The 132,786-nt window shown below is 45.0% G+C and overlaps 1 protein-coding gene and 10 long non-coding RNA genes across 12 annotated transcripts in view; 4 read left to right on the forward strand and 7 right to left on the reverse strand.

The window, feature by feature from the left end:
• Nucleotides 1-378, reverse strand: part of LOC307205819 — a 2,633-nt gene extending 2,255 nt beyond the window's left edge. The window contains exon 1 of the long non-coding RNA XR_013834076.1: nucleotides 271-378. This is a non-coding gene — a long non-coding RNA (uncharacterized lncRNA). The remainder of the gene's footprint in view (nucleotides 1-270) is intronic.
• Nucleotides 379-10,456: 10,078 nt separating this feature from the next.
• On the reverse strand, nucleotides 10,457-13,802 carry LOC307205804. Its single transcript, XR_013834061.1, has 2 exons — nucleotides 13,652-13,802; nucleotides 10,457-10,933 (listed from the first exon to the last, which is right to left on the reverse strand). It is a non-coding gene; the product is annotated as an uncharacterized lncRNA (long non-coding RNA).
• Nucleotides 13,803-24,748: 10,946 nt separating this feature from the next.
• LOC307205811 lies at nucleotides 24,749-27,958 on the forward strand. The gene is made up of 2 exons (XR_013834068.1): nucleotides 24,749-24,862; nucleotides 27,334-27,958. It is a non-coding gene; the product is annotated as an uncharacterized lncRNA (long non-coding RNA).
• Nucleotides 27,959-32,076: 4,118 nt separating this feature from the next.
• On the forward strand, nucleotides 32,077-33,679 carry LOC307205394. The gene is made up of 2 exons (XR_013833997.1): nucleotides 32,077-32,479; nucleotides 33,136-33,679. It is a non-coding gene; the product is annotated as an uncharacterized lncRNA (long non-coding RNA).
• A 3,866-nt stretch (nucleotides 33,680-37,545) lies between these two features.
• Nucleotides 37,546-40,938, reverse strand: LOC307205810. The gene is made up of 2 exons (XR_013834067.1): nucleotides 40,627-40,938; nucleotides 37,546-38,137 (listed from the first exon to the last, which is right to left on the reverse strand). It is a non-coding gene; the product is annotated as an uncharacterized lncRNA (long non-coding RNA).
• A 3,193-nt stretch (nucleotides 40,939-44,131) lies between these two features.
• LOC307204617 lies at nucleotides 44,132-46,113 on the reverse strand. The gene is made up of 2 exons (XR_013833753.1): nucleotides 45,299-46,113; nucleotides 44,132-44,688 (listed from the first exon to the last, which is right to left on the reverse strand). It is a non-coding gene; the product is annotated as an uncharacterized lncRNA (long non-coding RNA).
• A 12,584-nt stretch (nucleotides 46,114-58,697) lies between these two features.
• On the reverse strand, nucleotides 58,698-74,001 carry LOC307205710 (uncharacterized protein). Of its 2 annotated transcripts, XM_079958457.1 has the most exons (3): nucleotides 73,846-74,001; nucleotides 71,160-72,184; nucleotides 58,698-59,035 (listed from the first exon to the last, which is right to left on the reverse strand). In XM_079958457.1, exons 2-3 carry the CDS (start codon nucleotides 71,857-71,859, stop codon nucleotides 58,980-58,982), a joined length of 756 nt encoding a protein of 251 aa, XP_079814583.1. In that variant the 5' UTR covers nucleotides 71,860-72,184; nucleotides 73,846-74,001; the 3' UTR covers nucleotides 58,698-58,979. The 2 variants fall into 2 exon arrangements, with proteins under 2 accessions (XP_079814583.1, XP_079814582.1); XM_079958456.1 differs by lacking the exon at nucleotides 58,698-59,035 and having other exon boundaries at nucleotides 70,824-72,184.
• Nucleotides 74,002-84,122: 10,121 nt separating this feature from the next.
• LOC307205912 lies at nucleotides 84,123-91,524 on the reverse strand. The gene is made up of 3 exons (XR_013834185.1): nucleotides 91,356-91,524; nucleotides 85,140-85,264; nucleotides 84,123-84,135 (listed from the first exon to the last, which is right to left on the reverse strand). It is a non-coding gene; the product is annotated as an uncharacterized lncRNA (long non-coding RNA).
• LOC307205300 lies at nucleotides 85,584-86,314 on the reverse strand. Its single transcript, XR_013833975.1, has 2 exons — nucleotides 85,690-86,314; nucleotides 85,584-85,648 (listed from the first exon to the last, which is right to left on the reverse strand). It is a non-coding gene; the product is annotated as an uncharacterized lncRNA (long non-coding RNA).
• Nucleotides 91,525-119,514: 27,990 nt separating the features above from the next.
• On the forward strand, nucleotides 119,515-121,241 carry LOC307204618. Its single transcript, XR_013833754.1, has 2 exons — nucleotides 119,515-119,556; nucleotides 120,579-121,241. It is a non-coding gene; the product is annotated as an uncharacterized lncRNA (long non-coding RNA).
• A 4,836-nt stretch (nucleotides 121,242-126,077) lies between these two features.
• LOC307205249 lies at nucleotides 126,078-128,720 on the forward strand. The gene is made up of 2 exons (XR_013833955.1): nucleotides 126,078-126,123; nucleotides 128,130-128,720. It is a non-coding gene; the product is annotated as an uncharacterized lncRNA (long non-coding RNA).
• Nucleotides 128,721-132,786: the final 4,066 nt, after the last annotated feature.

Below are 132,786 nucleotides of genomic sequence, written 5' to 3' on the forward strand. Positions count from 1 at the left end.
AACTGATGCTCAGAGATGCAATGCTCCAGACATAGCCATGATAGCCATTGACAAGCTCACTGTCAGTGAATTTGCCTGATCCTCTAAGAATGTCAGGATAGCCCTACAACATCATGCCAAAGGTGGCCTACAGCCTTCGCCAGTGGAACTAGAACATAGTCATTGTTACCAGCAGCCATTTACTTCTCCAGTTGCAAATATGGAAGGCTATTGGTCCTACTCAATTAGATTTGAAGAATGACAGATCCATTGACAGTCCAGAGAAAATACTTACCCTGTCGATCACTGAGAAGACGTTGTTGTCAAGTCAAGTGTTGTCGAACGAATGAGCATCCCATGGAACAAAAGAGCTTTTTATACCATCTCCAGGCATTCCATCTCAGAAACCACTGGCATTCTGATAGAGCTTTTGACGCACCCTTGACCTCAGATTTCCTTAACTTCCCACCATCTGGCATCTATGTGTTTTGACTCATCCCTACATGAGATTGCTATCTTCCGTTACACTCGAGTATGTTATGCACCTGTGTCTGTGGGTTCCTTGTGTCAGGATGCGACACCTGACCTCACCATCTAGCTCCATCCACATGGACTGGCAGCTGCTCTTGAGGGTCTCTGGCAGTGAGTCTCTCCTAGAGTTACCTGGAAGCGTTGTTTGAACCTAGGACCTTCTGCAGGAACTGAAGATGCTTTGCTACTGGGCCTTGGTCCCAATATAGAACATAAGGAATGGTCTTACATCAAGTGCAGTTTTGAAGACAGGGTGTCATTTTAAGCTCTAGTTAAAGAGGCTGCAGATTTTACCTGGAGCCTTGTGCAAGCAGGGTTGGTGCTCTGCCAGTGAGCTACCTTTATATTACTGCTCTGCCACAGTGCTGTGGTCCTTAGCCTAAAAATCAACTGAGATTTCATTCCTGGTGTTCTTGAATAAAAAGCTGGTTTGCACAGGAGGATGTTTCCTACAGAGTCAGACCATGGTACATCTATCTCAGTGTTCAACGTAGTAAATGGGCATTGAGCATTTGGGGCTGTTTCTTGTTTGTAATCATTTACTGTCAGTTGCTCAGATATTTTTATATTACAGTCTTATCCAGTGGCATGGGGGCAGATGGGGCTCATCAAGGTAGCTCATCTAGGAGAAGGAAAACTGTGATCCAAATCTCTCCTGCCTTGTGGTTATACTCATTGGTGAGAAAAGCTTTGGGAGTAAACCCTGAGGAAAAAGCCATTCCTGCTGCCTTGCGGGTTGTCATCAGGAGAAGAAAACCTACACAAATACAGAGTGGAGTCCTTAAGAAGGCTAGATAACAGTGTCTTCCTCACCTCATTCCCACAACTCCTGCACCAAACAGGGGCCACACGAAATGCTCTTCCCCCCCCTTTGGATCACATCAGCAAGGCAGGGGGATCACATCAGCAAGGCAGCAAGAGAGGGGGTTCTTATCATCTGGGCAGTCCAGGAGCTCTATGCATATGGCCCAGGCTTGAGCCACAGAGATGACTCTTTGGTGCTGCCACAGCAGCAAGAACCACATGGGAGGCAGAAGTTGTGAATCAGTGGTCTCTGCAGCCACAGCAGGTGCTGTGATTTCCCAGTGGTTCGACTTCACCCTCAGAGGTGCACTAAATTGTCTCTCAGGACAGATGGATCCCAACAAGAGGGGGGGACATACAAATGTCCTTAGTCAGTAATACCCCAGGGAGAACAGATTGGGTGGCCTTAAAGATCAATCAATCAATCAATCAATCAATCAATCAATCAATCCAGAAAATGGACCATCCGGCCTATTTTTAAAATGCACAGCTCCAGTCTAGGTGGGGCCCTTTTTTCAGTCTTTCAGTGAATGAGAAGAACATACTTTAAAGAAAGAAAAAGGCATGTAGACTAAATTTAAAATAGTGGAAGAGATCGTTTTAAAAATCTGGTTCCACATGGTTGCAAATTTAGCCCAGACCATCCCTAGTGGGAGTTTCACCGCATATCCTATAAAACTTAGCCTCTTGATGTTTGAGTTTCATGATTCCAACCCACCACCAGAGGAACAGCACCAGAATCGGAGCTGTGCTTGGTCCAAAGTGAAGTAGCAAGCCTGGTCCATCATTACCATCAGGCATAGTGAAAACAAAATGGAACCAAGCCATTCAAGCATGTTGAATCTTCCTCAACTTCAAATCCTTTCTATCTCATGTTGCATTCAACAGCTGGGTGCAATCTGATAAATGACATAGTTAAATTTCTCATTTCTTTACACCAAAAAAATTACATGTCCAATAATAGCTGAGTTCCATGTGTTATCGGAGGCGGTGTACGAATTGGTCAATTTCAATTGCTGTTCAATTTTGCAAATTCAAACGAAGCACAATTTTATCTCATTTAACACATGCCCTGCATTGTAAGGGGTTGAACTAGATGCAATTTCCCATATCTTTCACTATTTCCCTCGCATTTTGCTTGCCTTCTCTCCTCCGCTATTTGTAAGGCCTCGTTGGACAGCCACTTTGCTTTCTTGCATGTCCTTTTCATTGGGATGGTTTTCGTTGCTGCCTCCTGTGTATTGTTACGAACCTCCATCCATAGTTCTTCAGGCGCTCTGTCCACCAAATCTAAATCCTTAAACCTGTTCCTCACTTCCACTGTGTATTCATAAGGGATTTGCTTTAGATTGTATCTTACCGGCCCAGTGGTTTTTCCTACTTTCTTCAGTTTAAGCTTGAATTTTGCTATAAGAAGCTGATGATCTGAGCCACAATAAGCTCCAGGCCTTGTTTTTGCTGACTGAGATGACCCTTGATATTCCTTTTTTTTTTTTTAATAAATGTTTATTAAGATTTTTTAAATACAAATGCAAAAATAATCAACAATATAGCATATATCATAACATATTTTCAAAACCTCTTTGGACTCCCTCACATCTCCCGCTCCCACTTACATCGTCTTAAATTTTAACCAGCAAATTATCATCTTATTTAAATTCTTAGGTCCCATTCTTTTAAACATAATCTAATCGTTCTCCAAATGATTTATATTTTCCTCGATCTACTTATCATCCTAATTCCATCTAATTTAGTGGTGGTCAATTATTTATGATCTAGCATCCTTCTTAACATTCAACCAAATTACAATACTTTTTAAAATAAATCTTAAATTTCTTCCAGTCTTCTTCAACCTTCTCTTCTCCCAGGTCTCGGATTCTGCCAGTCATCTCGGCTAGTTCCATATAGTCTATCAGCTGCATCTGCCACTCTTCCAGTGTGGGTAGATCTTGGGTTTTCCAGTGCTTAGCGATAAGTATCCTTGCTGCTGTTGTTGCATACATAAAAAATGTTCGGTCCTTCTTTAACACCTTCTGGTCGACAATACCCAAAAGGAAGGCCTCTGGTTTCTTAGTGAAGGTATACTTAAATACCTTTTCCAGCTCATTATATATCATTTCCCAGAAAGCCTTCACTCTAGGGCAAGTCCACCAGAGGTGAAAGAATGTTCCTTCATTTTCTTCACATTTCCAACATTTGTTATCAGACAAATGGTATATTTTGGCAAGTTTAACTGGGGTCATGTACCATCTATATATCATTTTCATTACATTTTCCTTCAAAGCATTACATGCAGTGAAGTTCAACCCAATGGTCCACAACCTTTCCTAATCCTCAAACATAATGTTGTGCCCAATGTCCTGTGCCCACTTTATCATAGCCGATTTAACCATTTCATCTTGTGTATTCCATTTTAACAGCAGGTTGTACATTCTTGAAAGTATCTTAGTCTTAGGTTCTAACAGTTCTGTTTCCTATTTCGATTTCTCCATCCGGAACCCTAACTTTTTGTCATTTTTAAAAACTTCATTAATCTGAGCGTAATGTAACCAGTCTCGCACTTTGTCCTTAATTTTCTCCAAACTCTGCAATTTCCAATTGTCTCCATCTTTTTCTAATATTTCCCAATATTTTGGCCATTTGGCCTCCATATTGGGTCTTTTTCGGGCCTTAGCTTCCAGCGGTGAAAGCCACCTTGGAGTTTTATTTTCCAGTAAGTCTTTATGTTTTGTCCAGACATTAAACATTGCTTTTCTGACAATATGGTTCTTAAAGGCCTTATTGATATTCCTTCCAATTCTACAATTCTATGGTTCCATGTCCTGCTTGTGATCTCCCCATAGGCAACTGGTTGGCCAAAGTTTCTGACTACACACCGTACATTTAAAGCACATTTAAAATATATGGCTTCCGCCAAATAATCATTGGACGTCTACCTTCTCCTTCACAGAATTTCAACTCCCAGCACCCTGAACAAATTGTTCTTAGGATTATTTGTGGAGGGAAGAAGCCAGGGTTTAAATCTGTGCTCACTAGGGCTGGGCAAATCTCAGTTTCAATTTCTCTTCCTTTCATATATTTCTGCTGTTAAGCTTCCACACCAGTTTGTGATTTATTTATTTATTTTTAATCCTAACGCAAAGTCATCAGCAGTTTCATTTTTCCTTAAAATATGCACTTGTTGTAGCAGGCAGATGACTCACCCTTTGAATGACATTTGCTTATCCGTTGTTGACTTATTTGTATTTATATTTCACCACCTGCCCTGGGGCAGCTTATGCGATGGCCATAATAACAAAGTCAAGTAAAATCAGTGAAGGAGATCAGTTGCAGGACCAGAACAAAACAGAGGATTGCCCCAATTTCCAACCAGTTGTGATTATTGCTATGAGGTAGGCAAAACCACCAGGTCACAGCCAACATGTGCACATTTTAAGCAGATGCAGGGCACAAATGGCCTCCAGATGTTACTGGACTACAGTACCCATCATACCTGACCATTGAGCATCTGTGTTGGGACTCATTGCAGTTGGAGTTTAATAATATCTGGATGGCCATGGGCTCCTAATTCCTTCACACCCATGTGGGTGCATTTAATATGTGATCCCCAATTTTTTGGGACATGTGTCTAGGACACAGGCAGAAAACTTGGAACTTCAAAATATTGATGAACTACAAATCTCATCATTTCTGACTGTTTCCCATACTTGGTGGGGGCTGATGGGAAAGCTGGTTGAAGAACCTCTCGAGGCCCACCATAACATTTTGCACAAAACAGGATGGGATGGACAAATTATTGAATACCAGCAAGACTGAAATAGAAGGGATTTAGTTGCTTAACCCTTCCCCACCTGGTGGCCTTCCTTGAGGGAATTCTGGAATTCTCCTTTGCAGAGGGGGGTCAGAACATGATACTGGACTAGGCGGAGCATTGGTCTGATCCAGCTCGACTCTTCAATTGTTCTGATTTCATATGATGGGGAATTTGAGAATTGGTTTGGGGAATGCTCTGATTTCTCCTAGCCCAGCTTCCTAGATGATTTCTGCCACTTTCCTGTAGATTACCATGGAAAACGAGCTGAAACAAATCAAAGCACTGGATGGGTTTGATTCACTAAGGAAAGGAGGAAGACCTACTGAATGCAGCGTATGAATGAAGGTATCCCATGGTTGACCTGTATATTTCCACCCAGATTATTTTCCTATCTCACATCCACCACCTCCTGCCGATTACGAGCAGAGTAGTCACATCCTAAGCAATTATCATGCCCACACACTCATCTGCAGGATGCCAACTTCAAACATTGCTTATAAAAGTCCTGATGGTTTAGGTGTCAATTCATCAGCAGAACCCTTGGTGAGGCACCCAACTTGAGCGATCATTGGTTATGCAATGTAAGGTTAAGGTGAAGCTTCCAGCCATAAGACACATCCAGTAGTCACAAGAACATGATATGGTGACAAGCCTGTTGAATGTCAACCAAGGAGAAGGAATGTAGTTCAGTGCTAGAGCACCTGTATTACATTATGAAGGTTGCTGGTTCACTCTCTGGCACCATCTGGCACCTCCAAGTAGATCATTTTGGGAGTCATTTTGGACTCACAACTGTCCATGGAGGCACAGGTCAAATCTGTGTCCAGGGCAGCTGTTTACCAGCTCCATCTGGTACGTAGGCTGAGACCCTATCTGCCTGCGGACTGTCTCACCAGAGTGTTGCATGCTCTAGTTATCTCCTGTTTGGACTACTGCAATGCGCTCTACGTGGGGCTACCTTTGAAGGTGACCCGGAAACTACAACTAATCCAGAACGCGGCTGCTAGACTGGTGACTGGGAGCAGCCACCGAGACCATATAACACCAGTCTTGAAAGAGCTGCATTGGCTCCCAGTACGTTTCTGAGCACAATTCAAAGTGTTGGTGCTGACCTTTAAAGCCCTCAACGGCCTCGGTCCAGTATATCTGAAGGAGCGTCTCCACCCCCATCGTTCTACCCGGACACTGAGGTCAAGCACCGAGGGCCTTCTGGCGGTTCCCCTGAGGCTGATGGACCAAGGCTTTGACATAGTGTCAGGGACTGGCAGGACTCTGAGAAGTGTGCACCATGGAAGGGGAGATGGAATCTAACCCAGGAGAGGAGTCCTGAGTTTTGTGGGGAACTGTGCTGGTCAGGAGGCCAGAGTCAGAAGCAGGGGGAGCTTCAGAGCTGGAGGGTGGAGTGCAGGATGGGTTGGAACAAGAGGAGGAAGCAGTAGGTGGTTTTGTCTTGAAGCTGCCACAAGACTCAGCTTCTTTGCACATAGCTTGTGGGAGGTGTTTTGATCCAGTGGATTCATCCACTATTGCCAAGTCCACCTTTCACCTAAATTTCATGAAAACCTCATATAGATATTGGAGGATGTAACGTAATGGTAGAGAATCTGGTTGTCAGTCCTCCAGATGAACACGTTATTCCTGTGACACTTGATCACATCAGTTAACGGGAAGACTTTGCCTAACAGCAAATGGTCAGGTCACATTGACAAGATGCTAGACACCACTGCAGAACTTAAAACTGATCCTTCATTCCCCAACTATCAGTTAGAGAGCATCTTTATTTCCTTAGTGACAATGTTATAAAGGATGAGTCTATTGATCAAGCGTACAGGTATTGGATCACAAAGACCATACAGACAAGAAAACTTCTTGGACAGCTTTTCCAGGACTGTCACTGGAAAATAGGGACACTAGGAGGGTCTGGAATTCTGTGCATTCAGTGAAATTATAATCCAGACACTCTTGTCGCTCAGATGACAGTGAGGAAAGGAGAGCTGATGTCTGAAAGATCGTTGACTTAAGGGACAGAGATGATGACATTCTGGGAGATCTTTCTGTATGTCTGAGGAAGAGACTTCTCATCAACCTCAGTGCTTCGTTCCTGGTGTAGTAGATAGATCGGTCTGAAAGAGTATATGGACCTCCTTTAACATGCAAACTTACTACAGCAGAAAAACAGCAGTCTACTGACAACCCCATGCAAGTTCCACAATGGCTCTGTCACTCTTAGTCTACAGAGAGGTTTGTGAAACAAGTCACAGAAGCAGCAAGCAGGGTGAACACACATGCGAAAGATGAGGACTACATCACATCGATGTACAAAAATGAAGCAAAGCAAGGCTTGATTAATTTTCTTGTTTAAACTTCTTATTAACTGATGTCATTACTTTCTAATGTTTTATGATTACAATGTAAGGTTGTATGCTTAGTAGGATACATTTTATGCATAGAAACTAATTTTTTTATAGCATTGCCTGACATTTTCAAAAGGTAAAATTAAAATGATTGGGTTTTCCAATAGCAGTTTTTGTGGTTTTTAATCAAATGTAGATTTACCAAGCTAAAGGTTGTCTAATCATGAAAATAATAGGAGATTATTAGTAAATATATCTTAAGGAAGCTCACTGAAGAAATTTGCAAAAATTATGTTTCACCCATTAAAACAACACACTCTAGTGCTGTGGTCCCCAAAGTGGGGCACACACCCCACAGGGGGGCAAATTGATTTTTGAGCGGGGCAATTCGAGAATGAGTCATTCACAGTTAACAGCCTTTTAGACTTCCTCCATGTGAATAGGAGTTAACTTTTTGAATAATAATAATCATATGTCACTGGGGGGGCGGGCATCAGGATTTTAGAGATGCTTTGGTGGGGCAAGGCCGAAAAAAGGTTGGGAACCACTGCTCTTGTGTGTCCTGACAGAGGTGTATAACATTCAGCACAGTTTGAAAAATGAGTCTAGACATACCGTAATTTTCTACAACATTTGGGCACACCAAGGAGCTGAATGTCGGAGGATTCAAGACAGACAATAATGAGACTATATATATATATATATATATATATATAGAGAGAGAGAGAGAGAGAGAGAGAGAGAGAGAGGGAGAGTGTTAGAGAAGTCAATAAGATTTCTGGATAATTGACAAATGTACTTTGTTCTGATCAACAGTTCAAGTGTGTATGTAACAAAGGATGGTGGGTGAGGGTGCTGTTTGCTTGCTTCATATGTTTGGTGGTTAGAGTGCTGGACCAGAACATGAGAGCAGAGGGTTCAAATTCTCATTCAACCATGAATTTCATTGGGTGATCTTGGGCAAGCCACTGCCTCTCAGCCTAGACTGCTGCATCAACTGATTTTAAAAGGGTTAACATATTTTCAAAGCCTGTTGAAAGCTTCTTACAATTTGTGTAATTTTCTAGTATATTTGAGGACTCATGCACCCATTGTGTGCTGACTGCTGTATAGATATTTTACGCTTTGTGCAATGTCTAGAGCACTCATGACACAGTTGCGTGCGGTGTCTTTCCTCATATGGATCTTAGAAATGAAGGAAGCCACTGACATATGTTTCAAACAATTATCTCACAGTCCGATTAGCTTAAAAATATAGCTACAATTTAATGAAGTGTATTTGAGACGAAAACGTTATTTTATTTGCAAAGGTGTGGCAAGAGTCAACGAGAACAATGGCCAACTCATTCTAGTTTTCTCGTCATCCTCTTCTTGTCTGAGTTGTGCAAGGACAACACTGAGACTGAGGATGCTCACAGGGTGTGTGAACGCCCCCTGGACTTGTTATAAGTAGGACAATAGGCAGATGGAGGCTGGATGAGGACAAACTGAGGTTGTTGAGGCAGTGAGCCATTTGACCTAATGCAGCAGCTTCCACTGGGCTTAGAGGAGGACAGGGGGCTCTAATTCTCCCCCCCCCCGGACTTATGGAGGAGTTCAGGGGGCAAAGCAAGTTTTTTTCCCTTTAGTGAGCAACAGACTCCAAGCATAATTGGATTTGAACCAAGGGCCTTTGTAGCCTCTTCCTTCCAGTTCACCTCACCTAAACGTCTCCCACAGTTGGAGAACAAGAGTGTTAAAGAGACAAGACTTTGGCATGAATGGGTTAGTGAGCTCTGATCCACAAGTATTACATTTACCTGTATGGATATTCTATCTGAAACTATTTGCTGGAGAAGATTCATCTTCGAAACAGTTGATTCAATCTGGATATACTGTCTTGGACATCATCCATTGAAAGGTTTTGTGGTGTTCCCCGCCAGCAATTCATTTCATTGACTACTTCTTGGTTATGGACTGATATATATATTACAGTGGTACCTCGGGTTAAGAACTTAATTTGTTCTGGAGGTCTGTTCTTAACCTGAAACTGTTCTTAACCTGAAGCACCACTTTAGCTAATGGGGCCTCCTGCTGCTGCTGCGCCGCCGGCGTGCGATTTCTGTTCTCATTTTGAAGCAAAGTTCTTAACCCGAGGTAATATTTCTGGGTTAGTGGAGTCTGTAACCTGAAGCGTATGTAACCCAAGGTACCACTGTATTTTGAAGTTGATGAATTGTAAATTTTGGATGACATTCTACTACTAGTAATAATACATTTACTATATTCATAAGCCATGTGTTGCAGCTGTATTTGAGCAGATTATTCTGTATTGCAACACACTATTGGTTCCCTATAGGCCAAGGATAACCAATGTAGTGGTCTTCAGGTGTTGAGGACCACAACCCCCAACAGTGCCAACTGGCATGGCCAATAGTTAGGAACGATGAGAGATGTAGTCCAAGGCATATGGAGGCCACCACATTGGTGACCCCTGGTATTAGTCCTGGTGCTGTAGGATCTATTTGGTGGGCTCCCATCTGCCAATCTCAGGTTTATTGGGACCCTGATCCATCTCAGAGTCAGAAACTCAGTTCAGTTCCTTAGACAGAGCTAAGGTTAGACAGTTATATCCTTTAGCTTGGTGGTCTGGTCACTGATGGATTCTGGGATCATGGCAAATTCCATTAATCTACTCATCTCTGGAATAAACTTTATTCCAGAGATAAACTTTAACTGTTGTTACCCAGGGTAGAGTGTCATAAGAACATGAGAAGAACCTGCTGTCGCATGTAGACCAATATTCTGATCTTACAGTGCCTAACTAGATACCTATGGCAAGCCTGGAAGTGGCTCCATGCAACTGGTATTTTAAAAAAATACTGCTTCCTACTGTCAATGAAGCCCATGGTTAAAGGGTAGGAATCAATGTACCATGAGTACATCTTGGGCATAAACATATAGATAGAGGAGCAGAAAAACTCAACCACACAGATTTATTGGTTTGCAAGAAACTTTTAATGAGTTTTCAATAAAGAAGTCTGAAAATTTACATTATTCACATTGGGGAATTTCAGCCAATTATGGTTTGCAAGAAGAAAAGGGAATATGCAAGAAGTAATGATAATAATGGAGTATTTCAACTATCCTTGAAGGCATCTACTTCAGCTTCTGGGGGAAGACTTTCTGTTGACTTTGTTGTCCACCACAACATCCGCCGCCACTGCTGCCACCACAGCATCCACCACCTCTGCTGCCTCCGCAACATCCGCCACTGCTACTGCCACTACTGCCGCCACAACATCCACCGCTGCTCTGACTCTGCTGAGAGGAAACCACACTGCGGCTGCCACCACAACATCCCCCACCACTGCGGCTGCCACCGCAGCACCCACAGCCTCTACCACCACAACAGCAGCAGCTTCCTCTTTGTTGTTGTTGTTGGCTCATCTTTTCTGTGGATTGGATAACCCTTGGGGAAGAGAGAAAGAGATAGAGATTGACATCATTTGGGGGCTCAAAGACAGCAGGACCTTTGAAGTCGAAGGGATTTGGTGTCCCTCCAGAAGTTGCTGGATTATAATTAAACATGCTCTCTGACCATTTGCCGGGGTCACTTGGGCTGATGGGAACTGAATTCCAGGAATAACTGGAGGAAAAAGGTCTGCGAGGAATTCAAATTTATGTTATGCTATGGAATTTCCTACAAACAACACAACATTTATAGGTATTCTCTGCCACTACCAACCTAAACCTCCCAGAGAAACCTATATCAATACATATACTAAGAGATATCAGGACCTGAGCTGTAGCTCAGCACATCTGCTTGACATGCCAAAGGTCCCCATTTCAATCTCTGGCATCTCCTGGTAGAACAGTGTGAGATGCTTGCACAAAACCCTGGAGAGCTACTATCAATCAGTGTAGGCAATACTGAGCTATATTGTCCAATGGTCTGATTCCATGGAAGGAAGCATCTTGTATTCCTGGCTTCCTATGTTCTGATGTTTCTATGTTTTTATTCCTGCATTGGAGGAGACTGGACAAGATGACTCTTGGTGTACCTTCTAACTCTACAATTCTATGATGTGCATATCCTAAAAATTCAAATAAATTACTGTACACAAAGTTCCTCCATATACAGTGGTACCTCTACTTACGGATGCAATCCGTTCCGGGGTGCCGTTCGCACCCTGAAAAATCTGTAAGTGGAGCGCTGCTTCTGTGTGTGTGTGTGACATGATAGAGCACTCCTGCACATGAGCGAAGCACACAGATTGCTCCTGCGCATGCACAAAGTGGCAAACTCGGAAGCAAACACTTCTGGGTTTGCCATGTTCATAACTTGAAAAAATACAACGTGAAGCAAACGCAACTCGAGGTATGACTGTATATCTATGCAAATATATAATCTGATCAAAGCACTGAATAGCTCTATGTCCTTTATGAAGGACTATCTGTTGGCAGGACCTCACATGCTTTGCAAGTAGAAGGTTTCACATTTGAAGTCTCCAATTGAATGGACAGACCAGTCTTTTCCCCAGCTTGGGGGAAATGTTTGGACTACAGCTCCCATCAATCCCATTAGTCAGCCTGGCCAACGATCAGGAATGGTGAGTGTTGTAGTTCAAAGCATTGATAGCCCTCTGGTTTGTGGAAACTTGGGATAAACCATTGCCTGACACCTTGGAATGCCGCTGCTAGTAGTCAAGATGGACCAATGGTCTGATCAGCTACAGCTACCTGGGCTGCTAGAAGAATTGTTCCGTGATGGAGCAAATGCACCGCATGCAGTGGAGACCTGCTGGATCAGGCCAAGGACCCATCTGGTCCAGCATCCTGTTCCCATGGTGGCCAATCAGATTCAAGCAGGAAGACCACAGGGCATGGAGCTAAACACTCACTCACTCACTGATTTGAAGATAAGAAAAGTTCTACTATTCACATAGTGGCAATCCTGATGCCCATTGGAGGCTTGCAGTCAAATGTTGAGTACAAGAGTGCTCTCCCCACCTGTGATTTGCAGCAAGTGATATTCAGAAGTAAGGTAAAGGTAAAGGTACCCCTGCCCGTACGGGCCAGTCTTGACAGACTCTGGGGTTGTGCGCCCATCTCACTTAAGAGGCCGGGGGCCAGCGCTGTCCGGAGACACTTCCGGGTCACGTGGCCAGCGTGACATCGCTGCTCTGGTGAGCCAGAGCCGCACACGGAAACGCCGTTTACCTTCCCGCTGGTAAGCGGTCCCTATTTCTCTACTTGCACCCGGAGGTGCTTTCGAACTGCTAGGTTGGCAGGCGCTGGGACCGAGCAGCGGGAGCGCACCCCGCCGCAGGGATTCGAACCGCTGACCTTTCAATCGGCAAGCCCTAGGCGCTGAGGCTTTAACCCACAGCGCCACCTGCGTCCCACGATATTCAGAAGTATACTGCCTCAAAGAGTGGAAGGAGAACATCATTATTGTGGCTAGTAGGCACTGATAGCCTTTTCCTCCATGAGTTTATCTAATCCCCTTTTAAAGTCATCCAAGTTGGTGACCACCACGACTTCTTGTGCTTTTATCCTGTATTTTTATGTTGTGAGATCTTCGGATGAAAGGCAGTATATAAATAATAATAATAATAATAATAATAATAATAATAATAATGTAAAGGTAAAGGTAAAGGTAAAGGTAAAGGTAAAGGTACCCCTGACCGTTAGGTCCAGTCGTGACCGACTCTGGGGTTGCAGCGCTCATCTCGCTTTATTGGCCGAGGGAGCCAGCGTACAGCTTCCAGGTCATGTGGCCAGCATGACTAAGCCACTTCTGGCAAACCAGAGCAGCACATGGAAAAGCTGTTTACCTTCCCGCCGGAGCGGTACCTATTTATCTACTTGCACTTTGACGTGCTTTTGAACTGCTAGGCTGGCAGGAGTAGGGACCGAGCAACGGGAGCCTTGCGGGGATTCGAACTGCCGACCTTCTGATTGTCAAGTCCTAGGCTCTGTGGTTTAACCCACAGCGCCACCCGTGTCCCTAATAATAATAATAAAAAATAATATCTAATTCCATAGTTTAACTATGCACTGTGTGAAGAAGGACTTCCTTTAGCCACTGAAAAATCCACAGCATCCTCCAGGGTTTTGAACTTCTAAGAACGCTTCTCCCTGCATCTGATAGACCCATTAATAGCTAGGACGTCCTCCTACTCACCTATCGATCACCGAGTCAAGCGTTGGTCAAGTCAGGTGTCGTTGAGCGAATGAGAAGAGCTTGAGATAAAGGACCTTTTATAGCATCTCCCAATGCCCTCTTTCAGAAATGGTGATGAGTTCTGAGAAGGCCCATTGGCTCTCGCGGCATCCAATGCCTGGCCTTAGTGACACAACGATTTGCATTAATTGTGCTGACTGACGAGAGATGGTTATCTCCAGTTACTGAATAACGTGTGGGTTTCTCTTGGTGAATTCTTCATGCCACTCTATAACAATGTAATTGACAGCTTAATGAGCAGTTTGCACATGTCCCGAAGCCTTTCACATCTGTTCCTCTGAAATCATAAATTCCAGCACTTTGGGAAGGGATGACAAATTACCCTTGCAACGTAGTAAGGGGAAAATATAGTTGAGCTTTGGGGAGGATATATCTTCAGGGATCTAGGACAGAGCTTGGAAACAGAATTCCAATAAGAACATAAGGAGACTGGCTCAAGTCAATGGCCCACCTAGCCCAATTCTTGTTCTTATAGTGGCCTCCCAGGTGCCTCAGTGGGAAAACTGCAAGCAGGACCTGAACAGAAGCGCAGTTTCCTCTCCTGTGCTTTCCAGCAACTGGAATCCAAAAGCATTACAGTGGTACCTCAGTTTTTGAACGTCTCAGAAGTCAAACGTTTCAGTTTTTGAATGCCAAAAACCCAGAAGTAACTGCTTCGGTTTTCGAAAGCTTTTCAGAAGTCAAACGTACCACGCGGCTTCTGTGTTGAGTTTTCTGTAAGTAAATGCTTCCGGAAAGTAAATGCTTCAGTTTTTGAACATTTTGGAAGACGATCGGTCTTCCAGAAGGGATTACGTTCCAAAACTAAGGTACCACTGTACTGCTTTCAACAGTGGAGGCAGAGCATAGCCACCTTAGCTGGTAGCTTGTTGTTGTTGTTTCTGCTATGAAGAAAGCTTGCGATGTCTGGGACTTTTTAGTTTAGAGAACAGGTGGGTAAGAGGGAATATGATAGAATTTTATAAAATTATACACAGCATGGAGAGAGTGTATAGGGGAAAGTTTTTCTTCTTCTCTCATGATGCTAGATTTCATGGACATACAATGAAACTGAATGTTAGAAGAGCCAGGACAGATTAAAGGAAGTGCTTCATGCAGTTAAACTATGGAACTCCCTCCCACAGGAGGCAGTGATGGCCAACCAACTTGCCCAAAAAGGATTAGACTAATTCATGGAGGAGAGGGCTATCAATAGCTACTGCACATGGCTTTGTATGTTTTTATGCATTGTGATTTGCTGTTGTTTTTATTGATTATAGATTAGTAATTATTTATCGTAATTGATAAGTTGAATTATGATTTGCTAATATTTAATTTCACTGTTTACCACTGGATTCTAATGGACTTTTGAATATTGCTTTATTTGATATAAATTGTTTATTTAAAAGTTATTGTGATTTTTTATATTGGATCAGATTGTTACTATTAATGTTTGATGTTTGATTTTTATGTGTGTCGGAAGCCCCCCAGAGTGGCTGGGGCAACCCTGCCAGATGGGTGGGATATAAATAATAAATTATTATTATTATTATTAGCCATGATGGCTATGGCAATGCTTCTAACTACCAGTTCCTGGAAACCACAGGAGTGGAGAGTGAGCTTGTGCTCAGATCCTGTTATGGGCCTCCCATAACATCTAGGTGGGGCATCTAGGTGGCCACTGTGGAAAAAAGGATTCTGGACTACATGAGCCATTGGCCTGATCCAGCCAGCGGTGGAGGAAGCCTCTCAGGCACCTGGGGCGAATTGCCCATAGGGGCTGGAAGAACCTCCCATAGGGACGGGAAGTGTGGCACCCATAAGAAAGGGGTACACTGCGGGGCCTCAGCCTCCCTACAGCTGGGGGAGAAGGCAGTGGGTGGACAGCATGGAGTCTGTAGGCGCCACGACGTGTGGCTCAAGCGCGCTGCAGGCCCCGTGGTGAGTGCTGCCCGCCATTTTGTCAACCCTCTCAGTGGGGACACCCGGGGCGGCTGCCCCTACCGCACCCCCCCTTGCTACGCCCCTGGATCCAGCAGCCTCTTCTTATGCAATCATGTTCTTCACATCTATTGAGAAGAAAAGGGGCTTCCTTACGGGAACTGTATAGGGCTTTATACATCTCCCACATGCCAATCAATCGATGTCACAGTGAAACCAGGTGATCCAAAAGAAAGCAAACCGAAATCCTTCGTGGGTGCAACTTGAGCCAGGTCTTTAGAAGATCTTTTCCTTCTCTGACTTCAATGCAATACTTGCACTTGCAGCAAGCCCCAAAGCCAATCTCCACCTGTCCCACACCTGACATGGAGGTGTGGGGAGGTGAGTCTAGTGTGGCAACTGGGGATATGGCAATTGGAATCCATTTTTTAAATTGCATTTTTGAGACAGAGACAGAAAAGAAAAACACACATCCCCTTCCCTCCACCCCCCAGTTGCACAACTTTCATATGAATCTCAACATACAACTATACTTCCCTTCCACCCTTTTCTTGTTTTTTTTCTTTTTCTTTTAAATCACATATTCCAAATTTTTAATCTTCAAATTTCTCCCTCTGTTAAATTCTGTTAATATCTATTCTGCTGGATTTACTGAAGACCCGCTAGGTTATTTACTTGTTTATACTGGTTCTTAAAAATTTCAATAAACATTTTCCAATCCTCCTTATATTCTTTATCACCCTTTTCTCTTATCCTCTCCGTTATACCTGCCAATTCAGCATATTAAGCATTTTAAACGGCTACTGTTCCTTGGTGGGTACCATACTCGTTCTCCACCTTTGTGCCAATAAGACTCTAGCTGCAATTGTGGCATAAATAATAAATTATTTTGTTTCGGGGGGGACTTCTGTTGTTACCCTTCCCAAAAGAAGTGCCAATTGGAATCCATTTGTTTGGCCTCCTAGTTCCATGAAAATGTATATTTTGGGCAATTAACATATGTTTTAAAGGTCAGAGGAGAACGGAACAAGAAAGTAGAACCTGATATTGGTAGGTAAGAACAGGGGAGCTCTCTTGAAGTGCTTAGGTAACTCTTCGGATTAGGGCTGAGGCATAAAAGGTAAAGGTAAAGGGACCCCTGACCATTAGGTCCAGTCGTGATCGACTCTGGGGTTGCGACACTCATCTCGCTTTATTGCCGAGGGAGCCAGCATACAGCTTCCAGGTCATGTGGCCAGCATGACTAAGCCACTTCTGGTGAACCAGAGCAGCACACAGAAGCTGTTTACCTTCCCGCCAGAGCGGTACCTATTTATCTACTTTCACTTTAACGTGCTTTTGAACTGCTAGGTTGGCAGGAGCAGGGACTGAGCAACGGGAGCACACTCCGACGTGGGGACTTGAACCGCCATCCTTCTGATCAGCAAGTCCTAGGCTCTGTGGTTTAACCCACAGCGCCACCCATATTGGGCTTAAATTAGAGCATTTAAAGATAGTGTTTTGTCTGGAAGAGAGAAAGAGAGAAACATATTCACATGTTTGGTGATTGGGACAGGCAGGAGATCTAAGGATGAAGCAAAATAATGCCAAATTCTATCTCAGCCTGATTATGGAAAATGTCAAGCAATGAAAAATACATTTTGGGGTTTATGTAGAGCAGTGGGGAGGAGATGCACTGTTTCTTCCTCTGGCCCCCTCCTGGACCTATGTTTAATTAAATCAAACCAATGTTTAATTTAATACAAATAAGATAAACATTAGCCTCACCACTGAACAAATTCAGGTGGTGTGGGGCGATTCCTGAATTTCCTCATGGCAAGGCAAGCTGACTGGGGGCCCCTAGATTGGTGCCATGAGTCTGATGGAATTCTGTGGGAACAGTCCTAGTTTCTACACACCATGAAAGGGGAAAAGGGAAGGGTCAAAAGGCAGGAATTGGGGTATGAATGGTGAAGTGCCCATGGTGGAGGAAGGGGACATCTTTAGCTATGCTTCAAGCAGACCATCTATAGGAGTCATCAAGACGTAAGCGGGATTCAAGCAAAACAGCAAGTCTCTCCACCTGTAGTTTTCAGCAACTGGTATTCAGAAACTTTACATCCGAGGCAGAGCTAATAACCATGGATAGTCTAATCCTCCATGAATTTATCCAAACCTCTTTCTAAACCATCCAAGTCGGTGTTCAACACTGCTAGCTTTGGGAATGAGTTTATCTCTACACATTTTCTTTAATTTGCCCTGAATCTTCCAGCGTTCAGCTTTGTTGGATGTCTGTGAGTTCTAGTGTTTTGAGAGAGGGAGAAGAGCTTTTCCCTATCCACTTTCTTTATGCCGTGCATTTATTTTTTAAAATTTCTATTATTTCTTTTCTTTAAACAAAGAAGTCTCAAACGCTGCAACTTTTCTTCCTAGGAGACCCCAAGATCTCATTCCTTGTCAGTCCCTGCCACTCATTACGTGTTCAAGAGAGGAGTACCCAATACAACCACTAGGTCCAGAGTTAAAGATTGCCTAACTGCATGTCAGGGACTGGGTAGAGAAGGAATGGCGAAGACTGCCTCTCGAGGAGACCACCTCCCCAGCCTGACCCTTCCAGAGAAGAGGAAGACAATTTAGATTCACAACAGGGGTTTGACAGAGGTTCACAGCTCAGAGGCAGATGAGGAGAAAAGTTGGGAAGTACTGGGAGAGGAGGAGGAGGAGGAAGAGGAACCACCAGGAGGGCAACAACTGATGGACACAATGTCTTTATAAAGCATTCCAGACCCCCCTCTCCCAGAACCTGGTGTGTCTCGAAAGTAGGAGAGCAAAGAGCTCAAAGACAGAGGGCATGTAGCAGAACCTGTAGAAGTGACGACTGAGGAAGTGAGAGAGACGAGGGATGGAGATTCCCTCCATTATCCAAGAGGCTGGGTTCTATAGCCTCTGTAAATACTGAATAAAAATAGGATGGCAAGAAACATTCCCTTGTCTTTGTATGTTCCTGGGCAACCAGCTGGGAGTTGCTGGCACTGCACCCAAAGTCTGAATGCAGCTGGGTAAGAGCTCCCCCACCACTGTGGTCTACCTGTCCCCTTTCCTGCACATGTAGATTTACTTGGCATATCACGAGTTTTTCCACCCACTACTGTACAGTCATCAAATGAACAATGCTAGTTTGCCAATGAACCCTATATGTTTCTGCCTGGATTCTGGGCTGGGCTGGTGAAGGAGCCTCCAGGGCAAGGTAGTTCAGATTGCACCAGAGAGCAATCTGGGGAAAATAAAGAGACTTCTTTATGATGGAGGCTTTGGAGAGCATAGGCAGTGTCAGGGATCTGAATGCAAAACCTATCAGAGGAATCCTTCTGGATCAGACCAAAGGTCAGTCTAGAATCTTGCTCTTACTGTGGCCGGTCAGATTACTCCAGGAGCCCATGGGCAGGACATGAAGGAAAGAGTCCTCCCTTACCCTTTACTCAGAAGGACATTGGAAGAGCTATTATGGATTAGGCCAATAACCTGTCCTGTCCAGCATCAAGTTCTCTCATTGCCGAACCAGCTGCTGATAGGAAGTCCAGAACAAGTTGCAGGTTTAACAGCACTTTCCCTGACTTGCAATCTCTAGGAAGTGGAATGCAGACATATGCTGACCTCTTACCTTAGAGGGAATATAACCATCAGGACTAGAAGCCATTGGTAGCCTTAAACTATAGGAATCTAGTTTATTTATTGTAAAGAGCCAGGCTGCCATCTTGTTAACACAGCATGCAAGTCGTAATTAGCTTGAAGATTTATTGCAATACAAACACTCAGCCTCAGATGCCCATCCTCACGCCTGTGACTTATGAATCAGTTGACCCTTCTGGGAAGTGATTCCGGGTATGGCAGAATATCCAGAACCTATGCCCTTTCCGTTTCTGGCTTTGTTTTCTATCTAAGACCTTTCTTATACATCTGCTCCTTGGATGAATTAACTTCCCTTCCAGTGTCAAAATGCTTTCCCTCCTGCCTTCTGACATTGCCTGTGTCGGGGGCCACTAGGTGGCACATCGGAAGATGGCTGACAATAACATCTCTCCGACCCACACAAGGTAATTTGGAGGCTATGATGGGGGTAATTAGCCTCCTTAACCCCCCCAGGATTATGGGGGGGGGACGGCCCTTGCCTGCTGTGCCCTATACCACCCCCGAATTTGAAGGGGTGGGGGCACTAGGCACAAAGCCCTCCTGTGGGATTCCGGCACTCCTGGACGCCGTCTCTGATCCGCGCCTCTAGTTGCAAGAATCTTCAAAAGAAACAATTTGGACGAGCAGAATTGCACATACTTCAAGGAAGGAGGGGGAGTAAAGACTGCTGACAGAAGAGATCTCTGATAACAAGACAAGAATAAAATATGAGAAGATACGTCAAGATATGGTACGGCAAATGACTGAGGGGGGAGGGAAAAAAAAACTTTCCTCTTTTCTTATGTGATTAAACAAGAATCCCCTCCCCTAACGAGTCAGAAATGTCGTTTTAAGGACTTAAGCTGTGGATTTAAGGCTGTGTGGAGATAAACTTTCGAACCAAAGCAATGTTTCAAGACGAAGCTGGAAAGTTAAGAGTTTTGGAATGACACAGTTAAAAATGCCGTCGCCATTTTAGGAGGCATTGTTGGAGCTCTTGAGTCTGGGAGGAGAAAGAGAGAAATAGAGCTGTTTACATATCGTGGATTAACTCCTTAGTGGGACTTAAGAGTGACAAATGCCGGATGGAAATGATGGAAAGAGTGATGTCATCTACGAAGGAGATATATGGAAACCATCTGGACTTAGATTGGAAGAACGGGAAATTCACACAGGATTATTATATTTGCTTATCGGCTTAAGGAGACTAACAGAAGAGATCGTAAAAGAAAAAGAGAAATTATATGAACAAGATATGATGTGGAAACACCAAGATAAGACTGGATAGAATTATGAACTTTGTCTGGACTGATTGGGACTGATTTGGACATTAACGCAGTAATAAGAAGATGATTTGAATCCCCCTTTGGATCTTGAAGTATGGGTTCCCCCAACAAAATTTAAAAATTTGGCTTTGTAATTTGGAATTTATGTGATGTGATTTAATTTGATGTGATTGGCCAGTTAATAAAAATTATTTTTTTTAAAAAAAGACATTGCCGGTGTCATTTGAAAGAGTCGGTTGCTGTCTAGCACACTCTCTGCATTCCTGTCATTCTCACAGTGAGGGGGAGTTGATAAACTACCGTTTACAGCTGTCTGGGAAGAATGCGAGCCTTTCTCTTGTTTGCTGCTTTCTGACTCCTCCAGAGCGCTTATACCTTGGTCAGAAGTGTTCATGACACCTGTATCATAAAATTTATACACTGCTGGATTGTAAAAAAGAAAACACCCTGAAAGCAGTTTACAAAAAAAAAAGAAGAATAAAATTACCAGCGAGAAGAATTAATAACAATAATTTAAGACTTTTGAAGAGTTAAAATAACAACTAAAAGCCGATTAAAACTCTCACCAACCTTTCCAAACATCTGGATAGACTTGTTTAAACTTTTTTAAACATTTGCTGAAGACTACAGGGACAGCACCTAGTGGCATAACACGGGGACTGGAAGGAGCATCTCCCCAGGTGCATTTTCTGGAGGGGGCACAACCAGGCCCCCCACAACAGGCTCCCATCAGAGCCTGGTGCTGGGGCTGCTGAGGCAGCTTTCTTCCGTGCAGCTCCACTTCTGGGTCACATTTGGCCCAGGGGCAAAGCGGAGAGTTGGAGGCAGAGAGCTGCTGCCCCTCTCCATGCAGCTCCAGCTCCAGCCCCTCCAGCTCCCAGTTCAAGCCTGATGGGGGAGGAGAGGCTGAGTATGAGGGAGAATGTGAAGTGAGCCATAGACGGTTCCCTCTGCCTCCACCCCCCTTTGAGTCATGCCCCACCCCCTGCCCCCGGGTGGTGTTTCAACACATTCTGCCACTGAAGGCACCTGCCCGATTTCTCTCTCTCTCTCTCTCCCCGCCCCCCCCCTCTCTCTGTGTGTGTTTACATGAATATAGGTGAAAGGTGGACTTGGCAATAAAATCACACCCAGATCTTCTGCGAGTGGATGCATCCACTGGATCAAAACACCTCCCAGGAGCCCATGGGCAGGGCATGAAGGAGAAAGAGTTCTCACCTTCACTTATAAGAACGTAAGAAGAGCTATTACAGATCAGGCCATTGGCCCACCCAGTCCAACATCTTCAGCTAGTGAATGAATCCATTGGCTCAAAACACCTTCCAAAAGCTAGGAAAAAGAAGCTGAGTCTTGTGGCAGCTTCAAGACAAAAGCATCTACTGCTTCTCTTGTTCCAACCCATCCTGAACTCCACCTTCAAACTCTGAAGCTCCCTTCTTGCCTCCTGACCAGCACAGTTCCCCACAAAGCACAGGACTTCTCTCCAGGGTCAGATTCCATCTCCCCTTCCGTGGTGCACAGTTCTCAGAGTCCTGCCAGTCCCTGACACTAAGTATGTCAAACCCTTGGTCCATCAGCCTCAGCTTGGTCTATCTTGATTGGCAGTGGATCTCCAGTGGTTCAGAGAGCATCTCCCTGATCTACTTGGAGGTGCCACAAGGTGCCAGGGAGTGAACTAGCGAGCTTCATAATGTAATACAGGTGCTGTAGCACTGAACTACATTCCTTTTCCTTGCCTGACATTCAACAGGCTTGTCACCATATCATGTTCTTGTGACTACTGGATGTGTCTTATGGCTGGAAGCTTCACCTTAACCTTACATTGCATAACCAATGGTCGCTCAAGTTGGGTGCCTCACCAAGGGTTCTGCTGATGAATTGACACCTAAACCAACAGGACTTTTATAAGCAATGTTTGAAGTTGGCATCCTGCAGAGGAGTGTGTGGGCATGATAATTGCTTAGGATGTGACTACTCTTCTTGTAATCGGCAGGAGGTGGTGGATGTGAGATAGAAAAATAATCTGGGTGGAAATATACAGGTGAACCATGGGATAGCTTCATTCATATGCTGCATTCAGTAGGTCTTCCTCCCTTCCTTAGTGAATGAAACCCATCCAGTGCTTTGATTTGTTTCAGCTCATTTTCCATGGTAATCTACAGGAAAGTGGTGGAAATCATCTAGGAAGCTGGGCTAGGAGAAATCAGGGCATTCCCCTAACCAATTCTCAAATTCCCCATCATATGGAATCAGAACAATCAAAGAGCCGAGCTGAATCAGACCAGTGCCCTGCCTAGTTCAATATCACGTTCTGACCCCCCTCTGCAAAGGAGAGATGATTCCCCCTTTCCAGAATTCCCTCAAGGAAGGCCACCAGGTGAAGATGGATTAAGCAGCTAAATCCCTTCTATTTCAGTCTTGCTGGTATAATTTTGTCTATCCCATCCTGTTTTGTGAAGAATGTTATGGTGGGCCTCCAGAGGTTCTTCAACCAGCTTTCCCATCAGCCCCCACCCAGTATGGGAAACAGTCAGAAATGATGGGATTTGTAGTCCATCAATATTTTGAAGGTTCCCAGTTTTCTGCCTGTGTCCTAGAAACATATTGCAACCAATTGGGGATCACATATTAAATGAACACAGATGGGTGTGAAGGAATTGGGAGCCCATGACCATCCAGATGTTGCTAAACTCCAACTGCAATGAGTCCCAGCACAGATGCTCAGTGATCAAGTATGATGGGTACTGTAGTCCAGTAACATCTGGAGGCCATTTGTGCCCTACATCTGCTTAAAATGTGCACATGTTGGCTGTGACCTGGTGGTTTTGCCTACCTCATAGCAATAATCACAACTGGTTGGATATTGGGGCAATCCTCTGTTTTGTTCTGGTCTTGCAACTGATCTCCTTCACTGATTTTACTTGACACAGTTATTATGACCATCGCATAAGCTGCCCCAGGGCAGGTGGTGAGATATAAATACAAATAAGTCAACAACGGATAAGCAAATGTCATTCAAAGGGTGAGTCATCTGCCTGCTACAACAAGTGCATATTTTAAGGAAAAATTAAACTGCTGATGACTTTGCATTAGGTTTAAAAATAAAGTCTTGCAGTCTTTTTTCTGAGTAGACATCTTTGGGCAGATGAAGGTGACCTGAAAAGAAAGCCAAATCCTGAGAAAATGAGGATGCAGTGGGAAAAGGCTCATCAATGCGCGTGTTGTGGCTGAAGAGACCACTGATTCACAACTGCTGCCTCCTATGTTGTTTTTGCTACTTTAGCAACACCAAAGAGTCATCTCTGGGGCGCATGCCTGGGTCATATGCATGGAGCTCCTGGGCTGCCCAGATGATAAGAACCCCCTCTCTGCCTTGCTGATGTGATCCAAAGGGGAAAAAAAGGAGAAATACATGTGGCCCCTGTTTGGCTGCAGGAGTTGCTGGAAGGAGGCAAGGAAGACACTGCCTAACCTTCTTAAGGACTTCACTCTGTATTTGTGTAGGTTTTCTTCTCCTGATGATAACCCGTAAGGTAGCAGTAATGGCTTTTTCCTTAGGGTTCACTTCCGAAGCTTTTCTCACAAATGAGCATAACCGCAAGGTAGCAGAGTAATATAAAAATATCTGAGCAACTAATGGTAAATGATTACAATTGGACAACAGCCCCAAAGACTCAATGCCCATTCAGTGCGTTGAACACTGTGATAGATGTACCAATGGTCTGACTCCATAGCAAATATCCTCCTCTGTAAACCTGCTTTCTATTCAAGAACACCAGGACTGAAATCTCACTTGATTTTTAGGCAAAGCACCATAGCTTTCGGGCAGAGCAGTAATATAAAGGTGGCTCAGTGGCAGAGCATCAACTCTGCATGCACAGGTAAAATCTGCAGCATCAGTCTGAAAAAATGCAGACTGATTGGCGTAAGAGAATTCCGTATGTTCTATATTGGGACCAAGGCCCAGTGGCAAGCATCTTCCTTTCCTGCCAAAGGTTCTAGGTTCAAACAACAACTCATCCTGACAGAAGGAACCCACAGTCACAGGTGAATAACATGCTCGAGTGTAACGGAAGATAGGAATCTGATGTAGGGATGAGTCAAAACTCATTAATGCAAGATGGTGGGGAGTTAAGGAAATCTGAGGTCAAGGGTGCGCCAAAAGCTCTTCCAGAATGCCACTGGTTTCTGAAATGGAATGTCTAGAGATGGTATAAAAAGCTCTTTTGTTCCGAGGGTTCCTCATTCGCTCGACAACACTTGACTTGACAACAACGTCTTCTCAGTGATTGACCGGGTAAGTATGAGGACCTCGCTTTTCTCTGGACTGTCAATGGATCTGTCATTCTTCAAGGGAGCCTTCTGCCAAATCTAATTGTGTAGGACCAATCGCTTTGCAGATTTGCAACCAGAGAGGTCAATGACTGCTAGTCATGATGGCTATGTTCTACCTCCACTGGTGAGGGCTGTATGCCCCTGAATAGCAGTTACTGGGAAGCGCAAGTGAGGAGAAGTGCCGTTGCACTTGGGCCCTGATTTCAGGCTTCCCATTGAGGCCTCTGGTTGGCCACTAAGAGAACAGGATGCTGGACAAGATGGGCTTCCTTTGGCATGATGCAGCAGGCTCTCCTGACATTCTTATAGGATCAGGCAAATTCATGGAGAATGAGGGTATCAATGGCTGTGGTGGCTATGTTTGGAGCATTGCACCTCTGAGCATCAGTTACTGGAAATTATAAATGAACAGACTGCTGTGCTCAGGAGAAGCTTATGGGCTTCCCATAAGAACAGGATGTTGGCCCTGATGAGTATTTGTCAGAATCCCGTAGGCTCTTTTGTCTTGTCTTGTCTTGTTTTCATGAAAATATTTTACCAAATCAAATTCAAGATGCTTGTGATAACTTACAAACTCATTAACAACTTTAGGACTTATATACTTGGGCTCCCAACTTTCATAATCCACAGCCAGCCGGACCAAAGGTAAAGGGAGATGGGCATTGTATTCCACCCTGATGAAATGGCTGCTGTAAAAAATAGTGGTGGGACGAGCTTGATGAAACTTGTCCTTTAGCAAGGAAGGGGAAGAGGCCCTGCAGACCCATCTCTCCCCTTTCTAGAACCTGATGGAATTCCTAGTGATGTGCTGAAACTTTGAATGGCCTTTATCTTGATTAGATTGTTAAGTTCAACCCTTCCCAGAGGATCCAGGGATTGAACCTGGGATCTTCCGCATGCAAAGCCAATGCTCTACTTCTGAGCCACAGTCCTCCTCCATAGAAAGGAACATACAAAGTTGCCTTGTATGGAACCAGACCATAGGCTACAGATTATTCAATGTTGTCTACCTTGACTGATAGTGGCTCTGCAGACCCAGCCCTGTCTGATTGAACCTGTGGCCTTCTTCTGCATGCAAAGCAATTGTGCTACCCACAGAGCTATGGGGCCATTCCCCCTCTTAGTCAAACTGTTGATCCTTCTCACCTACAGTAGCTGTTCCTCATTTGACTAGTCGTGGCTGTCTAGGAGTTTGTATCAGTGGCAAATCTATGATGGAGATGCTAATTACTGAACTGAGTGGGGCTTTGATATACAAAGCATATAATTTACTCCTGAGTATTGGGATTTTTCTTTTGACATAGCATTTGTGAGAGCTTGAATACTGTCTATAAATGCTATAAAATCAGGATTTAGGTGGAAATTTCTTTTTGTGCCTCGTTGGATTGTCTGGACTTGAGCAGGGACAATGAACCAATCTTGAATTCTGAAAACACAATTTAAAACTGTCAAATGTCCTAAAAGCAATGTTGACTTGGGAACAAAGCATCTCAATTCAGAGGCATCTGTGTTGTAGGGAAAGATCTCTCTGGGGCACCCTCTAAACCCAAAGGTGCAAGGATAAATATCGTATGAGCATGGATTGCAAAGGTTGCTGATGTTGCATGTCCACCACTGGTGGGAAATAATTTCCTTGGGAAATATTCTAGTATATTTAAAGAACATGCCTCAACCAATCACGGATCATATATAAAACACACATATACAGGGGTGTAAAATAAAGAAGGGGGACCGAGTAGCCCTCCAGATGTTGTTGGTCCCTGATTCCCATCACTCCTAGCCTGCATGACTGATAGGCAAAGAATGATGGAGGCTGGAGTCCAAAAATAACTGGAGGGCCTCAGGTTTCCCATTGATGATCAATAGGGTTGCCAAACCTCCAGGTCTAACCTAAAATCTCCTTTCAAATGCCTGGTGGAGGCTTGAATCTCCAGGTGTTTAAGAATACCAATAATAATAAAAGTAATAATTCATTAAGAAGACTGTGCATGCAACTTGCAAGCTTCATCCCAACAGAGCTGGCTGCAAATGACAGCTTAGATACTTGGGGAGGGCCTGCCCTGCTTGCTTCTCTCTTTCAACTAACCTCAGTCTCCAGGACCCATAACATCACAAGGAACCACCCCAGGGTCTCAGGTTTGGGCTCTAAAATATCATAGTTTGGGATGTTCCTTGCGTGGCAACCCTACTGGTCTAGGAAATGATGTTTATCAAAGGTAGGGAACCTCTGGACCCCCAGATGTTATTGGACTCTTATGTCTATCATCACCAACCAGCATGGCTAATGGAAGAAGAAAAATGAGAGTTCTAGTCCAACAACATCTGGAGGGATCACATACCTGCTTTACAGAATACCCCAAAAGCTGCTCCCTTGGAGAAACCAGATCAAAAAATGACTTTGGTCTTTCTCTCTCTCTCTCTCTCTCCATCCAGAAGTCATCAAAGCCATAGAAAAGATGAGCCAACAACGACTACAACAGGGAGGAGGTGGCTGTTGCTGTGGTGGCAACCGTGGAGGCGGTTGCTGTTGTGGTGGCCGTGGAAGAGGCGGAGGAGGAGGAGGAGGAGGCTGTGGCTGCTGTGGTGGCCGTGGAGGCGGTTGCTGTTGTTGTGGGGGCAGAGGTGGTGGTGGATCATCTCAACAAAGCCAGAGGAGTGGAGGATGCTGCCGTAGTGGTGGTAGTGGTGGAGGTGGAGGTGGTGGAGGATGTTGTGGTGGCCGTGGAGGTGGATCTTCTCAAGGTGGAAGCAGCGGTGGCGGAGGATGCTGCGGTGGTGGAAGCAGCGGTGGAAGCAGCAGCGGAAGCAGCGGCGGATGTTGCGGTCGTGGCGGTGGTGGTGGAAGTTCTCAGCAGAAGATGAAGTAGATGCCTCCAAAAAGAGCTGAAATCCCACACCGCAATGACCACCACCTCTTGAAGATATCTTCTTGCAAAGCAAACGGTTGCTGTCTTTTCCAGATGATGAGCCAGACTTTCCTCTGGCATGGGAGACATCAGTCTTTCATATTCCTGCTATGACTACTTCTTTAAAGGCATTAAAAACTTCTTTCCTGCAAGCCTTTCAGTGTCATGGTGTTCTTTTCCTATCTTCACTTCTCCATACACACATAATGTTCCTACTCTTCAACCACATTGTCCTCTCTGCTCCCAAGCTCTGCAGGTAGTCCTTACACAAAACCTATGGGAAATGTTGGGGAATGAACCTGAGACCTTCTTCATAAAGAAGGTTCTCTGCCACTGATTTAGGAGTCCTCCCAAAATAGGAAGCCGCCTAGATAATCTTGCCCACTATGGCCTACTGTGACTGGCTGCATCTCTCTAGGGCCTCAAAATAAGGAAGAGGTTTCCCATCCTTTCCCATGTGTTCTTTTTTCAATTGGAGATGCTTTTGGCTAAACTTGGGATCCTTCTTCCATTATTCAGCTAGAATGATGGACCTACAGTCTCAGTATAAAGGAGCTTCCAATATTCTTCTTCCACGGTGGAATATGCAGGTGGCTTTTAAGAAAACCTGATCTAAATTTAATCTCTTCGGTGAAAGGTTCACTGTGTACCTATTATATTACATCTGTTCTTATTTCAGGCAAAGACAGAGGTGTTCTTTTGAATCTCCTCCCAGCTCCCACCTTTTCCAAAAACACCCAGATGAGTCATATTGTCTAATTCCTTGCCAATCAGACTCAACCTGATTACCACCGGAGAAGAAAAGTTAGTTTGAAAGGCTGATTAGGAAAATATATAGATGAATGTCTAATGCTCTCCTTTGGGTTGTAGATCATAGGAGTCCATGGTGCCCTAGTGGATTTTCCTTCCAATAAAATATATGAGGGGGTTGGGCTTCCAAAAAATGATGGACATTACCATTCAAATGGTGTGTGCGCACCATGTTTATTTCAGGATAATTACATTAAGACTTGGAAGGAGATAAAAAAAGAATTTGGAGATTTGGAACATATTAAACATCTCCTTTTGGGGAAGAATTTCCACAATAAAGATGAACGTGCTTCCGAGAATGATCTTTTTGTTCCAAGCAATTCCAGTGATCAGGTGTGCAAGCTGTTTCGGAGATTGGCAAAGGGATATCTCAAGATTTATTTGGCTGGGGGGAAAACCCAGGATCAAGCACCAACTATTAAGTGACGTTAAAGAGAGGGTGGTTCCCCCCCCCCCATTGCCAGACCTGAAATTGTATCATGAGGCCGCTTGTTTCTCCTGGATCTGGGAATGGTTGACACTACAAAACACTTGCTGGATCTGGAAGGATTCGATAATCAGTATGGCTGGTATGCTTACCTCAGTTATGAAAAGATTAAAGTCCACAAAGGCTTTTTGAATCACCTGGTTCAAAAATTGCTATACGTAGTGTGGGCTAAGTATAAGGACCTGTTAGAGCCAAAAATGCCATGGCGCTTATCCCTGATAGAAGCATTATTGGTAAAGGGGGGGGGGGGAAAGAGAGGTAATTGAGCAACTTACAAAGGTTTACTGGGAGACAAGGAAAATAGGCTAATTTTTTTTAAAAAAATTTGAAGAAATTTGAACCCACTTAATGGACTGGTTGCAATATTTCCAATTAAATGAGACATTCCAAAAAGACAAACAGAAGGGCTTTTCCACAGAAATATCAAGACTTGAGAAAGATCTAATTCAAACCATAAAAAAATCACTCTCTAAAATGTACAGACTCCTCCTATACTGGGAGGTCAAGGAGGAGGAAGTTAAATCAGTAATGGTCTAATGGGCCAAAGATTTTGGTCACAATATTCAAATGGAAGTATGGAAAAGTTATGGAGGGAGGAACTGAAAATCACTGCGTGCTATGACCCGAAAGAGAATTTCATGAAAATGCTTTACCGATGGTACTTAACACTTGTCAAAGTAGCCAAAATGTACAAAACCAGGCCAAGCATTTGTTGGAGATGCAGAGAGGTGGAAGGCACAATGAACCACATGTGGTGGAATTGTAAGAAAAATAAGGGAATTCTGGGATATGATTTATAACGAAATTAAGAAAATGTTTAAATTCTCCTTCACCAAAAAGCCTGAAGCTTTTCTGCTATGTATAATGAGTAACAAAATTTAAAAAAAGGAGAATTTTTATGTATGCAATAGCCACAGCAAGAAGTTTAACTGAAAAAGTCTGGAAAGGAGATTCCATCCCTAACAAACTGGAGTGGCAAATGAAAATGTTAGAATATGCAAAGTTAGCAAGAATGAGAGCAAGACTCTGAGAAGACACAGAACAAACATCCAAAGAGAGTGGGATATTTACAGAGTATATTTAAAAGAACATTGCAAAAATCTAAATTCTCTGGGAGGCCTGAATGGACTTCTGCATGAAATTAGAGAATTGTACAAAATCAATATAACTGAAACAACTTTGGGGAGACAATAGAAAGTGTGTAGCCAAAAATGTAATTTAGAAACCACATTGCGGTGATCGGAAGTCATGATGGAATTTGTTATGTATGAATCTAAATAATTTTTTTCTTTGTGATATGTATGGATTCGGATTTGTTTTGTTTTTGTTGATTCGGATTTGTTTTGTTTTTGTTTTTTTAAACCAATAAAGCTATATATATATAGCTTTATTGGTTTTAAAAAACAAAAACAAAACAAATCCGAATCAACAAAAACAAAACAAATATATATATATGGTGTGTGTGCACCATGTCATGTGATCGATTATAGCTCAGTTGGCAGAGCATAAGACTTTTAATCTCATAGACATGGGTTCAACCCCCATGTTGGACAAACAATTCCTGTATTACAGGGGATTGGATTAGATGACCCTCCTAGTGCCTTCCAGTACTAGAATTCTATGATTGATGATCTCCGGCGGGCTAGGGACAAAGGTGAGAGCTGTTTCCTAGTTCTGCTGGATCTCTCAGCGGCGTTTGATACCATCGACCATAACATCCTTCTGGACCGTCTTGAGGGGCTGGGAGCTGGGGGCACTGTCATACAGTGGTTCCGCTCCTTCCTCCTGGGCCGTGTTCAGAAAGTGGTGGTGGGGGATGAGTGTTCAGACCCCTGGGCTCTCACTTGTGGGGTGCCTCAGGGTTCTGTCCTCTCCCCCATGCTTTTCAACATTTACATGCAGCCGCTGGGAGAGATCATCAGGAGGTTTGGGCTGGGTGTTCATCAGTATGCGGATGATACCCAGCTCTACCTCTCTTTTAAATCAGAACCAGTGAGGGCAGTGAAGGTCCTGTGTGAGTGTCTGGAGGCGGTTGGAGGATGGATGGCGGCTAACAGATTGAGGTTGAATCCTGACAAGACAGAAGTACTGTTTCTGGGGGACAGGAGGCGGGCAGGTGTGGAGGATTCCCTGGTCCTGAATGGGGTAACTGTGCCCCTGAAGGACCAGGTGCGCAGCCTGGGAGTCATTTTGGACTCACAGCTGTCCATGGAAGCACAGGTCAAATCTGTGTCCAGGGCAGCTGTTTACCAGCTCCATCTGGTACGTAGGCTGAGACCCTACCTGCCCGCGGACTGTCTCGCCAGAGTGGTGCATGCTCTGGTTATCTCCCGCTTGGATTACTGCAATGCACTCTACGTGGGGCTACCTTTGAAGGTGACTCGGAAACTACAACTAATCCAGAATGCGGCAGCTAGACTGGTGACTGGGAGCGGCCGCCGAGACCATATAACACCAGTCTTGAAAGACCTACATTGGCTCCCAGTATGTTTCTGAGCACAATTCAAAGTGTTGGTGCTGACCTTTAAAGCCCTAAACGGTCTCGGTCCCGTATACCTGAAGGAGCGTCTCCACCCCCATCATTCTGCCCGGACGCTGAGGTCCAGTGCTGAGGGCCTTCTGGCGGTTCCCTCATTGCGAGAAGCAAAGCTACAGGGAACCAGGCAGAGGGCCTTCTCGGTAGTGGCGCCCGCCCTGTGGAACGCCCTTCCAGCAGATGTCAAAGCGATAAAAAACTACCTGACATTCAGAAGACATCTTAAGGCAGCCCTGTTCAGGGAAGTTTTTAACGTGTGATATTTTACTGTATTTTTGGTTTTTATGTAAGCCGCCCAGAGTGGCTGGGGAGGCCCAGCCAGATGGGCGGGGTACAAATAATAAATTATTATTATTATTATTATTATTATTATTATTATTATTATGAAAGTGGTGAGTAATCAAATACACATTTGATGGTTCATTGTAGCAATAACCAAATTTCCATGGAATATGGATGACCTCTGCACACACCAAGTGATCTCATAAGAGAGAGAAACACCCTTGGTTTCCCCACCTTGGAACTTATATGGGGTGTGTCCAGCAATCATTGCCAGGTGACACAAGGGCAACAAGACCGAGACCCAAATGGATGGAGACATCATCCCTTGCTTGGAAATTCTGTGTGCAATGCCATGAGTCAAAGCCAAGGTTGCACAGCTTCAACTAATTAAGAGAGAGATTGGTACAAAATTCAAAGGAAAAGAAAACAAATAGGCATGGCTGGGCCATGGCTTACTTGACAGGAGGGGTTGGCTAAGGAATAGTATAAAAAGGTGCTCTGGATGAGAGGCTGACATTCACAACAGCTGCACTTCCAGAGATCTCTTTGGTGAACTAGGTAAGTCAGTCTGTGTCTGTGTCTGTGTCTGTGTCTGTGTCTGTGTCTGTGTCTGTGTCTCTGTCTCTGTCTCTGTCTCTGTCTCTGTCTCTGTCCCTCCCTCCCTCCCTCCCTCGTCCTCCTTTCAGGCAGTGGTTACTGGTGCCCATTGGGACTGGCATGGTGGAAGGCCTTAGAAGCAATCTGGTTCCCTCCAATGCTGCTGGACTCCAGCTCCCATCATTCTCCTAACAACTCTCAACACTCTTAACAAACTTCATCTCCAATAATTATTTGGGGGAAGCCAGGACTATTTTTTTCTTGGGGCCTGAAATGTATGGTCTGAATGTGACCTTGGGAGCAATCTGTTCAATGTTCCCATGAGCTGCAAGCATGGCCAATGTTCAAGGATGCTGGGAGTTGCCATCCAACAACATCTAGAAGACACCACATTGGTTACCCCTGGATTAGTCTGAGAGAGATGTTGGATAATTTCTATGCTGACTGGTGGGGCAGGAGGCAAGGAGCCCAACAGCAGGGTTGTTGTGAGAATGAAATGGGGCAGGGGAGGGTCATGTGTGGATGCCTTGTGGGGCTCCCAGGAGGAAAGTTGGGATGCAAATGGAATTGTAAATAAACTGATTCAACAAAAGTAAGCCCAGATCTGTTTCCTACAGGTTCGCTTTGACAACCAAGAAAGATGTGTTCCCGTCAGGACAAAGACCAATGCTACAAGCAGGAGAAAGAGGAAGGGTCCTGCTGTGGTGGCCGGAGGTCTTCCACCAGTGAGGACCGAGGTTCCTGTTGCCTTGGACGGAGAAACAGCGGAGGGTGTCATGGCAATCGTGGTTCATCTGGCTGTCACGGGAAGCAACAAGAGCAGCAGCAGCAACAGCAGCAGCAGCAGGTCTTCCAAGTGCCATCCCAGAAGCTGAAGTAACACCAAGGATAATTCCTAGAAGGGCCTGATTCTGGAAGAATTAGGTGGAATCATTTCAACTACAGTTCCTGAGCATTTGAGGCACTTTCAGCTTTATCTCTGTGCCAAATTCGACCACCCCAATGATCCAAATTCTCAGCTACCTCTTCTCCTCTTCTAAGGGGAACATCTCCTGTGACATTTGGAGCATGAGAAGAGCAAAGAGAGTCATCCAGCTATTTCTATTTGCTGTTCATTTGCACACATGAGAGAATAAATAATAAACAATTAGTAATAATGAACTCCTGAGCTTTGATTTCTTTTAAACTTTTTTATTTTAAGAATCTCTGCATTTCATCCAAAGAATCATCCATTTCAATCCCATGAATGACCAATATGAATGTCATGTTGATGCAGGTTCATAGGAAGTTGCATTCTACTGAAACAGAGCCTTGGTCATCTAGCTCAGTATTGGATACATTGATTATTGTGTACATTATTGTTTACAGTGGCTCTCCAGGGATTCAGGTAAGGGAGGCAGTGATGCTTCTGAATTCCGGTTACTGGGAATCCCAGGAAGGAAGAGTGATCTTGCATAGCCTCCAACATTGATGAAAATAGGGAGGTCCTGTTCCATTATTATTATTATTATTATTATTATTATTATTATTATTATTATCATCATCCTCATCATCATCATCAATATTCCACCCATCTGACTCAGTTGTGAGTCACCCTGGGCAGCTTCCAACATATAAAAACATAATAAACTTCCCTATACAGAGTTTCCTTCAGATGTCTTATAAAGTTGTATAGTGACTTATCTCTTTGGCTCAGGGGGTTGGATAATTCCATACCCTCAAACATTTCTCCCATGAAAATAAGGATGTCCTAAGGAAAAGCGGGACATTCCAGGATCAAATCAGAAACCAGGAGAGCTTCTATAAATCCAGAACTGTCTCTGGAAAATAGGGACATTTGGAGGGTCCACTCTTGGGGTTTTGCACTGTGAAAATAGGATACTGAATGAGATGCCTCATTGGAGTGATCAATCATGATTCTTCTTTGGTTTTTGGGAATGCCAGGTATTGAATCTGGGACATTGGTTTGTTTTTGTCGAAAGCCCGTTTGGAAGGACTTATCCTCAAAGCTTGCTTTTAAACACATTCAATGAACAAACAGACACAAACAAACACATAAAATACCTTACTCTTATACAATGTCACCTTGTTAAAGTTTGTTGGGTCGTATATCTTTTGACCTACTGAGTCTCCTGCAACGGCCCTGCAATAAATTTGATTTATTGCCATTCTGACAAACTTCCAATGGCGCCCACATGCTTCCACTCCATGCGCTGCCACTCTCCTCAGTTGCCAGTGTTAACGAAAAAATCCGAGGCTCCCTTGGACAAAAAACAAACACACCAACCAGGATTACTTGGAGCAAAACAGCATCCTGTAGGCTTGGCCTTTATTGATCTGTTGCAACAGGGTGCTCCCCTCACTTGCAGGAGAGAGGAGACCTTGAAAAATGGTGTGCAAGGCCTTATAAAGACTTTTGAAATTGCCACCCTGTAGATCAAGACCACCCCCAGAAACATCTGTAGCAGGAAACCCCCCCATCATTCAGTTTGTACAAACTTCACACACACTCACACTCACACACTACATACGCTACACTTCTGTTATAAATTCATAGAAAATCAACCATGCATCGGATTTGCACTGTTCTACTTTTATTTTACTCCATGAACGAAGGACTACAAAATGGGGAAGGTTTGATACAGGGCACCATAATCCCTTCACCATCCCAGCACATCCACAGGAGCCCTGCCCAGTTGCTATGCCAACCCTGATGGTCCTAGACAGAAGACAATCAAGATCACAAAGAACTTGCATATGGGAGTGGATTCAGCATGGACTGAAACAAAGGACAATGATCAGATCTTCCCTCAGGGGGCAGGAAACTGCCAACTCCCCTTTGTCTCCTGGAAGTGACTCATGGGGAGGGGGAGAGAAGGGAACCAGCCAGGTGACAGGACACTCAGGTTACCACCACAACTCCTCCCTCAACCCCTCCTTTCTGTAATGTATGCATGATGTTTCTGGGGGTGGGCTTGACCTAGAGGAGGGGGATTTCAAAAGTTTTTATAAGGTCTTGCACACCATTTTTCTGTGTCTTTCCTCTCACCTGCAAGTGAGGGGAGCACCCTGTTGCAACAGTCAATAAAGGCCAAGCCTACAGGTTGCTGATTTGCTCCAGTTTACTCTGGTTGGTGTCTTTACTTTTTGTCCAAGGGAGCCCTCGGATTTTTCTGGTAACACATCATACATACATCACAGAAGGGGTGTAACCTAAGACCACCCCTCAGATACATCACACCTACATCACAGAAAAGGCGGTCTAAAACAGAAATTTTAATATTGTTTTTCTCCTGTCCTTGTTTATCTCCTGTCTGGCAGGTTATTTGATTGGATTTCCTGGGTAGCCTGGCCAGTCTTTTGTAATGACAAATACTTAGTTCCTGGGCCATGTCACAGGCTCACACCCTATTCAAACACAGACATACCCTTAAGAGAGGATTTGTGAAGGAAAAGACACTGGGGAGGCTTTTCCATTTTGACCTCGCAGAGAAAAGATTTGGTCAGTTTAGGAATCAAAATGGTTCCAGGTTGGCCTTCCTGTGCTGATCTATGTATGTGCTTGGTTGGTACACTTATGAACATTACCATATATTTAAGACCATAAAATTCCTATCACACCAGATAATAGCAGAGTTCACACGCAGCATAAAATGGCTTGTCTGTGTGGACGTGGTGTCCTCAATAACTCAGCTCGACACCAGTGCTTCTAATCTAAAACTCTTTATTTAGAAACATTCAAAACAGAAAAGAAAAACCTACAGAATTTAGCTGCATGTTCGCAGCTTTCTGCCTCTTGACGACCTTGCTGACATTCTCAGACAGACTGCTCTCCAGAGAGAGCTCAGCCCCCACAGAGCACAGATCAAAAGAAAAAAGCACAGATCATGTGGGCAGTGCACCCAGTTGATAAGAACCACACTCCTGGAGTGTTAACTCCTGACAGTCCAGAACCACAACACACCTGAAGCCCATCTGATGACAACCAGTTGAGTCCACAGGGACACCACAGATCCAACCCAAAGGAAGGACTGTAACTCACTGGTAAAACTGCTGTTTTGCATGAAGGAGGGGCTAGGTCCAATCACTAGAAAGCTGCAGCTGCCAATCAGTGTAACTGACCTTGAGCTAGATGGACCAATCATCTGCAACAGGGGTGCCAATTTGAATGAAGTATTGTGGGGGGCCAGTTAAGCCACACCCCACACCATTTGAATGGCAATGTCCATTAACTTCTTGGGGGCCCAGTCCCCTCAAATATTTTATTGGAGGGAGAAGCCACTACGGCTCTTAGGAATTGGCTTCTATGATCTACAACCCTAAGGAGAGCATTAGACATTCTTCTATATATTTTCCTAATCAGACTTTCTGGCTAACCTCATGTCATGTGATAGTCAGGTTCTGTTTGTTTGGCAAGGAATTAGACAAGATGACTCACTTGGGTGTTTTTGGAAAAGGTGGAAGCTGGGAGGAGATTCGAAAGAACACCTCTGTCTGAAATAAGAACGGATGTACAAAGGTACAAAGTGAACCGTTCACTGAAGAGGTCAAATTTAAATCAAGTTTTCTTAAAAGCCACCTGCATATTCCACCGTGGAAGAAGAATATAGGAAGCTCCTTTATACTGAGACCGTAGGTCCATCATTCTAGCTGAATAATGGAAGAAGGATCCCAAGTTTAGCCAAAAGCGTCTCCAATTGAAAAAAGAACACATGGGAAAGGATGGGAAACCTCTTCCTCATTCTGAGGCCCTAGAGAGATGCAGCCAGTCACAGTAGGCCATAGTGGGCAAGATTATCTAGGCGGCTTCCTATTTTGGGAGGACTCCTAAATCAGTGGCAGAGAACCTTCTTTATGAAGAAGGTCTCAGGTTCATTCCCCAGCATTCCCCAGCATTTCCCATAAGTTTTGTGTAAGGACTACCTGCAGAGCTTGGGAGCAGAGAGGACAATGTGGTTGAAGAGTAGGAACATTATGTGTGTATGGAGAAGTGAAGATAGGAAAAGAACACCATGACACTGAAAGGCTTGCAGGAAAGAAGTTTTTAATGCCTTGAAAGAAGTAGTCATATCAGGAAAATGAAAGACTGATGTTTCCCATGCCAGAGGAAGGTCTGGCTCATCATCTGGAAAAGACAGCAACCATTTGCTTTGCAAGAAGATATGTTGAAGAGGTGTTGGTCATTGTGGGTTGGGATTTCAGGTCTTTTTGGAGGCATCTACTTTGGAGGGCACTTCTGCTGAGTACTTCCACCGCCGCCACCACCGCAACATCCGCCGCTGCTTCCACCGCTACTTTGACCGCTGCTCCTGCCACCGCATCCTCCTCCTCCGCTGCTGCTTCTGCTTTGAGAAGATCCACCTCCACGGCCACCACAACAACCTCCACCACCTCCACCACCACCACTGCCACCACTACGGCAGCCTCCTCCACTCCTCTGGCTTTGTTGAGATGATCCACCTCCACCACCACGGCCACCACAACAGCCTCCTCCTCCTCCATGGCCACCACCACCATGACAGCCTCCTCCTCCTCCACCACCACTTCTGCCGCCACAACAGCCACCTCCTCCTTGTTGTTGTTGTTGTTGGCTCATCTTTGCTATGGCTTTGATAACTTCTGGAGGGAGAGAAAGAGAGAAAGACTAATGTCATTTTTGATCCAGTTTCTCCAAGGGAGCCGCTTTTGGGGTATTCTGTAAAGCAGGTATGTGATCCTCCAGATGTTGTTGGACTAGAACAGACATAGGCCAACTCTCGCCCTCCAAATGTTTGGGACTACAATTCCCATCATCCCTGACCACTGGTTCTGTTAGCTAGGGATGATGGGAATTGTAGTCCCAAACATCTGGAGGGCCAGAGTTGGCCTATGCCTGGACTAGAACTCTCATTTTCCTTCTTCCATTTGCCATGCTGGTTGCTGATGCTAGACATAAGAGTCCAATAACATCTGGGAGTCCAGAGGTTCCCTACCTTTGATAGACATCTTTTCCTAGACCAGCAGGGTTGCCACGTGAGGAACATTCCAGACCCTGATATTTTAGAGCCCAAACCTGTGACCCTGGGGTGGTTCCTTGTGATGTTATGGTGTGGGTCCTGGAGACTGAGGTCAATTGAGAGAGAAAAGCAAACAGGGCAGACCCTCCCCAAGTATCTGGGCTGTCATTTGCAGCCAGCTCCTTTTGAGATGAAGCTTGCAAATCTTCTGAATGAATTATTACTTCTACTTCCACTATTATTCTTATTGGCATTCTTCCACACCTGGAGATTCAGGCCTCCACCAGGCATTTGAAGGGAGTCAAAGAAAACCTGGAGACTTTAGGTTAGACCTGGAGGTTTGGCAACCCTGTTGATCATCAGTGAGAAACCTCAGGCCCTCCAGATGTTTTTGGACTCCAACCCCCATCATTCTTTGCCTATCAGTCATGCTGGCTAGGAGTGATGGGAATCAGGGACCAACAACATCTGGAGGGATACAAGTTCCCCCTTCCCTATTTTATACCTTTATATGTATGTTTCATATATAATCCCAGATTGGTTCAGACATGTTCTTTAAATATACTAGAATATTTCCCAAGGAAATTTATTTCCCACCAGTGGTGGACATGCAAAGTCAGCAACATTCACAATTCAGGCTCGTACAATATTTATCCTTGCACCTTCGGGTTTAGAGGGTGCCCCAGAGAGATCTTTCCCTACAACACAGATGCCTCTGAATTGAGAAGCTTTCTTCCCAAATCAACATTGCTTTTAGAACAATTGACAGTTTTCAAATGTGTTTTCAGAAATCAAGATTTGTTCCTTGTCCCCACTCCAGTCCAGCCAATCTAACCAGGCACAAAAAGAAATGCCATAAAAACCCCTCTGAATTTCCAGCTACATCCTGATTTTAGAGCCATTTATAGACAGCAGTCAAGCTCTCACAAAATGCTATGTCAATCGAGAAATCCCATTACTCAGCGCTAAAACACATGCTTTGTATATCAAATCCCTGCTCAGTTGTTTTTTTTTAAAAAAAGCATCTCCATCATAGATTTGCCACCGCCAAATACTCATGGACAACCATAGCTGGTCAGAGGAGGAACAGCTAGGTGAAATGGACCAACAGTTTGACTAAGAGAGGGAATGCACCCATAGCTCTGTGGGTAGCACAATTGCTTTGCATGCAGAAGAAGGCCACAGGTTCAATCAGACAGGGCTGGGTCTGCAGAGCCTGTACCAGTTAAGAGAGACAACATTGAGCAATCTGTAGCCAATGGTCTGGCTCCATACAAGGCAACTTCGTTTGTTCCTTTCTATGGAGGAGGACTGTGGCTCAGAAGTAGAGCATTGGCTTTGTATGCAGAAGGTCCCAGGTTCAATCCCTGGATCCTCCAGGAAGGGTTGGGAGAAGATCCAGTCTGAAACCCTGGAGAGCTGCTGCCCATTAGAATAGGCAGCACTGAGCTATAAAAACCCAACAATCTAATCAAGATAAAGGCCATTCAAAGGTTCAGCACATCACTAGGAATTCCATCAGGCTGTAGCAAGGGGAGAGATGGGTCTTCAGGGCCTCTTCCCCTTCCTTGCTAAAGGAAAAGTTTCATCAGGCTCATCCCACCACTATTGTTTACAGCAGCCATTGCATCAGGATGGAATACAAATCCCATCATCCTTTACCTTTGGTTTGGCTTCCAGTGGATGATGAAACTTGGGAGCCCAAGTATCTAAGTCCCAAGTTGTTAATGAGTTTATAACATATCACAAGCATCTTGAATTTGGTTTGGTAAAATATTTTCATGAAAACAAAGTAAGACAAAAGAGTCTACTGGATTCTGACATATCCCCATCTTATCCAGCATGCTGTTCTCATAGTGGCCATCCAGATGTCTCAATGGGAAGCCCATAAACTTTTCCTGAGCACAACAGCTTCCCAGTAACTGGAATTCAGAGCCAAACAGCCTCTGCCAGTGGAGGTAGAACATAGCCATCATGACTAGCAGCCATTGACCTCTCCGTTCACAAATCTGGAAAGCTATTGGTCCTACTCAATTAGATTTGGCAGAAGGATTCCTTGAAGAATGATAGATCCATTGACAGTCCAGAGAAAAGCGAGGTCCTCATACTTACCCGGTCAATCACTGAGAAGACGTTGTTGTCAAGTCAAGTGTTGTCGAGCGAATGAGGATCCCTTGGAACAAAAGAGCTTTTTATACCATCTCCAGACATTCCATTTCAGGCACCAGAGACATTCTATTAGAATTTTTGACGCACCCATGGCCTCACATTTCATTAACTCCCCACCATCTTGCATTAATGAGTTTTGACTCATTCCTACATGAGATTCCTATCTTCCGTTACACTTGAGTATGTTATCTTGAGTATGTTATGCACCTGTGTCTGTGGGTGCCTTGTGTCAGGATGCGACACCTGACTTCACTATCTAGCCCTATCCACATGGACTGGCAACTGCTCTTGAGGGTCTCAGGGAGGGAGTCTCTCCTAGAATTACCTGGAAGTGTTGTTGTTTGAACCTAGGACCTTCTGTATGAAAGGAAGATGCTTTGCTACTGGGCCTTGGTCCCAATATAGAACATAAGGAATTGTCTTACACCAAGTCAGTCTGCCTGTTGTCTTTGTCCATGGAGTTTTCTTGGCAGGGATATTGGAGTGGCTTGCTGGTTATCCTCCCCCAGGTGGATCATGTTTGGTCAAAACTCTCCACTATGACCTGTTCATCTTGGGTGCCCTGCTCGGCATAGTTCATAGCTTCTCTGAGTTATTCAAGCCCCTTCGCCACGGCAAGGCAGTGATCCATAAAGGGGCTGGAGGAGACTCTTGAGAGTCCCATGGACTGCAAGAAGATCAAACCTCTCCATTCTGAAGGAAATCAGCCCTGAGGGCTCACTGGAAGGACAGATCGTGAAGCTGAGGCTCCAATACTTTGGCCACCTCATGAGAAGAGAAGTCAGTCTGCAGTGTTGCCAATGTAACAGGGAGGATAAGAGGAGATATGATACAAAAAGTGAATAAGGAGTGGGCTATCTTTAAGGAATACATCAAAATTTATGTGGAAAAAGTAGAATTTCTGACAGATATTGAGTTAATCCAGAAAATGATTAGAGTGAAAGGAGAGTAAAGTCAAGATAGAAAAAGAGATTAAAGAAATAATGAAATGTGTTTAAGCTAGTTGGAAAAATAAAGTAGCGTAACAAGAACGGCTGGAAGTCACTTGGTGGGTGTCTGTGTGGGGTAGGTATGTAGGTATGTTGATATGTATAGTATAGGTAGGTATTATATAGAGTAATGTAGGTATGTTTTATGTTATGAAAATAAGGTAGTGTGTTGTGTATGTGTATTGTGTAAATGTATATGTATATGTATGCGTTTTATATGTTAATAAATTTTAAAAAGTCAGTCTGCAGTGTTTCAGACAGGGTGCCTTTCTAAGCTCTAGTTAGGGAGGCTGCTCTGCCACTAAGCTACCTTTATACATAGCTGTCAACTTACAGATTTGAAAATAAGGGACCAGCAGCCTTGAAAATAAGGGATCAGCAGCCCAAATAAGGGATTTTGCTTAGCTTATGCACGTCGGGGCTGCTGTCATCCTGGCACGAGGAGTTCCATCGGCCTTTCCCCGCCCGAGAGAGAGGGAGGGAGAGAGACTCTCGCCCGTGAGCCCGGCATGAGGCAGTTGCGGCAGTGCTGCGGCCGTTGAAGTGCCGCCCTTCTGCGTCCCTCCGCATCCCCTCCCAGTGGCATAGCGTGGGTTGTCAGCACCCGTGGCAAGGCAAGTAATTTGCGCCCCCTAACCCGTGGATTTTAGTAGGGGCAGAGAGCTGCGAGTGCGCGTGCCCCGATGTTGCGCCTGGTGCAGCAGGCCCCCCCTGCACCCCCCACGCTACGCCACTGTCCCCTCCTCTTCCTCCTCCCTCAGGCTGCCTCCTCAGCCTCTGCTGTTGCTGCCTCCAGCTTCCCCTGGTAGTGCGGCGGAAGTCTCGCAAGAGAGGGGCTACCTGCCTGCCCGCCGCCACCCGTCTCCTCACGACGTGCCCCTGAGGGGGAAAAGGGAGAGACGGAGAAGCGGCAGCTCGTGTGCGCTCTCTCTCTTGTGGCGGAGGACCCTGAGCCGCTGCTTCCCTCCTGAGCCGGGTGAGCATGAAACCCAGGAAATTTAAAGGACATCATCAATCCGGGACAGCAGCAGGAAATGGCGCTGAGATAAGGCAGTTTCCCACCAAATAAGGGACGGTTGACAGCTATGCCTTTATATTACTGCTCTGCCACAGTGCTATTGTCCTTAGCCTTAAAATCAAGTGAGATTTTAGCCCCTCTTCTTGAATAAAAGGCTGGTTTACACAGGAGGCTGTTTTCTGCAGAGTCAGACCACTGGTCCATCAATCCCTGTGTTAAACACACTGAAAGGGCATTGAGTCTTTGGACTGTACCTGGCACTTGCTGCATGCTCTGCCACTAAGCTATGAACGTTCCTGTTGCTTCCTTGTAATCATTTACCATTGGTTGCTCAGATATTTTTATATTCCTGTCTTATACAGTGGCATGGGGGCAGACGGGGCTCATCATATTCAGAAGGTAGTTCATCTAGGAGAAGGAAAACTGTGATCCAAATCTCTCCTGCCTTGCAGTTATACTCATTCGTGAGAAAGGCTTCGGAAGTGACCCCTGGGGAAAAAGCCATTCCTGCTGCCTTGCGGGTTACCATCAGGAGAAGAAACCCTACACAAATACGGAGTGGAGTCCTTAAGAAGGTTAGATAGTGTCTTCTACGTCTCCTTTGAGAACTTCTTGCAGGCAAACAATTTCCCAGGTTCAATACCGGGCAATCCCACAAGAACAAAAGAAGAATCAGGATAGATCAGGCCAATGAGGCATCTCATCCTGTATCCTATTTTCATAGTGCAAAACCCTAAGAGTGGACCCTCCACGTGTCCCTATTTTCCAGAGACAGTTCTGGATTTATAGATGCTCTCCTGGTTTCTGATTTGATCCTGGAATGTCCCGCTTTTCCTTAGGACATCCTTATTTTCATTGGAGAAATGTTTGAGGGTATGGAATTATCCAACCCCTGGGCCAAAGAGATAAGTCACTATACAACCTTCATAAGACATCTGAAGGAAACAACGTATACTGAAGTTTATTATGTTTTTATATGTTGGAAGCTGCCCAGGGTGACTCACAACTGAGTCAGATGGGTGGAATATTGATGATGAGGATAATAGTAATAATAATAGTAATAATAATAATAATAATAATAATAATAATAATAATAATAATAATAATATAGGACCTCCCTATTTTCATCAGAGAAATGTTGGAGGCTATGCAAGAGCACTCTTCCTTCCTGGGATTCCCAGCAACTGGAATTCAGAAACATCACTGCCTCCCTTACCTGAATCCCTGGAGAGCCACTGTAAACAATAATGTACACAATAATCAATGTATGCAATACTGAGCTAGATGGCCAAGGTTCTGTTTCAGTAGAATGCAACTTTCTATGAACCTACTCAACATGACATTGACATTGTTCATTCACGGGATTGAAATGGATGATGCTTTGGGTGAAATTCAGAGATTCTTAAAATAAAAAAGTTTAAAAGAAATCAAAGCTCAGGAGTTCATTATTACTAATTGTTTATTATTTATTCTCTCATGTATGCGAATGAACAGCAAATAGAAATAGCTGGATGACTCTCTTTGCTCTTCTCATGCTCCAAATGTCACAGGAGATGTTCCCCTTAGAAGAGGAGAAGAGGCAGCTGAGAATTTGGAGCATTGGGGTGGTCGAATTTGTTGCAGGGATAAAGCTGACAGAATGTATTGAGAGTGTCTCAAGTGCTCAGCAACTGGTGTTGAAATGACTCCACCTAATCCCTGCAGATTTAGGCCCTTTTAGGAATTCTCCTTGGTGTTATTTCAGCTTCTGGGATGGGACTTGGAAGACCTGCTGCTGCTGCTGTTGCTGTTGCTGCTCTTGTTGCTTCCCATGACAGCCAGATGAACCACGATTGCCATGACACCCTCCGCTGTTTCTCCGTCCCAGACAGCAAGAACCTCGGTCCTCACTGGTGGAAGACCTCCGGCCACCACAGCAGGACCCTTCCTCTTTCTCCTGCTTGTAGCATTGGTCTTTGTCCTGACGGGAGCACATCTTTCTTGGTTGTCAAAGCGAACCTGTAGGAAACAGATCTGGGCTTACTTTTGTTGAATCAGTTTATTTACAATTCCATTTGCATCCCAACTTTCCTCCTGGGAGCCCCACAAGGCATCCACACATGACCCTCCCCTGCCCCATTTCATTCTCACAACAACCCTGCTGTTGGGCTCCTTGCCTCCTGCCCCACCAGTCAGCATGGAAATTATCCAACATCTCTCTCACACTAATCCATGAGTAACCAATGTGGTGTCTTCTAGATGTTGTTGGATGGCAACGCCCAGCACCCCTGAACATTGGCCATGCTTGGGGCTGATGGGGACATTGGCGAGCAACAGATTGCTCCCAAGGTCACATTCAGACCATACATTTAAGGCCCCAAGAAACAACTTTAAACAGTCATGGCCTCCCCCAAATAATTTTAGGAGCTGTAGTTTGTTAAGAGTTCTGAGAGTTGTTAGGAGAATGATGGGAGCTGGAGTCCAGCAGCATTGGAGGGAACCAGATTCTAAGGCCTTCCACCATGCCAGTCCCAATGCGCACCAGTCACCACTGCCTGAAAGGTGGACAAGGAAGGGAGGGAGGGAGGGAGGGAGAGAGAGAGAGAGAGAGAGAGAGAGAGAGACTTACCTGGTTCACCAAAGAGATCTCTGGATGTGCAGCTGTTGTGAATGTCAGCCTCCCATCCAGTGCACCTTTTTATACTATTCCTTACCCAACCCCTCCTGTCGATTGAGCCATGGCCCAGCCATTCTTATTTGTTTTCTTTTCCTTTGCATTTTGTACCAATCTCTTTCTTAATTAGTTGGAGCTGTGCAACCTTGGCTTTGACTCATGGGATTGCACACAGAATTTCCAACAAGGGATTATGTCTCCATCCATTTGGGTCTCGGTCTTGTTGCCCTTGTGTCACCTGAGCAATGATTGCTGGACACACCCCATATGAGTCCCAAGGTGGGGAAACCAGGGGTGTTTCTCTCTCTTATGAGATCACTTGGTGTGGGCAGAGCTCATGCACATTCCATGGAAACTCAGTTATGGGTACAATGAACCAAAAGTACACATTCAATTACTCACCTTCTCTGTCAGAAAATTGTAGGACTGGAAGGCACTAGGAGGGTCAAGTAGTCCAATAACCTGTAATATGGAAATTGTTTGCCTAATATGGGGCTTGAACCCATGAGCCTTAGATGAGGAGCCTCATGCTCTATCGACTGAGCTATCCTGCAGCCCACGCGCACTGGTGTGACAGGAGTCTGCAGGATTTCCTGAAGTGGTGTCTTTCATCTCTACAGTGATGGCCACCAACTTGTATGGCTTTAAAAGGGGATTCAACAAGTTAGTGCAGATCAGACTAACAGTGGCTCCAAGCCATGAGAGCTATGTTCTCCCACTGTTATATGCTGTATGCCTGAGCATAATACCAGTCACTGGGAATCATCAGTAGGAAGAATTGCTGCTTGTGGGCTTCCCATTGTGGGTCATTTGATTGGCCAGGATGCTGAACTAGATTGGTCATTGACTTGACCCAGAGATATATCAAACATCAGTCATAAAAACAAGATTCCATGGAATCTCCTGGCCTCCCACCCTCCCTTTTGTGACTCCTGTTATTTATCATTTCTTTCTGCATCTTTTATGATAGTCCAAATCATTTACATCTCCTTTGTATCCAGAATTCACCCTTAAACTACAAGTGATATTCAAATCCCTACTAACGATTTTAACTGTTTACAATGGTCTTTAAGATGTTATAAATTTTCCCCATTCCTTATTGAAATTTTGGCCTTCCTGATTTCTGATTCTTCCGGTCCTTTTGGACATTTCAGCATCGTCCATCAACTTCATCTGCCATTCTTCTCTAGTAAGGACTTGGTCTTCTTTCCATCTCTGGTTGGTTTTATTCTCTTATGACATAACAATGAGAGAGGGGGCTCTCCCATTCATGCTCTGCCTGTCGCTTTCCTTGCAGTATTTAATAGTTGACTGAGAGACCTGGCTGTTAGGTTAGATGGGCCTAGATGATCCAGCAGGTACATTCTTATGATCCAGTGGGCTTTCTTTTTTATGTCTGGTAGGCACTGACAAACCCCTCATCCTATAAGACCATCCAATTGGCTGTAGTACAGTGGTACCTCGGGTTAAGTACTTCGTTCCGGAGGTCTGTTCTTAACCTGAAACTGTTCTTAACCTGAAGCACCACTTTAGCTAATGGGGCCTCCTGCTGCAGCCGCGCTGCCGGAACACGATTTTGGTTCTCATCCTGAAGCAAATTTCTTAACCCGAGGTACTATTTCTGGGTTAGCGGAGTCTGTAACCTGAAGCGTATGTAACCTGAAGCGTATGTAACCGGAGGTACCACTGTATGTGTATGGTAAGATGTGTAAACCATTCGATTGAAAAGCTCTCCAAACCGTGTACAAATAAAACTAAAATCCACAACCCAATTAAAAACAAATTACACAAAAGCATTATCATGGAACACAACATATGTGCACTCCCATAATCCCTAGACAAAATTTTATTGCTCCTTCATTCAATCATAGATTTGTAGAGCTGGAAGAGGTCACAGGGGTCATCTATTTGAAACCCCAGCAATGCAGGAATCACAGCTAAAAAATCCCTGATAGAGGACTTTCCAACCTCTGTTTAGAAACCTCCAAGGAAAGCGAGTCTTACGTAGTCCATTCTATTGCTGAACGGCTTGTAATGATTCAGTCATTTATTATATGGTCACAGACCCATTAAAACGAAACACAGAAAGTGTGAAACATGATCATTTAAACATTCACTTGTTCTATTATAACTCTGTGGCTTTCATGCTACTGACACCAATGCTTCCCCCCCCTAAAAAAAATATTGAGGGGTACTCTCATTTTGACTCAAGAAAATCACCATTTTATAGTTCAAATCGGGGGGAAATAAATACAGGAAATGAACCAAAGTACAACGATTCACAAAATGATTAGGAGTATGCGTACCTCCAGGAAAAAAGCATTGAGTATTACTATACTAGTAACAGAGAAATCACTCCTGATGATTCACAGCAATGATGGCCCATGTGTAGCCTTAGATGATCTACTATTATGACACTGTCACAAGGAAGGAAATGACACTCGTAGACTGCTGGAACTGTCCCTTTAACAAGACTACAATGAGATCATTGGAGCTGCGAGGAAGGCATAATGGTGTGTGCAGCTGAAGTTTCCATTTAACGAAATGGAAACGGGAAATGAAGTCTTCTTATGCAACCTATAAAAGCCACAGTGAGGAAGATAGAAAGATCTGCCTTCCTCTGAGTCAGATCATTGGTTGGCTCTGCATTTTCTACAGCAGTGGTGGCCAAACTTAGCACTCCAGCTATTTTGGGACTACAACTCCCATCACCCCTAGCTAACAGGACCAGTGGTCAGGGATGATGGGAATTGTAGTCCCAAAACACCTGGAGAGCCGAGTTTGGCCACCACTGGTCTACAGTGACTGGCAGTAGCTCTCCAGACTTTCCCTGCCCTACCTGAAGATGCCAGGGATTTAACCTGCAACCTTCTGTATGCAAAACAGATGCTCTGTCTTCAAATTATGGTCCTTCCCCTAAAATGGATTCTAGTCCTCATGGTTGTGAATTAAGGGCCAGTTTAAATAGGAAACTGAGTTATACTGATTCAATCCATTGGTCTATCTAGCTCAGGATTGTTTACACTGAGTGGCAATGGCTGTCCAGGATTTCAGGCATGGGACATACCTTTTTAATATTTTTTAATTATTATTTGATTTTAAAAAGTATAAACATACAACAAACAACAATTCAGAATCCAAATATCAAGATGACTCTGAATCTCCTGACTTCCCCCCATCCCTTCCATGGGTCCATATGACAATATTTACAACTGCATATCAATACAATCCAAATTTTTCCCTTCTAATTTATCCACAATTTTCGTTTCTTTGCAAGTGTGATTAGAATCCTGCCAATGTTTTGACCTGCTTGCAATGGTCTCGTAAATAAATTGTATTTTTCCCCCATTCTTTTTTTTTTTTTAAAAGTTCTTGTCTTCTTGATTTCCGAGCTTCCCAGTTAATTTTGCCATTTCGGCATAGTCCACCATCTTGGTTTGCCATTCTTCTCTGGTCGGGGTTGACTCTTTTTTCCATCTCTGGGCTAGAAGCATCTATGCCGCTGTTGTCCCATACATTAACAATCTTTTCTGGTCATTTTGTAGGGCCATAGCAACCCCCCCCCCAAGGCCTTTCTGAGAAAGGAGAGGTCCGTCAGGGGAACAAGGCTGGCATTGATGGAACAGGCTCAAATGTTTATTATTCAAGGTTGTAAAGAGATAAGCAGACTCAGGAATGCACATTGCCATGGTGTGGTGAGGCTGGTGGGGCCATTGCAGGAAGGAAGGGGGTCAAGCCCATATAAGGACATAGGAAGTTGCTATAACTTTTGATTTCCCAGAAATCAGGTGGTTTTACAAGAAATCAGGTGGTATTGTATTTTGCAAATCTATAAAAAGGAGGCACACCCTGACTGGGGTGTGCAGATTGCAAACTCATTGCTCTGTACCTTTGTTCTGCATATGCATTTCAAATAAATCCTGTTAAATCCTGCAAGGTTGGTTGCCACTTTGTGTGAATCTGTCCTCCGAGGACCCAATAGCAGATATGGAAAATGTCCAACATTTCCGACATCCCGAAGTGCTGGAGATTGAAGCTGGCACCTTCTGCATGCAAAGCAGATACTCTACCAGTGAGCTACTGAACTTCCCCTGATATTTCTTCCTGCTTCCATGGTCACCAGTTGCTGACGACAGCAAAGCAAAGAAAAATGGTAGATGTTTGTAAAGTACAGCAGAACTGCAATTTTTTAATCACTTTAGTTAAAACAGATTTAAGAATAAAACAAAGACAATAGAAAACCATCTTCATTATTGAGAAAAATATATCTAAAAGCTTAAGGGCTTCCTATCTGGTCATCTGTTTGGCCACTGTGAGAACAGGATTCTGGGCTAGAGAGGTCTTTGGTCTGATCCAGCAGCTGCGCTCTTAGCCCATACTCATGCACAATGCTGAAGATTTTAATCTGGATTCAATCTTCTATGGGCTCAGGAGACTGTCTGTTAAGGGCTTGCTGTCAATCTTAATGAAACATTCTCCCCTCCCACAGACATATACAGATCATTACATGGCGACGGTGCTCTGCGCATGTAATTTACCACCCTCCCTTCCAGCAGTAGTGTGTCTGCTCATGTCAATCACACCAAGAGCAGATGGAGGAACAGATTAAGTGTGGATGCATTTAGGGTTTGCTTTGGAATTTGAGCTGAATATTTGGGACGTGATATCCATTGAAATCAAAGAAAAAAATTAAAATGACTTTTCTCAGGAGGCCAGAATCCTTCTGGACAGCAAAATCTCAAGAAAGGCTTAACGATATTTATGTACCATATATATGTGACTACGGTGGCAAGGATTCAGAAATGGAAGGAGGCGAGAACACACTCAAAGGAAGAATGGTTGATGATGATGATGATGATGATGATGATAATAAATTTATTCATACCCTGCCCATCTGGCTGGGTTTCCCCAGCCACTCTGGGCGGCTCCCAACAGAATATTAAAAACACAATAAAACATCAAAAATTAAAAACTTCCCTAAACAGGACTGCCTTCAGATGTCTTCTAAAAGTCAGATAGTTTTTTATTTCCTTGACATCTGACGGGAGGGAGTTCCACAGTGCAGCCGCCACCACTGAGAAGGCCCTCTGCCTAGTTCCCTGTAACTTCATCGCTAACCCTCGTGAGGGAACTGCCAGAAGGCCCTCAGCGTTGGACCTCAGTGTCTGGGCTGAACGATGAGGGTGGAGACACTCCTTCAGGTATACTAGGTCGAGGCTGTTTAGGGCTTTAAAGGTCAGCACCAACACTTCGAATTGTGCTCAGAAGCGTACTGGAATACGTAGCAATGGCAAAATGGACAGCACCAATAAAAGATACAAATTTAGAATCTTTTAAAGAAGACTGGAAACCATTTCTGGTCCATATAAAAAGTTATTTCTCATATGCGAACACCATAGCGTGGATTGAAGTGCAAGAAAACAGCAGAATATATTAAGAAACATGTTGGAGAGGATGAAATAAAATAAGACGGAACCTTAAAATGCAATTGTATGCAGTTTGGGTTATAAACATCAAAATTGGGTGAAGGGGGGAGTAACTAGTTTTGCTGAATTGGAATATAGTTGTTGAGTAACAAATGTAATTTTCTATATGGAAATAAAGTAAAATATTATTATTTGAAAAAATGGAATTTGGGCTGAATTTAGAATCTGGGTAAAATTAGCAAGAATGAGCATCTTAGGAGCAACTGTTGAGAGATTCCCCCTTAGATGTCCCTCTCTGGACCCAGGAAGAGGTTGGCATTTTTTGGAGGTGTTGAGTAAACATTCCAGGTTGATGAGCAGGATATTATAGTGAGATTAAGCATTTAGGTGTCCACCCAATGGCAAACAGGTATGAGACTTGAGTGACTGGTTTGCTCGAGGGAGGAAGAGTCATGCAATTGTGTGGGATGCTTATCGGTGAACTTGATTCAGGAGAATGTGGGCCAACTTCATCCCAGGTTGGGGAAAAAAAAGTTCAGAGGGATTTAGGATGCGGCCTCCTATCTAAAAATAAAGGAAGATTCCGGTCGTCATCATTGAAAATGCAGGGCTGATTGAAATAGGCAGCTTGTGCCCCCGAACAGGGAGAACAGCCTTAAATGGAGCCAGACCAGAGTCACTGAAGGCAGTGGCTGTCGCTCCGCCTTGTGCCAGAGAGTTTTGTAAAGCCATTTCTGACCCTTGGGGAGGAGAGGGGGTTGCGGTCTAGCCCCTCCCCCAAGCGCGGGGGCTGGCATTTGGCCCCCGCGAGATCTGTGGGAATCCCTGGGCGTGCTTTCCACCCGCCCACCAATCGGCGGGCTGGGGAGGTGTGGCCTAGCATTCTTAAGGCCAGGCACGCCCAGGGACCTCCCTCTTTACTCCTGGCCAGCTGAGGTAGACATAGGTAGGTATGACCTTGCTATGGACTTCGGTTGGTCGCCGCAAGGGGCCTGGTAGGAATTTTTCCAAGTTGGCGAATTTACGGCCTTCTGGTTTTTTCGCCTACCTCGTAGCAAACATCACAACTTTCCTCAGTATTGGCAGTTAGGCATTGGCTGGGGTTCTATTGTTATGCAAATGGATGGGGGGGAAGGTACGCCATCACCTTCCCCCAAGAAAAGGGGTAGTCCGGTAGAGGACTCCGGGGGGCATTGTCTTGTCCGAAACCTTGGAAGGTAAGGGCCTCTGGCACGCCCCCAAGCGGTGACACCCGTGGGATCCTAGTTGGCGTACTTCAACAGGACCCCCACGGTTTGTGTTAACCCTTCCCGGTCACCATGCCGGGTAGTGGATAGGAGCCAATGCCTAAGGCCAATACCTTCAATTCTCTAATCAATAAAGTTGTGGCCTTTTCATGCCCAATTAAAACTTAAACTATGTGTCCTGTGTCTTTATTTCTCATGGGGGAGGGGAATTGACACGCAAGTTGTAATTAACAGCACATGAGGTGAAGAAAGACTTCCTGTTTCCTGTCCTGAACCAGATCTCCCAGTTGACCTCAAACAGTGCTGAATTTTAGGGGAATCGCGGAACACTAATCTCCCAGATGACCTTGACTTTTCTACCATGCTTCTAAGGCAGGGTTCAGCAAACTTTTTCAGCAGGGGGCCGGTCCACTGTCCATCAGACCTTGTGGGGGGCCGGACTATATTTTGAAGAAGAAAAATGAACAAATTGCTATGCCCCACAAATAACCCAGAGATGCATTTTAAATAAAAGCACACATTCTACTCATGTAAAAACACCAGGCAGGCCCATTTTAAATAAAAGGACACATTCTACTCATGTAAAAACACACTGATTCCCGGACCATCCGCGGGCTGGATTTAGAAGGCGATTGGGCCTTAGTTTGCTGCGCAGTGAACCTTCTTGCTGTTCTGGCTTCTGGGATAGCTGCGCAGCCTGCATTCACTCCATAAGACGCACACACATTTCCCCTTACTTTTTTTTTGGGGGGGTGTGCGTCTTATAGAGCAAAAAATATGGTACGTCTAAGAATGTAAGTTTTTTTGATGTTGAAATATGGTCTGAAGCTCAACATCAAAAAAACGAAGATAATGGCCACTGGTCCCATCACCTCCTGGCAAATAGAAGGGGAAGAAATGGAGGCAGTGAGAGATTTTACTTTCTTGGGCTCCATGATCACTGCAGATGGTGACAGCAGCCACGAAATTAAAAGACACCTGCTTCTTGGGAGAAAAGCAATGACAAACCTAGACAGCATCTTAAAAAGTAGAGACATCACCTTGCCAACAAAGGTCTGTAGAGTAAAAGCTATGGTATTCCCAGTAGTGATGAATGGAAGTGAGAGCTGGACCATAAAGAAGGCTGATAGCCGAAGAATTGATGCTTTTGAATTCTGGTGCTGGAGGAGGCTCTTGAGAGTCCCATGGACTTCAAGAAGAACAAACCTATCCATTCTGAAGGAAATCAGCTCTGAGTGCTCACTGGAAGGACAGATCCTGAAGCTGAGGCTCCAATACTTTGGCCACCTCATGAGAAGAGAAGACTCCCTGGAAAAGACCCTGATGTTGGGAAAGATGGAGCGCACAAGGAGAAGGGGACGACAGAGGATGAGATGGTTGGATAGTGTTCTCGAAGCTATCAGCATGAGTTTGACCAAACTGTGGGAGGCAGTGGAAGACAGGAGTGCCTGGCGTGCTCTGGTCCAGGGTGTCACGAAGAGTTGGACACGACTAAACGACTAAACAACAACAACAAAAGAATATAAGAAGGGCCATGGAGCATTCATTCTCCACTACAGCCTTGGTTGGGCAGAGAGACAGTGAGTGGCCCAAGGTCACCCAGTGAGATTCCTCTCTCCCAGGTCCTAGTCCTACACCCTCACCACTGTACCACACTGCCTCTCAAAGGGGAAGCTTGCCAACAGGAGCTCATTGCAAAAACAATGCTCTCCTCGCCTGTGATTTTAGACACGCCCATCCATATACAGATATAACAAAACATCTAATGAATGCAGGAAATGCAGAAAGTTGGGAACAGGGTGCACCATTGTGAAACCCTGTTTGGTGTCTTGGATTATCTGAGGTGTGTTTCTGAAATGAGAAGGTAAGACTCATGTGGAGGAACTGTTAAGTGATGTGTGAGCCATAATTATGAGGCAAGGCAGTGATGGATAGCTCTGTCATTTCCCCAGACACGTGAATTACAATCAACAGGCTTATACTCAAGAGATGGATGAAGGAAACCTTGTTTTATTGTCAAGGAGGAGTAAGCAAAAATATTGGGTCATCTCAAATGACGTGCTTTGCAGAGTGGAAGAATTAAAAAGAACCCAAGTTAATCAAGCAGAATACAGTGGTACCTTGGTTCTCAAACGCCTTGGTACTCAAACAACTTGGAACCCTAACATTGCAAACCCGGAAGTAAGTGTTCTGGTTTGGGAACTTTTTTTGGAAGCTGAACATCCTCTGTTTTGAGTGCCACACTTCTGTTTTGAGTGTTACGCTGAGGTCCATCTGTTTTTGCTATTTATTTTGTGTTTTTGTGGCTCTTTTTTGTTCTGTTTTTGTGACTGTGTGGAACCCAGTTCAGCTACTGACTGATTGATTGTGTGACTGCAGTACATTGTTTATTGTTTTCATTTTATGGATTGATGCTCTCGTTAGGTAGTAAAATTCATGTTAAATTGCTGTTTTGGGGGTTGTTTTTAAAAGTCTGGAACTGATTAATCCATTTTGCATTACTTTCTATGGGAAAGCGCACCTTGGTTTTGGAACGCTTTGATTTTGGAACGGACTTCCGGAACGGATTAAGTTTGAGAACCAAGGTACCACTGTAGCTTTTACTGTGCTAATATGGCCCAGGGCATCATAATCTGGAGAATGCAAGTAGAACCTCACTTGATGGGTGCTCCCTTCTATGAGTGCACAAAATAGCAAATTACATAATATTTCAAAAATGAGCCATTTGTGTTCCAAGACCCTTTGCTTAAAGACATTTCTATCCTTTCCCCAATGGCTCAGTGCCTGTACAGAGAATCCTATTTTATTTTATTTTTTGGTAACCATATGTTTTCGTAGAGCAAGTGCACTCGGTTCCTCTGGACGGATCATAGAATTCCTATCTTCCTTCACTTGCCCATTCATTTTAATAGGCCTTCACTGAGTAGGGCTAGCATTGGATTCAATTCATTATTGCTGAGATGCAACAGAAAGAGATTATTTTGCTCCCCACACAGCTGTAGGAAAGGGAAAACATAGTTCTTGATTTACAGAAGTGAAATGTTATATTATAAGGTATTCTGATACATAATTTAGAGCAGGATTCCTCAACCTCGGCCCTCCAGATGTTTGAGACTACAATTCCAATCATCCCTGACCACTGGTCCTGCTAGCTAGGGATCATGGGAGTTGTAGGCCAAAAACGTCTGGAGGGCTGAGGTTGAGGAAACCTGATTCAGAGCCTGAAATAGGAATAAAATGTAGTCTAAAAAGAACGAGCTAATTCAGTAAAGGAGGAAATAGGAGGTTCCTTGGATTTAGACGGATTGGAGACCCATTGAAATTAATAGATATGACTCACTTGGACCCATTAATTTCAATGCATTGCATTCAATGCTAGATCTTACCTAGCTATGCATCTCTTCACTCTGCCATGTGGCCCTTGGACCAGGATGTCTTCTGCAATTCCTGGACTGTCCCTGGAAAATTGGGACACTTGGAGGATATGGAATCCTTTACTTCTTCTTTTCCTTTTTTATTCTTTTGATAATCAGGCCATATTTATACCTTACTTTTAAAGCCTTTTTATACCACTTTAAACAGTCATGGCTTCCCCCCAAAGAATCTTAAAGATAAAGGGACCCCTGACCAGTAGGTCCAGTTGTGGCTGACTCTGGGATTGCGGCGCTCATCTCGCTTTACTGGCCAAGGGAGCCGGTGTTCAGCTTCCGGGTCATGTGGCCAGCATGACTAAGCCGCTTCTGGCGAACCAGAGCAGCACACGGAAACGCCGTTTACCTTCTCACTGGAGTGGTACCTATTTATCTGCTTGCACTTTGATGTGCTTTCGAACTGCTAGGTTGGCAGGAGCAGGGACCGAGCAACGAGAGCTCACCCCGTCGCGGAGATTCGAACCGCCGACCTTCTGATCGGCAATTCCTAGGCTCTGTGGTTTAACCCACAGCACCACCCATATTGGGCTTAAATTAGAGCAATTCCTCAGTGGTTTAACCCACAGCGCCACCCGCATCCCCCAAAGAATCTTAGGAACTGCCATATGCCTTCTTTTCTCAGGACACAACCTCTTTTTCATGGGTACGTAAAATGAGAGTCGTCATACTGATCCATAGTGAAAAGCAGAAGTCGGCAAATGTGTCCTCTTTTTTGCTCTTCAAAATATGGCAGCTCTAACAGAGTTAGTAGTAGACCTCAATTCCCTTCACAGAACTTCAATTCTCAGAGTTCCCTGTGAAGAAGGATCAATGGTTAAACCACTTTGGAAATTGTAGCTCGCTGAGGGGAACAGGGGATCTCCTAGCAACTCTTAGTATCCGGAACAAAATACAGCTCCCATAATTTTTGAGGAGAAGCCATGACTATTTAAAGATGTGACCTGGCGTGCAGCACTTTTTGCAACTGCCCCCAGGAAAATTAGACAAAATTATATAGCCGAGATAGCTATCAACTGTAATGGGGCTGAATTTATTTGGCTCCATCTACACAAGCTGTATCTTTCTCACTAAGCTTTGTACATAATTGTCTATTGTATTATTTAACATTACTTTTAATATATTAGTGGCCCCGCGGTGATTTTAGCTTATAAATTTTATTGTCTAATGTTTTAATTTGTATATTAAGGATTTTCTATAGCTATGTGAGGATTAGGTCACATTTTGACAATATAAATGCTTTAAGTTTTTGTATCAAACTAGTATATATTTTATTGAATGGCATGGTATACATTGCAGCAGCCTTTGGCTATAAACAATAAACTTGACTGACTATTTAAAGAGGTATCACGGTGTGCTTTGAATGTATGGTGTGACTGTGGCCTCTGTGAAGCTCCAGTCCATGCTTACAGATAAAGTAAAGGTAAAGGACCTCTGACAGATTAGTCCAGTTGCAGACGACTCTGGGGTTGTGGCGCTCATCTCGCTTTACAGGCCAATGTTGTGCCCAAAATATTAATCTCACCAGTTAAGAATGCCAACGTCAAGACCTATTCCTGACAAAGGAAAGAAACTGCCAGAAGCATGGTGGCCAGAAGGTGGTGCTCATCTCCCACTAATATGCTGCAGTTATTTCTCCTGCTGGCATTCCATGATCGCATAGAGTTGGGGTAGGGAACTTGTGGCATTTCAGACATTGTTGGACCCAAACGCCCATCAGCACCACCTAGTGGTCAGGGCTGATGGGAGATGTAGTCTAGCGACAGTTGGAAGCCATCAAGTAGGGAAAGGATGGGCCAGATGCATCCCTCTGAAAAGTAAACAGCTCTGTTGTTTTTCTTCCAGCATCTGGTACCCAAAGGTATACTGCATCTGAAACTGGAAGTTCCATTTTGTCATATTAGCTAATAGCCATTCTGACTTGCCCCCCACCCCCAATGGGAATTGTAGAATTAGAACAGACCACAAGGTTCATCTAGTACAGTGGTTCTCAACCTGTGGGTCCCCAGATGTCCCATCATCTCTGAGCTCTGGCCTTGCTAGCTAGGGGTGATGGGAGTTGTAGTCCAACAACATCTGGGGACCCACAGGTGGGGAAAGGCTGATCTAGTACAACTCCCTGCAATGCAGATTATCTTTCGTTGACCAGTGTGGGGCTTGAGCCCATGAGCCCAAGAGCCTAGGATTTGCCGATCAGAAGGTCGGCGGTTCAAATCCCCGTGACGGGGTGAGCTCCCGTTGCTCTGCCCCAGCTCCTGTCAACCTAGCAGTTCGAAAGCACGTCAAAACTGCAAGTAGATAAATAGGTACAACTCTGGCGGGAAGGTAAACCGCGTTTCCGTGCGCTGCTCTGGTTCGCCAGAAGCGGCTTAGTCATTCTGGCCACGACCCGGAAGCTGTACGCCAGCTCCCTCAGCCAGTAAAGCGAGATGAGCGCCGCAACCCCAGAGTCGGTCACGACTGGACCTAATGGTCAGGGGGTCCCTTTACCTTTAAGGTGCTACTGGACAATTTTTTTTTATTATTTTTATGGAAGGATTCTTTTAAAGACTTGTTTAGATTTTTTTTTTTTTTAAGGACATGATTCTTTTAAAGGAATTTTTTTGGAAGAGTTTTTTCAAGATTTTTATTTATTTATTTCAACTACAGCAGACCAACACGGCTACCTACCTGAATCTGTTTTCCTTTATGCATTGCTCAAGGAATGCATTTTAGTGCAATAGCTAGTGATGTCACATGTCTCTCTAAAGTGTGTGGGGGGGGGGAATAAAGAGTTGTCTCTGATGTTAGTCCCACTGAGAGTAAACCCATCGAAGCAAATGACTCTAAAGTATTCTGTTCTATTAATTTAAATTAATCTGCCCTGAGCAGGGCTAACAGTGGATGCTATCCTATATAGCTCCCATGTGCGGTTCCTTGAGGGAAGGAAAAGGAGGGATGGGACCACCTTTTCACCCTTTAGATTAAAAAGTTGAAAGATTCCTCATCTGTCGTCTTATGGTTCCTTTCCACCTGTATCAGCAAAGGGGTTCAGGATATATGAAAGGACCTGTAGATGTACTGGATAGATATACATGACAAGGATAGGGAGTCTTACGCTACGGACAAAATGTGGACCTCCTTTCCCCTCTGTATGCCTTCTGAGACATGCCCCAGTATACATCAATGCCTAGCCACACCCCTCTTCCCAGATCACAAAGAAGGAACCAGCAGGGCAGCCACTGACTCCACCCAATCATCAGAAGAACACAACTTTAGCCAATCAACAGAATTTTATTGATGCCAAGGAAAGGAAAACAACAGGAAAAGCACAGAACTTCATTGCAGGCAGATAACGTTCAGGCACCAACAGTCCAGATATGGTCCACTAAGAAATGTTCACACTTCTCTGCAGTGGACACAGTCTTTAGGTTTTCAGGATCACTCAGGGGTTGATGGAGTGAGAAATGGTACATCATTTTCAGGATGTTTTCAAATTTAGAAGAAGACATTGACGGAAAAGGCTATTTATGTGGTTTGGTATGGGGGCCATCAGTCAGTCTAGGATGGCACCTGCAACTTTCTTCCCTCTCACCATCTGGAAGGAAGACCCTTCTATGTAGATGATGAGTTCATCAATAGACATGGGCCAGAAGAGGCAATTACCACTCTCATGCTTTCCTGATGTACTGTATTATTTTTGGGGTGGGTGGGGGGTTCGAATTTCTAGAGTAAGCTGCTTTGAGAGCCCAGCTTGGCTACTAATTGATGCATAAATAAATAAATAAATAAATAAATAAATAAATAAATAAATGAAATCAAGCTTCCTCTGCTGTGGTTGCTCTTGCCAACCACTCGGCCCAACAGCATCTCTCTCTGTAACAGTCTTGGCTTTGCGTATTGTGGTTGCAGGGACAGGATGATTCGGAGCCCTTCTGATGGCTTGGAACAGGCAGGCCTTCTTCAGCATCTTTCCAATGGCGTGGAAGACTTCCTCCTCCATCCACCTGAAGATGAACCCCTTGGCTTAGCACATACTCTCCTATGAGCGGCATCCCGGCTCAGAACATACTCCTCTTCCTCCTCCGCATCCCGGCTCAAAACATACTCCTCTTCCTCTTCCACATCTTCCCGAAGATCTAACACTGGACTCGGAACACACTGATCCCCCAGAGGTTTGTGGCCGTCTTGAAGACCTTCCACATCCTGGCTCAGAACACACTCCTCGTCCTCCTCCACATCCTCCTGAAGACCCAGCGCACCCTGCTCCCCCAGAGGTTTGCAGCCCTCTTGAAGATCTGCCACATCCAGGTTCTGCGCATACTGCTCTTCCTCTTCCACATCCAGGCTCAGAACACACTCCTCGTCCTCCTCCACATCCTCCTGATGAAGCAACTGGCTGGGCACATGCCCCTCCTTGCCCACCTCCGCATCCTCCACCAGATCCACCTCCGCATCCACCAGCAGATCCACCTCCGCATCCACCACCAGATCCACAGCAGAACGACTCTTCATTAGAATAGTGCCCCCCTGTATTTCCATCGCACGAATCACCTATTGGACGCCCCCAGTAATCACGGGGTCCTCCTGAAGGATTGTGGACACAGCAGGTCACTCTTGGGTTTCCCCCTTGTCTACAGGTGGAGCGCCGATAGCCGTAGCATCGGTAATTGTGGCCTCCTCTTCTCGGTACATCATCCCTGCGGTTGCAACCGGTGACACAAGCTGTGTTTACAACATAGCGAAATGGTTTGCGGCGGTTGTCCAACCAGGATCCTGCCGGGTCATACCATGTTGAGTTCAGATTGAACCAGGGTTCTCTCCCAGAAGAGTAGATAACTCTATCGTTACACCCTTCTTCACACATCTGAAAGACACGGGGGAGGAAACAACACCTCATTAGATCAGAAACACAGATTTCTTCTCTTTCCCTGAACCACCAAAATTATGTTTCTGTCGTTGTCTTCTATGTCCATCCATTCTTGAATTACAGATATATGATGGAAGTTCATGGGTGATGTTTCAAGTATAAAACAGCTAACTTTGCTCTTAAACATGTAGGTAAAGTAAAGGTACCCCTGCCCGTACGGGCCAGTCGTGACCGACTCTAGGGTTGTGCGCTCATCTCGCTCAAGAGGCCGGGAGCCGGCGCCGTCCGAAGACACTTCCGGGTCACATGGTCAGCGTGACGAGGCTGCTCTGGCGAGCCAGCACCAGTGGCGCACACGGAAACGCCGTTTACCTTCCCGCTATAAAGCGGGACCTATTTATCTATTTGCACTTAGGGGTGCTTTCGAACTGCTAGGTGGGCAGGAGCTGGGACCGAACGACGGGAGCTCACCCCACCGCAGGGATTCAAACCGCCGACCTTACGATCAGCAAGTCCTAGGCACTGAGGTTTTCCCCACAGCGCCACCCACGTCCCTTAAACATGTACAGAAGGTTAATCAGTCTTCCCAATGGGAAGGGGGAGCTCTTTAGATCAGGCTGGGAGGACTTGTTGTTCTTCAGATGTTGTGAGTACTCTGATACCCACCAACCCCAAACAACATGGTCAGTGATCAAAGATGGTGGAAGATCACAGGCTCAGTGATCAAAGATGATCAAAGACCACATGGTCAGTGATCAAAGATGGTGGAAGACCACAGGTTAGTGGCCTTTGTAGTTCTATATCTAGTTCTAACAGTGGCCAACCAATGAATATGGAAAGCCCACAAGCAGGAACTGAGAGCAACCCCACTTCCTGTAGTTTCTCCTCTAACAACATCTTGAGATCCACCAGGTTCTCCACACCTCATCTACCCACACAGTTGAGGGCTGATGTGGTCCTGTTCTGCTTGTGCCCTTCATGGAGGCACCTGACTTTTCACCTTTTGGAAACAGATTTGGGCAGCAGATCCTGTTATATCAGGCAATCTCTAAACTGGTTGCAGAAGGGGAATCAGGTGTATAATGAAGGCGCCAGGCAACTTCCCTGGGGAGGGCATTCCACCAACAGGGAGTCAATGCAGGAAAGGTCCATTCTCATTTTGCCACCCTCCGCACCTGTCATGGAGGATGCACACCAAGAAGGGCCTCAGAAGATCATCTCAGGGTCTAGGCAGGTTCATATGGAAAGAGGTGGTCCTTGAGATACTGTGGTCCTGAGCCCTTTAAGTTCCACCTTAACCTGTGGAAATGTACAGCTTCCTTTTCTGTCTCGAGGACTGAGCATTCCTGTCACCCACCCCCCTCCAATCTCGTCCAGAGTGCAGATAATAAACAAATCCACAACAGGAATCCCTCATTTATCTGGGATCCTGATTCCCAACCCATAGAAACATAGTGTAGGACCTAAAAGGTAACTAGCACTAATAAAGAAAACCCACTGCTTCAGGGCATCCATCCATTCATTGTTTCAAAACCTCACACACTGCCTTCTGAGTCCACTGTCAGACAGCTTGTACCATCTGAGGGTTCTTTCTAATAAGTAGTCAAAATCCTATTTCTTATAACTTGGACCTATTCTTTCAAGTTGCTTGAAAGAGCACCAGAAAGCATCCTCTGGAGTCCCAGCACTGACACAATAGCCCTTCACATATTTGGAGATGGTGATCATATTGCTCTCCTTGTTCCCATCTGTTCTTTCCTGATATCATGATGGTGTAGTCCCAATCTGAACAGCAGGAACCTAGTTAACACTGATAGCAGAAGTCTAGAAACTCATACAGGGCAAAGTGAAGACACAAGCATCAGCAGAATCTGACTTACCTTAACAAGTGGAGAGAAGACAGCTGGTGAAGAGGCAAAGGCCAGTGAGGGAATGAGGACTCCTGGATAGAGATGCCCTTTTATATGGTTCTAAGCAGCCCTCCTCCCTTTAGATGATACAGGAGCCGGGGAATGGTGGGTCAGTCCAAAACCATGGACCCAAGGAGACCATGTCTGCATAGTACAGCAGCCTCATTGACACCTGATCCTTGGCAAGTTATGTAACCATAATTCAATGGATCAAGATACATCTAATTAGTAGTCACACCAGTTCCATGATACAGATGATAAAGCATGTGGCTTCTATAAAGATCAAAGAGCTCTATGGGAAATGCACAGGATGCTGGTGATAGTGGTTGGATGGTAGCCGTAGTGACTCAGAGATGAAGCTGTGGGAGATCAATGTCTCCACATCAGCACCAGGGAGAACCATGCTGAGCTCCTTGCCACACAGATTTGTAGTACCCCATGCCAGCTGATAAATGGATTATTCATCACTGCTCATGTGGATTGAGATTTGAAGAATGGGAGTTCTCCAGGGTGGCTCATTTATGTGGATTTGCAGAGGGTCACTCTGATCTCCAGATTTGTCTTCCCCAATCTGCTACCCATCCTGATACTGTTGGACTCCCATCATCCAGAGAAATCATGGTAATAGGTGAAGGATTGTGGGTATTGAAGTCCAATAACATTTGGAAGACCACAGGGTCCTAATTCCTAAACCAGACAGCACACATATAGGTAGTGATATGTTTAGGTAATTTCAGACTTTGGGCTTAATGGTGTTATGGTGGGTGAGGGGAGATCTTTCGATCAGGCGTGGTGAATATTGTGCCATGTGGATGTTGTTAGACTCCAACTCCCTTCAGCCCCAAACAGTATGGTCAATGGCCAAGGGTGATGGAAGTTGTGGTGGGCATCACATTGGCTTCCACTGGGCTAAACCAGTGGAGGGATTTGGTATGTGTGGTCCTCTGTATATGACTCCAGCTCTTTTGAGCCCTGGCCATTGGCTGTCCCGCTCAGGGCTGTTAAGAGTTGGAATCCAACAGCTGTAGGAGGGACAAAATCCCTCTGTTCTTGGGATAAACAGTACAGATGTATGCAATGATGTATTGCGATAATTTTAGACTCCAAACTTCATGGTTTTATGGGGTTTTTTAGTTTAGAGTCTTAGTCATCATGGACATAGATTAGGGTGTCTGTGTCTCTTTGTGTGTGTATGCACACACTCTGCTTAGAAAGATATGGGCACTTTATGAGTGTTAAATGATAATAACTATCCAGAGCACATGATAGTTCAGCTGGTTAGAGCATGGGTAGGCAAACTAAGGCCCTGGGGCCGGATCCGGCCCAATCACCTTCTAAATCCGGCCCGCAGATACTCTGGGAATCAGCATGTTTTTACATGAGTAGAATGTGTGCTTTTATTTAAAATACATCTCTGGGTTATTTGTAGGGCATAGGAATTTGTTTATTTTTATTTTCAAAATACAGCGGTACCTCAGGTTAAGTACTTAATTCATTCTGGAGGTCTGTTCTTAACCTGAAACTGTTTTTAACCTGAAGCACCACTTTAGCTAATGGGGCCTCCCGCTGCTGCTGCGTGATTTCTGTTCTCATCCTGAAGCAAAGTTCTTAACCCGAGGTACTATTTCTGGGTTAGCGGAGTCTGTAACCTGAAGCGGATGTAACCTGAAGCATATGTAACAAGAGGTACTACTGTATAATCCAGCCCCCAAAAGATCTGAGGGACAGTGGACCGGCCCCCTGCTGAAAAAGTTTGCTGACCCCTGGGTTAGAGCATGGTTCAGCATAGTTGGCCAACTGGTGTTAAAGAAAGACAGAACGTTTTTTATGTATGCGACAACAGCGGCAAGAATACTCATCGCAGAGTACTGGAAGACACAAGATTTGCCCACCTTGGAAGAATGGCAGATGCAAGTAATAGACTACATGGAATTGGCAGAAATGACTGGCAGAATCCGAGACCTGGGAAAAGAAGCGATGGAAGAGGACTGGAAGAAGTTTAAGAACTATCTGCAGAAACACTGCAAAGTTTATGAATGCTAAAACGATGTTGGATATAAAAATAATATGGCATTAGTGATACAGTGTTAAAAAGTATGCAAAAATGTAACAGAAAAAGGGCGAAAGAACAAGGTTATATTATGTCAAAAGTAAACAATATGTTAAAGGTGTTTAATTATAAGGAGGAAAGATCGGAGACATAATAGAAGTGATTATAATAATTAGAAATAAGTTTTGAAAGAGGGTAAGGATTTGCTGTATCTGATTGGACAAAGAGGAACACAAAGTTTTCTAAATATGAATTTAAAAATTGGAGTTTTTATTTTCAGTTTTTTCTTCTTTTTTGGTGTATGCTGGTGACTGTTTTTGCTGTTTTGTATTTTTCTCTGTGTGTTTTTTGTTTACTGTTTACTGCTTTGTAACTTTGTAACTCTTTTCTTTTTGTTAAAACTTAATAAATATTATTTTAAAAAAAATAGAGCATGGTTCAGTCCCTCTGTCCCTGGTCAGACCTCACCTGGAGTACTGTGTTCAGTTCTGGGCACCACAGTTCAAGAAGGACACTGACAAACTGGAACGTGTCCAGAGGAGGGCAACCAAAATGGTCAAAGGCCTGGAAACGATGCCTTATGAGGAACGGCTAAGGGAGCTGGGCATGTTTAGCCTGGAGAAGAGGAGGTTAAGGGGTGATATGATAGCCATGTTCAAATATATAAAAGGATGTCACATAGAGGAGGGAGAAAGGTTGTTTTCTGCTGCTCCAGAGAAGCAGACACGGGGCAATGGTTCCAAACTACAAGAAAAAGATTAGGAAGAACTTCCTGACAGTAAGAGCTGTTCAACAGTGGAATTTGCTGCCAAGGAGTGTGGTGGAGTCTCCTTCTTTGGAGGTCTTTAAGCAGAGGCTTGGCAACCATATGTCAGGAGTGCTCTGATGGTGTTTCCTGCTTGGCAGGGGGTTGGACTCGATGGCCCTTGTGGTCTCTTCCAACTCTATGATTCTATGATTCTCTATGGGACAGCTGCATATTCCTGCATTGACATGGGTTGGACTAATTGATCCTCAAGGTCCCTTCCAAATCTACAGTTCTATTATTATAAATATCAATGGGTTAACGTGCTATTGATTATATGATATATTCATGGGTGTTTTTTCCATAGTCATAATTTTTCTTATAATTACTGCACCACATTTCAAATTGGTCGGTTAAAGGTAAAGGTAAAGGTAAAGGGACCCCTGACCATTAGGTCCAGTTGTGGCCGACTCTGGGGTTGCGGCGCTCATCTCACTTTATTGGCCGAGGGAGCCGGCGTACAGCTTCCGGGTCATGTGGCCAGCATGACAAAGCCGCTTCTGGCGAAACAGAGCAGCGCACGGAAACGCTGTTTACCTTCCCGCTGGAGTGGTACCTATTTATCTACTTGCACTTTGACGTGGTTTTGAACTGCTAGGTGGGCAGGAGCAGGGACTGAGCAACAGGAGCTCACCCCGTCGCGGGGATTCAAACCGCCGACCTTCTGATCGTCAAGCCCTAGGCTCTGTGGTTTAACCCACAGCGCCACCTGCATCCCTTTGGGGTGGGTAGAACCACCCAAAACAATTAAATGCATGATAATAGAAGAACAGAATACGAGTCTGCTGGATCAGGCCCATAGCTCATTTAGTTCAGCACCTTCAGCTCACAGCAGCCACTCCAGGTGCCTGTCAGAAACCCACAGCCGGACCTGAAAGGAAACCCCTTCTCCTGTCCTGTAGTTTCCATCAACTGCCATTCGGAATCATCTCTTCCTCTCCCCATGGAGGCACCTCATAGCCACTGTGGTTAGTAGCTGTGGTAGTCTTTGTTCCATTCATTTGTTCAGTCCCCTTTTAAAGCCATTCAAGTTGATGGCCATCACTGCCTCTTGTGGAAGGGAGTTCCATAGACTAACTATCTGCTGCACGAAGAAGAATATTCCACATTCAGCTTTGTTGAATGCTCATGAGTTCTAGTGTTATGAAACAGGAAGAAAAAAACCCTTTCTCTCTACTTTCTTCATGCTATGCATAATTATATAAGCTTCTATCATTTCAATGTTTAGTCTCCCCCCCCCCACTAAACTAGGAAGTCTCAGATGCTGCAACCTAAATTTCTAAATTTGCATTTCTATATATAAATTGGAAGATTTAAGTTTATGGAGGTCTATGGCATTTCAGATGTTGCCAGCTTTCAACTACCATCACTCCTTTTTTTTTTTTTTTTAAAAAAAAGAGTCTTTATACTTTTGAAGTTTTTACATTTGATTAGTTTTACAATCAATTTAACATTTCAAAGTTTGGCTTCCTCCCCCTTCTTTCTGTGGTTCCTTAAATTCATTTTTCAATATCTTCTGCATATACAAATTTATTTAATTTGCTCATTTAATTATCTATTTAACATGTATACACTTATGAAACTGCAGGTTAATACAGTAATCCTGCTAATGTTTTTATCTGTTTGCAGTTTATCTGTAAATATTCAACAAACCAGGCCTAGGCAAACTCGGCCTTCTAGATGTTTGGGGACTACAACTCCCATCATCCCTAGCTAACAGGACCAGTGGTCAGGAATGGTGGGAACTGTAGTCCCAAAACATCTGGAGGGCCGAGTTTGCCTATGCCTGCAATAAACCATTTCCACTCTTTTATAAAAAGTTTGTTATCTTGATTTCTTATTCTTCTGGTAAGTTTCACCATTTCTGCATATTCCATATGTTTTTGTATCTATTCTTCCATTACTGGGACTTCTGCTTCTTTCCATTTTTGGACAAGTAACATTATTGCTGCTGCGGTAGCATAGATAAATTAATTTCAATACAATTAAGGTGGTTCTGTCCTTATAATTCCCAAAATAAAAGCTTATGGGTTTTGTTTTTTTGAACAAAAGTTATTTTGAACTTCCATCACTCCTGACCATTGGGCCATGCTGAATGCTGAGCCTGATGGGAGCTGGAGTGCAGAAACATCTGGAGCACTGCAAGTTTTCCATCCACATGGATAGCAAATCTAGGAAGTTGATCAAAGTCCTGGCGGGCCAGCATAGATTGGCCAGGGAAATGTACTCAGGTGGAAAAATCTAAGGTCAGACAAATCTGCCGTCGTTTTTCCATGTGACTCATCTGTGGAAGCGCACATAGTAAGTATGAGTCACTCCTTAGAAACATGACAATTATCAGTTGCACAAGATGTCACCATTGTAACATATGAATTGGGCAATGAATTGTTGGGATGCATCAAGAGCAATTAGTGGTGGAGATAGAACTAATTGGAGGACCTCACGTGAGCGAAACATGTCCAGTACATCTTGAGATGATCATCCACGTTGCGGACGCTATTAGCCACACTCAGCTACATTATTCAGAAAGCAGCGTTTTCAATGCATTATAAACATGAAACACCAGATGGCGCTGTAGAGCAAAAAACAATTCTATGTGATTTTACATAGTGTTTTTTCCCCTAATAATAATAATAATAATAATAATTTGTATTTATACCCCAGCCTCCCCAGTCAAGGCCGGGCTCAGGGCGGCTAACAAGTAATAATTAAAACAAGTTGAATGAATACAACTTAAATACAACATTAAAATACTGAAACATTAAAATATTAAAATGCAGCCTCATCACAGGAGGAGAAAGGAAAAAGGAAAAAGAAAGAGGGGGAGGGAATCAAATTGACTCCAAGCCAAAGGCCAGGTGGAACAACTCTGTCTTACAGGCCCTGCGGAAAGAAATCAGATCCTCCAGGGCCCTGGTCTCATGAGGCAGAGCGTTCCACGAGGCCGGAGCCAGTGTTGAAAAGGCCCTGGCTCTGGTTGAAGCTAATCTAACTTCCTTAGGGCCCGGGACCACTAGGGTATTGCTATTTATGGACCTTGAGGCTCTCTGTGGGGCATACCGGGAGAGGCGGTCCCGTAGGTACGAGGGTCCTAGGCCGTGAAGGGCTTTAAAGGTCAAAACCAGCACCTTAAATCTGACCCTGTACTCCACCGGGAGCCAGTGCAGCTGGAAAAGCACTGGGTGAATATGCTCCCATGGCAGAGACCCCGTGAGGAGCCTCGCTGCTGCATTCTGCACCCGCTGGAGTTTCTGGGACAGCTTCAAGGGCAGCCCCACGTAGAGTGAATTACAGTAGTCAAGCCTGGAGATGACCGTCGCATGGATCACTGTGGCCAGGTCGGGGCGGGAAAGGTAAGGGACCAACTGCTTGATGCAGTGAAAGTGGAAAAATGTCGCCTTAGCTGTTGCTGTAACCTGTGCCTCCATGGAAAGTGAGGCATCAAGGATTACACCCAAACTCTTAATGGAAGGCAATGGCACTAATTGGGCCCCTGCAAGAGAAGGGAGTTGGTCCCTCGTCCCCATGTCATCCCGACCCAGCCATAGGACCTCTGTATTCAAGTGATTTAGTTTCAATCGGCTCCCATGAAACCATCCAGCCACAGCTTCCAAGCATCTGGTCAGTGTGTTTGGGGCCGAGTCGGTGTGGCCATCCATCAGCAAATAGAGCTGAGTGTCATCAGCATATTGGGGACAGCCCAGTCCAAAGTTCCGGACAATCTGGGCAAGGGGGCGCATAAAGATGTTAAAAAGCATTGGGGAGAGGATTGCGCCCTGCGGCACTCCACACACCACTCCCTCCCTAGTGCCACCCTCTGTCCCCGACCAGAGATAAAAGAGCACAGCCATTTACGGGCTATGCCCTGTATCCCTACGTCAACGAGGCGGTGGTCCATGTCAGCACCATGTCAAAGGCTGCTGACAAATCTAAAAGGATCAGCAGTCCTGACTCGCCTTGATCCAGTTGTCTATGGAGATAATCTGTTAGGGCAACCAGAGCCGTCTCGGTCCCAAAACCAGGACGGAACCTGGACTGAAATGGATCTAAAGCCAATGTTTCCTCCAGAAACCTACCAAGCTGTTCAGCAACCTCTTTCTCAATTACCGTAGCCAGATATGGAAGATTTGAAACTGGGCGGTAATTGGATAGGTCTAAAGGATCTTGTGAAGTTTTCTTTAAGAGCGGACACACCACTGCTTCCTTCAGTTCCCTTGGGAATGTCCCCGTGCCAAGGGACAAATTGATAATTTCAACCAGGTGGGTCTGTGTGACATCTGGACACGCCCTAATCAGCCAAGACGGGCACGGATCGAGGAGGCAGGTGGTGGGCCTACCAGCTTGGAGGAATCTATCCACATCAGCAGGGAGTATCCAATCGAAATGGTCCAACACTGGACCCGAAGTCAGTCAAGGGGCCTCCAGTTCAGTCACTGTATCTAAATTGGCAGGGAGGTCATGGAGGAGCAAGAGGACTTTCTCCGCAAAAAAGCTTGCGAATGCCTCACAGCTGTGGGTTGAATTTGAGCTTAAATTTGGTTGTCCTCCTAAAGGAGGTTATCGAACTAATTATTCTAAAAAGTTGTGCCAGGCGAGAGCTAGCGGATGCAATGAAAACTGCGAAGTAAGATTTCTTAGCAGCTTTCATAGCCATCTCATAGGCTTTTATAAGCATCCTATAAGATGTTCTTGAGGCTCCATCACGAGTCCGTCGCCATACTCTCTCTAGCCGTCTGAGATCCCGCTTCATTTTCTGGAGCTCCTCAGTAAACCAAGGAGCCCAGTTTCAACGGGGTCACAGAGGGCGCTTAGGCGCGATCTTATCGATGGCTGCTAAGAGCCAGTTATTCCAGTCCTCGACAAGGTCATCTAATGAGTCGCCAGGAGGAGCAGGGTCCCGCAAGGCCTGACGGAATCTATCAGGATCCATCAGCCTTCGCAGGCAAGCCCAAATAGGCTCGCCACCCGAGCAGGGGAGGAGCGGGAAGTCAATCTTGGCTTTCAGAGCGTAGTGATCGGACCATGGCACTTCCACACAGGGGAGCATGATCACATCTATGCCAGCACCAAAGATCAGATCCAGCGTGTGGCCTGCTTGATGAGTGGGGCCCAAAACAAACTGGGAGAGCCCTAGTGTTGCCATGGAAGTCACTAGGTCCAGAGCCTGTGAGGAGGGAGCGGCATCAGCATGGACGTTGAAGTCTTCCAAAACCAGTAGGCTTGGGAACTCCAAGGCCCAGCCCGCCACCACCTCCAGCAGGTCTGACAGGGTGGCTGCCAGTGTGCTGTGTGGTCAGTACACCAGCCAGACAGGCAAGCTCTCCTTGGTGCCCCACACAAGACCAACACATTCAATGCCAGAGATCGCCGGTGCTGGCAGAGTTCTAAAAGAGCAATCCTCGCGGATTATCAACGCTACTCCTCCCCCCCCCGACCCACAGTCCATGATTGATGGAGGACAGAGAAACCTGGGGGTGTTATCTCATGTAGGGAGACTACTTCGCCTTCCCGCACCCAGGTCTCCATCATGCAAGCCAGGTCAATCTCCTGCGAGACAAAAAAGTCACACATGGTGGCGATTTTGTTGCCTATGGACCTGGCATTGCACAGCACCAATGACGGAGGTGGGTAATCCCTGCTCCTTTTGATATAACAATTTTATTTCTGATTTACATCAATCCCTAGTCACACCCATCTTACCAGGCCACAAAGAAGGTACCAGAAGGGCAGCCACTGACTCCACCCAATCATCAGAAGAACACAACTTTAGCCAATCAACATAATTTTATTTATGCCAAGGAAAAGGAAAACATGAAAAGCACAGAACTTCGTTGCAGGCAGATAATGTTCAGGCATCAACTGTCCAGATATGGTCCACTAAGAAATGTTCACACTTCTCTGCAGTGGACACAGTCTTTAGGTTTTCAGGATCACTCAGGGGTTGATGGAGTGAGAAATGGTACATCATTTTCAGCATGTTTTCAAATTTAGAAGAAGACATTGATGGAAAAGGCTATTTATGTGGTTTGGTATCGGGACCATCAGTCAGTCTAGGATGGCACCTGCAACTTGTCTCCCTCTCAACATCTGGAAGGAAGAACTTTCTGTGTAGATGATGAACTCATCATTGGAACACTTCCTCCTCCATCCACCTGAAGATGAACCCCTTGGCTTAGCACATACTCTCCTATGAGCGGCATCCCGGCTCAGAACATACTCCTCTTCCTCCTCCGCATCCTGGCTCAAAACATACTCCTCTTCCTCTTCCACATCTTCCCGAAGATCTAACGCTGGACTCGGAACACACTGATCCCCCAGAGGTTTGTGGCCGTCTTGAAGACCTTCCACATCCCGGCTCAGAACACACTCCTCGTCCCCCTCCACATCCTCCTGAAGACCCAGCACACTCTGCTCCCCCAGAGGTTTGCAGCCCTCTTGAAGATCTGCCACATCCAGGTTCTGCGCATACTGCTCGTCCTCTTCCACATCCAGGCTCAGAACACACTCCTCGTCCTCCTCCACATCCTCCTGAAGACCCAGCGCACCCTGCTCCCCCAGAGGTTTGCAGCCCTCTTGAAGATCTGCCACATCCAGGTTCTGCGCATACTGCTCTTCCTCTTCCACATCCAGGCTCAGAACACACTCCTCGTCCTCCTCCACATCCTCCTGATGAAGCAACTGGCTGGGCACATGCCCCTCCTTGCCCACCTCCGCATCCACCAGCAGATCCACCTCCGCATCCACCACCAGATCCACAGCAGAACGACTCTTCATTAGAATAGTGCCCCCCTGTATTTCCATCGCACGAATCACCTATTGGACGCCCCCAGTAATCACGGGGTCCTCCTGAAGGATTGTGGACACAGCAGGTCACTCTTGGGTTTCCCCCTTGTCTACAGGTGGAGCGCCGATAGCCGTAGCATCGGTAATTGTGGCCTCCTCTTCTCGGTACATCATCCCTGCGGTTGCAACCAGTGACACAGGCTGTGTTTACAACATAGCGAAATGGTTTGCGGCGGTTGTCCAACCAGGATCCAGCCGGGTCATACCATGTTGAGTTCAGATTGAACCAGGGTTCTCTCCCAGAAGAGTAGATAACTCTATCGTTACACCCTTCTTCACACATCTGAAAGACACGGGGGAGGAAACAACACCTCATTAGATCAGAAACACAGATTTCTTCTCTTTCCCTGAACCACCAAAATTATGTATCTGTTGTTGTCTTCTATGTCCATCCATTCTTGAATTACAGGTATATGATGGAAGTGCATAGGTGATATTTCAAGTGTAAGAGAGCTAACCTTGCTCTTAAACACCACACAGGATGTGAATACGCCAGTCTTCCCCAATGGGAAGCGGGAGCTCTTTAGATCAGGTTGGGAGGACTTGGTGTTCTTCAGATGTTGTGGGGACCCCAACACCCACCAACCTAAACCAACATGTTCAATGATCAAAGATGGTGGGAGTTGGAGTCTTGAGACCACAGGCTAGTGACAGGCCAGGTTCTCCACACCTCATCTACCCACACAGTTGAGGGCTGATGTGGTCCTGTTCTGCTTGTGCCCTTCATGGAGGCACCTGGCTTTTCACCTTTTGGAAACAGATGTGGGCAGTGGAGCCTGTTATGTCAGGTAATCCCTAAACTGGTTGCAGAAGGCAAAGAGTTGTGAGTTCTCTGAGAGCAGACTGAGGTTTTTGTGACACTGCCCCCATTAGCTCCAATGACCCAACCTCCACCTCTTGGATAATTCTTCATATAAAATTGCACTTATTTTATTTTATTTATTATTACATTTGTATACTGCCCTATGCCCGCAGGCATATACATAAAAACAAAAACATATACATAATAAAAGCATACACATAACAATAAATCCCCCTCCCTATTTCAAAAGGGCACTGGATGTCAATCAGCCAAAGACCTGTTTAAAGAGGAATGTTTTTGCCTGACAGCTGGCACCTAAAGGTGTATAATGAAGGCGCCAGGCCAACTTCCCTGAAGAGAGCATTCCGCTAATGGGGATCCATTGCAGAGAAGGCCCGTTCTCATGTTGCCACTCTCCGGACCTGTGGTGGAGGATGCACACCAAGAAGGGCCTCAGAAGATAATCTCAGAGTCTAGGCAGGTTCATATGGAAAGAGGTGGTCCTTGAGATATTGTGGTTCTGAGCCATTTAAGTTCCACCTTAACCTGTGGAAATGTACAGTTCTTTTTCTGCCTTGAGGACTGAGCATTCCTGTCGCCCACCCCCCTCCAATCTTGTCCAGAGTGTAGAGAATAAACAAATCCACAACAGGAATCCCCGAATGGCTCCCTTCCTCATTTCTCCGGCATCCTGATTCCCAACCCATAGAAACATAGTGTAGGACCTAAAAAGTAATTAGCACTGATACAGAAAACCCACTGCCTCAGGGCATCCATTCATTCATTCTTTCAAAACCTCACACACTGCCTTCTGAGTCCACTGTCAGACAGCTTGTACCATCTGAGGGTTCTTTCTAATAAGTAGTCAAAATCCTATTTCTTATAACTTGGACCTATTCTTTCAAGTTGCTTGAAAGAGCACCAGAAAGCATCCTCTGGAGTCCCAGCACTGACACAATAGCCCTTCACATATTTGGAGATGGTGATCATATTGCTCTCCTTGTTCCCATCTGTTCTTTCCTGATATCATGATGGTGTAGTCCCAATCTGAACAGCAGGAACCTAGTTAACACTGATAGCAGAAGTCTAGAAACTCATACAGGGCAAAGTGAAGACACAAGCATCAGCAGAATCTGACTTACCTTAACAAGTGGAGAGAAGACAGCTGGTGAAGAGGCAAAGGCCAGTGAGGGAATGAGGACTCCTGGATAGAGAGGCCCTTTTATATGGTTCTAAGCAGCCCTCCTCCCTTTAGATGATACAGGAGCCGGGGAATGGTGGGTCAGTCCAAAACCATGGACCCAAGGAGACCATGTCTGCATAGTACAGCAGCCTCATTGACACCTGATCCTTGGCAAGTTATGTAACCATAATTCAATGGATCAAGATACATCTAATTAGTAGTCACACCAGTTCCATGATACAGATGATAAAGCATGTGGCTTCTATAAAGATCAAAGAGCTCTATGGGAAATGCACGGGATGCTGGTGATAGTGGTTGGATGGTAGCCGTAGTGACTCAGAGATGAAGCTGTGGGAGATCAATGTCTCCACATCAGCACCAGGGAGAACCATGCTGAGCTCCTTGCCACACAGATTTGTAGTACCCCATGCCAGCTGATAAATGGATTATTCATCACTGCTCATGTGGATTGAGATTTGAAGAATGGGAGTTCTCCAGGGTGGCTCATTTATGTGGATTTTCAGAGGGTCACTCTGATCTCCAGATTTGCCTTCCCCAATCTGCTGCCCACCCTGATACAGACATCATGGTAATAGGTGAAGGATTGTGGGTATTGAAGTCCAATAACATCTGGAAAACCACAGGGTCCTATTTCCGAAATCAGACAGGACACATATAGCTAGTGGTATTTTTAGGTAATTTCAGATTTTAGGTAATTTGGGCTTAATGGTGTTATGGTGTGTGAGGGGAGATCTTTAGATCAGGAGTGGTGAATCTTCTGCCATGTGGATGTTGTTAGACTCCAACTCCCTTCAGCCCCAAACAGTATGGTCAATGGCCAAGGGTGATGGAAGTTGTGGTTCAAACAATCTGGTGGGCATCACATTGGCTTCCACTGAGCTAAACCAGTGGAGGGATTTGGTATGTGTGGTCCTCTGTATATGACTCCAACTCCTTTGACCACTGGCCATTGGCTGTCCTACTTGGGGCTGATAATAGTTGGAATCTAACAGCTCTAGGAGGGCAAAAATTCCTCTGTTCCTGGGATAGACAGTACAGATGTAGGAAATGGTGAATTGAGATAATTTTAGACTCCAAACTTCATGGTTTCACAGAAAGGGGCAGCTCTTTAGTTTAGAGTCCCAGTCATCATGGACATAGGTTAGCGTGTCTATGTCTCTTTGTGTGTGTATGCACACACTCTAGTTAGAAGGATATGGGCATTTAAATGATAATAACCATCCAAAGCACATAATTTTTTCCCCCCAATGATACACAAAAACCAAGAAATAAAAAAGAAAAAGAAAAGAGCAAAAAAGAAAAGACAAAATTAAAAAAACGTTCAACATTTAAAATCCTAATTTTCAATAGCTTTCTTCCGTGACTTCCCCTCGCCTCCCCTTCTTGTATTCCATGTCCAAATATTTATTCAACAAGTTCTTATCCCTAATTTTTAACCCTAATTTATTATTATACTTAATTCAATTTATATATCAAGTTTTGACTTATATACATTAATCATTATGCTTAAAGACTTTTACTAAGGTCGACCCAATTTCCCTTACACAAATTCCCCTATAACAAAGCAAAAAAGAAAAAAACAGTAAAAAGAATCAAAATATGTTTATACACCCTTCGGATTCCCAAAACCCCTCCCTCCCTTTCCCGGTTTCAATCCCTAAACCATTGTCCATTAGTCCATCTGGTATCAGCCTGGATTCCTCACGTCAGAGGCTCTTAATTCCCTCTCAGCTCCTATCTGCCGGTTTTTTTGATAGTCCTTTGTGTTAACCACCAGATCTCGGAAGGGCTCTGTCCAAAAATGTCCATGTTCCTTCCAGCCGGGCCTCCATATTTAAAGGTGGAACTCAAAACTTGTTCCTTAATCCTTTTAGGTCCAAATGTCCCAAAATCTTCAGATCTCCACAGAGGGAGATCTTTCCATTCCTCCTTCTTCAATTCAAAACAAATTTTCATCATCCAATCCTTTTTTTCTTTTATATCAGTCTTGACAGGCCTCCGGCTCTCCTTTGCCTTCTGCACCTTTTCAGCCCCTCCTTCCTGCTGCTCCTGTTCCACAAATATCTCTTTTTCCACTTCCTCAAGTTTCCCAGGTTTTTTTTCTTGTTCAGCTGCCTGGACTGTAGACAAAACATGACTTTGCTCTACCAATTTTCTCACGAGAAAGGCAACCTCATCCAGATCAGCTAATAGCTTTCGGCCAATTTCCATTCTTGTAGTGTCCCTGAACCCCCTCTAGAGGGATTCTGGTTATTAAGTATTCCTTACACTTCCAGCCCAACAGTCCAGTTAAACTTGTTTCAATTCTTCTTTATTTTCAACAATTTATCACTATGTTGTAGCAAATGTAACCAGCAAGAATGTCAGAAACAAAGTTCTCTATTTTCTCCCACTTTGACAGCTAATTTGACAGCTGTCAAAGTCTTCTATGTCTCCTCAGCAGGCTCCTCTCGCGGATCACTCCCGGGTTTCGGAGGGGGGGAAGCTTTAGCTCTCAAAGTTGGCTCTTACCCTCCAGCACAATTACTTATACAGTCCATCCGTGTAATTAATAATTTAATCCAATAAAAATGAGATAATCTCTCGACCTTAATTATTTAGTCCTTGCTTCAGATTGTTTACAAGGCAGGGGAGACGGACTTCCTTTTTGCACCTCCCCCGCTCGTGCTGAATCCAAGAAAATTTTTAGTCCAATATCCAAATTTCCAAATTACTCACGGGTTGTTGAGATTTTAGTCCAAATTTTCAGAAGAAGAAGTCGGCGCTCTCCGTCGAATGGCATGCGGCTTCACTCGGCAGGGGAAGCAGAAGACTCACAGCACTGCGCCGCTCCCCGTCCCCCACTCCGCAGCCTTTAAAAAGGCTCCTTCGCGGGTCGGGGGGGGGGGGGCGCAAACGGCATCCAAAGCACATAATAGTTCAGCTTGTTAGAGCATGGGACAGCTGCATATTCCAGCATTGATGGGAGTTGGACTAAATGATTCCCAAGGTCCCTCCCAACTCTACAGTTCTATTCTTATAAATAACAATGGGTTAACATGTTATTAGGACGCAGGTGGCACTGTGGGTTAAAGCCTCAGCGCCTAGGGCTTGCCGATCGAAAGGTCGGCGGTTCGAATCCCTGCGGCGGGGTGCGCTCCCGCTGCTCGGTCCCAGCGCCTGCCAACCTAGCAGTTCGAAAGCACCTCCGGGTGCAAGTAGATAAATAGGGACCACTTACCAGCGGGAAGGTAAACGGCGTTTCCGTGTGTGGCTCTGGCTCTGGCCAGAGCAGCGATGTCACGCTAGCCACGTGACCCGGAAGTGTCTCCGGACAGCGCTGGCCCCTGGCCTCTTAAGTGAGATGGGCGCACAACCCCAGAGTCTGTCAAGACTGGCCCGTACGGGCAGGGGTACCTTTACCTTTACCTTTTAACATGTTATTGATTATATGATATATTCAGGGTTGTTTTTTCCATAGTCATAATTATTTTTATAATTACTTCACCACATTTCAAATTGGAAAAGGTCTTTCGGGTGGGTTAGAACCTGTGGAAAGGAGTTGCAGAGTTTAACTATCTGCTGCATGAATCTTCCAACATTCAGCTTTCATGAGTTCTAGTGTTATGAAACAGGAAGAAAAAACCTTTATCTTTCTACTTTCTTCATGCCATGCATAATTATATAAGTTACTATCATTCCATCATTTAGTCTTTCCCCCTACTAAACTAGGAAGTCCCAGATGCTGCAACCTAAATTTCCAAATTTGCATTTCTATATATAAATCGGCAGGTGCAATTTTATGGAGGTTATGGGCTTCCAGATGCTGCCAGCTTTCAACTTCCATCACTCCTTTTTAAAAAACTTCTTATTTATACCTTTCAAGTTTATACATTTCATTAGTTTTACAATCAATTTAACATTTCAAAGTTTGGCTTCCTTCCCCCTCTTTCTGCGGTTCCCTAAATTTATTTTTTAAATTTCTTCTGCAAATCCAAATTCATTTAATTTGCTCATTTAATTAGGTAAATGGACCCCTGACATTGAAGTCCAGTCGCGAACAACTATGGGGTTGCAGTGCTCATCTCACTCTACAGGCTGAGGGAGCCGGTGTTTTTCCACAGACAGTTTTTCTGGGTCATGTGGCCATCATGACTAAGCTGCTTCTGGCGAAGCCAGAGCAGCGCATGGAAACACCGTTTATCTTCCTTTCTACTTCAAATATATACTCTTATGAAACTGCAGGTTATCACAATAATCCTGCTAATGTTTTTATCTGTTTGCAATCTATCTGTAAATATTCAATAAACCAGGTAGAGCCAAACTTGGCCCTCTAGATGTTTGGGGACTACAACTCCCATGATCCCTAGCTAACAGGGATGCTGGTAGCTTCAAGAACACACACATAAATAAATTTCTATACAATTAAGGTAGTTCTGTCCCTATAACTCCCAAAAGAAAAGCTTCTGGGTTTTGTTTTGTTTTAACAAAAGTTATTTTCAACTTCCATCACTCCAGACCATTGGGCCAGGCTGATTGCTGGGGCTGATGAGAGCTGGAGCACTGCAAGTTTTCCATCCACATGGATAGCAAATCTAGGAAGTTGATCAAAGTCCTGGTGGGCCAGTATAGATTGGCCAGGGAAATGTACTCAGGTGGAAAGATCTAAGCTCAGACAAATCTGCCGTCGTTTTTCCATGTGACTCATCTGTGGAAGCGTACATAGTAAGTATGAGTTACTCCTTAGAAACATGACAATTATCAGTTGCACAAGATGTCGCCATTGTAACATATGAATTGGGCAATGAATTGTTGGGATGCATCAAGAGCAATTAGTGGTGGAGATAGAACTAATTGGAGGACCTCGCGTGAGCGAAACATGTCCAGTACATCTTGAGATGATCATCCACGCTGCGGACGCTATTAGCCACACTCAGAAAGCAGAAATTCTCCTGTGCTTCGGGATGAGGTCAGCTGAGCAATGTCGTCACCGTCAATTCACATGAAACATTGCTCACTCATTCTCTCTCTAGTTTTCTGGTGACTCCACCCCAATTTATAATAATAATAATAATAATAATAATAATAATAATAATAATAATAATAATAATAAGTTATTTATTGCCCACCCACCTGGCTGGGTTTCCCCAGCCAGTCTGGATGGCTCCCAGCAGAATATTAAAAATGTGATAAAACATCAAACATTAAAAGCTTCCTTAAATAGGGCTGCTTCTAAAAGTCGGATAGTTGTTTATTTCCTTGACATCCGATGGGAGGGCGTTCCACAGGGCAGGCACCACTACCGAGAAGGCCCTCTGCCTGGTTCTTTGTAACTTCACATCACGCAGTGAGGGAACCACCAGAAGGCCCTTGGAGCTGGGCCTCCATGTCTGGGCTGAGTGAAGGGGGTGGAGACGCTCCTTTAGGTATACTGGGCTGAGGCCTTTTAGGGCTTTAAAGGTCAGCACCAACACTTTGAATTGTGCTCAAAAATGTACTGGGAGCCAATGTAGGTCTTTCAGGACCGGTGTTATATGGTCTTGGCAGCCACTCCCAGTCACCAGTCCAGCTGCTGCATTCTGGATTAGTTGTAGTTTCCGGGTCACCTTCAAAGGTAGCCCCACGGAGAGTGCATTGCAGTAGTCCAAGCGGGAGATAACCAGAGCATGCACCATTCTGGAAAGACAGTCCGCGGGCAGGGAGGGGCTCAGCTTGCATACCAGGTGGAGCTGGTAGACAGCCGCCCTGGACACAGAATTAACCTGCTCCTCCATGGACAGCTGTGAGTCCAAAATGACTTTATCATCCTTCCAGTCTGATTCTTCCAGGGCTATTTTTCAATTCATTCATTGCCTTCCCCCATATGTTCAAATAAAATGAACAATAAGATGCACAATAAAAAACAAACAAGTGAGACACAGTGGAAAATAATACATATAACAAGAGGAGGGGTGTGTGTAGGGGTGAGAGCCAAGTTGTGTAGTCAGTGGCATAGCGTGGGGGGTGCAGGGGGGCCGGCCGCACCGGGCGCAACATCTGGGGGGGGGGTGCGCTCGCACTTGAGTGCCAAAATCCACGGGTTAGGGGGTGCAAATTACTTGCCTTGCCCCGGGTGCTGACAACCCATGCTACGCCACTGGGTGTAGTGGTTCAGAACGGTGGACTCATAATCTGGTGAACTGGGTTTGAGTCCCTGCTCCTCCACATGCAGCTACTGAGTGACCTTGGGCTAGTCACACTTCTTTGAAGTCTCTCAGCCTCACTCACCTCACAGAGTGTTTGTCGTGGGGGAGGAAGGGAAAGGAGATTGCTAGCTGCTTTGAGACTCCTTCGGGTAGTGATAAAGCGGGATATCAAATCCAAACTCCTCCTCCTCCTCCTCCTCCTCCTCCTCCTCTTCTTCTTCCTAACCTTGAAGTTACCAGAGCATAAACAACAACTCATTATAATGCAGATCTGACCTAATTCAACGAAATAGAATGGAGTGGCTGGAGCAGGAGAATACACACACGCACACGGTTTTTTGTGTGTGTTGGAACTCACCAGAATTCAGTTCTGGCACGTCTCAGGTGGGCGCCATTGGCATTATAATAAAGCAAGGGAGACATTCATGGTGAGTTCTGCCACCACTTTTTCTAGAAAAGTAGCACTGTATTTGTGTCACACACACACACACACACACACACACACACACACAGACACACATATATGAACCATTGTTTGCATGGGTCACTTCCTGTTCAGACTGTGGGTGGATCTACACACAGGGAAAAAAACGCTATAAATAAGTCAGAAATTTTATTGTTATAACAAATGAAAAAAATTGCTATGTAAAATCCTTTAGAATTTTCTTTTGCTCTCCAGCGCCATCTGGTGTTGCATGTTTATAACGCATTCAAAATACTGTTGTTGTTTTTTTACTATTGTAACTGAGTCCCAGGAAGCATTTTTTAAATATATTCAGGAATGGAAGGGAGAGCTACACATAAATAAATAAAAAATCAGTGGGAAAATCCAATATGTTAATGTAGCCAGAATTGGACGCAGTGTGTCCAGCCCCGGGGGGGGGGGGTATCCCCAAAGGCAGCTGCAAAGAGAAGAGTTTCCGCTTTTTCTAGCTCAGTTCTTAATGTAAAACAGTGGTGGGAAACCATATTTTTGAGGGCTGCGCTCTCTTCTTGGAAACTTTCTGTTGACCACATGGCAGTGGTGGGCAGGGCAAAAGTGAGCAGAGCTGTGAATGTAGGTTGTACCTTTGTACAGTAGACTAGTTCCTATCCACGCACCCATCCACCATCCAGGCACGCAAGAGACACTGGACTCAGCTACATTAGTCAAAAAGCAGTATTTTGAATGCATTAAAAACATGAAACACCAGATGGTGCTGTAGAGCAAAAATCTTTTCTATGAGATTTTACATAGTGGTTTTTCCCCCTTTTGATACAATGATTTAATTTCTGACTTATTTATAGTGTTGTTTCACACACACACACACACCATGTGTAGACCCACACATTGTCAGAATTCAAGGACACATTCCAGTGAGGCAAATACATTCAAGGCAGATATGAAGTTTTGCTGGTGGGGGATGTAGGGGTGGGTGGTTTTAGGAGAGTGAGTATGGCTGGGGAGAGGGTGTGGCCTTAAGAGAGTCCTGAAACCTGTTAGGTGTAAAAGGCAAAAGATTTATACGATCTGAGGAGAAGCCAGAGTAGGTTAAAGAATATTAGGAACTGATTTATAATGAGTTGAAAAGATTCCCAACAACATTCCCCAAAGACCAGAGGTCTTTCTGTTAGGAATAGTTCAGAATGAAGTTACCAGGGGTCAGAAAATATTTTTTTATATATTTATGTACACAACAACGGTGACTTGAATTTTGTTAGCCCAAAGATGGAAAGTAAGGGAAGACCCAAGTAAGGAAGACTGGCAGCTCAAGATGATAGAATTTACAGAACTAGCAGGTTTGACATATAGAATAAGAAAGCAAGGAGTGTATTTATTTAAAGAGGAGTGGAAAATCTTTGCTGAGTATTTGGAAAACAACTGTGTAGAGCTGAAGACAGTGGCAGCATTAAGATAAACTCAACAGCGTGATTAATATTTGAATGATGTAAATTGGAGAACTGACTAGAATGGGTACAATATAATATGAAGGAATGATAAGCAAGTTATATGAAACATGGAAGGAGAAGGGGGAAGTCATTGGATATATGGTATTATGTAAAATGTTTATTTTGAGATGTATAATTTAAAAACTTAATAAAAACTAATATATATATTTTTTTAAAAGGAGAGAATTGTTAGGAGTTTCCTCTTATTTTCCTTGCAGAGTTACACCTCACAGAGTGGTTTAACGTTCAATTCTAATAAAATAACTTTGTAAGAAATTTTATTAGAATGGGGGGGGGGGATACAGATACCTTTTTAATCAAAACTGGATACCTTTTTAATCAAAATTGGATACCTTTTTAATCAAAACTGAATCATTAATCTAAACAAAAACATAAAGAAAAATTGGAGAGAACTGAAGGAGCCAGGAGAGATGGAATTTTTTTTTTTTTTGGAAGTGCTTTTATTTTGTTGCATGCATAATTGTTCAAAGGATGAGGATAGTAACAGCAAATTAAGTCCACACAAAAGATCTCCAATAAATATCAGCACCAATAATATATCTCCAATAAATATCAGCTTTCAACAAAGCACAGCAAATGCTAACATTTCCCATGAGCGAGAACACTTTATTTCGCAAGGACTACAAAACCCATGCTTCAGTGTGTGGAGTAGCTTATGCACTGTGAGTCCCAGTGGCATGCGGTGAAATTTTTCATGGGAGAGCAAGGCCAGCTTGCGAGTGTGATGGTGTGTGTGACGTCACATGTGTGACCATTGCACCTCCCTCCCTAAGCCAGGCAGAAGCTTCCTGGGTTCTGGGAAGGAAGCAGCCGGCCTCTGACAGGATGCTGGAACCCTGTTGCCTTCTTCCCAAAGTCGGGTGGATTTTGGGAAGGTGGTGGGAGGGCTCTTGGACCCTTTAGAGGAGTAGCCTAGTCTCCCTAGTCCACTGACCGCATGCCGCAGATGAGTCCCATACTTCAGTGTGGCCTTCAGCAAATGCCACCATACTGGCTGAATCTCAGCGGGTAAAAGCCAAATCGAAAGGTCTTTCCACGTTTCTGATAGACCGCTGGGCTTGAAAGCAGCCGAATTCTCCAGGAAGGTGGAGCAAAATGATCAATTTCTTAAGACGCAGCTAGGTGCACATGAATTTGGCCTTACAAATTGGGAGCAAATCATTACTAAGGAAGCACACAGAATATTGTGTGCCTAATTTAAACAGCCGGGAATTAACCACAAAGGTCTTCCTGCCTTAGAGGGAACAGGGGTCACGGGGACCACAAGAAGGAAGGAAAGTAACAACATTTCTAGACAGATGAAAAATGTCCTCGTGAGCCCCTTTGCCTTTATCTATATTTGTAGCTACTTCTTCAGAAGATGTGGTGGCGCTTGGCAGACTTGTTGTATCTGGCAGATCTCGGGCTCTCCAACCGGTGTGTAGGTCTGCTGAGGTGGTGGGCAGCATGCCTGGGCTGGAGGGCAGTACTGTTGGACGGGAGGGCAGTACTGTTGTGCCGGAGGGCAATATTTCTGCTGAGGCGGGCAGTACTTTTGTACAGGAGGGCAGCATTTTTGGACTGGAGGGCAGTACTTTTGGGCCGGAGGGCAGTACTTTTGGGCCGGAGGGCAATATTTCTGCTGAGGCGGGCAGTACTTTTGTACAGGAGGGCAGTACTTTTGGGTGGGAGGGCAGTACTTTTGGGCCGGAGGGCAATATTTCTGCTGAGGCGGGCAATACTTTTGTACAGGAGGGCAGTACTTTTGGGCGGGAGGGCAGTACTTTTGGGCTGGAGGGCAGTACTTTTGGGCTGGAGGGCAATATTTCTGCTGAGGCGGGCAGTACTTCTGTACAGGAGGGCAGTACTTTTGGGCGGGAGGGCAGTACTTCTTCGCTGGAGGGCAGTACTTCTGAGCAGGAGGGCAATACTGTTGTGCAGGGGGACAGTATTGCTGCGATGATGTACCACAGCAGTCCACCGCAGAGCTGGAGCTCACAGAGTGACAGGGGTCATATGATGCTCCCGAAGGAGCACACGATGGCTCGGAACACACTGATGCGCCATAGTCATCACAGGAATCTTGATCATCTCTATACTGTGGAGGATACATCTCCTGGGAGTATGGACTAGACCTGGGAAAACACGCAAGAATTATTATTATTATCATTACGACTACTGCCACCGTTCTGTTGTTGTTGGTCTTGGAAATATACCTCCACTATAAGTTTCAGAGCTGATTACAAAAGCAAATGAAACATTTAATACACAAGCTTTAATGCACAGATTAAAACGGGAGTAGGCAACCTAAGGCCCGTGGGCCGGATGCGGCCCAATCGCCTTCTCAATCCGGCCCGCAGAGGGTCCAGGAATCAGCATGTTTTTACATGAGTAGAATGTGTCCTTTTATTTAAAATGCACCTCTGGGCTATTTGTGGGGCATAAGAATTCATTCATTTTTTCCCTTCAGAATATAGTCTGGCTCCCCACATGGTCTGAGGGAAGGCTGAGCCCAAGGTTGCTGCCGCCTGGATGAAAACATCAAAACACAGAACACAAGAACAGCATTCACACACCCTCCAATGCTCCTATTTTCCAGGGACAGTCCCAGATTTAGAGAAGCCACCTCGGTTTCTGATTTCAACCCAGAATGCCCTGCTTTCCCAGCTTAAAGGTAAAGGTAAAGGTACCCCTGCCCGTACGGGCCAGTCTTGACAGACTCTGGGGTTGTGCGCCCATCTCACTTAAGAGGCCAGGGGCCAGCGCTGTCCGGAGACACTTCCGGGTCACGTGGCCAGCGTGACATCGCTGCTCTGGCGAGCCAGAGCCGCACACGGAAACGCCGTTTACCTTCCCGCTGGTAAGCGGTCCCTATTTATCTACTTGCACCTGGAGGTGCTTTCGAACTGCTAGGTTGGCAGGCGCTGGGACCGAGCAGCGGGAGCGCACCCCGCCGCAGGGATTCGAACCGCCGACCTTTCGATCGGCAAGTCCTAGGCGCTGAGGCTTTAACCCACGCTTAGGACGTCCCTATTTTCATCAGAGAAATGTTGGAGGGTATGCATTCATGGTACAAAGGACTCCTGAAATAAAACTATTTTAAGCTACCATCTGAAGCTCAGCAAAGGATGGTTCCTGCCTGGTTCCTAACAGGAGGGTATGGACCCACAGCACTGAAGGCACAACTCCTCACTGACATGAGACATGCTTCTGATTTAAGTTATTTGTACTGGTATATGGCATAATTAAGTGGTGCACATCAAACTGAAAAAGCATGCAATGAATAAGATCAATCAAACTTATTAATAAAAGCAGAAAATGTCCTTCAAATGCTTGCTCAAATTGGAAAGTCTTTAAAGAAATTGTAGTGCTCTTGGAAAAAAAAACTTTCTGACACTTATTGGGGGAAAGGGTTCTGCACCCTTTTTCAGCTGCCCCTTCTGTTAATACATTGTTCCACCCAGTGCTTTTTTTCCTAAAAAAAAAAAAAAAGTTTAGGGGTACTCTCGTTTTGACTCAAGAAAATCACCATTTTATAGTTCAAATCAGGAAAAGTTAATAATAATAATAATAATAATAATAATAATAATAATAATAATATCTTTATTGTCATTGCCCCCTCTCGGGGACAACGAAATTACTTGGCTGCTCCATCCACCCAGGTAGGGCACTCCACTCAAAATCAGAACAACTATAAAAACACTAATTAAAACAATATCGTATAATACAGCAAGGAAGATTAGATGACTTTCAAAGTCCAGGTTTCCCATTCAGGGCCGAGATCGCTCTGGAGAAGAAGCTGTTCTTGAGACGGCTTGTTCTTGTCTTCATCGTCCTGTATCTCCGTCCCGACGGCAGGAGCTCGAAGAGACAGTGACCAGGATGCGATGGATCTTTTACTATGTCCAGTGCCTTCCTATGGCACCTTGTGGCATAAATCTGCTCTAAGGTGGAGAGTGGGCAGCCAACAATGCTCTCTGCTGCCTTCACAACTCTGCACAACCCCATCCTGTCCTGGGTAGTACAGCTTCCGTACCACACACATAAGCCATAAGTGAGCACGCTCTCAATGGCACAGTGACAGAAGGCAAGCAGCAGTTTCTGCGGAAGATGGTTTTTCCTTAGGATTCTCAAAAAGTACAGTCTCTGCAGCGCCTTCTTCACAAGCCCCCTTGTGTTGACACTCCAGGACAGATCCTCTTGTAATTCAATACCCAAAAATCTGAACGTTGTTACCCTCTCCACACAGACCCCATCAATCAAAAGTGGCTGGACATTGCTCTTCTGTCTCCTGAAGTCCACCACAAGCTCCTTTGTCTTAATGGGAATACAGTAAATGGACAAAAGTACAAAGAATCACAAAATCTTTACGGGTATGCGTACGCCTGCGTACCCCAAGAAAAAAAGCACTGGTTCCACCAACAGAGTGAAGGATTCAGGAGCAAAGTTCTTGCTTTACATCAAGAGTGGGGTACCTCAGGCCCGGAGTGGAGGGAATGCAGCCCTCCAAAATCAGAGGTTTCTACACAGAAACACACATCATACCCATGTCTCCATCCTTCATCTAGGCAAGCAAAAAGCATTTTTCAGCCTAACGGCAAGTTCAAGCTTAGGAACGCTACTCTATGAAGGCATACAGGAGAGCTGTTGAGTTGGGGGTGGGTGGGTGGCCCAGAGAGGGTTTTGAGGGCCACACAGAGAAACCTGGAAGGCCACTTCTTCCTCCTCTGGGCCTGACGTTCCCCATTCTTAATGCAAAGGAAGATCTTTTCCCCTGGATCCTTCACCTTTTCAGTGGAACAGTGTAAAATCAACCAACTGGAGCAGTTGCAGCGTAGCGTGGGTTGTCAGCACCCGGGGCAAGGCAAGCAATTTGCGCCCCCTAACCCGGGACAAGGCAAGTAATTTGCGCCCCCTAACCCGGGGCAAGGCAAGTAATTTGTGCCCCTAACCCCTAACCTGCCGCCGCTGCCAGCTTCTTCTTGCTGCTGCCTGGGCTGGGGTATTTACAGTAAGGTAGCCACGGTGGCAGCGGCGGGTCCATGTCAGGTGATCTGAGGTGAGTTGCCGCTGGCGCTGCCGCCCAAACGACGCCGCTTGCCCGGAGGAGGAGGAGGGCAGAGAGGCGAGGAAAATGCAACATGGCCCAGCAGCTGCAGCAGCAGCGGCGGTGGCGGGGCTGTGAGGAGGGGCTGCCTGGCGCGCCCTGTGCAGCCATGACGCGCGGGGACCGCGGCGAGCGCTGAGAGCCGCTGCCTGCCGGACGCCTTCAGCCCAGACGCGCGCACAGCTCGTCGGTTCTGCGAGACATGGGGCTCTGCTACAGCCTGTGCCCGAGGCTCTTCGGCGACTCCGGAGGCGGCGAGCGCGCCCCCCCCCCCCCAGATGTTGCGCCCGGTGCGGCCGGGCCCCCCTGCCCCCCCACGCTACGCCACTGAGCAGTTGGAACAGGTTGGGGTACAGAGTTTCCCATTAAGCATCTGAACCAATTGTAGTGCTCCCACAGTAATAAACAGGTACATTATTATATTGTTGCACAAGCTATTAGTAGGAAGGAATGGAAGATGCACCATGCTCAGCAAATTCCTTCAGAGAATATCGTATTGGCCCCAATATAAGCCGCACTTCAATTTTTCACGGTCGGAACTTGGGAAAAACGTGTGGCTTATATTCGGGCCGATACAGTATATTCGGCCAAAAATGTATCCATCTGGCTCAAGCAATTGAGTCAAAACTAGTGCTGAGTGAAGCCCTGAGTTTCTTCTGGGTTTCTCATGTTCCCCAATTCATGTTCAGTTCTGCAATTTTCACATCAGTTTGTAATTAAGATTATGATTGCTAGGCCTCATGAAAATTCATCAGAATTTTATTACAAATACAGGGTGCTGTTTCGCCAGGGCATTCCTTGCAAGGAACAAGCTGGCAAAGCAGTCTTGCAGCCCGCAGGATTGAATCTTGTGGTCACCAGCCAGATTCCTTTCATACTTTGGCCATATTGTTGTTATTGCTGTTGTTATTGCTATTATTATTATTATTATTATTATTATTATTATTATTATTATTTAAGGCATTTGTACCCTGTTCTTCAGCAAAAAATGTTCCCAGAGCAGCTTACATACAATCAAAATAAGACAGTCCCTTCCCCCAGGATTACCATCTAAACAAAAATTTAAAATATTAAAAATAGAAAACAGCACACAAGGGAAAGTGCACTGGGAGGGAAGAGGAAAACAAAACTCAGAAACCAGTTTCTAAACAGTTGCTCCTATAATGACCAAATTCCAGCACAGTTCAGGGGCAGGAGGTGCTTGATGGAGCTGGGCCTTCAGCAAAGCTGATGAAATGAGCCCTGCTTCCTATCTCACCCACTGAGGCAGCCTAATGGAATGTCTGTCCCCAGGTGATAGCTGAGATGAGAGGAGAAGGCCTGCTGGATTCGGCCTGTCACAGCAGAAATGATGGAGCGAGCTTTGCTTCCCAGCTCTCCCACAGCACAGCCCTACCGAATTCCATTTCATAAGATTCAGAACACCAACACTCTTCACTCCATGCCACCCAATGAATGGCACATATGAAAAAAGGAATTTCAACCCAGGTCCCTCCTTGGCTGGAACCCCCCAACCATCTTAGGGATCCTGATCCCTTAAACCATGTAGTCGTTACCTAGCAAGATGCCTTATACAGTGGTACCTTAGGTTAAGAACTTAATTCATTCTGGAGGTCCGTTCTTAACCTGAAACTGTTCTTAACCCGAGGTACCACTTTAGCTAATGGGGCCTCACACTGCCACGGCCAAATGATTTCTGTTCTCAACCTGAAGCAAAGTTCTTAACCTGAGGTACTATTTCTGGGTTAGCAGAGCCTGAAATCTGAAGTGCCTGTAACCTGAAGCATCTGTAACCTGAGGTACCACTGTACTCAGTGCTATTTTTCTAGAAAAAGAGGTGCCAGAGTTCTCAATGAATGAAGTTCACTTAAACAGTGGTACCTCAGGTACACTGACGCTTCAGGTTACAGACTCCGCTAACCCAGAAATAGTACTTTGCTAACTGTAATGGCAATGGCACCCACCTGAGAGTGGCAGGAACTGAGTTCTGGTGAGTTCCTTCTGAAAAAAGTTCTGCTTATACTGAGTCAAACCTTTGGTCTACCTATCTAGCTAAGGATTGCCCACACTGACTGGCAGAGGGTCTCTAGAATTTATAAATCATTCTTAGATGCTTTTAACTGAACATGTCAAGGGACCAGACCTCGGACCTTCCACATGAAAATCTTTAGAGCTGAGTCCTAAAATAAGATTCCAGTCCTCATGCATTCTAAGGGAAGGTCTGATTTAAATAGGAATACAGGAAGTTGCCTTACACCAGATAGCTAAAGTGAGTGGCTGTGGGTCATCAGGCTTTGGGACAGAAGATTTCCACAGACTTTCCTGAAAGCACTGGGGATTCAACCTAGGAGCTTCTGAGGGAAGAGCTGGTGCTCTGTCACTGAATTGTGGCTTTTTCTCATTGGGAGTCCTCAGTAACAAATTCAAATTAATTCCCCATTTGTCAAAGGGAGCAGAAGGTTAAGCTGTGCTCAACCACAAGTAGGTGACATCATGGCTTCACTCACCTGAAGCCACAAATCCCTTAAACCACAACTTAAACCAAATCCCTTAAACCACAAAGCCGTTACAGGTTGTCAGGGATTGGTTGGATGACAAAGAGTGGCGGGAGGCCCAGATGAGGAACTCCTTAGGGAAGCCGAAGAAGAAGAAGAAGAAGAAGAAGAAGAAGAAGAAGAAGAAGAAGAAGAAGAAGGGGGAGAAGGAGGAGAAGGAGGAGAAGGAGAAGGAGAAGGAGAAGAAGGAGAAGAAGAAGGAGGAGGAGAAGAAGAAGAAGAAGAAGATCCCAGGGGAGTTGTGGTGGGACCCAGAAGACAGATCAGAAGGAGGGAGGAACCTAACAGGTGGAAGACACAGAAGGCTTGAGTGAAGAGTGAAGAAGGCAGGGAGTTCTCCAAGGACAGGGCTGGGTGCAGAGGGACCCACTCGGAGAGCAGGGTCTGAAGGAGAGGACAGGGAGAGGTCAGATGCTGCCTGGTCCCTCTGTCTTGAACTCCCCTTCCCCTTTGACTCTGAGGTCATGCAGAGCATTACACGTAGCTAAACAGAAAGTTAGAAAAGTCCAAGGAAGGGGCCCCTCCTTCCCGAGAGTTTCTGTCTGCATGGAAGATGTCTGGAAGAGGAGGGGTCCAAGGAGGGGAGATGCCATGTGTTGGGTATTTGCAGTATGGTAGCGCTGCAGAGAGCTTGCTGGGGAGATCATGCATTAAAAAGAAAGGGACTCAAAAATAACTTAAGGTTTTAATTACGAAAAAACAAAAACTCCTTATACACTAAATACATTAACAACAAACCAGACCCAACCACCAACCCAACCCCCAGGGTAATGGGAGAGCTAGGTGCTGCTCCTTATATACTACATGCAAATGCTGACACACCTTAATCAACGCAACTCAGCAGCACCTGCTATGTTTCACAGCTGTAAAGCTGGGTCTCGTTATCTTGCTCTGGCCCTTGCTCTGGCCCCTTAAAGACATACACATTGGGTGGAACAATGATGAACCTTTACATTTAAAGTAACCATTCAACACCATGAGCCAGTCTTGGCAACATCTTCACGGAGGCAGCCATGCCAGAGCGATCTCCGTTTTATACTAATTTCCTAAATAAAACAGCTGACTTTACTTCGAGGCTCTGAGACTCCCTTCTGACCCGTTGATGAAGTTGCTCCCTTGTCAGCCCCCTGACAAGGGTTGGCACCAGCCAACGGCATCTCTGGGCATCTGCTAGAGCCCTATCTCCTCATCTGTCCTGCATGCTGAGGCTTCCAGGTTCAGTCCCTGGCATCTCTAGATGGAACTGGGTGAGAGCTGTGCCTCATGAAGAGCCACTGCCAGTCTGTGTAGGCAATACTGAGATAGATGGAGGCAATGATCCAACTTGCTACAAAGTAGCAAACTTCTTATGGTCCTGTGCTGGAGAATGGCTGGTGCTGCACACCACCTCTTGTGAAGACTTCGAGGCAGCATTGCTGCCTTCAGCTGGGGAAACAGAGCATGGTGATCATGGATGATAGCCATCAATAGCCCTTCCTCCACCAATTTGTCTAATCCTCTTCCAAAGTCATCTCGGTTTGGGGCCATCACTGCCTCCTGTGGAAGCGAGTTCCATAGTTCAACCATGCACTCCATCGTTCCTTGAATCTAACACGTCTGCTCTGAACAAAGCACTTGGTTGACTACATCCCAGGTGTCTTTTTAAAAAGCATTCCACCCATGGATGTCAATGACATAGCCTTGAATGACTTACCCAATAGCCTGGTAATCGTCTGTGGAGAAGACCTGCAGTTATGATAGAGAACAGTGCCAAGACGATGGCCTTTTATCTGGTTCTGGAATCACCCTCTTATGATTGGGCTCTTCATTTCCTGAATCACTTCTAAAGGAGAGAAGACGAGATGAATTCAGAATCGCCTGGTCACCCTTCTGGACGCATAGCTCTTGACTTCGTCACCTTCATTTTTTCTCTTATGCCTTGCCAGCTTGCATGTTGATCAGCTGGAGGCTATTAGGACATCTTCCCACCTACCAATAAGAGATGAGAAGGAGCAGGGATGATGTAAGAAGCATGCCTAAGGGTGTGGCAGAGATGTGATTAGGCGAAAAAGACTTCTGGTTCTCAGTCTTGTGACAGGGCAGCAGAACAATAGGAAATGATGGATAATGCTGATCGGAACGCATTGTGAATGCAGTTACGATGGACTTATTGCTGGGCATGGCCATGCTCACAAGGCTGGCACATGCCATTTGGAGATCACATGCCATGTGGATGTTCTACAAGAGCAGAAGACATCTCCTAGTATATCGAGAACCACTCCATGTTCCAGAAAATAGTCTATGGGCTCCACAATGGGGGAATTATGACACCCATCCTGAGACCCTCTAGTGCCGTGATTCCCAATGTGGGACACATGCCCCACAGGGGCGCAATTTAATTTTTAAGGGGGGGGCAATTTGAGAATGAGTTATTACCAGTTAATGGCCTTTTAGGCTTCCTCCACATGAATAGAAGTCCACTTTTTGAATAAAAAGAATTATATGTCATGGGGGGTGCATCAGGATTTTAGAGATACTTAGGTGGGGCATTGTGCTGGGCCCGGGGGTAACCCATGAAACACGGTCCAGGACCGGTCCAGAATTCGAAGGTTCCACTGGGAGTCAGTCCGACAGGGCCAAGGCAGGACACGAGGCAGGAAACCAGGCAAGGACAGGTACAGGATCTCAGACAGGATCTAGCATACAGCAATGTTGCTCCCACAACCTGGGGCAGGGTCCAACAGCCTTCTGTCTTTGTTGGGGTAATGGCCGGTCCTGATCCCCCAGCGACCGACCTCCCTGTTTTGCCCGAAGGCGAGCACTCCTCCTGCAAGTACTCAGGTCTCTCCTTCTCTCAGACCTCAGTCTCTGCAGCTCAGGAGACGTTGGTGGGTTACTAGACCCAGGGGCCACCTCAGCCTTCCCTGACCCAACCGGTAGTGGAGCAGCTGTAAGTGATGGCCCAGCTGAAGGCAATGGCATAATCCCCGCATCTGGAGCCAGGGCAGGCTCAGGCCCCTGACTCAGCCCAGCTGGTATTTGTTGCAGGGAAACCTGTGCAGACTGGGGCTCTTCAGGATCAGGCCCCAGACTTGGTTTAGATGATGCCTGAGGCAAAGGATCCGGTGCAGCCCCAGTCTCCTCTGGTTCTGAGTCTGAGCCCGAGTCCCAGGCCATCACAGGCATGGCCAAAAAAAGGCTGGGAACCACTGCTCTAGTGGGTGCCACTCACATTCCACAGGGATGGACAATTCAGGACAAATTGGTTAAATCATGGAGTTCTCTCCATTGAGATGTTGGATGGCCACCAACTTGGATGACTTTAAAAGGGGATTAGACAAAGTCATGGAGGATAAAGTGATTGATAGTCGATAGCCATGATGGCTATGTTCCTTCGAATACCAGTTTCTAGGAATGAGAAGTGGGGAGCGTGTTTTTGAGCTCAGGTCATTCTTGTGAGCTTCTCCTGGACATCTGGTTACCCACTGTGGGGAAGAGGATGCTGGGCCATTAGTCTGTTCCAGTAGGCAACCTCTTGCATCCTTTTCTTATACCCCTTAACTCACAAACATGAACCCACTTTGTCTAACAACTCCTCCTTCTTTCTGCTTTCCTCACCATCAACAACCCCATCTTCCGAAGGGCTTGTGCACTGAGCAGTTGTATGTCCATGACCCAACACCATGTAAGCCAATTGCTCTAGAAAGCTCATTTCAGCCAGTGGAGGGCAGAGCTCTCGCTGCCAACAGCTATGGTGGTTTCAAACACTTGTTTCCTCCAAGTGTGCCTTTCTTTTTTCATCTTTGTCAAGATTATTAGATTTGGGGGTGGAAAACTGACAAGCTTCTAGTTCTTCTTTTGCAGAATTTTCATGTCTGTTGTCTGAACCATTTATATAATGTTTGAAAAGATGCAGTTGTCATGTCATTCTTGTAATGAGGCTGTGGTGGTAAAGGCTCCTAGTATTTTTCTGAGTGCAATTCAGAGTGTTGGTGCTGACCTTTAAAGCCCTAACCGGCTTCAGCCCTGTATACCTGAAGAAGCATCTCCACCCATATTGTTTAGCCCAGACACCGAAGTCCACCTCTGAAGGTATTCTAGAGCATGGGCAGGCAAACTAAGTCCCAGGGGCTGGATCTGGCCCAATTGCCTTCTAAATCATAGAATCATAGTATCAATAGAGTTGGAAGAGACCACAAGGGCCATCGAGTCCAACCCCCTGCCAAGCAGGAAACACCATCAGAGCACTCCTGACATATGGTTGTCAAGCCTCTGCTTAAAGACCTCCAAAGAAGGAGACTCCACCACACTCCTTGGCAGCAAATTCCACTGTCAAACAGCTCTTACTGTCAGGAAGTTCTTCCTAATGTTTAGGTGGAATCTTCTTTCTTGTAGCTTGGAGCCATTGCTCCGTGTCCGCTTCTCTGGAGCAGCAGAAAACAACCTTTCTCCCTCTTCTATGTGACATCCTTTTATATATTTGAACATGGCTATCATATCACCCCTTAACCTCCTCTTCTCCAGGCTAAACATGCCCAGCTCCCTTAGCCGTTCTTCATAAGGCATCGTTTCCAGGCCTTTGACCATTTTGGTTGCCCTCCTCTGGACACGTTCCAGTTTGTCAGTGTCCTTCTTGAACTGTGGTGCCCAGAACTGGACACAGTACTCCAGGTAAGTACTTCCAAGTCTCTTGCGAACATATTATATCCTTGTGAACTGCCCTGAGACCTAGAATCATAGAATCATAGAGTTGGAAGAGAACACTAGGGCCATCGAGTCCAACCCCCTGCCAAGCAGGAAACACCATCAGAGCACTCCTGACATATGGTTGTCAAGCCTCTGCTTAAAGACCTCCAAAGAAGGAGACTCCACCACACTCCTTGGCAGCAAATTCCACTGTCCTGCGGATGGTCCGGGAATCAGCATGTTTTTACATGAGTACAATGTGTGCTTTTATTTAAAATGCATCTCTGGATTATTTGTGGGGCATAGGAATTCGTTCATTATTTTTTTTTCAAAATATAGTACGGCCCCCCACAAGGTCTGAGGGACAGTGGACCGGCCCCCTGCTGAAAAAGTTTGCTGACCCCTGTTCTAGAGGTTCCCTCACAGTGCGGTGAGGTTACAGGGAACCAGGCAGAGAGCCTTCTCAGCAGTGGTGCCCTCCCTGTGGAATGCCCTCCCATCAGATGTCAAGGAGATAAATAACTATACAACTGAAGACATCGGAAGGCAGCCATGTTTAGGGAAGTTTTTTAATGACTGATGTATTAATGTATTTTTAATCTCCTGTTGGAAGCTGCCCAGAGTGGCTGGGGCAACACAGTCAGATGGACAGGGTATAAATAATAAAATCATCCCCATCACCATACTGGACTATGAGTCCCATCATCCCTGCCCATTGGCTATACTTCTCACCACTTGTGCTAAGGGTTGAAAGACTGGAAGAGCGTAATGTTTATGTTTTGTTTGCCAAACAGAAGGCGTATATGACACTGAGAGGAGAACAGGGGGAAAAAATGAAGAAGAATTAGCTGAGACCGCAGAAGGGAAGGTGAGAGCTCAGAGGCGTGATTTCAAGGATTGTGGTTTAACTTCTGACATCGCAGCAAGCTGACTCATGTGAATTAGGGTTAATTATAGAGCACTTTGTTGTATAAGCTCTGGAATCCTCATTTGCATAAAGAGAAAGGTGATTCTCAGGATTTTGAACACGATGCTTGCTTAAATCGCTTAGCAAGAAGATGCTCTGTGTAGTCTGTCATTACTGGGTAGCACTGCAGGAATGCGGAATGTGATAAGACAAATAAGCATAAGAAGTGCCTTCCTGGGTTCAGCTCTCCCAGGATCCTGCTTCCAACAGGGGACTGACAGAAAGCTTCAGGAAGCACACACCCAAGGCATGGAGACTATCACCCTTCCTTGTTGTTTTGCCCCAGGCACCCTGCCCTGCGTGTTCATGCCTGGCAACTGCATTCCTCGAATAAACCACTGCTCATGATACTTCCTATGCTTAGTTTGCAGTACAAACCACATAATGGTTCTGTGGTTTCAAAGTCTGTTCTTCGCCGGTTCACCTATTTTCTTTTATTGTCCTTTGCTTGGATAGAATGTGAAGATGGAGTGATAGTTAGTCCACTCTGAGAATTGCAGCTCTTTGAGCAGAATAGGGGTCTCTGAGCAATTCATGCTGCCCTTAACATTTCTCAGGATTAATTTTTTTTTGAGGGGGGGACCATGACTATTTAAAGAAGTGACATAGGGTGTCGGCTAGACTGGGCGATGGGCTCAGCGGGGTGGTGAATGCTTCCCTCTGTGAGGGAACATTCCCAGATCCGCTGAAAGAGGCGGTCATTAAACCGCTTCTTAAAAAACCATCTTTAGACCCGGCCAGTATGGCCAACTATCGCCCAGTCTCAAATCTTCCATTCTTGGGCAAGGTGATTGAGCGTGTGGTTGCTGAACAACTCCAGGCACGCCTGGAGGATGCGGACCATTTGGATCCCTTCCAATCAGGATTCAGGCCTCATCATGGGACTGAAACTGCCTTGGTCGCACTGGTTGATGATCTCCGGCGAGCTAGGGACAAAGGTGAGAGTTGTTTCCTAGTTCTGCTGGATCTCTCAGCGGCCTTTGATACAATCGACCATAACATCCTTCTGGACCGTCTAGAGGGGCTGGGAGCTGGGGGCACTGTTATACAGTGGTTTCGCTCCTTCCTCCTGGGCCGTGTTCAGAAAGCGGTGGTGGGGGATGAGTGTTCAGACCCCTGGGCCCTCACTTGTGGGGTGCCTTAAGGTTCCGTCCTCTCCCCCATGCTTTTTAACATCTATATGAAGCCGCTGGGAGAGATCATCAGGGGGTTTGGACTGGGTGTCCATCAATATGCAGATGATACCCAGCTCTACCTCTCTTTCAAATCAGAACCAGTGAAGGCGGTGAAGGTCCTGTGTGAGTGCCTGGAGGCGGTTGGAGGATGGATGGCGGCTAATGGATTGAGGCTGAATCCTGACAAGACAGAAGTACTGTTTCTGGGGGACAGGGGGTGGGCTGGTGTGGAGGACTCCCTGGTCCTGAATGGGGTAACTGTGCCCCTGAAGGACCAGGTGTGCAGCCTGGGAGTCATTTTGGACTCACAGCTGTCCATGGAGGCACAGGTCAATTCTGTATCCAGGGCAGCTGTCTACCAACTCCACCTGGTACGCAGGCTGAGACCCTACCTGCCCCCGGACTGTCTCACCAGAGTGGTGCATGCTCTGGTTATCTCCCGCTTGGACTACTGCAATGCGCTCTACGTGGGGCTACCTTTGAAGGTGACCCGGAAACTACAACTAATCCAGAATGCGGCAGCTAGACTGGTGACTGGGGGTGGCTGCCGAGACCACATAACACCGGTCTTGAAAGATCTACATTGGCTCCCAGTACGTTTCCGAGCACAATTCAAAGTGATGGTGTTGACCTTTAAAGCCCTAAACGGGCTTGGCCCAGTATACCTGAAGGAGTGTCTCCACCCCCATCGTCCTGCCAGGACACTGAGATCCAGCGCTGAGGGCCTTCTGGCGGTTCCCTCATTACGAGAAGCAAAGCTACAGGGAACCAGGCAGAGGGCCTTCTTGGTAGTGGCGCCCGCCCTGTGGAACGCCCTCCCATCAGATGTCAAAGCGATAAACAACTACCTGACATTCAGAAGACATCTTAAGGCAGCCCTGTTCAGGGAAGTTTTTAATGTATGATTTTAGTGTATTTTTGGTTTCTATGGAAGCCACCCAGAGTGGCTGGGGAAACCCAGCCAGATGGGTGGGGTACAAATAATAAATTATTATTATTATTATTATTATTATTATTATTATTATTATTATGTACCGTTAAACGTACCATAATTAGGGTCGCCATATTCCTAAAGGTAAAAATCTGTACAAAGCTGTTGGATTTTTACAGCATTTTTCTTTTAAAAAATTGGCCTCATTGCCATAAGTCCGAGTTTTCCATAATATGGTTGCTTTCCAGTGGTTTGAGAGAGGGAAGAGTAGGGGGCCACTAGGGGGCACATCAGAAGATGGCTGACAATAACATCTCTCTGACCCACACAAGGTAATTTGGAGGCTATGATGGGAGTAATTAGCCTCCCTACCCCCCCCCGGATGGTGGGGGGACTGCCCTTGCCTGCTGTGCCCTATACCACCCCCGAATTTGTGGGGATGGCGGCACTAGGCACAAAGCCCTCCTGTGGGATTCCGGCACTCCTGGACGCCGTCCCTGATTCGCGCCTCTAGTTGCAAGAATCTTCAAAAGAAACAATTTGGATGAAGGAATGCACATATTTCAAGGAAGGAGGGGGAGTAAAGACTGCTAACAGAAGAGATCTCTGATAAAACAAGACAAGAATAAAACATGAGAAGATACGCCAAGATACGGTATGGCAAATGACTGATGGGGGAGGGGGAAAAACTTTCCTTTCTTTTCTTATGTGATTAAACAAGTATCCCCTCCCCTCACGAGTCAGAAATGTCGTTTTAAGGACTTAAGCTGTGGATTTAAGGCTGTGTGGAGATAAACTTTCAAACCAAAGCATGTTTTAAGAAGAGCGTGGAATGTATAAGAGCTTTGGAATGATGCAGTTAAAAATGCCGTCACCATATTGGGAAGTTCTGTCGGAGGTCTTGAGTCTGGGAGGAGAAAGAGAGAAAGAGAGCTGTTTATACATTGTGGGTGAAACTCCTCAGAGGGACTTAAGAACGACAGTTTTGCATGATGGAAAGAGCGATGTTATCTATGAAGGTGATGATATATGGAAACCATCCCGATTTGAGGATTGGAAGAACGGAAAAATTCACACAGGATTATTATTGGTGTTTATCGGCTTAAGGAGACTATCAGAAGAGATCATAAAGAAAAAAGAGAAAAGATATGAACAAGATGTGATGTGGAAACAGCAAGACAAGACTGGATAGAATTATGATCTCTGTTTGGACTGATTTGGATTGATTTGGACATTAACGCAGTAGCAAGAAGATGATCAGAATCCCCCTTCGGATCTTGAAATATGGGTCCCCCCAACAAAATTTAAAATTCGGCTTTGTAATTCGGAATTTATGTGATGTGATTTAATTTGATTTGATTGGCCGGTTAATAAAAATTATTTAAAAAAAAAAAGAGAGAGGGAAGAGTAGGAAACTGCCCAGAAAGGTCTGTGCAGACCTATTCAATTCATGGTTGAGATCAGGATGAAAATGCAAGCAAAGGATGGAGGAGGATGACCTTTTTATACAGCTCAGAAATTAAATTTCCCGGAAACAAGAAAGAATGTCTGTGCTTTTCTGGACTGACTACTTCATTGCCTTCCTGGGTGTTCCATCGTGACACTCCAGTGACAGATTTTTGGCCTGCAGGGAAACAGTTTTGCAACCCAATCCCCATTCCTCACAAACAACTCAAAGAGGTGGAAAATAAAAATTTTTAGTGGGTTCATTCTGAACAGGAGTAACACTGAATACAAACCAAATATTTCATCTGGAAGAACCTTTTTAAAAAATTACAGGCCAAAGGAAGTTTTGTTTTAGTATTCATTGGTAGGGATGGGAGAGAAATACATTCCACTTCACATTTAAAGGCAAATCTCTCACATTTGCAGTTTCCTAAACAACATGAGAACAAAAATATAGCCATTCTTCAAAATTTGCAATTATCTGAATTTTTGCAATGTGGTTCTGTAACCAGCCAATATTATAAAAAATGCATCATATTAAGAACAGCTGCTTGAAAAATGTGCACATTAGTCAAAACTGTGTTTATCAGGAGAAATTCACATCCAGATGTTGATAAATTTTCATGAGGCCTGAACTTAGGGCCTTCTGCATGCTAAACAGATGCTTTGCTACTGAGCTATGGCACTCTCCCTTCTATTAAACCAAGATTCCAGTTCTCATGGTTACAAAGAATGGAAAATAGGAAGCTGCCTTATACTGAGGCTGTCAGGGAACTGCCATCGGCTCAGGGGCGAGAGGGGAAAAGCCGGATGGATTACAGAGAGCCCCCAAAGATTGTGGGAAGCAGCACCTCCTCAGCGGAGGAAAGTAACCACGCCTCCAGTGGAGAGGAGCTTCAGGGCTCGGAGGAGGCGAGGCGGTGCCAGGACACCTTGCCTGGGCAAAGCGGGGAGGGGAGAGGTCCTCCATTACCCACGCCCTCCTTGCACAGGAGGCTTCTGTGCTGAGAGGGGAGGCACAGATTGGGCATCAAGAAACTACTCTGCTGGGGAAGGTTTAAGGACTGCCCACTCACAGATTCTGCCAGTGAATGAGCGAGCCATGGAATAGAGGTGCTCTGCATGGTGAAGGGTTTTTGGCACCAATAACGAGGCTTTACAGCTGACCAGGGAGGCATTTGCCTGATTGCTCTCGAGTAACACCCGATATCCTTACAGAGGCCATTGTCCATCTAGATCAGAACCGCCCACTCTGACCACCAGCAGGTCTCTGGGAATTCAGGCATGGTCAAACTTGAGACCTTTTATGTACAAGGCAGATGCTCAGCTACTGAGCCTTTCCTTTGTAAAGCTATAGTGTTATTTCTCATTTTTGTAATATTATGTGTCATAGGGCAGTTGGTAAAAGCATGAGACTCTGAATCTCAGGATTTGGGGTTCAAGCCCAACATGGGGCAAAAAGATTACTGCATTGTTTGGGGTTGAACTAGATGACCCTCAGGTCACTTCCAGTTTGACAATTCTATGTGCTTTTGGGGGGGGGGCAGGGAAGGTGGGAGAACTCACTACGAAGTTTGTTTGTTTGTTGCTGGCCCAATCGCAGTGCCACCCCCACCCCCTCCTGGCAGTGGATAAACATAAGATGTGATTAAAAAACACAAGCAATGATCTGGATTAGAAATGGTCACAACTTTATTGATTGTAGATACAGGTGGATTTATGTCTCAGGCACTGGGTATATATCCATTCCAGCCCCCCCCCCCAAAAAAAAAAATTACTGTACTTTTCTGTGTATAAGACTAGGTTTTTTTTACTTTAAAATTATGTGAAAAACCGTGGGTCGTCTTGTACACGGGGCAACCTCCCCCCCTATTTTCTTAAATCGGAGTCCCTAAAAATAGGAGGTGTCTTATACATGGGGGTGTCTTATACACGGAAAAATACAGTAATTAAAAAAAGGTAAGGGAACTCAGTTTTCTCGAGTTCCTGCTCAAAAAACAAACAAACCCTTGTCTATGATTCTATGAAAAAAGTGAGTTGGATATATAACGGGTTGCATGCAATGTCAGCCCTACTCAGAGTAGGCCCACTGAAATCAGTGGACAGGTGTAGATCTTTTTCTTTCAGTGGGTCTACTCTGAGTTGAACTTAGTTGGATGCAGCCCAAAGTTTTCATGTTTAGCAGCAGGGACATACGAAGACCTGGAGAGGATGCTGGTCATTCCTTCCTTTATCACATTTCTCCATCATCAAAACATAGTAAGCTCCATTATGCCAAGTCAGCTGATTGATCCACCGGGGACCAAACCTGGGGTCTTCTGCATGCAAAACAGATGCTCTTTCACTGAGCTACATTGCTTTGTGTCTTTAAGCAAACCCAGCCAGCAATAGCTCTTGCCATGATGACCTGCCTATATGAGCTTTATCTTCAAATAGTTTATTTTTTACAATTGCTGTTTATGACATTGCTTTTATGGGGAGAAATTAGTTTAGAGGCAGTGACGGGCCAACCATCCGATGGGACAATTAGGTGTCACGGAACCAAGATCCTAATAATTAGCCTTAAGCTGGGTGCTTAATGAGTAATAACGTCTTCTGAATGCCACCGTCCTTGTGCATGCATTCTGATATCCTCAGAAAATTGCCTCCTGGGTTCTGCCTCCCGGCCCTGATACAGGCTTTTCTGGATCGTTATTTACCAAATAGCTCTCATCAACTCAGGGCTGGGCTGCACATCCGTCCAAAAATGTGGACCTCGGGACCGAATCGAGGAGGACCGGCAGGAAGAACGCAAACAACTTGATTGGCAAATCAAGAATTCTCCATTCTCCATCTGTGTCTCATTTCCTGGGTTCAGTTTTTTGGAGCTGTATAAAAAGTCCAACACCGGCCCAGAGTCCTTCACACATTTGACTTTGCTGCTCTTCGCTTGCTCTTCGATTTGTGAACCAGGTAAGTCATTCTCTTCTGATCCTCATCATTTTGATGCTGAAGCAATGGATGCTGAAGCAAGGGGTTGTGGCTCAGGGGTAGAACATCTGCTCTGCATGCAGAAGGCCATAGGTTCAATCCCCTGCAACTCCGGGAAGGTCTGAGAAACCCTCCCTGTCTATTTATCCCTGGGGAGCTGCCAGTGTAGACAGTACTGAGCTAGAAGGGTTACGGGGCAGCTTCCAATCTTTTTAGGATTTTCTTTTATTTTCTGTAAATCTGTAGGCAATGATTCAGCAACGTAAATTATGGTATCTTATATAAGGCCTACACAGAAGATAAAGGGGATTAAGGAGGCTTGTCCTCTGTGACTTTGAACCAATGGGTGGATATTGCAGGAAAGCAAGTATTGACTTTGAAAAAAATGGAGAAATTCCTAGTTATATGAGATTCATAAGGAGGTGGGCTCTTTTCCCCCTGAAAGTATTTGAGCAGAGGCAATGTGGACATCTACAGCAGAGGCAGTCGATCAAAACATTCTGCACTATAGCTTCCTGCACGAAACAAGATGGATTAGATCAGCCTCTCCTAACCCAGTCCCCTCCAGATGTTTTTGGACTCCAACCCCCAACATCCCTGGCAAACATGGTCAATGGCAAAGGAGGGTGGCAGTTCAACAGCATCTGAAGATCCCCTTCCATGACACATTGAGGCCATTGTACTTAAATGAATTATGTGCCTCCGTTGATTTCAGTTAAATATGGTCTGGGTATGACTTAGTTAGATACCACAGATTGAATCCAACTACAGTAGACACATTGAAAATGATGGACGTTAAGTTAGCCATCTCTATTAATGTCTGTGGTTTTACTCTGAGTAGAGGACTAGCACTGGGGATGTGGCCCTATCTGATTGACTTGAGTCATGTCCCCTAGAATTCAGTGGGCCTGCCCTGATTAGGTCTAACATTGGATAGAATTTATTATTTATTTGTTTAAAAATTATACGTTACTTGATTGTAAGAAAACCAAAACCAAAACCAAAGCAAAACCCCTCAAAGTGGTTTACAAAATTAATTCCAATGGGTCTGCGAGGATGATAATTTGGATATCGCCCATTGAATTTCTCACTGTAAAATGCTTAACAACGTGCCTGTGTGTGATCTCATGTAGAGTTATTACCCGGTTTGTGTGTGTGTGATTTGCATTATACTAAAAAGATTTCAGAATACAAGTTTCTGGAAGGCTTTATAAGTACCCTGGCTTTTGACACTTGTGTATATTTTTAGGACCTGCCTTATTTTAAAGAAGTTGTTTTAAACTCTCTTTTTTTAATGTTGTAAACTCCCCCAGGACCTTAGGATGAAGGGCAGGTGATAAATAAATAAAGCCTATTAAAAAAAATATTTGTGCAATGTCATAATTCTGCCATTCAAAATAACCCTTTGATGTGACCCTTTGGGGAAGGACCATAGCTCAATGGTAGACAAGATGCTTTGCGTGAAGAAAGTTTCAGGTTCGATCCCTGGTATAGGCAGGTAGGGCTGGGTGTACCCTCCACCTGAAACCCTGGAGAGCTTCTGCCAGTCAGTGTGGACAATACTGAGCAAGATGGACCCATTTTCTGATTACCGTAAATCTAAGGCAGCTTCCTATGTTCCTATGGGTCTCCATTCCCCATTCGTAATTATCAAATGCATTTTCCCCTGTTAATTCAATGGAAAATATTTGTGCAGGGTCAGAGGGAGGAGGCAGGAGCAATTCCTGACACAAAGCATTGCTTTGACCCTTTTTGTTCTTTTCAGTTTTTAACCTAGATTTCAAGATGAGTTGTTGTGGCTGTTGTGGTGGAAGCAGTCATTCCAGCAAGCAGATCATGTGTATGCCTATGCAGGCCACCTCTCAATCCTCTGGGTCTTGCTGTGGATCTTGCTGTGGATCTTGCTGCGGATCGTGCTGCGGGTCATCTGGACAATCCTGCAAGATTGTGTATGTCCGCCCCATGCGATACTGTTGCGCTCCCATGATGCCATGCTGTGCACCGGCCCAATATAGCCAGGGTTGTTGCGCTCCAAAGAAGTGCTGCTAAAGACATCCATCTGGTCTTCCAACGGTTCACCCCAACAACCGGAGATCCCTCTGGGAGATCCTGATGGTTCGCTCCTGGCTCTTGCCCTGCTGAGATTACTGCTCAAAGCTACGCTTGCTCCTCTGCCTTCCTGCACACACCTTTGCAAGCCATTTTCCTAACCCGGAAAAGAATGCCACCACCCGCCAGCCCACACTGGTGTGTCATTTCCAATACTTGATGGCTGATCTTCTGCAGATGCAAGATCGGATCTCGTTCTTTAGCTGATTTCCCCCCACACCCCAAGCCTTTCCTCAGTCTTCCGCTGGAGCCAATAAATCTGTTCTGCATCTTAGTTGTTTAAAGCATGTGCTTGACTTATCTCTTTATTGCGTTTACATCTGACCTTTTCCTCTAAGGAGCCTCAAGTGGCACAGGTGGTTCTCCCTCTCATTTAACCTCCATGACAACCCTGTGAGGTAGATTGTGCTGAGAGGCAGTGAATGGCCCAAGGACACCCAGTGAACTTTGTTGGCCAAGTGGAGATTTTAAGCCTGGGCTCTCAGTTCCTAGTGTAACACTAACCAAGATACCATGCTGGCTCTCCTAACTTATACCATCTTACTTATTTAGGACTCTTACTGACGTATGTAAGGGTAGCTTATAAAAAATCAGCCCTAAGGTGGCCCCTGCCTTCAGGCTCACAATCTAACAACAACAAAAATGCTTCTGGTTCTTCATATATATACAAGTCAGATGTAGGATAGAAAGGAAGCAGGCCACCCAGCATTCCAAAGAAGGAAATAGGAATGTAGTTTTGAAATAACCCTGTTCCCTTAGCAAAGATCACTGGAGAGACCCTTTCTTTCTTAGAATCAGAAAATCATAGAGAGTTGGAAGGGATTCAGTCTACTCATCTAATCTACCCCCTGCAATGCAGGAATTACAGCTAATACAGTGGTACCTTGGGTTACAGACGCTTCAGGTTACATACGCTTCAGGTTACAGACTCTGCTAACCCAGAAATAGTACCTTGGGTTAAGAACTTTGCTTCGGGATGAGAACAGAAATTGCACCGCCGTGTCTTGGCAGCAGTGGGAGGCCCGATTAGCGAAAGTGGTGCTTCAGGTTAAGAACAGTTTCAGGTTAAGAACGGACCTCCGGAACAAATTACGTACGTAACCAGAGGTACCACTGTATTTCTTTATTGCATTACACAATACAAAAAGTTCTACACGCTCTGTTGTATTCTTCATCTGATACTCTGCAAGAAACCTCCATCCCTTCATTGAAAAGCCAGGATGAAGTCTGCAGCGGCACCATCAGGGCAGGATTTTGGCACTACTCAGCTGAATGAGTAGGCGGGATACAGGGCCCTCCCCCCAATGCAACAGCACTAGTGCCACATGTGGGAGACTCAATACACATAAGAACAAAGAGGGAAATCAGTTCATCACTGAGGATGTTCTGGCAAAAAGGTGGGAGCTTCACTCTGAGGGGTACCAGGAGTTGGGAATTGGGCAAGGGGTTGAGAGAAAGGGTAGGGTACCTGGGAATGAGACCCGAGAGACTAAACCAGGAGCCAACACTGCCCCCTATCCCCAAAAAGCAAATCAAAACTCTCTGGACCTGGGAAGATCACTGTTGCTGTTGCAGGCAAAGTCTCAATCCAAACAGGAAGCCTTTTTTTTAGTCCTTCCTGTCTTAGAGAGTCAGTGAGCTGGCAATTATAGCAAAGAAAATCAAGAGGCTTCCAGACATAGCAATCCCAAAAGCACAATCCCCAATTCAGGAGGGAGTTGTCCTCCTTCATAAATGCTGCAATGCCACAGGCAAACCACTTAACATATTTTTGCCCTGAAATCCTGCGGTGTGATTAAAAAAAATAGGTCAAAAATGCCTCCTAGGCTCTCCTGGGAATTACAGTGTTGTTATAAGGGTGCGGGGAGACCAACCATACACCAAAACCTGTTCTTTAAGAGGGAGCGAGAAACTGAGACTTTACGGGAAGCTTCCAGATATCTGTACAGCAAGCAAAGATGAGTTTTGCTGGCAGGTATAGGAATTGTCCTTTGTGGTGGATGCCTCTAAGAACATAAAACAAGCCTGCTGGGTCAGGCTAATTTAAATTTTTAACACTGCTTTTTCCACTTTACTCCATTTCTAAGTTATTCTTCCATTTCTCTTAATGATGATTTTAACTTCTTGATTTAAGTTAGTCCTGCTAATGAACTTACTTTCATGCCAGAATTTTTCCAATATTCTATTCAAGAAGGTCCTGAGTCCAGCCACCAAGTGCTCAGATACGATCTAGGCAGAAATAGTCCATAAGATTTTCCATTTCCAAATCATTTGGGACCACCTTACTCTAAGCACTACTGCCTAAGGGCACTAGTGTTTTGGAGGGTGGCTAAAGAGCTGCTTGGTCTCAAAGAATATACAAGGATTCGTAACTGATATTATGTCACCAAAAGAATAGAGCAGGCGCCCCCAGACTCGGCCCTCCAGGTGTTTTGGGACTACAGTTCACATCACCCCTGACCACTGGTCCTGTTAGCTAGGGATCATGGGAGTTGTAGTCCCAAAACATCTGGAGGGCTGAGTTTGGGGGTGCCTGGAATCAAGGAACATGGGGTAGCAGGCTAGCGTTAAAGACCAAGTGGAAAGTGTTTAGGGGAAGGTTGCTAGAAGGATGAATGGATGAAATATATCCCATAGTATGTGTGTTCTGATGTGGCCCAGGATACCAGTAAAACATGGAGGTTGGGGAGAAATAGGGAATACAAAGGATCTTCAGTATATTCATGCTTTATTGCATTGGAGACAGAAGAAAGAATGTAACAGGTAGACTTTAACAACATGCAAGATTCCAGATGTTAAGAACATATTGTAAATGATGTAGAATGGGGAGAAAATTGCATCTGTTCAAGATACAAGTCCATTGAAATAGCCATTATCAACACTGAGCACACTACTATGATGGTGCTCCACATAATAATATGGTCAGAGAACTAAGTCATTGTCCCATGGAGCTTATAATCTAGATTTCAACAAGGGGAGGGAAAGCAGGGAGGACAGCTGGGGTAATGAGAGGCTGGTGTGAACAAATATTCAAGCTGAGTTTCAGTTTGGGTGATGAAGATTAAGGGGTAAAATTCAAGGGCAAGGTGGAAAGCCATGAAGGTTTTGAAGGAAGAGGCAAAATATGAGCGACTGATGGATTTGTGGCTGTTTATGGCATGAAAGCTGCTGTAAACAGATTCATCCAGCACACCTCCGACCAGGTGTTTAGCAGAGTTGAAATACAGACCACAGCAAAGCGTGAGGAAATTGGCCCTGAGTCTTGATTGATGAGCAACACATAATCGTTCTGGGTAGATTACTTTCTTGCCTGTCATTAAGCTTAACGGTTGCTATTTACAGAGATTGCTGTGGATCCCCACAGCGGCAGATCTACTTAATTCCTCTCAGCAGATCAAAACTGAAACTCTCTCAGTCACCCTCACATAATGCACTGCACATGCACATGACTTCACTGTCTTATCTTTGCACCAGCTTCACACCCAGAGTTTCATCTTACATGCAGAAACTCACGGTTTTCTGAAAGCAAATGACCAATAACCACAACAGAATCCTGGTGCCAAAATCACTGATCTGATTTTACAAATACAGTGGTATCTCAGTTTTCCAATGTATGGTAATTCATTCTGGAAGACCGTTTGACTTCTGAAACATTCAAAAACCGAAGCATTTACTTCCAGAAGCATTTACGTACGAAAAACTCAGTACGGAAGCCGCGTGGCATGTTCGACTTCTGAAGTAGTTACTTCCGGGTTTTTGGTGTTTGAAAACCAAAACGTTTGACTTTCGAGATGTTAAAAAACCGAGGTACCACTGTAAGTGCCCCAGATATACAGTGGGTTTTAAAACATTATTGACCATTGTGTTCAGAAAATAAAGCAACTGAATTTGTAAGGTGATGCTCAACAGCGTTATAGTGTAGAGCAGCCTTTCTCAACCTGTGGGTCCCCAGATGTTGTTGAATTACAACTCCCATCACCCCTAGCTAGCAAGGCCAGAGCTCAGGGATGATGGGAGTTGTAGTCCAACATCTGGGGACCCGCAGGTTGAGAACAGCTGGTGTAGAGAATTGGCTCTTGCTTGGACTGTACATTCTGGAATGCATATATAAGAGTTGTACACCAGATCTGGCCAAAGCCCAAATCCTGAACCACATCAGGCTGATTTGAGGGGGTGAGGGCTTTAACCAAGTTGAGCTGGGATAGCCCCAAATCTCTCCAGGTTGGATCTGGCCACCTAAAGTGATCCTTGGATGTCAAGGGGTGGGATGTTGGAGAGGGGTACAGCGTCTGCAAAGAGCAGCTCAGGGCTGTTTGCATGAGGGTTTCTAAACAAACCTGAACCATCATCTAACCCAGTGGTTTTCAACCTTTTTGAGTCCATGGCTCCCTTAACCAACTACATTCATGGATTTCTGAAAAATAAGTCGTGTCAGACTAACCTGATCTCATTTTTTGACAGAATTACAAGCCTGGTAGATGAAGGGAACGCAGTGGATGTAGCCTACCTTGATTTCAGCAAGGCATTTGACAAGGTGCCCCATGATATTCTTGTAAAGAAGCTGGTAAAATGCGGTCTTGACTATGCTACCACTCAGTGGATTTGTAACTGGCTGACTGACCGAACCCAAAGGGTGCTCATCAATGGTTCCTCTTCATCCTGGAGAAGAGTGACTAGTGGGCTGCCACAGGGTTCTGTCTTGGGCCCGGTCTTATTCAACATCTTTATCAACGACTTGGATGATGGACTCAAGGGCATCCTGATCAAATTTGCAGATGACACCAAACTGGGAGGGGTGGCTAACACCCCAGAGGACAGGATCACACTTCAAAATGACCTTGACAGATTAGAGAACTGGGCCAAAACAAACAAGATGAATTTTAATAGGGAGAAATGTAAAGTATTACACTTGGGCAAAAAAAATGAGAGGCACAAATACAAGATGGGTGACACCTGGCTTGAGAGCAGTACATGTGAAAAGGATCTAGGAGTCTTGGTTGACCACAAACTTGACATGAGCCAACAGTGTGACGCGGCAGCTAAAAAAGCCAATGCAATTCTGGGCTGCATCAATAGGAGTATAGCATCTAGATCAAGGGAAGTAATAGTGCCACTGTATTCTGCTCTGGTCAGACCTCACCTGGAGTACTGTGTCCAGTTTTGGGCACCACAGTTCAAGAAGGACACTGACAAACTGGAACGTGTCCAGAGGAGGGCAACCAAAATGGTCAAAGGCCTGAAAACGATACCTTATGAGGAACGGCTAAGGGAGCTGGGCATGTTTAGCCTGGAGAAGAGGAGGTTAAGGGGTGATATGATAGCCATGTTCAAATATATAAAAGGATGTCACATAGAGGAGGGAGAAAGGTTGTTTTCTGCTGCTCCAGAGAAGCGGACATGGAGCAATGGTTCCAAACTACAAGAAAGAAGATTCCACATAAACATTAGGAAGAACTTCCTGACAGTAAGAGCCGTTCGACAGTGGAATTTGCTGCCAAGGAGTGTGGTGGAGTCTCCTTCTTTGGAGGTCTTTAAGCAGAGCCTTGGCAACCATATGTCAGGAGTGCTCTGATGGTGTTTCCTGCTTGGCAGGGGGTCGGACTCGATGGCCCTTGTGGTCTCTTCCAACTCTATGATTCTATGATTCTTCTATGATTCATTCTTTCTGCAACACCCCTGTGGGGCTCAGGAGTCCAGTTACGTCACCCCTTGCCTGCAGAGCTGGCAGCCTCTCACCTTTTCTCGAGCACTCTTCCTTGTGGAGTGTTCCCTCAGCCTTCTCTTCTCTCTCCTTTGAAGTCCACCGGGCAATTCCTGCTGCTGTCCCTGGTCTCTGAGCTGCTCCCCCCACCGCCCCAATGAGAGGGGCCTCCCAGAGGCACCATTTGCCTTCAGAGCTTATAGCCAGGGCTGCTGCTGCTAAAAAAAAAAGCTGTGCAAGCCTTTGGGAGGCAGAGACGCAAGAGGGCATCAGAGGAGGGAGGGAAGGGAAGAGGGACAGAGGCCAATGTTGCCCATGACCATCATTCAAGGCACCCCAGGGTTCCACGGCACACTGGTTGAAAACCACTGATCTAGCCACATGTGTCTGGTCCCAGTAAAGAAACACATGTGTGCAATAAAAGCTGCTGCCTGCAGGGCTCTGCATCACCAGCTCATTCAACACAAGGAAAGCTGAAACCAGGATTGAATCCTCTGCCCACCAGCTGGTGAGCGGAGGGTGCAATTCTGCTAGCTGCAGGGATCTGCTTCACCTGTGGGGTACACTCTGGAGCAGCAGACCCAGATCTCTCAAGGTGGCCTGACCCAATTCCAAATCCTGACCCAATTCCAAATGATCTTTTCAGTAGTTTCTGAAGGATACTTGGGACTTGCGCTACCTGTTATACCCTACTTGTGATCTTCAGACATGAAATCTAAGGGTTGTGTCAAATGTTAATTCTACTCATTGCTATTAAAGGACATGTCTAAATCAAGTCAATAAATTTAAATAATAATAATAATAATAATAATAATAATAATAATAATTTATACCCCACTCATCTGGCTGGGCTTCCCCAGCCACTCTGGGCGGCTTCCAACAAAATATTAAAATACCATAATGCATCAAACATTAAAAGCTTCCCTAAACTTCTACTCTGAGTGGAACTGTGTTGGATACAACCCTACGTATAGAGTGATTCTTTGGGAACTTGGTATGGGCTTTTAGCAATGAAAACTTTTTTATATGCATAAAGTTTTGGTTCAGCATACAATTTGGCATTAGCACAATAATATAGGTCCACGGCCCAGTTCTTTAGGCTTGCAGTATTTTAGCATGGGGGACCAGCGGTAGCTCACTGTGTAGGAGTTCAGAACTATCAAGTTGTCAGAGGCAGGCAAGCCACTGGCTGCTGTTTCATTATGGCGGGGTGAGATTTCATTTCCCCCGCGGTCAAGCTGGGGGATAGTAAAGCTATGCCCAGTTCTTTCGTCTCCAAGGTTTGAAGAAGTGCCATTATCAACACCTCCTTGACCCGATTCTTCTCCTTGAGCCTGAACTATCGATCTAGCACCATGTTTTTCATCTGCACAGGATACAGCACTGTGCTTGTCGTAAGCCATCTCCCCTGAAGGCTCATCTTCGACGTCCACTAGGATTGCAGTTGCCTTCGTCATCTCCCCTGAAGGTTCCCCTTTGACAGCAGCTAGGCTGGCAGTTGCACTAGCCATCTCCCCCGAAGGCTTGACACCAACTACGTAAGTACTTGCATGATGATCAGAGCTTGGACAGGTGCCATGACACATCTGCCTTGGATCTTGCTCTTGAATGAAGACTACCTGCCCAGGTACACAATCAACGCCAAGCTGTTCATGGTGTCCAGTGTGTGGACAGGTGCAATTGTCACTTGTCTCAACCAAAGGTTGCCCTGGAGAGCAAACTAAGTTTGTCACTGCAAAGTGTCCATTTCCGTGACTCGGGCTGTCACCGCAGTTCATTCTTCCTAAATACTGATGTTAAATCTAAAAGAAACAAATAACCACATGGAACAGGATTCCAGGGGAGAAGGCAGAATCATCTAAAAAATCTGAAGGTAGTTTGTAAAGGAGTTAAAGGCTATCGGGTTCTCCTGGAGTCCAAGAGGACAGCTCCCAGGGCTCAGGCCTGAGAAAAATATTATAGGGCTGCCCAGATGTTGTTGGCATATAACTTCCATCAATCCCAGTCAACAAAGCCAATGATCAGGGATAATGGGAGTTGAGGTCCACCAAAATCTGGAGAGCTATAGGTTCTGCACCCTTGAAGTCTGAGAACACCCATATTTCAAAAAGATTTCTGCAGTCCTCAGACTCCTGGTCCTCTTCTTCCAGAATATGTTATTCTGCTTGAAGAACAAATAATATGGTACTCTGAGGTAGCGTGGAACACTTCATTTCCATTACTTAGCTACCACATATCAAGAGCTACTTCCAGGTCAAAGGGCAAAATAATCTGATGCCTTACACCAGCGGTTTTCAACCTGTGGATCCCCAGATGTTGTTGGACTACAACTCCCATCATCCCTAGCTAGCAAGGCCAGAGCTCAGGGATGATGGGAGTTGTAGTCCAGCAACATCTGGGGACACACAGGTTGAGAACCGCTGCCTTACACAATAAGAATATGCTAGATCAGGTCAGTGGCCCACCTAGTCCAGCGTCCTGTTCTTACAGTGGCTGATGGCACCCTCTTGGGACACTTAGAAGAAGGACATGACCTTCCAGCAACTGGAATTCAGAAGCACACTGCCTCCAACAGTGGAGGGAGAACATATCAATTAAGGTTAGTAGCCATCGATAGCCTTCTCCCCCACAAATTTGTCTCATCTTCTTGTAAAGCCATCAAAATTAGTGTCCATCATTGCCTCTTGTGGAGAGCAGATGACTTGCTCTTAACCATGTCTACTGAGAAAGAACTCCTATTGAATTCAATGGAACTTGTCCCCAGGAAAGTGTTGCCTTAGTTTAAAAATAATAAGGAAAACCAACTTACCTGTTTCAACAGCAGCAGCTCATGGAAAGCAGAGAAGCTAAGTGATGAAAGGAGGGTTATTTAACATGGGAGAAGCTTTAAAAGTCACTCTGCTCATCCATCCCAGGAAATGAGGCACTGCAAAAAGAATGGCGCAGTGGTACAATTTGCCAGCACAACATGCTTTTATTTGGCGTTTTCATGGTCCGCTCTCTTTCGTTGTGTGTTGACTCAGTCTGTACATCACCCCCACCCCCAAGTTTATTATTAAAAGGAATATATTCAGTGCTTCCCATAGACAATTAAACCCCTTTATCCAGCTTAATGACACAGTAGCTTACATGGTAATCATGCCTCCATCATGGGGCTAAAAATACCTTTGGGGAGTTATCCCAGAAGGCATGCTTAGCCCCATTTTCCAGGTAAGATGACCAGTACTTGTATGCTGTTTCTGGCTTGCTCACTGGGATTACGTTTTTAGCCAGATGATGCCCAGTTTACACATAGGAATGCAGGAAGTTGCTTTGTACTGAGCTAGAGCAATTGGTTCACCTAGCTCACTATTGACTACACTGATAGACAGCAGCTCTTTGGAGTTTCAGGCAGGGGTCTCTCCTAGCCCTATCTGGACGTGCATGGAATTGAGCCTGGGACCTTCTGTGCACAAAAACAGGAGACACAGGACTGTGTTTGAAGCCATCCAAGTTGGCAGCCATCACTGCCCCTTGTGAGATCAAGTTGCATAGTTTATGGCAATTAATGGACCAACGGTCTGACTCAGTGTAAGGCAGGAACCTGAGCCCCTCCATATGTTGCTGAACATCTGCTCCAATCAGCCCCTGCTTGCATGACCGATGACTGAGAATGATGGGACCCTAATTTCCATTATCTTCAGCCAACATGGTGAATAGCCAGAATGATGGGGCTTCAACTCCACCTGCAAATTCTGCTACACAGTTCTTGTGGGTGGATGTTAAAGAGCTACCCCCCTCTCTCCAGAAGCCAAATCTGAAAACTTTGCAAATAGGTTCAGACATGCCTCATGTTGTGGACGACATAAAGTCCAGGCATTCATTAAGGAGTCACTGTGTAATTAACTTATAGTGCAATAATACACATGTATACTCAGAAGTGAGCCTCTTTGTGTTTAATGGGACTTACTCCCAGGTAAGGGGCCACAGGATTGCATCTGAGGCTTTCTTGTGAGGAACAGGTGGAGAAGATTTCATGATCAGAGGGTCATAAGAATGTAAGAAGAGCCTGCTGGATCAGGCCAGTTGCCCATTTTGTCCAGCATCCTGTTGTCATCGTGTCGGCATCCTTCAGGGGTCGAGATGCCAGCTGGCTAGCCCCCAGCTGGATCATGCCCTTCCAGCCGTGATGAACCCCTGACCTCTGGTGCGACGTAAATCAGCGACTCAGACTTCAAAAGCCTGAGCACGCTATATCAGCAGAGCATACTGCGCAAACAGAACAGGCGTGAGGCTTGTGGAAACATACTAACAAGCTACAGATTTATTAAGCATAAATCAGGACAAAAGAAACATGTCGTCTCCCTTTCTTCTTTATCTGTGCTTCTGCCTTGTATTTTTATCTTGCGAACCACCCTGAGATCTTATGATGTAGGGCAGTATATAAATCTAATAGATAGATAAATAAATAAGCATTTTTATACCAACCTGGGAGTTAGCTCAGGTGATCACTTACGTGTGACTTAAGCATCTAAAGATGACACAACAAATCAGGCCAGAGTAAGACTGAACACAATGTGTGGCTTGTTGGACCCCAACATTGGCCTTCTCAAACTGGAACCTGGAAATCCTGCTCTAATTCTTGCTAAGTATGTCATTTCTGCTAACAGTGACCTTTTGTCCAGCAGTGGGAGGCCAAAGCTGTAGCAAAGCAGGTGGGGGAGCTGTCCAACCGTGACAGAACTGAGAAATATGATGCAGGGCTCACATTTCAAACACACAAAAAGGTACAAAAGTGAGGGGAGAGTGTGAATTAAAATAAAAATATCCATGAAAAATTAAATTAAAAAATCCAGCCCCAAATCCATCCTCAAATCTAGTTCCGCTTTTAGGCATCATTTTTATTGGAAGGGGCTTGAAGACTACTTTGTTAATCCAAAAGCTTCAAAACCCAGGATATTTTGGAGCTGGATTGAATGAATGGGAAGAGACGTTTTGCCATTTGTTACCCATTGATGAACTTGTTAGGGATCTGCAAAGTGGAATATGAAAGAAAGGGGCCACCTGAGGACGGCCCTGGCTACATTTGAATACATTTCACACAGATGTCAGTTTCACATGGGTACCTATTTGGACATCTGGAGGTCTTGTGTTATAGGTTTAAGGGGTCACCAAATCTAAGAGTCACGAGATCTACTCTTAGATCAGGAGTAGCCTACAAGGTACCATCCAAGGGTCTGGATTACAGCTCCCATAATCCCCAGCCATAGGCCATGGTGATGGGGTTTGCAACACCTGGAGGGCACCACGTTGACTAACCATCCCCTAGATAATTTGTTCCAGTTTTCCAGAATAATCTCTATGTTAAGAACTTGCCTTGACACCAAACTCCCAGGACATTCCAGGGATGGGTGCAAAGCCCCTTTGTTCTGTCGACTGTAGACTCTTGTGAGCAAAACTGTTTTTTGTTAAGCAATGACCATGACAGTTAGCATCTTGGGTGATTTTGCAATTTTTATTGTGTTTCAATCGACGTAGAAATTGTGAAGGCGGAAGATAATCCAACCCATCAACAAGGCAATTTTGGCATCATCTGCACTTGCCAACAAACAGGCTTTCTTCACCGATCAGATCATCACCAAAGGTTTTTCAAGGATTAATCTTGCACAACGAGTAGCTGTCACAATGCTCTGTGTTTCACCAGCAATGAAATATGTAGAATGGGGGAGAGGAAAAACACTACATCAGGAAGACGGGGGTGTTGTGCTTGACACTAGGGGTGGCAGAAATGAACATGAGATGGATTTGTGACAGGTCTCATTGCGTTAGAGCATAAAGGGGTTCAGACAATAAAGGTGGATTCATAGACTAGCTAGGCAACGCCCTCTCTTCTCTGATGCAATGAGTTGTGCAGAGCAAGGAATAAGATTGGCTGTTTATGGGGCCTGGTTTCAGAGGATAGTCAACTGACTTCAGGCTAAGGGGTCAGCAGTTAACAGTACTCATCAGCCCAGCTGTTTAGAAGACACCGGCAATTCACAGGGCCTTCCCCAACCAAGTGTTTTGGACTACAACTCCCATATTCATCCTCATCCCTGTCCATTGTGTTGATGCTGGGTGCTGCATGGAAGTTTTAATCCAAAACATCTGGGGGATGAAACTGGTCTCATTTATCTGGCTGGGTGAGAATATGGCAAAGAAGCTTCACTGCTGGCCCTTGGTGTCTTCAAAGTCCCCGTTGGGGCCATGCAGGTAGCCACTTCCAAGGGAAATCATGAGAAATAACCAGTCATAAATCATGAGCAAAGAGTAAAGGTAAAGGGACCCTTGACCATTAGGTCCAGCCGTGGATGACTCTGGGGTTGCGGCACTCATCTCGCTTTATTGGCCAAGGGAGCAGGCATACAGCTTCCGGGTCATGTGGCCAGCATGACTAAGCCGCTTCTGGCGAACCAGAGCAGTGCACGGAAACGCCATTTACCTTTCTGGCAGAGCGGTACCTATTTATCTACTTGCACTTTGACATGCTTTTGAACTGCTAGGTCGGCAGGAGCAGGGACTGAGCAATGGCAGCTCACCCCGTCATGGGGATTCAAACCGCTGACCTTCTTATCGGCAAGCCCTAGGCTCTGTCGTTTAACCCAGCACCACCCATGTCCTAAAAAACCACACACAATGAGTTAGAAGCCAGCAATCAGAAATGAGGAGTTATGAGCTATGCACAGCACTCATTGTTGACTTCCCATCAAAGTCCCAGCTTGGTTTAGGAGTCCTTAATGATCCTTCCAGGACAAGGAGAGTCAATAGTCAATATCAATGTCCAGAGCTTGAGGACACTCCATTGCACCAGGGAATGCCCTGACAACACAACCCCAGGCAGTGGAGCATTCGGCAGCTCACCATCCAGGGCAGGATAACTCAGTTTCATGATATTGTTATCCCAGTCCTGGTGGTAGCAAGCACTGGATCTTCAAGTTTGTGTCACCGAAGATCCAGTTGCTGGGGTTTATCAAACTGCCCCTAACAACATTTCTTTGTTTTGGCCCCACATGATTCAGTAGAGCAAGTTGCTTTCACAGGAGCACAGCATGACTGGCTGGTAGAACAGCATGATGATGCTTGCTGGGTGCTGCATGGGGTGCAACAGGACTGGACTGGGATGCAGTATGGAGTGCAGCAGGATTGTCCAAAGCTTGGAGCACAACAAGTTTGCACCAGAGTCCAACAGGATTGCCTACTACAAGGGGAGCAGAGGGCTAACCAGCAGAGAGAACAGCGAGATGGAGTGGCACAGCAGGGCTAACTACTGCCCCACTAGTGGTGCCAGTGGGTGCACAACAACCAAAAGAGCCCATCTTGGTGAAGTGACAGCAAGTCTAAAGAAGCCAAACAAAGATAACAAAACAGGGTTAATCAGAACAATCAGCATTAGAGTTTCACAGAATGCCTTCTCAGGCAGGACACTTTAGGTCCAGCAAGGCCATGACTTTCGAAACTGTATGCATGTATGTTTACAGTGCTGTCTCCAACTAATTACAAGAACAAGCATTCAGAATGGACCTGCAGTAATTACCAGATATTTTGCTCTATAGGGCACACCAGATGATAAGACGCACCTAGTGGGGGGGGGGAGAGGAGGAAACAAGGAAAAAAAAAAAAATTCTGAATCCCAGAAGCCAGAACAGCAAGAGGGATCTGGCTTCTGGGATAGCCTCTTGCTGTTCTGGCTTCTGGGATAGCCGCTGAAGTTTCTCCCGGGCAGCGGGATGAAGGCTCCCCTTGCCTGGAAGTGGCTGCGCTCTGGTAAGCTGCCCTCTGTACCTTCCCCCATCTCCCCCAAGAACCACACACTCTTTAAAGGGAGTGCGGTTCTTGGGGGCTTTTCTGGGAGGTGGGGGAAGGGACAGAGCCGCACACTCTGTCACTTCCCCCCACTTCCCACAAGAGCCGCGCGAAGCCTCCACAGGGCAGTGGGGGGCCTTCGTCCGCTGCCCTACGGAGGCTTCGCGGAGCTATCCAAAAGCCAGAATAGCTAGAGGGAGTGCTAGAATAGCTAGAGGGAATCCAACCCTAATTTCACCTGGATCCCAGAGAGAGCATACTGAACTGGGTCTGGCTTGTAAAAGCTGAAATGAAAGAAGATAGGGCAGTAAGTGAAAGGCAGATAACCAGTGACCAAAGGAACGTATCTTTACACACTTTACACACTTCCTTTCGCTTTGGAAGTGAGGCATCGGCCAAGAATGGCTAATTTCTTTTTATTAAAGACCAGGCTACCCACTGTTTGACACATATTGAGACTCAATATGCAAATATTTTCCTATCGGGGATAATTAAAAGGTCACATTCCACTGAGAACACTATAATTCACATGCCGTACCAGGATGTACCTAGAAAGCTGTGTTTGGCACCAGGATGTTAGGTTTGGTGACTATCATGGCCAGCTGGGCTTCATGTGCCTGAAAAATCATAATAACTTAAATGTGGAATGTTCCTGGCTGTCCTTAACCACTTTGCGCTGTATCAAACTAAGTCCCACTTAAGTGGACTATAACCAGCCAAGACGCTTTGAAAGTAATGGACCTGTTAGCCATGGGCATCAATTTCAATGGATCTGCTCTGAGTAGGACTAACATTAGATACAACCCTCTGTTCTTTGTTCCATTATCATTCAGTAAGCACAGCTGATTCTGCCCTCTTACATATGAGTGGTGCAGCTTTGGCTAAATATGCGCACCGTCTGGTTGCTGGATCAGGCCAGCAGCCCATCTAGTTCAGCATCCTGTTCTCTCAGTGACTAAACTTTTTGCCTCTTCATCTGCATGGAAAGAGTCCAGTGGTTACCTTCATGATTCATTTCAAGAGGGACTTGCCCCCCACAGCAGTGCAGCACTCTCCCAGCCAGACTTCAGCCAACCTGCCCAAGATGGATCTCTGTCTGTTTTCTCCCTTCTTTCTCCCAGCTGCAAAGATTCTCTTTTCCTGACACACACCCCATCAAACACAAACCCCATCACTATGGGAACCTCTGTCAACCCAGGCCCAAAAATTCTTCTCAAATGGACCATCACACCTTTTTTACAGACCATGACTTGGAAAAGAGGCTTAGCCTGTCTATTTTCTACTGGCCTGCAATCTTCCCTTCAATACAGTTACAGACGCTTCAGGTTACAGACGCTTCAGGTTACAGACTCGGTTAACCCAGAAATAATACCTTGGGTTAAGAACTTTGCTTCAGGATGAGAACAGAAATTGTGCAGCGGCAGTGGGACGTCCCATTAGCTAAAGTGGTACTCCAGTTTAAGAACAGTTTCAGACCTCCAGAACAAATTAAGTTCTTAACCTGAGGTACCACTGTACTCCGAAGAACAAAACCCCCACTATTTATTAATTTCTAGGGTTTAGGGGGGTCCCCCCAAATCTACAATAATACAATTGACACTTAGAGCCTTCAGTGTAATTTCTTCTTCTTCTGAATACCTAAAATTGATACGAAATACCATACAATGGAATTCCCATTAAGTGAGCAAGAAATGATGAATGAGATTTGGTGTTTTTTTTTGGTGTGTGTGTGTGTATAAGAAGCATGGGTTTGGGTTCATGAATTTTGTTAAAAAGGTCTATAGACACAAACATTATTGCCCTGAATTCTTTTAGCACCGCTGGCTGGATTAAGGACCACCCTGTTATTAGGTTAATAACCCAGCTGAAGATGTAGAATGGCAGTGATGACTAGCTGCCCGGTCAAGTACCACATGGCAGAAAATAGCACATGGTCTTGTTAGGGATGTGCACACTAATGGCTAATAAGAGTTTACCATTTGGGCAGGGGGTGCCTCATTTCCTCTGGAAACATACCAGGGCGCTGTATAAAAGGTCCACAACCCCAGACCTTTTCATTCAACCACTGGGTTCCTCAACCTTACAACTCTTCATCTACCACCAAACAAGGTAAGCTGTACTTCTAAATGTATTGTGTATTTGAGAGACACACACAGTGTGTGTGTGTGTATACAATGCTCAGAGTAGACCCAACGAAGTGAATGGATATGACCATCTTTGCTCCATTAATTTCAATAGGTCTACTCTGAATGTAACTTGGGTATAGTTAAGTTGCATACATCCCTTTAACTAAACACCTCTGCATATTATTGCATTTCTGTTCAGTTCTATGTTCTGAGCTGACGTCTGTAGCAAGGCTTACCTTGATTATGAATCAGAGAAACAAACCTGATCCCATTTTTAAAATCACCATTTAAGTCCCATTCCGCAGGTGCTTCTACCATTTTAAATAAGGGGGACAGGTGTTTTGCTTCACAGAGAAGTTTGGGAGCACCCCCCCCATGATATCTGATAGCTCACAAATACCTATTTGTTCTTTTGAGTTATGACTCTTTTAATCTGCTCCTTCTAGCGTTATCTTTTTCTAGTATGCCAATTTACTGCATTTTTATTGTCAGTTGCCAGGTGGTTGGAATTATGGAAAGATTACTATTGAAATATTTAACATCCAAAAATACCTACCCTGTTAAGAATGTACAAAATTATGAAATAATAATAATAATAATAATAATAATAATAATAATAATAATAATAATACAGAGGATCAGAATAGAACTACGACTAATACTGTCACTGGACGACATTAAGAAATTTCTGGAGCTCTGATCAGTGCTAAATGGGTGGGTCTAGCAGCCATTTGGGTTTCCCACAATGCACTGGAATGACACTTCATCGGGTGCACTGGGTGAATGTAAAACAGTGGCTAGAATAGGAAACTTGGTGCTGCTTGGAACACCAATGCCCATAGCCCAGTAAGCCCGCCAGGCTCTACCATTCCACCAGGCTTCCCTAAACCTGGTATGAGCCCTACAGCAGTTAGCAAGTGTCAGTTCCTATTAGTCAACCCACCACGGTGCAAATGTAGTTCCTCCTCTACATCACAAACATAATGCATCTTTCACCTGTTTCAGCCTACCTTCCACGCTCAAAGATGGGTTGCTGTGGCTGTGGCTCCAATTCAAACTCTGGACCGAACGTCATTTGCATCCCCTGTTGTGGCGGTTGTGGCTGCGGTTGTGGCTGTGGTTGCGGCTGCTGTTGCTGCCCTTGCTGCTGCTGCTGCCCCAGCTGCTGCTGCAGCAGTCCCTGCTGCTGCTGCTGTCCATGCGGCTGCTGCTGCCCCAGCTGTTGCGGTTCCAGCGGTGGATGCTGTGTCTACTACATTGGGTCTTCTAATGGCTCTTCCAGCTGTTGTGGTTGCTCATAATAATTTGGAAGTTCCACCCAGGCTGCAATAACAGCACGATCTTCCCAGCATCCCAAATGACAGCATCAGCATCCTTTGGAAAACTTGTTGGACGACCTCCTCTTCTCTTCTTCACCAAGCTGGAAACCCTAGAGATTTTCCTCTGTATGTTTATTATAGCACTCTGATTCTCTTGTTCCCTTTAATTTCTTTAGAAGATTTCCCCCACCCATGGAGAAGCTCTAATGTGTAAAGGAAGCATGATGATGGTGTAGAATTAGATGGGTAGACTTTCTCCTTCTCCTTCTCCTTCTTCTTCCTGAGCTGTGGAAATGCCTTGTACTTCAAACTGTTGCATAAATAAAAAATAAAACAAAACAATTATAATCTATTTATTGTCTATGAGGTTTCTTGGAAATTAGCTGCTTCATGTGGTAGGGCTGTGTATTGCTAGGTGGGCATTCAACTGAGAAGGACCTTTCATGTGTCAGTGTCAGCCAGGCAGGAACCAGAGGCAACACCACCAAGAGGGTCTCCCCTGAGGATCACAGGGCTCGAGCTGGTTTATATTGGGGGAGCTGATCCTTTAGATACTCTGGCCCCAAGGCATTTAGGGCTTTATGCTATCATGCCAACACATTGAACTAGACTTTGTGGCAGCCTCTGCAGACCTTTCAGGACCGGTGACATATGGTCTCCTCACTGCCATATTTACCAACCTAGCAGCTGCGTTCTGCACTGGCTATAGACTCCAGTCCATCTCTAAGACTAGCCCCATGTAGTGGGCATTACAGTAGTCTAAGTAGGAAGTCATTAGACCATGAGGTCAAACTATCCCAGTTTTCTATCCCAGCTAGTTTTCTACAGCCATAACTATCCCAGTACATGTATGACTGTAGAAAACTAGCCTAAACTAGACATAAGCACTCCTAGTCACAGGAGCTACTTAGGAGTCTAGGAACAAGATGGAATGAAGAATATAGATAGAGACAATGAGAGAGAGGGGGGGGGGGGGAGAGAGAACAGATCTGGGGTAACACAATTTGGAGTGCAAGGGCACCCATAACTGCTGGAGTTTAGTGAATAAATGATAGAATTCAGATAATATTTGGAGTATTGAAGGAAAGATGACAGGCCAGTGAAAAACACAGACAAAGCTTCTTTTCCAAGCCAGGATAGAAGTTATTAAGAATGATAAAAGATACTAGAAGCATGTCATTAACCCATCAACGGAAACCAGAAAGGAGGCTCTGCAGGTGAGGGAAGGATGTTGCCCAGGTGAAGGCCGGATATCACAAAGAAAAATGTTGTCCTTAAAGAGAGAGAGATCTGGAGATAGGGGGCAAGCAGACAGATGTGGGGGAGTTGCTTGGAGCAGCCCAGGACTGAAGTCTCAATGTGTGTGTCTAGACCATACCCATCTTCTACTTCTTCCCTAAATCTTTGTATGGAGGTCATTTCCATTCCCATGTGACCCTCTGCGTCCTTCCATATGATTATTTCTGCCAACTTTTCACCAATTTGGTCTGGGCCCCCTGCATATTCCCTATTTCCATTTTCTACCTCATATTCCTCTGGTTCATTCCCTCCCTCCCACATCATCGTCTGGCTCCCTGCCCCAATCTTCATCAAACACTGATCTGATCAATTTTTAATTGTTCAGCCATGTGGACTATAGCCACCAGGTCATTACAGCCAGTGGTATAGACACAAGTCTAGACACAAGCTCATCATGATTGACCCCCTTGCCCTTCAGTGCTTTATCAGTGGACATGTATGTAGATAAGAAATATAGAGGGAGAAAATCAGAAGGCAGTGGACACCTTAAGAAGTGGTACAAAATTTAGTAACCTCACCTCTAAGGCTCTAAAGAAGATTCTTAATGCATTGGTCCTGCTTTAGAAAGAAGACCACCTAAATCATAAGATACCAAATCTGGGCCAAATAGAATTTCAGCAAGTTTCCTATGTTAGCAAAATCAATCTTTGGCATTTGGTCCTACAGTTCCCATGATTCCAGGCTATTGGCCTTGCTTGTTGGGGCTGATGGGAGATGTAGTTCAGCAACATCTGGAGAAGAAAAAGGATCTACATACATGCATTATAACCTTGAGGATCATGATGGTTACTATGTATCTGCCAGCTCTTCCACCTTACCTTTGTACGCTATACATTTTTTGCCAAAGGTACTGTACATTGTCTTCTTTAATGAAAATATAATTGTTGGAAAGAGCCTGGAGGAGTTCCCCACACCTCCACATGCAGCTGCTGGGTGACCTTGGGCTAGTCACACTTCTCTGAAGTCTCACTTACCTCACAGAGTGTTTGTTTGTGGGGGAGGAAGGGAAAGGAGATTGTTAACTGCTTTGAGATTCCTTAAAAGATAAAGGTAAAGGGCCCCTGGAAGTTAAGTCCAGTCGCAGACGACTCTGGGGCTGCAGCACTCATCTCGCTTTACAGGCTGAGGGAGCCGGAGTTTTTCTGGGTCATGTGGCCAGCAGGACTAAGCCGCTTCTGGCGAACCAGAGCAGCACACAGAAACACTGTTTACCTTCCCGCCAGAGCGGTACCTATTTATCTACTTGCACTTTGGCGTGCTTTCGAACTGCTAGGTTGGCAGGAGCTGGGACAAAGCAACGGGAGCTCACCCTGTCACGGGGATTCGAACTGCCAACCTTCTGATCGGCAGGCCCAAGAGGCTCAGTGATTTAGACCACAGCACCACCCACGTCCCTTGAGACTCCTTAGGGTAGTGATAAAGCAGGATATCAAATCCAGACCCCCCCTCCTCCTCCTCTTCCTCCTCCTCCTCCTCCTCTTCTTCTTCAATGTAATTCACATGAACTGAGCCAGCAATGGTGAATCAGATATTTTTTGGTGCAGTAGGTGTTGTCTTGGGTTCATCGATTCTGTTAAGCATGTCTATCGATATAAACATTCCCCTTAATCCTCTTAGTGTCCTTCAGTTAAACTGCGGATAATATAGCTATTACGTTTACTGAGGCTTTTTAAGACATAGTGTGGAAATGTTGACCATGAGCCAGATCAAGGTTATTGAAGCTGGCAATGGTGCATCATTAGAGATGGGTACTTCAATGGATAATAAAAATAATTAATAATAAATTTTTATTTACCGTATTTTTCGCTCTATAAGACGCACCAGACCACAAGATGCACCTAGTTTTTGGAGGAGGAAAACAATAAAAAAAAAATTCTGAATCTCAGAAGCCAGAACAGCAAGAGGGATCGCTGCGCAGTGAAAGCAGCGATCCCTCTTGCTGTTCTGGCTTCTGGGATAGCTGCACAGCCTGCATTCGCTCCATAAGACACACACACATTTCCCCTTACTTTTTAGGAGGGAAAAAGTGAGTCTTATAGAGCAAAAAATACGGTATATCCCGCCCTCCTCAGCCAAAGCCGGGCTCAGAGTGGCTAACCACAAGTAAAAATACCACAGTGTACATAAAATCACACAGTAGGTTAATTAAAATACATTCTAAAATCAATTCATAATAAAAGTAATGGCAACCATTGGGCTAGAGTTCTATGAGGATTACAGAAGGAGAGAGGGGGTCAGACTGTGCCTCGGCCAAAGGCCTGGTGGAACAGCTCCATCTTGCACTCCCTGCGGAAAGATGTCAAGTCCCTCAGGGCCCTAGTCTCTTGAGACAGAGCGTTCCACCAGATCGGGGCCATGGCCAAAAAAGCCCTGGCTCTGTTCGAGGCCAGCCTAACCTCCTTGTGGCCCTGTGAAGAGTTTACCTCTTTTCTTTTCTTTTTGGCAGTAATGAGTGGTGGTATTCTGCCTGCAAATTTCATCCACTTCTTTGAAAGGGGAAAAATATAACTATTTCCCCAATAGTTATAGTCAGCGCATGAAGCAGACCCTGAAACTTGAATGGCTATCCTTGAAGAAAAGCACTGTGACATTGGACATGATTCATGCTTTCAGAAACAATAACATTACCTGCAAATGATATCCTTACCTTCCTTCTATTATTATTTTTTCTGGGGTTGGAGGCTTTTACAGCAAAAAAAAAAAAAAAACACCTGCCCCTGTTTCTCTTTAACTTATTAAGCTTTTTACATTCTGAAGAGGCTAGTAACTTTTTCAAGTGTTATCAGTCTTTGTTGAAAGCACCAGGAAAGTTATAGCCATTTGCGATGTCATCAGTGGTGATGGGGATGAAAATGGTTCATATTAATTCCCCCCAGGGGGTGGGTGTTCATAAAAATTGATGTACCAATACTCAAACCTTGATAAAAGTGTGATGGGTGCCAGCTAATAATAATAATAATAATAATAATAATAATAATAATAATAATAACTACTTTTATTTATACCCCGCCCTCCCCAGCCAAGATGGGGCTCTGAGAGGCTGACACCATGTATAAAAACAATTGATTGAAATACAACGTAAAAACAAGATTAAAATATGACATCAAAACATTAAAATGAAGCCTCATTTCAGTAGGAACTCAAATCAAAAACTCTAAAAGCTAGAGATGGGGGAGACAAACCCCCCCCCCCAATTTTTAATGCATCACTTCCACTATGGGGAAGAAAAGTGTATTATGAGGTTCCAAATCTGAGGTGAAGAGCATTTCAGAAGGATTTCCATGTTTGGAAATACTGTGTTTGGTGCTAGACTTTGATGTCCCTGATTGCCACAACTGCTAACATTTCCGCGCTGCCATTGTTAAAGACTAGATCTTCCTTGCCAAAGGCAGCTTCTCTCCCTTAATAACAATACAATTGGCACTAAGAGCTTACTGTGTCCATTTGTGTTGTTTTGCCCTGCATGTTGAAAATGGATATATACAGTAATATCATACAATGGAATTCACACTTAATGGGCCAACAGTGATGAATCGGATGTTTCTAGTGTAAGAAGCATGGCCTTGGGTTCATGGATTTAGTTAAGCTGGTCCATGGATGCCAGCATTCTTCTCCATAATCTTCTCAGTACCCTCTGGCCAGATCAAGGACTGTTATTAGGTTTAATCATATTTTAGCTTATTAGGTTTAAGACATGGAGTGGAAATGACGAATATGAGCCAGGTCAAGGGACGTGCAGGTGATAATGGCACATTGTCCCGGTGGGGATGGATTCTTTGATGGCTAATGAAGAGTTTACCATTTTTGCTGTGATGCCTCACTTCCTCCGGAAAAAATAACAGAGATGTATAAAAGGCCCACCACCTGAGACTTCTCCATTCGATCACTGGGTTTCTGAACCTCTTACACCTCTCCATCTACTGCTGAACAAAGTAAGTTGTAGTACTTTATATCTGGGATATTTTTTTCTGGTGTTGGACCTACTCTGAGTAGACCTATTGAAATTAATGGATGTGGCTAACTCTTTTGGTTGGATATGTCCTTTTAACTGAACTGACCTGCATATGATTCTATTTATATTCACCTGTAATTTATGACCTTACTTTGCAAATCCCTGCCTATTGACCCTGTACCCTCTCCAGCACCTGCTTAAATAATTTTTGTTCTGTCAAGGCTATTCAGACATGTAGATTTTGACATGCTTCAATCCTTTTTTTTACTGTTAATTTCAATTATGTTTAAATGCGTTTAATTATTTTTAACCATTTTTACTGATAATTTTAATTTTTCTAGTAAACAGCTTAGAGGTTTAATACCATCAAGCAGGATAGAAATCTTGCTAACTAAATAAACAACTTACAAATCAGATCAGCAGGGCTGGTCTCATCTCACTTCATATTAACATCTGAATATAATGCCCTACCATAGATGCCTCCATTATCTCAAATGAGATGGTCTGTAACTGGAGGGGTGGGTGGGCTTTGGGAGTTGTCTTCTGCTTAGGTAATCTACTCAATGAAGATTCTTGCATGGCCTCCCTCTTGCTATCTTTCATGGGCTTTTATTCTTTCTAAGTTTTGAGTTACTGGCTGCTGCTTTTAGTATCACAGTCTTGGGGTTTGCCATTTTGTTCCGTTTCTGTGGTGGATACCAAGGTGGACTGAAGAAACATTTTAGAAATGTTTTAATGAAGATGATCAGTGTCAAGGACCATGCAAGATTCTCTGAAAACCTTACACAGGTTGAGAATAGGTCTACTATTTATCATAATCCTGAGCAGTACTGGATTTACATATAAGCTTAACAAGCTATAGGTTAGGGCCGTACTCTCTTGGGGGCCCCAAAAAAAATTTAAAGGGGAAAAAACTGGATGTCCATTTCCAAAATATAAGATAAAAAAATAAAAATAAAACCTACACACAGCAAAAGTGTTTTGTGTTGTGTAGGCTCCTATTTGTTATGTGCAAATGGCTTTAGATACCTATCAAGTCCATAAATTACCATATAACATATATTCAACACAAAAAACCAGTGACAATTTGTTGTTGACAAAGGAGAACTGGACATATAAAGGGCCTCATTACCTTCAGTAGCTTAGGGCCTCATCCAGCCTAAATCCGGTCCTGACCCTGAGTTCCCATTAAAACTTTTCTGGAGCTCATTACCTTCAGTAGCTTAGGGCCTCATCCAGCCTAAATCCGGTCCTGACCCTGAGTTCCCATTAAAACCTTTCTGGAGCTCCAGTCAGTGCCAAGTGGCTGGGTCTAGGAGCCATTTTGATTTCCCACAATGCTTTGGAACAGCACTACATCAGAAGCATTTGGGGAACTTAAAAATTATGTGTCTCCTTGGAACACTGCTGCCCATTGCCAGGTAAGTCTGCCAAGCCCCACCAATGGCACTGTTGGCATGCAACCAAGGAAATGGGGGCAATTGGCAGGCCCCCAGCTGGCTCCATCCCACCGGCCGGTGTGCCGGGCGATCTCCAGTCTTTGGCATGAATCTGTGACTCGAGCTTCAGAAGCTAGAGCACGCTACTCAGCAGAGATAACGCTGCGCAACAGAAGTGGCAGGAGAGGCTGTTTGAGCATATTTACAAGAAGTTTATTCAGCATACATCAGGACAAAAGGAAACATGTCTGATTTCCTTCGTGTCCAAAGCAAGACAGTATAAGCAAAAGCTATACACAAAATGGAAGTTCCCGGGCAAGCTGTGCTGGAATGTAAACAGACGTGTGGATTGTCACACGTCTGTTCTTAAGGTGGAATGGAATATCCCAACAGCACTAACACCCCCGGGGGGTATCTTAAACCTGGAATAAGCCCTACACAAGTCAGCAACTGGCAGTTCTCAATGGTTAGTCCACTAAATTGTGAACATCATTTCTCCTCTACATCACACACACACTAAACGTAATGCATATTTCATCTGTTTCAGCCTACCTTCCACTCACAATGATGGGTTGCTGTGGCTGCGGCTCCTCTTCAAATTCTGGACCCAACATCATCTGCATCCCCAGTTGCGGCGGTTGCGGCTGTGGTTGCGGTTGCGGCTGCTGCTGCCACCCCTGCTGCTGCTCCCAGGGCTGTGGTTGTGGAGGGTGCCGCATCATCTACATCAAGAATAACAACAATTCTTCCGGTTGCTGTGGTTGATACTTCGGACGTCCCACTCAGCCTGCAATAACAACACGATCTTCTCCAACATCCAGAATAATATCCACACCATCAACCTCCTTTTGAAGACCTGTTGGGTCACCTCCACCTCTTCTCTTTGCCAAGTGGGAAACCCTAAAGCCTTTGCACCTGTCACTTATAATAAGCTGCAAATTTGCTTCCCTTCCCTTTAATCTCTTCGGAAGAGCTCCTCCAAGACGACCTAAGAAGCAAAAGAGGCATCACTACTGCATAGAATTAAATGGGTAGGGTTTCACCACAATATTCCCCCCATTTGCTGGGCTGCGGAACTGCCTTCTGCTTTCAACTCTTGCATCAATGAAAATAAAATAAAATATATGCTATAATATAATGATTGTCTCTGAAGCTTCTTGAAAATTAGGTACAGTGGTACAGTGGTACCTCGGGTTAAGAACTTAATTAGTTCCAGAAGTCCATTCTTAACCTGAAACTGTTCTTAACCTGAAGCACCACTTTAGCTAATGGGGTCTCCCGTGCCGCCGGAGCACAATTTCTGTTCTCATCCTGAAGCAAAGTTCTTAACCTGAGGTACTATTTCTGGGTTAGCGGAGTCTGTAACCTGAAGCTTCTGTAACCTGAAGTGTATGTAACCCAAGGCACCACTGTATTGTATGTTATAAGGTTGTCTAGCAACTCCAATGGTTTATCTAACACCATCTCTAAGGCATCTAAGCCACGAGTCATCATTGATTTTCCTACCAGCCAATTCTACACTGATTCATGATCAGAGGCAGTGATGCTTCTGAATACCAGTTGGTAGAAACCACGGAAAGGGAGAGTGCTTCTATGCTCAGTTTCGGTTTTCTGGTTTCCTATAGGCATAAGGTTGGCCTCTGTGAAAAGAAGATGCTGAACTAGATGGATCACTAGCCTGACTCTCCTCATGTTCTTATCATATTTGGATTACATCCTGTACGCAGGTTGGGGGAATGTTTCCTTTCCTCTGTCCAGAATCTATTGGCCATGAATCTCAGTTGGCCTACCAATATCTTCTATAGTGCTGAGAGATCATTACTAGCACAATTTTTTTGGAAATATGAGACAGGGGGCTGATATACACACACAGAACCTGAAGACGACAAAGCTTCATATCTCATATGTGAGTCCAGAAATGCTATTGTTTAGTTCGCGGAACACTCTGTACTCATCTATTGAAAAGTGGAACATATTTGGGTTCTTTCTATTTTCTGGAAGTGAACAGGACTGGGATGAAGAAATCGAGGAAATGTTTCCTCTGAGCTTCCAGTTCAGGCATAGGCAACCTCGGCCCTCCAGATGTTTTGGGACTACAACTACCATGATCCCTAGCTAACAGGACCAGTGTTCAGGGATGATGGGAATTGTAGTCCCAAGACATCTGGAGGGCCGAGGTTGCCTATGCCTGTTTCAGTTCATTGCTGTTTTTCAGTTCCTCAAATTAAAGGCACGTTTCTCGGTTATTTAATATTTGCATAGGAAAAAGTCCTGCTGAATCAAGTCAAAGGTCCATTATAGTCCAGCATCTGTGGCCAAGATGTTCTTGGGGAGTCAAAATATAGATCCTAAAAGCAGCAGCTCCCAACCCCTACATATGATTCCCAAAACTAGTATTCAGAGGCATACTGCCTCTTTTCCCCCACAAAGATTTTTTCCAAAGTTTCCTCAATACAATAAAATAGCATCGAGAAGAAATAGAATCAGAATAGAGCATTTGACTGCAGTATTCTGTTATCTCAATGCATGTCTGTGGAAAAACACTGTAGGGCCAGAGCCAATACCCACACAGGTGCCTTCCCCTGTACCTCAGTACTTTAGCGGTGCATAATGTGCTATTTCATAGCAAGTGGGAGACTGTGAAATGCAAGACCTCAAGCCAGGGTGTTGGCCTTTTAAGAATCTGAAGTCTCCACTAGGGGGCAGAGCCTAGAGGAGGTAGTCTCCAGGCAGAGGCTTGACAGAACTCAGACTGCTCTCTGACTCTGTTGGAGCAACTTACTCACTTGGAGCTACCTGGCATCCAAGGAAGCTGCTTGTTGGAAGAGTCACGACGGATAAAGCAAAGCACATCTTCATGCACTGCGCAGTTAAAGTATGGGACTCACTCCTGCAAGAGGTGGTGATCACCATTGTGATAGGAATTTTGAGGTCTTAGATATATGTTAAATGTTCATAAGTGTGCCAACCAGGCACATACATAGATCAGCACAGGAAGACCGACCTGGAACCATTTTGATTCCCAAACTGTCCCAAACTGACCAAATGTTTTCTCTGCAAGGTCAAAGGAAAATGGAAAAGCCTCCCCAGTGTCTTTTCCTTCACAAATCCTGTCTTAAGGGTATCTCTGTGTTTGAATAGGGTGTGAGCCTGTGACCTGGTCCAGGAACTAAGTATTTATCATTACAAAAGACTGGCCAGGCTCCCCAGGCAATCCAATCAAGTAACCTGCCAGACAGGAGATAAACAACAACAGGAGAAAAACAACATTCAAATTTCTGTTTTAAGACCGCCTTTTCTGTGATGTAGGTATGATGTATCTGAGGGGTGGTCTTAGGTTACACCCCTTCTGTGATGTATGTATGATGTTTCTGGGGGTGGTCTTGATCTACAGGGTGACAATTTCAAAAGTCTTTATAAGGCCTTGCATGCCATTTTTCTGGGTTCTTCCTCCTCTCCTGCGGGTGAGGAGAGCACCCTGTTGCAACAGATCAATAAAGATCAAACTTACTAGCTGCTTTGCTTCTCAATATTCTCTGGTTGGCCTCTGTTATTCTCTCCTACCAATAGGGAACCTATGTAAGGACTCTATATGGGCTCTCTATACCCCTTAAGGGAAAAGGGTAATTTTTGTTTACAACACCACCAACTTGGGTAGCTTTAAAAGAGAAATGGAGGGGGGAATCATGGGGGATAAAGCTATCAATGGATACTGGACACAATGGCTATACTCTGCCTTCATAGTTGGAGGTAGTAATGTCTTTGAATATGAGTTGCTGTAAGCCACAGGAAGGCACAGGGTTTTTGTGCTTGAGTCCAGTACTGAGCTGAATCCTAGAACCATAGGATCCAGAATGCAGCAGTCTGATTGGTCCGCAGGAGCCACCCAATCGAGCTCCAGGTGGAAGTGAATCAGCAGGAGCAGGAGCAGCCAATCAGGCTTCTGGAGGAGGTGAATCCACAACCTGATTGGCCTACAGGAGCAGCCTGGAACTAGCCAGTCACGTGTGGCCCATTGTGTGAATCATGTATATATAGCTAGACATTTTGGGGAAAGTTTCATTCATTGCTAATATGAGCTGAATAAAGAGCATGAAATTCACACTCGACTCCGAGTATATTTCAGTTCCCCATAAGGATCTGGCTGGACACTGTGAGAAACAGGATTCTAGACTAGATGGGTCATTGGCTTGATGCAGCAGGGCTCTTCATATATGTTCCTGGGACTTCTGACCTGCCTGGTTTCCTTGATCTACAATAAAGAATTTAAAGTATGCACATTTCCGTCCATTTCAGCCTCTGTGTATTCCTTAAAGACATCGAAAGAGTAGTTAGACTGTTCCAATGCTTCCAACATTAGTTTGTTCTCTGACCATGTTCCTGATATCTAAGTGTTTAGTTAGTCATATGAGAGGGACTCAGTGTGCATAGTACTTTATACTACTGCCTACATAGGCAGTGCTTTTTTTCTTCCTAAAAAAAATTGTTTAGGGGGTACTCTCCAGAAAAATCACCATTATATAGTTCAAATCGGGAAAATAAATACAGTAAATGGACAAAAGCACAAAGATTCACAAGATGTTTAGGGGTATGCGTCCCCCTGCGTCCGTGTCCCCCCCCCCTGAAAAAGCACTGTGCATAGGGACTTGTGTAGAGGAACCTACCTGTTATCAAATGCTATTCAGACCTTTGTAAATTAAAATTGGCATCTTGGAAACATACCAACAGCTGGTGCACTTGGCAAAACAGGAATAGCATTTATTTATTTTTAAATAAAACATGGGCATATTTACTTATGATAGGTTATTATAGCCTTGTTAAGCTAACAAAGATAATCAGATTAGAACAGGGTGGGACTTCTTTATATTCTCTCAGAGGAAAACTGGAACACTCTCATATACTTGCAGTGCTCCAAATCCTCAGTGCCCATGCATGCACATATATTTATATGTACATGAGCACTTGTCTAAAGTCAAGAAATATCAATTTCCATCCCAGAGGTTTAACTTGATGGATAGCAACCACAAAGGCCATATCCTATTCTGGATAACACCCCACTCCTAAACAGGGAATACACCATAACTCAGTGGTAGAACATCTGTTTTACAGGTAGAAGGTATCAGATCCCCTGCCTTAAACCATGAAGAGACACCACCAGTCGGTGCAGATAGTATTGAGCTATGTAGACCATTCCTCTCCTGCTC

Source organism: Podarcis cretensis (assembly GCF_951804945.1).
Source record: "Podarcis cretensis genome assembly, chromosome: 16".
NCBI lineage: Eukaryota > Metazoa > Chordata > Lepidosauria > Squamata > Lacertidae > Podarcis > Podarcis cretensis.

Coding starts and splice junctions, on each gene's coding strand:
- LOC307205710 (XM_079958457.1), bottom strand. CDS start 71,859: ATGGAAATACAGGGGGGCACTATTCTAATGAAGAGTCGTTCTGCTGTG. Junction 59,036..71,159: donor GTTCATCATCTACACAGAAA/GTTCTTCCTTCC, acceptor TCTACATAGAAG/GGTCTTCCTTCCAGATGGTG.